Here is a 144179-nt window from a genome sequence, read left to right as displayed (position 1 = left end):
TTTGGTGTGGTGCATGCTTCAACATGAAATAACTCTACAAAAATGGATAAGCAAAGGAGATCGTAAGCCACGTCCATCCGGTTAAAATATTTGGATTTTTCAACTACAGAATTAGGTTCAACCTTTATTGCCATTACAATCTGATACAAGCCTCTTCTTCTGAGTTAAAGTAGAATCTTTGGCTTCCAATCGAAATAATTATATGGTGTGAGATTTGTAGAGGCTCAAAATTCCATTCTTAATTTCTCTAATCTTTTCAATACCTGCAAAAAATGTTATCCTCCTTCCTAGCTCCCAGTGCTCTGATACCATGTAAAATTTTAACAAAACTTTAAAGTAGAGCAGGAAAAAAATTTAGAGCAGGAAAATTAATTGTTTTCTATTAACAAAACTGGATATAAAACTACAATACATAATGTCTCCGTTAAAAAAGAGAGAGAAACATAAGGGCAGATTTAGAAAAATCATACGAATCCTTCCTTGGTTTGGCTTGCAAGCCTGAGCAAAAAAAAATTTAACTAATTCAGTGGTATTATCTGACTCATAGGAATAAAACAAAAAAACTATGATCATCATCTAGCGAAAAATCCCATAAAAGATGGAGGAAAAGCTGGAAAAAGCTAGTTATGTGCTAACACTTCTTATCTCACTAACTATTTTTGTTTCAAAAGAAGACTTGTCCCACTTTATCTAATCAAAACAAACAATGACGAAATATTGCTTATCCATACATCGAGTGAGGTTTTCTTTTATAGAGTCACCAATTTGAATTTTCTAGAACCCATTTCAAGACATTGATCAAAAACCACAATGGTTAGCAATACAATTAAATCAGTTTTGAATTGCAAAACGTTGCTTCTCTCTGCTAATGCCTAAATGCTCATCTATTATTTGCTATATATTGGAGTACATCTACAAGTTTGTTTGTTTCAATTGTATTCAAATGCTTTGGTTGCTTTAAACTTTTATAGAGGACAAAGAAAACAAAAGTAATAATGATGTAATCGAATCATCTGAAGTCTAATTGCAGCATGAGTGTAGTATATATCAACGCCTGAAGGAAATACAAAGAGAACCCTAATTCCTAAAATTCTCCATGGATATCAATTCCATTCCATGTGAGTAATTTATTATGTTGAGATGCATCTACAATGACATAAAAATTTCTATAAACAAAAATCCATTTTTGAAACAATTTGACATGCAAATGACAGGTAAATGCATGAAATATGCCATGTTTTAGATTTTTGCATGCAAGACTTTAATGGATTTGCATTCATTCTTCTCTAAATATTGTTGAAGATGAGAAAATGGTAAGAGTACTCACATGCATTTATTAATCATAAAAACACAAATAAAATCATAAATATGCAAATGACACTTTACACCTTCTTCTCTTCCCTCGGATTGAGCCTTAGGTGAAGTGAAGAATAAGTGAAGAATACGCCTCTTCTCCACTTGATTTTATTGGATCTTTGATAGGATTGTGGATTTCTCTCCACTATACAACAATATTGGATAATGCTTGATAGAGGGATGGATTGGATGATAATGGCTAAGTGGGGGATGGTTTTTGCATTATGAGGGTATGATTGATCGATTGCAAGACTCAAATGAGAAGCATGAGAATATGATGGAAGTGGATGATTTGTGAGGACATGAGACTCACATTTATAGATTGGAGGAATCCAAAATGGAGGGCCAAGATTGATTTTGAAATAGAAGGTTAGGATTGAAAGAAAGAGTGTGATGCAGAGCCAGGCAACAAACTAGGTGAAAACCTTCTCTCACCCACAACTACTATGTCCAAAACAAATTCTTTTGTTTTTTAAATGTGTAACAACACACCTACCAAATACTCAACTCACACAACAATTTGTGTGGCCGGATCCATATCGTCTTTGCATCTTCTCGTACCGGTAGGATGAAAACACTCTACCCTTGTGTGAATGGCAAAAAATCTTCTGGTACTGGTGGGATGGAAACCTATTGGATTTTGTCTATTGGTGGTCCAACCAACACAAAACACCCATAAGATTTGACTATCAAATGTATTATGGGATACTTGTCTCACAACTGTCATTTGTCTAGTAGCCCTACTGGTTGAGTTCTCCAAACACAATAAAACAAAATTCCAAAGGAAAAAACAAAATAATGGAAGATTCAGATACCCTTTATCAAGTTACACAAGTCCCCAAAGGCTTAGACTCTAACCACAAGTTTAAAGGTCTATACCCTTACTATCCTTCCAGACCTAATTAAGCCAATTAGGCCTAATTTACAAAGCAAGTACCCCTTGTATTAGTCCCCCGACTAAAAAAACACTTATGAAAGGTGGGGTAAGGTGTTAAACCACTAAATCCAAGGTTTCAGTACTTGATCCCATCTTCTTTGTCTTCTGCACGTGATTTCCACTTCTTCTGTTAAGGCGGACACATAGAGATGCATGTCTAGGGTCAATTAAATCTCTTCGGGCTTGGATCCTCCTTGCAAAAAAACACAAAAATACTATGGTACAATTTCCCCTCTAACATCTTCCCATAGGTTGTTTGTTCCTCTGGTGAAAATGTTAGATCAAGGGTATCTTTACAGTGAAACCCTAGGTACTGACAGGGTTTGTGACTAGTCTGGTTAGTTTTTGATGGATCTCTACAACCCAATTGTTAAAAGACCTCAAAATTGATTCAAATGAAAGGTAATAGAGTTACCTAAATCATCCAATTGGTTTCAAGTATCCACCAATTTGTACTGATTAGAAATAAATAGCAAAAACGCAGAATTTCAAAAAACTCCAAATATATTATATTGCTCCAAACTCCAAAACATCATCAATTTCAATAAATTCAACAACAAGGCCAACAAAAACCCTGAAATCTATCCAAGTGGGCATGATATATCCTCCCTAATTTTTTCCAACCTCTTTTCAAACTTTGGAACTGTTGGAGGATTAGTTATCCCTTTTTACAATATTTTGCAATGACAACAAAAGTTGTCAGCTTGCACTTTTCAAATTTGGTGACTCCAAGGTGTATTCGACCTATTCCAAGGATTGGTCTAATGTTTCTAAGACCAATATTTATTTTTTTGACTCATTCTTAGACTCCTACTAACCCACATGGTCATTTGTCCATGGTGGCTTATAAAATGCAACCATGGACTTGCCTTACATCAATTGGGTCTTATTGACTCATGATTCTATCAACCTATTAAATATGATCATTTTCACCTCATGGGTGATATTAGGATATTTTAGGCTTCATTTGTGTCTTCATTTGTGTCTTTGGGTGCTCCTACACTAGAGTGGGAGAACCAATAGATTTCTTGTCTCCAAACTTCTCAGGATTCATGGCGAATAGCTCCCAAATACATTGGGAAGAGAAAAAGGAATATGAAATTCCTTGGGGGAAGGGAGGAGGAATTAAAAATCCAAAAATAAGAGATGTATTGGAAGACTAAATGAGAAAAGGAATTAAAAATTCCTTGGGAAGAGGAGGCATGGGGAGATTCAAAGAATTTGAATTTCCTTGAAAGGATCAAAGTGGGTAGAATTATGGCAAAGAGTTGACTCATCCCTAATCAAGGTGATTATGGATGTGCAAATGATTAAGGAGATTGATTAGGTGGATAAATGAGTGATTAGAGTGCAAGTGGGAAAGTTAGGAGGATGTGACATGAGGAGAGATAATGAGTGGAGGAATAATGATAATCATACTTCTAGAAGAATTAATTAGGCTAAGTTAAGATTAGAAGAAGTGATTTGTAGGAATCACATGATTAGCTTAGTTAATTGAAATTAATTAACTAAGTAGGGTTTAGAAGAAATAAATGATATTTTATTTTAGAAGAATAGGGGAATAATTAATTTTGATAAATAAATTTTAAGGTTATAATGATAAAATTGATTAAATAATATTTAATCAATTTTAAGAGGAAGACGACTAACACAATTAATTAAATTAATTATGTGGAAAGGGATAAATTAATTAAATATTAATTTAATTAATTTTAAGCATCTACATTTTGCCCCTATTTGATATAGCATCATGAAGTGATGTTATATCAAAGAAGAATAAAACATAGTGGATGGAAAGGATGAGGACTAGTAGCATGATGCCCTAGTCATAGGTGGGTGAGGAAGGATGACGAGGAGGTAGTGGTATGCCCCCTAGAGAGGACATGTGGGTTCTAAGAACACAGGTGTTCTCTTGAAATGGATTAGAGGACTAGAATATTGAGGATGAAAGGATGCAAAAAGGATAAGGATGATGAAGGGGGAATGAATGAATTGGAGTCTCCAAAATAAATGGATTAAATGAGATGAATGAACTAAATGAAGTGGATGAGATTTATTTTTGTGTAGATGTGGAGAGAAAACCTATTTTTTATATTGCCAAGTATTATCTACACCACTTATTATAGGAATCAAGATGTTGTGAATATCCAAGGCGTGGACTAGACTCTCAGACAATAGGTATCTCAATGCACACATGTTCACAAACATCGATGATGGTGTAGATGCGAGATTGTAGGATCGTACAAGAGAAACCATCAAACATGCTATACCACAAAAACTATGCCCCATTATACACCAATAAAGACATATCGAGATATAGGATGATCAAGGCAGCCTTGGGATATCAGATAAAAATCAAAGTGAAAAGCTCAACAATGCAAACAATGTGCACATGACCAACAGATATCTCTTTCCATGAGTAAGACATGGATCTAAATAGACTCTTAAACATGGGAAGGATACATCCCGATGGGTAGGTGATGGATTTGCATGAACTGCCAGACATGGGAAGGATGCATCTCGATGGGCAGGGTGTGGATAGATTCATGGGAGGCAATAGATGAGTTGGTTGTGTGAGGTCTGCAGATGGGAGGATTTCTACTTGGATTTGGTTAACATGTTGCGGATGGGCGTTTGGATTATGTGCAAGTAAATATAAGCTTAGATAGATGGTAAAAGCTTAGTGTCATGGGAAGAGTGGTATGATGAGGAACATAAATGGATTGGATAATATGGGAGGGGGATTAATGATTGAATAGGATTGGATGGGATGGGGAATATGATTGGATTGGATTGGATGAGAGGAGTATAAATGTTTGGATGAGAGCAGCATAAATGATTGGATATGATAGGATTGGATTATGGATATAAGATAAAGGGAGTGAGACCAATGACAAGGGAGAACTGAGGCTTGGTAAAAAGATGGAATGGAGGAATAGATTCCTGAATAGGAGATGGATGGATTAAGGAGATGGATAGTGATAGGATATGGAAGCTAAATCGTGAAAGATAGGTGGAATGGGGATCCAATAACTATGTTGCAAATGAGCAAAATTCCCCAGTAGAGGTAGTGAAATGAAGGATAGAAGGGATGGTGGATAAAGGATGAATGGGATGGAAAAATAGTGTGTAATGGATATGGATTGTGGAGGAATTAAGGCTTTAATTTTCCAAAGCATGCATGGACATTATTATTATTTTTCTCACTAGCTTGATCAAGATCAAAGGTAGGAATGGAGGATGAATTTGGATAGGATGTGGAATATGATATGGAGGATATGGATAGGATAGAAAATATCAAAGATGTGAAAGGAGGATGTACTTAGATATGATGAGGAATATGAGATGGAGGATATGGATAGGATAATCAAGATCAAAGATAGGATAGGAGGATGCAATTAGATAGGGTGTGGATAGAGGATAAGCTAGAGGATATGGATGGTACAATAGCATGGATGAAACTTTCCCTCAAGTGTAGAGTGCAAGAGGGTATATTTCAAGAGGATGAGGGGATTATGAATGATGATTTTTTACCAATTTTTCATCATGGTATATACCCAAGGCACCACAAGATGTGGTTTTCACCATTGGATGAATTTTTTTCTCTTTACTTTTTTCTTTTCTTTTCTTTTTTTCTTTTTTTTTTGAATTTTTTGGAATAGTTTGGATGGATAAGGATGAGGATAAGTGGATGTGGAATATAGTAGATGCATTAAATGGATATGGGGGGAGGACTCAAGAATCTACTTCAATGGATACTATCCTTTAAATATGTGCTATATTGAACCAAGATGACTAGAGGTATGCCCATAGATGTTGGTATAAGTAGATGGGGAGATGGAATAGAGGGAAGATGGGGGGGATAAGGATTTATGAAAAATATTAAATTAAAGGGATGGGGTTATGGAAAATGGATGTTGGTTGATGGATGGGGTGTTGGAAGACTTGTGGATAAATGGATGGGGATGTTGGGAAGATCAACATTGGCATAAACCTCGAAGGGTGGTCAAGTTGGAGAGGAGAGGATTTTAAGTTAGATGGAGGATCAAATGTGGATTTTGGGACATGAGGGCCCAAAATAGATGAAGGGTATGATGCGCTTAAGATAGTGGATTTTGGGACATAAAGACCCAAAATGGATTTTGAAAGATGGAGGATTGGAGGATTTATGAGTGGAGGGAGCTTTTGGATTAGCAAGTTTGGATGCCAATTTGGATTTTTCTTTGAGATGAATTCCTTCTATGAGTATTTTGGGAATCCACATAGTTTTTTATTTTTTATTTATGGACCTTTGCGGTCTTTTTTATTTTTCTTTCTTTTCGATCATATTTTTCTTTTCTTTGGCATGTCTTTTTGACAGGACATGTTGATCCTTGGATTTTTGTGGATTTATAGCTTTATGCATTTTATATTTGGCATCCAAATTGCTTGCAATAGCAATGATGTGGGTGCATGAGGACAAATGACTTAGATATTTTATGGATGGGATGATGGAGGGAGAATGTTGCAAGGACTTCAAAGATGTGTGCCTTTGTTGATATTTCTTATGGATCATTTGAGGTGATGGAGTAGTGGATGGAAAGGATGGAGGGTTTAGCTTTGGAACATAGGGGCCCAAAATTGATGTGGAGGATGGGGGATGGTATGATTTTGATTTATAAGAATGGATTTTGCATTTGGGAGGGATGGAAGATACACCAACATCTTGAGAATGAGCTTTGTATCCAAGGACATATGAACTCGTGTTTTCTTTAACTTGAAGGGATTATAATATTCCTTGTTCTTGTTGGCCTATCCCTTGCCTTGATAATTCATTTTTCACAAATTATTTTTTCAATAGGATACTTATTATTTTGGAAACGAGGTGCGATTCCATTTTAAAGGGGATACAAAATGGAAGTAATTGTCAGCTCTTGGAGGAAACTAGAGTGGATGAAGGTGGGAGAACCAAGTTGATAGGTATGGGATCCATGGATGGCTTGGATAGGGGTGATGGGATCTTTTGGAGGACTAGGATCATGTGGAGGATTAGGATCATGTGTGGTATTAAGATGAATATGAGGATCTTGAGATGGATTTCTATCATGACATAGAGAGGAGGGGACACCTTGATCTTGACTTGGGATGGGAACATGTGGTAGAGTGGAAGGGATGATTGGATCCTGAGATGGAAGGAGAGAATTGGATGGAGGGATTATTATTTTTGGGGGATGGAGTGAAGGGTATGTGATCATTAAATGGAAGGGGATTGTGCGATGGAGTGGATGGGATACATGGAGTTTGACATGGAAGGGGATCATGAGATGAAGGGATTTTTTGATCTTGAGGTGGAAAGGAATCTATGGTAGCATGCTCAAGAACAACCACTTGACATGTTTAGGGTTGTGGGGATGGTGTGATGTCAGAGGATATGAATTCTTTAACTTGGATAGATGGGGTGGATGGTGGTATCGTGAAGCTTAGGGATTTGAGGGTTGTCTTGAATTGGAGGGTATGGAGGTGGATGGAGAAGTTGGGGAGATTGGGAAACTTTGTTTTGAGGTGGGGATTTTGTCTCCTTTGCTAGTACTCCTTGGATAAGATTATGAAAAAAGGACTTGGAGGATAGGGATGATGTGGATTTTGGAGGATAAGGATTATATGGAGGTTTAGGATTAGATGGAAGGTTGGATTGGGATATGGATGGGGGAGAAGATGGAGGTATAGATGTTGGATAGGAGAGGTATGTGGATAAAGGATAATATGAAGACATGGATGGGAAATATGATGGATTTCCCTTGTCAAAGGTAGGGGAAGGATAAGGGATATGAGATGGACAGGGATTGGATATAATATGTTGAGGTGGAATGGATGAAGATATGGTAGATAGATGAGAGGTTATGGGATTAACTTGGTAAGCGGGTTGGGGTGAGCATAATTGATAAGGTGATCCATGAACTTCCATGACCATTTTCTCATGCCAAGCTTTGATGTTTGGATTTTAGACTTAGGTTGTAGGTCTTTGATAAGGATTGTGATTGAGAATTTCAGCTCTTTGGGCAGCCATCATTTTCTTTTGTGAGCGCATGTAGACCATGCAAGGGTAACCTCAAAATGTTGAGAATGGGGTGACAAGTTGGACTTGGATGAATGTGACTTGGACAAGAAAAGTGATGGGATGATGTTAGATGAATATGAGGACTAGGACTTAGCAACTTTGGATTTGATTGAGGATTGATTGGATTTAATTTGATTTTCTTTCATTGGATTGGGCTTGATTGGATTGGATTGGATTGGGTTTGATTTAGTTTTATTGGATTGGATTGGATTGGGTTTGATTTGATTGGAGTGGATTGGGTTTGATTTGAATGGATTGGATTGGTCCTTCAATTAGGACAAGATTAATTTGGATTAAGATGAAACCTTAGCCCCTATACTAGGACTTAGATGGGAATTGGTGATATTAACAACAAAGCAAGGTGACAACTAAGCTAGATAAAATTTACACCTTTAGATTAAGATGCAATTGATCAAGCCTTCTTCTACTTAGGATAGCCTTACATTCCTAAACAAAAGAGGGTAAAAGGATTGGGTTTTGATCAACCCAAAATGATTAAGAAAAGGTACTTGAGGGATATTTTTTCCCAAGAACAAGAGTCAATTTTTGATTGATTAAAGATAAATATCTAAATCAAACTTTTGCAAAGTGTTGACCTTGGATTATCATGAGGTTGATTGATTGATGATTGGATTGGAAGCATGATTAATTCAATGTGCTAAGTCCTTGAGGATGGAATGAAAATTATTATAGAAGAATGGATTGATGATAGGCAGAAGAAGGGGGAGGTTACCCAAGATTGGATGGAGGGTTGGCCATAGATACTAGTTGGGATTGACAATTGTTTGAATTGATGAAAACTGATTAGAGGTTTGACTCGAGCAGGGGTAGAAAAATAGGGGTTTGATAGTGATAAAGTGAAGATTGAAGGGTTTGGTCAAATGTTTGGTCAAATTTAGGAATGTTTTGGATGTTATCTACTCTGGCCAATAGAAATCAAATAATAACAAGCACATTGGCCAAGGCAATGCTTTATGACAAGCATTAAGTCAAGGGGGACTAGATTAGCCCAAACAAAATTCCATTGGTTTTGCACAAATGAAGACACGCATCAGACATACAACTTAGGCTGGAACATGGAAACTATTCAATAGGCCTCTCGCACAAGTGATACCTCAAACAAGAAAATGGACAGAGATTCTACTAGCACCGGCTCCCCCTTACGGTGCACTCACTTCTTGGGCATACCAAATTCTCTTACCCTGAAGATCCGAAGATCTATTATATGGGGAATTCTTATTGCATCTTGAGTAGGTACGTGAGAGGTAACTTCGAGGTACGATATGCATCCCCTGCACTATAAATGTGGGATTTTGGGCCACTACAACAAGGTTCTTAGTGTAATTCCAATGGATCACCAATCCAACAATGGATTCTTGAAGCAAGCCACATAAGGCTTTAACTAAGCTTATTAGAGAAGAGAAGGCCTCCACATACATCAAATTCACTCAGCACTTCAGCCACTTGACCGGTATATTTATATAGTGGCTCAGAAAACCCGCTCGAGATCGCTTTAGGAGAGTTGATATCCCCAACCTGTCCCATACCCTTGTGGGGTCATGAAATCCCCAATCAAGGATATCCCTCACTACAAAAAGAAAAGGCAGGTGTTGTTGATCACCTTTCTCTTCACCCAAGTTCCATGAAGGTGAGGGGAGAGGATACTTGGTGCAATGGTGGGTCCACCCTACACAATGTACAAGTGAACCAAACACAAGATACGCATGTTCTTTTTAGGCCCAAATGAAATATTTTTGCTAATCTAGGGGAAGAGCACCAGTAGTTGAGCATGTACCAATTGTTGTGAGGGTTGTTGATACCTTTCATTCCAAAAATTGAACAAATAAAACCTATTTTTTGAAACATAAAATATAATTTTTTGTTAGGAAATGTACCAATAGTTGTTGGGAAATGTACCAATAATTTTTAGGAAATATACTAATATTGTAAAAAGTAACCAATCAAGTGATGCCATATCAGCTGCACAACTATTGGGGCCTCTTTTGCACGCCTATTAATCTCACTTTTTTTGGACACCTTGACAAAAAACATGTTGATGTGGCACCATACTTGATGATGTGGTGTTGAAAGGTTAGGTATAAGAAGGGGACTTGCCAAGTAAGCTATTGTAAAAAATTAGGAGTGATTTAAAAACTCCACGTAGGATTTTGAGAAGCGCGAAGTTAGGGTGGTCAACTACTGGTGCTCTTCCCCTAGAATGCAAGAAAAGAAACTAAATCTAGTGGAAAAGATGATGGTCTTCAATAAAATGTCCTACAAAAGAGTGTTAGTAGTCAGATTTTATGTCTTGGACACGCGAAAAAGCTGCAAGGATAGATCAAAGTTAGCAAAAATTTGAAAATAAGCACTTATAGTGAAGACGTTGAAGTGCGGGCAAACATTGATTCATCTACGCAGACGTTGATTGATGCCCTGCACATAAAAAGTGAGTGCAAATTAAAAATTTAAAAATTGAGAGTAGGCGGGAATAAGCGAAGATGCTAAAGTGCAGGCATAGATGTTGAAATGTCTATGCACATATTGATTGAGTTTATGCACAAAAAAATAAGATTATCCTGCAAAAATTCAAATTTTAAATTTTAAAAATAAGCGAGAAAAGTAGCCAGGTGGAGACATTGAAGTATCCACAGACATTGATCTATGGATTGACATTTGTGTAGACGTTGATGCACAAACATTGATCCGTGGATGGATTGACGTTAGGCAAGATTATTTTTTTTGAATGGAGACGCTAATTTGTTACTGCAAAGACTCCAAAACAGAGGGGCAGAGACACTAATGTGCAGACAGAGACGTCAATTCTCAGTTTTTGCACAAAATGTTAGCGAGAAAGTTTAAATTTAAACAGAGACATTGAACGACTAAAGAAGAGATGTCAAAATAGCAGAGTGAAGACGCTGAAATGCAGATGTTGACATCGTTTTGCTAACCTAAAATGAAAAATCCTTCACAAATCCAAAAAATTATTTGTAGCTAGGGATGTGGGTCCCACCAGGCATGCAAAAATGAAGATGATAAAATGCTTAGAGTTCTCATATGCATGTATTAATCATAAAAATACAAATAAAATCATAAATATGCAAATGACACATTATACCTTCTTCTCCTCCCTCGGATTGAGCCTTACGTGAAGTGAAGAATGTGCCTCTTCTCCACTTGATTGGATTGGCTCTTTGATAGGATTGTTGATTGCTCTCTGCTATACAACAAGATTAGATAATGCTTGATAGAGGGATGGATTGGATGATAATGGTTGTGTGGGATGATTTTGGCATTATGAGGATATGATTGATGGATTGCAAGACCCAAATGAGCAGCATGAGAATATGATGGAAGTGGATGATTTGTGAGGAGACGAGACTCCAATTTATAGATTGGAGGAGGCCAAAATTATTGGATATTGTTGAGATGTTTGTTGGAACAGTGTTTTGTCATTGATGTCAACATATTCTTCTGTGTTTCAGTATTGCAGTCAGATTAAATGAGTTGTTTTGGTCAATGTGTTGCAGTTGGGATGTTGTAGTTTAATGGATTTATAGATGCTTATCTCTAGTTGATTCAGTATAAGTTTGAGTGGTCTGCATGATGATTTGATATAACTACAAGGTCTGGCATAGAATTTTGTTATTTAGTGTTTGTTTTATTCGGTGTTCTGGTTTGTGCTTTGGAATTGTAATATCTTGGTTTGTGGATTTGGAAGAGTATTTGGGACATTCAGGTGTGTCCTCAATTTTGGTGGTTCATGTTTTGCAATTCCACAAGCAAATCTTTCAGGTTGACAGTTAATTGTGTTGGTGTTCTTGAGCTCCAATATAGAGATGATGATGATTCTAATAATCTGAGTTGTTGTGGTTGTTGCGGTATAATTCACGTTGCTTGTGATTGTTCCTAGATCATGCCATATTTTTTTTGCTGGTCCACATTGATCGTTGTTCAAGTTATTGATCATTTTCCTTATCTAATGGTGTTCTTCATTCTATGTGACATTTACGGAGTTGTACCTTATTGCAGATGATTGAGGCATAATTCTTGGAGGAGTTTGATAATTACGGTGATGATTTGGGTCCAGACTATGTCTTTGTCGACATTGTTTTGGTCTACATATATTGTTGTAGCAAGTGAGGTTACTATTTTGTAATTTGTGCTGAGGGTTTAGTCGATCTTGAAATATAGGTTGATGCTTTGTATATATTCATGTAATATTCATTTATGATAGGCATATGCATGTACGAATATTGAATTGATCATTTACTAGCAAAAGAGAAGAGCGAAGAGGTGTGAAAGAGTGTGTAGAAGTGTAAGAGTAGAGTTTGAGTATATGTGCTTAACCGAAACTATAATCAAGCATTAGGAGATGTTATTTTCTTAGTTCATATAATCCAGACTGTTGTATGAATCTTTGTAAGACAGTGAGTCTTCCTCAAGGTTGTAGCCCTTATTGTATTTGAGTAGTGAGCTTTAGACAGTGAGCCTGAATACATGTGCATTCCCCATTGTTATATTTCACTTACTCCTAATAGGGTATTATCTCATTGTGGGTAGGTTCCCACCGTGGTTTTTCCCTTAATTGAGTTTTCCACATTAAAAATCTTGATGTTATGTGTGATGTTGATGTGGTGTTAATTTGTGCTTTAACTATTAATTATCAGATCTGAATTTAAGTTTGAATTGTGTAAAGTTTTGTGCAAACTGATTCATCCCCCCCCTCAATTTGTTGCATTGTTGCCAAAAATTGGTATCAGAGCTAGATCCTCCGGAAGAATCTTCATCACTTGAGGAGATCCAAGATGGCAACCTTTTCTTTTAAGAAAGATAGTCTGAGGTTAGATGGAATAAATTATACTCTTTGGAAGAACTAGATGGAATGTCATTTGAGGTGCATTGGTGAAGACTATTGGAAGATCACTAAGAATGTGTATAATGCTCCTTTGAATGGTCCTACTACTTTGGATGAAGTTAAGGAATCCAAATTCAATATTAGAGTGAAGGAAGCATTGTTGAGTGCCATGACAGATTCTAAGATGACTATGTTCTCAATTTGGAGGAATTGATTATGTGTTGCATTGATGTTTTGTCATTGATGGCAACATCAGTTGTTTTGGTTGTTTACCAGTTTCCGGTTGGTTCTAGTAGAGTGGTTGGTTTATGATATTGATCCAGTATGATCTGGTATGCTTTGGTTTGTGGAATTGGTTTGGATTTGCCATTCATGCTATTTAGATGTGTATCATGATCAGTTGGTTTGGGATTTGATGACTCAAGAGCTATCATTTGTTCTAGTAATCCTTTTGGTCACCGGTAAGGGTTTTACCAACAGAGCTTTGTTGAATATATTTTGAGGCACATGATAAGTGATGTTGGTGCGGCTTCTAGATGGCTTTCAGGATGTTGTTGGTTATCTTGTTCGTGTTCCATTTCATCAGTGGTGTTGGATTTGGTTTATGGTGACCTATTTTGGGTCTGATGTTATCTAGGTTATGGACCGGTTTATGTAACGTGTTGGAGGATGTTCCTAATATGTTACTGGTAGGATTTAAGGATTGGTTTACATTGTTTTCAGCCTAAGCTGAATCGGTTGATCATTGGATTGTGGGTTTATGTTATGAACTTATTGTATTATCTTTTAGGTAGTTGGCCTAATTGTTTAGGTCTCGGGTTGGTATAAATATGATGTAAGATTTCTTTGTAGATCATGGTAATGGTAATGGGCATATGGGATTATCTGTTTGTGAATAATGTTGTAACCATATGCAGAAGGTTTGGTCGATCATAGGTGATCAAATTGGGTTTGTGTAAGATTTTTAAGGCCTCTAGTACTAAGCTTAATCAAAACTATACTCAGCCATAGGAGATATTATCTTTGCAATTCACTCTTCTTTCTGGATTGTAGTCTGATGTTTTTGGATCCAGTGAGGCTCCTTTTTGTGATGAGAAGTGTGCTCTAGGCTATTGGCCTTCCTGCATGTGCAGGTCCCTTATATTATAATCACATACTTACTGCAGAAGTATTATCTGACTGTGGATAGGCTTCCCATCATGGTTTTTCCCTTCACCGGGTTTTCCACGTACAAATCTTGGTGTCATGTGTTCATGATGGATGGTAACTATTATGTGATTTATATTTATGTTTAATTTCTATATCAGTTATTCTGGTATTTGGTTTATGCATTCCGGTATTGAGTTTATGTGTTCTGGTAATAAGTTTTTGAATGCTTAAAGTTCTATTTTCTGGTGACAACTGATTCACCCCCCTCTCGGTTGTCCTCTGGTTATTTGAGCTATCTAACAAACTAATGTAATGGATTTGTATACCGCGCATGAAATTTAGAAGAAGCTAGAGACTTTATATGAAGGCGATACTCATGTGAAAGTTGCTAAGTTGCATAGCCTAAAAGATAAGTATGAGATGATGAAGATGGGAGAAGATGAAAACATTACCTCCTTTATGCAAAGGGTGGATTAGTTTGTGTTGAACATCAGATGTGTTGGCATATTTTTAGAAGAATCTGAGATAGTAGCTAAAGTGCTGAGATCCCTGCCTCCTGCCTGTAAGCACAAGGTTGCTACTATTCAAGAGATCCAGACTATGACAAATGTGACCAGAGACATGTTGATTGGAAAGCTTATTGCTTTTGAGTTGAGCGAATTTGGTGAAGACCCTCCTAAATTTGAATCTACATTCAAAGCTACTGTATCCGGGAAGCAAAAGTATGATCCAGGAGAAAGTTCTACAAGAATATCTAGATATGAGGAGATGAAAGAGCTTGAAGAAGAAGAGAGAGAGCTTGAAGATCTTGAAGCCCTGATTGCTAGAAGATTTCCTAAGGGTGTCGGTAAGTATGAATGTAAGTTGCCTCTTAATTGCTTTTCATGTAATAAGATTGGACATTTTACTTCTAGATGCTCAGAAAGAGATAGAAATCCTAAGAAGCCATTGAAGCCTTACAAGCCTAAATATCAAAAGAAGTGTTACTATGTTGCTGATGAAGGTGTTACAGATGATGAATCTACGAAGGGAAATTCAAGAGATGAATGGGTGTTCATTTCTATCAAGGAAGAAGATCCAATAACTGTTGATTCTACTAGCTACATTGTTGAGGAGAAAGCTTTGGCTACTAAAGTTGAAGAGAAAGATGAATGTGTTATTAACAGTGGTTTCTCTCATCACATGATAGGTGATAAGAGTAAATTTATGAGTATGGAAAAGTAGGATGGTGGTGTAATGAGATTTGGAGATGATAAAGATGGTACAATCTGTGGTAGAGGTTCTATTTCTCTTGATGGTAAGCATAACTTTGATGATGTTTTGAATGTTGAAGGTCTAAAGCATAATATTTTGAGTGTTGGAAAGATGGTTGATAAGGGATATGACTTGCAATTCAAGAATGGAAAATCTAAGATCTTGAGTAGCTCCACAATTGAGATTGCATCAGGTACACAGACTAAAGGTAATATCTTTCATTTAAATTATGGTGGTAAAAGTTGATTAATTGCTCAGATTGATGAAAGTTGGTTGTGGCATAGAAGGATGTGTCATGTAAATTTTGATTGCATGGTTAAGATAAGTTCCACTCAAGTTGTGAGATATTTTCTTAAGATTGTAAAGTCTTCTAATCCAGTATGTAAGGAATGTTAGTTAGGGAAGCAAACAAGAATTTCTTTCAAAAGCAAACAATTTACTTCTAACAGAATATTGGATCTTGTGCATACTGATCTGTGTGGTCCTTCTAGAGTGAGAATCTTACAAGGTGATAGGTACTTCATGTTGCTAATTGATGACTATTCAAAGATGATGTGGGTTACCTTCTTAAGGAACAAATCTAAAAATTTAGAGAAGTTCAATATTTTCAAGGTTATGGTAGAGACAAAGACTGGACTGAAGAAAAAGTGTCTGAGATCTAACAAAGGTGGATAATTTACCTCCAGTGAGTTTAATTATTTTTGTGAAGAGAATGGAGTGAAGAGACAGTTATCTGCTCCACGAATTGCTCACTAGAATGGTATTGTAGAGAGAAATAATAGAACAGTTCGGGAAGCTAATAGGACAATGATGATTGAATTAAATGTGTCGCAAATCTACTAGAGAGAAGTTGTGAGTATTGCAGTATATACTTTGAATCGAGTTCATATCAAAGGTTATATCAGTAAGCACCCAAAAATACTCCTTATGAGTTATGGTTTGGTCATGCTCCTACTGTTAGATATTTCAAAAAAATTGGTAGTAAATGTTATATCAAAAGAGATGAAGACAGTAAAATTTGATGCTAGATGTGATGAAGGAATTTTTCTTGGTTATTCTACTAAGAGTAAGGCCTACTTGTGTTATAACAAAAGACTAAGAAAGATAGTTGAAAGTGTTAATGTGAAAGTTGATGAAGGAAATACGTATCAACCTAGATCTTGTGGATATGATTCAGATGATCAGGATGTCAGTATAGATAAAGGAAAGAAAGTGCAAACCTAGAATCAAATTCAAAATGTTTCGAAAAAGCCTGAGAATGAAGGTGTAGATGCTAATGCAGAGGAGAGAGTTCAAGAGTTTAAAAAATAGATTTATTCCTAAGACTCCCAAGTATGTAAAGTTATATCATTTAGAAAATTAGATCATAGGAGATAAGAACAAAGGTATAATGACTAGGAGAAGAATTGTTGAAGATTATTGTTTGAATTTTAAGATTGAACCTAAGTATGTTGATGAAGCTTGTAAAGATGAAATTCTGTCTGAACAATGGAAGAAGAGCTTAATCAAATTGAAAAGAACAATACATGGATTTTAGTTCTCCGACCTAAAGATAAAAATGTAATTGGAACTAAGTGGGTATTTCGGAATAAATTGAATGAACAAGGTGAGGTTGTTAGGAATAAAGATAGACTTGTTTGCAATGTTTATTCACAAATGGAAGGTGTTGATTTTGATGATACTTTTGCTCTGGTAGCTAGAATTGAAGTTGTTAGATTATTTCTTGTTTATGTTGCTTACAAAGATTTCAAAGTGTATCAGATGGATGTCAAGTCAGCCTTTTTTAATGGTGAACTGGAAGAAAAAGTTTACATTGAGCAACCGGATGGATTTCAGTTGACAGAGGAAAAGGATATCGTTTGTGAGTTGAAGAAAGCATTGTATGGATTAAAGCAACCCCCGGAAGCCTGGTATGCAAGATTGGATAGGTATTTGACGAAGCTTGAATTCAATAAAAGTACTACTGATAGTAATCTATATTTCAAGATTGATAATGATAACATCTTAATTGTTGAGGTATTTGTTGATGACATTATTTTTAGTGGAAATGATGGCTTCTGCAAGATGTTTGTTGATGATATACAAAATGAATTTGAAATGTCTATGATTGGTGAGATGAATTTTTTCTTGGGAAGGTAAATTTAAAACTCAGGTAAAGGTATTTTTATATCTCAGTCTAAGTATGTGAAGGAATTGTTGAAAAATTTTAGTCTTAATGATGCTAAGCCTGTTGGTACTCCTATGGTAACTAGATGTAAGTTAACAAATTAGACTAGATATTCCAAAAGCAAATTAGACTAGATATAGATCTATGATTGGTGGACTCTTGTATTTGACTCATACTAGACCTTATTTATGAATGTTGTTGGTCTTGTTGCTAGATTTCAAGCTAATCCTAAAGAATCGCATGTTGTAGCTGTAAAGATAATTTTCACATATTTGAAAGGGGCATTTGATTTTGGTTTGTGCTATCCTAAAGATGATAATTTTACTTTGAGTGCTTTTACATATGATGATTGGGTTGGCGATGTGGATGACCGGAAGAGTACTAGTGGTGGTGTGTTTTTCCTTGGAAAGAGACTAGTTGCATGGTCAAGTAAAAAGCAGAATGTTGTTTCCTTATCTACTGCAGAATTTAAATACATTGTTGTTGCTAGCGGTTGTACTCGAGAAATTTGGATGAAGCAAATGTTGAAGGATATCAAAGTTATCTATTATGAACCTACTGCAATATATTGTGATAATTCAAGTGCCATTAATATTTCCAAGAATCCAGTGTCGCACTCTAAGACTAAGCATATATCCATCAAGTTTCATTTCTTGAGAGAGAAGGTGAATGAGACGGAAATCAGATTAGAGTATGTGCTTACTAAGGAATAGATTGCAGATATCTTCATGAAGTAGTTGCCTAAAGATACTTGAGTATCTTAGAGGGAAGCTAGGGGTAATTGCCCCTCCTAATAAGAACTAAGATGCATGGATTTGCATCAGTTCGGTGAACTTACAAAGATATTTGGTGCTCTGAATTAATGAGTGGTGGTTGCTACTCAGGGGGAGAAGTCAGTATGGTGGTTCAGATGTTCAGTTGTGATATTGTTGACATTTGACTTTGGCATTATTGCCAAACTGGGAGAGAGGCATGTGAAAAACTGCTATATCTTGTGTTGATCTCAAAGTGTAAAATTCCTTGCTAAGAGTTGACTACACATAATGCATATATTCGGATTATGCAGAAAATGACTTCAAACAATGTGTATGTTCAGTTTATACAGAGAAATATTATGTAATTTAGCCAGTTGATCCTTGACATGCCTATGAAATTATATAGTATAATCTTACAGTATCAATTTAACCTTCGTACTTTCTATTCAACATAGTAAGATTGAACAGTCTTTATACAAATTCAATATCATTTGATTAAGCATTTCAGGGTGCACCTTCTAATCTGCAATGTCGACAATGCCAGACTTGCCGCCGTGATCCTTCAGTGACGTCAACGTTTACTCCCTAGCTAACAGCGTGTGAGACCTCTTCTACGTCCACGTTCCACTACTTCCACCCAATTTGACTCTGTTTAACCTTACAGAATAGTCTGCCAAAGGTTGGTCCACGGTCACTGCGAGATATTTATAATCCTCTCGCGACAGTCATTGTGTATTGTTTGCCACCCTTCACACAATGTCGATGTGTGTTATTTTTACTCTTCACTCGATCATGTTTCCCAATATTAGCCTCCTTGCTAATTATTACGGGTTGATCACATTGTCTGTCTCTACATCCAGAATGGACACCCCGATACGAGCATTAAGAAATCAACTGGTTTCTGAACACTTCTTATTCGATCATAGGGAATATGAAGAATACACTCTCTGCAATTGTCAATCACTCCCGATACATTCATAAGGAATATGAAGAGTGCGCTCTGGTCTCCGTGTCTAGCAATCACACCCGATACGGTCTTAAGGATTTTGTAGATTATATTCTGGTCTCATGGCATTCCACGGTAAAGTACTCGCATGGCTTCCACCACGTTGCCATCCACCGTTTGTGCACGATGCCACCAATAGGTCAGTCTTCACTGACGAAAAGAGGTTGAAGTCGGTTTGCAGTCCGCCAAACAAAAAGATGAAATTCTCATCTCCAAGTATTGTCTTATAAAATCGCATGTCCCTCTCTCGAATGCTACCATCCTTTTATTATCAACAATTTGTTTAGGAATCTCGTACTAGTTAGGACTAGTTACGGTGTTAACTAAAATTAAAGACATTATGGTAAGTATTAATTATTTATATAAATGAAGGGGAAAATTTATACAAAATAATTAATACATTTTTATACTTTCCTTTTAATGTTTATTAGGGGGACATGACACAGGGTGAGTTTATTGCGAGTTTTGTTGTTAAATTTTTTCTTTTCATTGATTTTTTTTCACATGCATATGTTGTCATCAATGACAAAGGGGGAGATTGTTGGATATTGTTGAGATGTTTGCTGAAACAGTGTTTTGTCATTGATGTCAATATATTCTTCTATGTTCCAGTGTTGCAGTCAGATTAAATGAGTTATTTTGGTTAGTGTGTTGCAATTGAGCTATTGTGGTTTAATGGGTTTAGAGATGCTTATCTCTAGTTGATTTAGTATAAGTTTCAGTGGTCTGGATGATGATTTGATCGAGCTATGAGGTCTGGTATTGAAGTTTGTTATTCAATGTTCGTGTTATTCGGTGTTCTAGTTTGTACTTTGCATTTCTCTGAAATTGCAATATCTTGGTTTGCGGATTTGGCAGAGTATTTGGGGCATTCAAGTGTGTCTTCAATTCTGGTGGTTTATGATTTGGAATTCCATAAGTGAATCTTTCAAGTTGACAGTCAATTGTGTTGGTGTTCTTGAGCTCTAGTAAAGAGATGATGATGATTCTAGTAATCCAAGTTGTTGCAGTTGTTGTGGTGCAATTCATGTTGCTTGTGAATGTTCCTAGATCGTGTCCTATATGTGTTGTTGGTCTGCATTGATTGTTGTGCATGTTGTTGATCATTTTATTGATCTGGTGGTGTTCTTCGTGTTATGCGACATTTATGGAGTTGTAGCATGTTGCGGATGATCGAGGCTTAATTCTTAGAGGTGTTTCATAATTATGGTGATGATTTGGGTCCAGACTATGTCTTTGCCGACATTGTTTTGGTCTGCATATGTTGTTATAGCGTGTGAGGTTACTATTTTATAATTCGTGTTGAGGGTTTATCTGACCTTGAAATATAGGTTGATGATTTGTATATATTCATGTAATATTGATTTGTGAGAGGCATTTGCATGTGCAAATATTGTATTGATCACTTACTAGTAGAAGAGAAGAGGGAAGAGGTGTGAAAGAGTGTGCAGAAGTGTAAGAGAAGAGTTTGAGTATATGTGCTTAACTGGAACTATAATCAGGCATTAGGAGATGTTATTTTCTCAGTTCATGTAATCCAGATTGTTGTTTGAATCTTTGTAAGACTAAGTCTTCCTCAGGGTTGTAGCCCTTATTGTATTTGAGCAGTGAGCTTTAGACAATGAGTCTGAATGCATGTGCATTACCCATTGTAATATTTCACTTACTCCTAATAGGGTATTATCTCATTGTTTATCTCATTGTTAGGTTTCCACCGTGGTTTTTCCCTTAACTGGGTTTTCCATGTCAAAAATCTTGGTGTCATGTGTGATGTTGATGTGGTGTTAACTGTGCTTCAACTGTTAATTATCAAATATGAATTTAAGTTTGAATTGTGTAAACTTTTGTGCAAACTGATTCACCCCCCACCCCTCTCAATTTGTTGCATTGTTGCCAACAAAAATGGAGGGTCGAGATTGATTTTAAAATAGAAGGTTGGGATTAAAAGAAAGAGTGGGAGAGGATTAAGAGGAAAAAGTGGAAGAACCAAGAGATTTCTTGTCTCCACACTTCTCAAGATTCATGGGGAGAAGCTCCCAAGTACATTGGGAAGAGAAAAAGGAATATAAAATTCCTTGGGGGAAGGGAGGAGAAATTAAAAATCCTAAAATAAGAGATGTGTGGGAAAACTAAATGAGAAAATGAATTAAAAATTCCTTGGGAAGAGGAGGCATGGGGAGATTTAAAGAGCTTAATTTTTTTTTGAAAGGATCAAAGTGGGTAGAATTATGGCAAAGAGTCGACTCATCCCAAATCAAGGTGATTATGGATGTGCAAATGATTAAGTAGATTGATTAAGCATATTAATGAGTGATTAGAGTGCAAGTGGGAAAGTTAGGAGGATGTGACATGAGGAGAGATAATGAGTGGAGGAATGTAAAATTGGAGGAATAATGATAATCATGCTTCTAGAAGAATTGATTAGGCTAAGTGAGGATTAGAAGAAGTGATTTGTAGGAATCACATGATTAGCTTAGTTAATTGAAATTAATTAAGTAGGGTTTAGAAGAAATAAATGAAATGTGATTTTAGAAGAATGGGGGGATAATTAATTTTGATAAATTAATTATAAGATTATAATGATTAAATAAGATTGCATCAATTTTATGAGGAAGAGGACTAACACAAATAATTAAATGAATTATGTGGAAAAGCATAAATTAATTAAATATTAATTTAATTAATTTTAGGCGTCTACAATTGTGGCATATATTTTGATTCCAAAGTGCGAAAAAATATTTAAGAGAGCTATATATTTTATAGTTTAAATGCAACGAATTGATTTTAAAACAGAGTTATACTAGTTTGGGTGTTTATAATATGTGTAGTCATCATATAATGATTATAGTGAACACATATTATCTCATATAGCAAATGCTTGAGCATCTATAAGGAACTCTAATTGTATACATGTCAATTTTAAAATAGTTTTTTTTTTAAATTAAAGAAATTTGTCAATGTATTTGAAGTTATAAAGGTGTAAGTATATATCAAATAGATAAAAGTTTTAAAAAGAGAGAAATGAATAATTTTCAAAATATTTATACGTTAGTATTTATTTATTATCAATTTATTATCAGTCAAAATTAATATAAAAATGAAAATTTTCTTTAAGGGGTCAAATATAAAATAAGTGAATCTTGAGAGTAAAATCAACCACTATGCATTGCAAAAATATAGTTCCTCGTCACATGTTAGTATAAAGGGGGTGAATGTTGAGAACTAATGGTCACGTTTGAATGTTAATTTGTGAGGACTCCACCGTATTATTTATTAATTAGTGTGTAAATATTTAAAAGGTGTAGAGAATGATGTAAGTGATTCGTCATCATATTAGATTAGTTTGTTGTTAGTTAGGAGAATGATTAATGTGTGAATCTTAAGCTCTATTTCATATGTAATAATTTTAATGACTATTCTAGATTCACTTAGATGTCTTAGGAAAAAATGTCTTAATAGTTATATTAAAAAAATAGAAAAATATTTCATAAATGAACTCATAAAAATTTAACACATTTCTAAATTTAAATTTTATATAAATAAATATATACCATATCTTATGAAACTTATGTTAAAAAAAGGTGTCTTGTCATTAATTGGATATATTTAATTGAAATATAATGAAAAATAAAAAAGAAATTATTAGAAAAAAATATATATATTATATATACTCATTGTTGCAAAAGAATGTGATTGCATGGCAAACTGTTGGTAAATGAGAGAATATTACAACTAATGTTTTGTGTGAAGATTAGCATTGTTTCAAATGATGGGAGACTGATAAGCTATTGAAATCAAACTCTCCTATGTCTAAGAGTGGGATTGTCCAGGATGTTTAGACTATAGCACATACTTTAAATTTGGAGCATCTCCTAAATTTTCATTTGCCTCTGCAATTATTTAAATTGTCCATAGCGTTTAATTATAACTAATAGTGGTAGTGGTTATCATCTTAAAAGCTATTGGTGTGGAGGAAATTGTAGAAGCTTAAAAGCCCCTCCTTAATATGATGCATTTTTGCCAAGATTTGACACCATACGTTGATAAATTGTGTTATCCCAAGGAAGGGTACTTTTGAAAATTTCTAGTCGTTAGCAGCTTGGCGTATTTTATTTTTTATTTATTTGTTTTTGTGTATCAACGTCTAGTGGGTTTGGTGTTTTTTTGGTATGATATGCTCTTCTGTAGATGTATTTATTGTCATAACTTAACATTATAATCTACTCACCTCTTTAGTTGTAAGCCCTAAAAGACCCGCATTAATCTATAAAAACAAATCCCTTTTTTTCCCAAATCCTAAGTTGAATGGGCAATATTCATAAAGACAAAACCTTTATCAAAATTTTGCACTTAAGGAATAAGAATGTTAGCCTGGATAGAGAGAAGATGTGCAGTTTATAGAAGGGGTGAGCACATCTAATACAAGATAGAGAAAATACTAATATGGGTGAATACCAAAGATATTAAGATGCTTAAGATGATAATTTATGGGATGTGATAATAGAACACATCTGTAATGGATTATAATAATAATAAATTAAAATATCAAAAAATATAAAATATAAATTTAAAATTTAATTTTATCAAAAGTCAAAGAACATAAGATGATTATTAAAGGAAAAAGATATATAAGAGACACAAAACAAATAATAATTATCATTTGATCCTTTCTATTTGGGCCCCCTTTTGAACCCTTTTGTCAATTCAAAAATTGAGTGGGAAACCTAGCCCCGTATCGGTTCATGTCGAAAAATTATCATGTTTTTCGACGAGCAAGTATAAAAGGAGGTTTTCCCCTCTCATTTTGGCATCCAGCAATTATCCACATACACAAAATTCAAGTTGTCATCAAGCAATCAAGCATTCAAGTTCAAGTGAGCAATCAATCAGTCTTCCTTCAGGCCTTGGAGCAACAATAACATCAAGATTCAAGCATTTAAGTGGACATTCACATCCTATTTTGAAAAAGACTTCGTGAAACCCTAATCTTGTGTGCAGACAAACAAAGCTTCACAAAGAGGTATATCATTTGGTTTTCAATTATTATTCAGCATCTTCCTCAAAATGAGAATCTTCTATTACAGCAATTCAATTATCTTTTATCTATATTTCATGGCTAATTCCAAAACTAGGGTTTGACCTAAAGCAAACCTCTATTCCCAACCCATTTCCTTTCCCAAAGTGTGTGTACCTGCAGGTACGGAGTTACGATCTTCAGGACAAGCATTATTTACAGTGACAAATTAATCCCCCTTTAGTGTGCGGAAAGTTCGGAGGACCAAAGCAACCACCACCACAATCCTAACAAATAAGGAGCTCCTTCAAGGATCAGATATGAATCTGATTATATTTCTCAGTTCCAAGTTGGTGGCTCATTCCCGCATCTATAGCTTTTTGTTCCTATGTTCTTACCTTCATTTTCAGCACTTTACCCCAATTTCAGCAATTCAACTTACAAAAGAGGTTAAACAAATTCATACCTTGAATCCAACTTTAGTATTTGCAGTTTGTATCCTTGTTGGTTTGTGACTAAATCCATTGGATTCAACCTCTCTTTTGAATGTAATTGGTCCCTACGCAAAAAATAGTGGTTTTACTCTTTCTTGTGATGGAAACCCTAATTTTTCACCACTTTACATTCTGATGAACCTGATTCCTTACACCTTTAATTATGAGTTATGTTCTCAAATCTAAGTATATGCAATTTCACAATTCAAATTTCATTTAAAAGTTTAATTTCCAATCAAATTGCAAAAATTAAGAGGTTAATGTTTTTATATTAAAAAAAACCCTAGAAGCTTGTGAATTGCTTGATTTGGATTAATTATTTCAGTCTGAGTGTTTTCCCATTTCACAATTCAAAATTTTATTTACAAGTTTAATTTCCAATCAAATTTCAAAAATTTAGAGGTTAACTTCAAAAACCCTAATTTTTAAAATTAAAATTGAGCTTGTGGGTTGTCTAATTTTGGATTAATCTTTTCAGATCTAATTGTTAATGTTAATTCAAATTCAAATTTGAAATCCTAGATTCAATTTCAAATTAATTTTTAAAAATTAAGACGTTATTTTAACAAAACCTTAATTTTTAAATTTAAAATTAGTAGTGAGTTGCATTTATCTTTCACAAATCAATTGGCTTAATTAATTGAACAATCATTTTTACAAAATGTTGCTTTGTTTAATTTTAAAATTCAATTTCCAAATTTCAAATCTTAAATTTCTCTCCTTTGTGCGTGAGTTTTACTACTATTAGTCCAACCTATAACATCTCCATGACAAGATATAGAATTAAGGCTTCCCAAGGTTTAATTACTGAGGATATGGAGCCTAATTTGGATAACTTGTTCCATGAGGATGTTGGTGATTCTTCCAATTCCAGAAATGATCTTGTTTATCGTCATTCTTTCCCTGATCTTCATGATGTGGATGAATCACTAACTAGGATTTTTATTGACCAATTGGCAAAGATTGACAATCAATTTGAAAATCTTCAACAGTGGATGAGTCAACAATACCCAAAAAGTGAGGCTCTACCATTGATTGAAGGATTAAAAAAATGGTTCAAAGTGATAAAATTGGTGTTGATTCATTGCATGGTATTTCTCATATTGTTGATACTAATATTATGTCTATAGAGAGTTGTGTTGAAGTCCTTGGTTATACACAACCTCCTAGTCAAGTTAATCATTTCATTCCTATGACTACTCCTATGGCTAGTGTTCCCACCTTTACATCTAACATCATGGATACCTCTACACAAAATATCATACCCACGCATGTAATCAAGGGGGAAAATCCTTTAATCATAATTCTTTCATCCCTCCTCCTGTGAGTCTTCCATTTGTTGCACAATCATCTCCCCTATCTACCTACAATAATGTTCCACCTCTTTATTCTTAACATCTACCTTCATACAACAATGTTACTCCCCCTTCTCAATCCAACATGTCCAATTTCAATTCATCCACCCGAAGCTACCATCAATAGTCTAGCCCAAATAGTGTCTTCCTTACAACAACAAATAGCTTCCATGAATCAATCTAAGTATAATGTGCCCACATTTGATGTAGCAAGTCCATTATCCAATGACATTATTCATGTTGTCCCTCCTAAACATGTGGAAGTTCCTCAATTGGAGATTTATAATGGAACATGTGATCCTTTAACTCATGTGAAAATATTTTAAACTTTGTATAGTGACTTTGTTCATGACCAAAGACTTTTGGCTAAATTATTTACTAGAATGATTAGGGATAAAGCTTTGCAATGGTATTATTATTTGCCTCCTTATTCTATTACTTCATTTCAACAATTGGATAATGATTTCATTCAACAATTTCACAATAATATTGTTCTTAAGGTTACTTTGACTGATTTGATGCATTGTACAAGCAAGGTGTTAAAGAAAAAGTGATTGATTTGATGCATTGTACAAGCAAGGTGTTAAAGAAAAAGTGATTGATTTGATGCATTGTACAAGCAAGATGTTAAAGAAAAAGTGATTGATTTTATTGGTAGATATAAGCATCTATATTCACAAATTTATTTTCATGTGCTTGATCAAGGCATACAAAGAATTTTTATTTCTAATTTGCAAAAAGACATTAGAGATAGACATCTTTTTTCTGAGTTTACTTCCTTTACGCAGTTATGCGCAGTACTTCACAATTATCACCTTACTATGAGTCAATTGGAACAATCTCCTTCAATGGCTCTGACTGATAAAAGTGGAAGTGCTCGACAACCTTTTGCGAAGTTTAAACCGAACAAGGGATCCATCAAGTTCAATGACAACAACACTCAAGTAGCAGCTGCAACAACAGGTGTGCCTCCTTTGTCCAAATATTTTAGAAAAAAATTCACTCCTCTAAATGAATCTTTTCATAGTATTATGACACAATTGTTACAAAGGAATGTGTTGAAGCATCCTCCTATTAAACCACTTGATACATCAAAACCGTTCTCAATTTTGCCAATATCATCATCAACCCAGTCATGACACTAAAAAGTGTTATTCTTTAAGAAGTAAGATTCAAGACTTGATTGATAACAAGACCATATCTATGGTTGGTGTGAATGATAAAGGCAAACAAATTTGTAGCTCGTCCAAATCAAAATCTTCAAATCTTCACTAATCCTTTACCTTCTCATTTCACTAATCTGATTGAGACTAATCGCCTTGCCTTCTCTCCTACTAATCTTGGCCTTGAGTCTAATAATGTGGTGAACCTTATTGATAAAATTGAACCTCCTAAGGACTTATGCATTACATTTGATCCTAGTGATACTATAAAAACACTCGATGGCCCATTATATATCACTGCAAGAATCAAAGGCATACCCTCATGAGGGGTGCTCATTGATTCGACTTATATGGTTAATGTTATAACTAAAGACTACCTTTTTACTTTACAGTTGCATCAAGTGGCATGATAAATATAATGTGATAGTAAGAATCTTTGATGGTTTATCTTGTCATGCTATTGGTTCTATTACACTTCTTATTGAGGTTGGCACTAAGTGCTTAGATGTTGTCTTTGCTATCATTCCTAAATTGGATCAATTTTGTGTGAAGTTGGGACATCCTTGGTTCTCTTCCATGAAAGCGATCGCTTCTACCATTCATAAGTGTTTGAAATTTCCTCATAATGATAAAATTATAACTGAATCATAGCATGTACCAACCTATAGGGACACATGGAGATGCTTGTCTTGATTATTTTTTGTCCAAACAATTCCAACCCCTTCAACCTAGAAGTGATGCTCTTTTTAAATCTTATCAAAATCGGAAAAATAACATGATCTTATCCTTGAGTAAACATGGAAATCCAACACTTAGTCTTCCTCCTAGAGATGGCCATATTTCTTCTACTAAGAATAATCTCCCTCTTCCTCCTAAAGTTAAACCTATTCTTCCTCCTAAGGATAAACATATTATTCCTCCTAAGGATAGACCTATTTCTCCTCATGATGGACATGGTCTCCTTCCTACACCTTCTATTCCTCCTTTATATGTTGTGTTTCCACCTCCTACATCTTACAAAGGAAAGCACCTGACATCTCCTATTGTCCAACCTAAGAGACCTTCTCCTATGCATTCTTCATTAAAAAAAGAAAATAAGTCTATGCCTGTTGAACCTAAACCTTCGCAATCTTCAGCTAAAACTAAATGAAACTGTTGTGCAAGAGAATGTTGGCAGACACGCTATGCTAGGGCTCATGAGATTGCTTCTCAAACCATTTCTTTCCTAACAAAGAGGTTCAACCTAAACCTCCAAGACGTAAAATGATTAAGACAAATGACAGCTCAATTTTTATTCCTATTAGAGTTCCTATTTTTGTTAATCTTGATGATGAAATAGGTGAGAATGTTGTTCATGATGAAAATGTTGATATCAATAATTCAAATGATGAATATGAATATGTTGATGTTGACAATGATTTATCTAAACAATTTTCAAAAGCATTAATCCTAGCTCCTAGTAACAGACAAAGTGGCTCATCATTAGAGCATGGTCCTTGTTTGGAACTTGTGATAGTTCCATCTACCATGTTGGAAGTGGCTTCATTCATGTCGTAGATTCTCTCTCTCTCTCCTCTCTTGTTTGTTTTTTACCTTCCTCTATTTGTCTCTCAATTCTTGTGTTTGGAGTCCCTAGTGTTGTCTACTTGAGGACAATGCAAAGTGTTGAGATCTCTTTTGGTCTCTCCCATGTTGACTCAAATGACACATGTGCCCTTCTTCCATGGTGGTTTTTATTTCTCTGGGGGATGAGGATAATTCTATGCAAATAAATACACATAATATACATTATTTATCATAAAAAAGCATACTTTACCCAGAGTTAAGTAAAACCACTCCATGTTTTATGTCTTGTGATCATTATCCTTTGGTTTGCCCTTTCTTGGGGGCATATTGTTGCGATAACGTGCTTGTCCTTTTGGGTGTATCCTATCTTAAAGCAATCGCTCCCAATGAGGCATACGCAATCACTTTAATGTGGGGGCATACACTCCACTCAATGATTTCTATTTCACATATCTTGATACTTAGATTACTTAGAAAACTTAGCCTTTTGGTTTGTAATTTTGGTTATTTTCTTTTCATGACTTGTAGTAAGAGAACCTTACTAGGCTTATAATCATGATTTTCTCTCTCTATTTTCTTCATGATGTCCCTTTTATCTCATTATCGAAGTTGTAAGATCCTAAATTCCACCGTGGGCTTGGTGTATCTGGCCTCCTTGGTAACTTGGTGAAAGATTTTCAATGTGAACACTTGTACTTTACCGAGAGTATAATTGACTTCATACTCCCACTAAAGTGGAGGCTAAATGTAACGTCCTAAATTGTACTTCCTTACAATTTTGATCGCATTTGGATCCTTACCTTAGCGTTTGCACCTATAAGACTGTCTGGGACCTAATTATGCTCGTACCATGCAAATATGACCTCATTTTGACCTCATGCATCAACTCAGCTCCTTATCCTAGCCCTAAAAATGGGTAGGACCATGGTGTGGCACCCTAGTCCTCAATAGGGCCATGGCGCCACGCCTTGGTCCTCCCTACTTGGTCCTCCCTATTTGGGTCCCCCTTAGAACCCTTTTGCCATTTCAAAAATTGAGTGGGAAACATAGCCTCGTGTCGACTCATGTCGGAAAATTATCATGTTTTCGATGGGCGAGTATAAAAGGAGGCTTTCCCCTCTCATTTTGACATCTAGCAATTATCCACACACACGAAATTCAATTTGGCATCAAACAATCAAGCATTCAAATTTAAGTGAGCAAGTAATCGGTCTTCCTTCAAGCCTTGGAGTAGCAATAAAGTCAAGATTCAAGCATTGAAGTGGACATTCACATCTTATTTTGAAAAAGACTTCATAAACCCTAATCTGTGTGGAGACAAACAAAGCTTCACAAAGAGTATCATTTGGTTTTCAATCATTATTTAGCATCTCCGTCAAAAGGAGAATCTTCCATTACAACAATTCAGTTATCTTTTATCTCTATTTCATGGTTAATTCCAAACCCAAGATTTGACCTAAGGCAAACCCCCATTCCCAACCCTTTTCCTTTCCCAAAGTGTGTGCAGGTGCAGGTACGAAGCTACGATCTGCAATATAAGCATTATTTACAGTGACGAATCAATCCCCCTTTAGTGTGTGGAAAGTTTAGAGGACCAGGGCAACCACCACCATGGTCCCAACAAATCAAGAGCTCCTTCGAGGATCAAATCTGAATCTCCTTATATTTCTTAGTTCCGGGTTGGTGGCTCATTCCTGCATCTGTACCTTGTTGTTCCTATGTTTCTACCTTCATTTTCAGCACTTTACCCTAATTTCAACAATTTGACTTACAAAAGAGGTTAAATAAACTCACACCTTGAATCCAATTAGTATTTGCAGTCCTTATCCTTGTTAGTTTGTGACTAAATCTATTGGATTCAACCCCTCTTTTGAATGTAATTGGTCCCTAAGCAAAAATTAGTGGTTTTACTCCTCGTGGTGGAAACCCTAATTTTTCTCCACTTTATATTTTGGTGAACTCGACTCCTTATGCCTTTAATTCTAATTTATGTTCTCATATCTAAGTGTTTATGCAATTTCAAAATTCAAATTTCATATACAAGTTTAATTTCCAATCAAATTGCAAAAATTTAGAGGTTAATTTCAAAAAGAAACCCTAATTTTTAAATTTCAAATGGAATTTGTGAATAGCTTAATTTGGATTAATTATTTCATATCTGAGTGTTTTCCCATTTCTTAATTCAAAATTTCAGTTACAAGTTTAATTTCCACTCAAATTTCAAAAATTTAGAGGTTAAAGTTCAAAAACCCTAATTTTGAAAATTAAAATTGAGCTGGTGGGTTGTCTAATTTTGGATTAATTATTTCAGATCTGATTGTTAATGTCAATTCAAATTCAAATTTGAAATCTTATTCAATTTTAAATTAATTTTAAAAATTAAGAGATTATTTTCACAAAACCCTAATTTTTAAATTTAAAATTACTAGTGGTTGCATTTATCTTTCACAAATCAATTGGCTTAATTAATTGAACAATCATTTTTCAAATATTTTGCATTGTTTAATTATTTTAAAATTCAAATCCCAAATTTCAAATTTCCCTCCTTTGAGCATGAGTTTTACTACTATTAGTCCAACCTATAATTATCCCCATGAGAAGTTGTGGAATTAAGGTTTCCCAAGGTTTAATAATCGAGGATATGGAGCCTATTTTGGATAACGTATTCCATGAGGATGTTGGTGGTTCTTCCAATCCCACAAATGATCTCGTTTATCCTCATTCTTTCCCTAATCCTCATGATGTGGATGAAGCACTAACTAGGGTTTTTGTTCACCAATTGGCAAAGATTTTAAATCAATTTGAAAATCTTCAATAGTGGATGAGTCAACAATACCTAGAAAGTGAGGCTCTACCATTCAAGCTTGATTCAAGCAATAAATTCAAGATTCAAGCATTGAAGTGGACATTCACATCCTATTTTGAAAAAGACTTCATGAAACCCTAATCTCATGTGGAGACAAACAAAGCTTCACAAAGAGGTATATCATTTGGTTTTCAGTCATTATTCAGCATCTCCCTCGAAAGGAGAATCTTCCATTACAACAATTCAATTACATTTTATCTATTTCATGCTTAATTCCAAATTTGGGGTTTGATCTAAGACAAACCCCTATTCCCAACGTTTTTCCTTTCCCGAGTGTGTGCAGGTGCAAGTATGGAGCTATGATATTCAAGATAAGCATTGTTTATAGTAACGAAACAATTCCCTTTTGGTGTGCGAAAGGTTTGGAGGACCAAGGCGACCACCACCACTGTCCCGACAAATCAAGAGCTCCTTTGGGGGTCAGATCCGAATCTATTTATAATTCTTAGTTCAAGGTTGGTGGTGCATTCCCGCATCTGTAGCTTGTTGTTCCTATGTTTTAACCTTGATTTTCAGCACTTTACCCTAATTTCAACAATTCAACTTACAAAAGAGGTCAAACAAATTCACACCTTGAATCCAATTAGTATTTGTAGTCCTTATCCTTGTTGGTTTGTGACTAAATCTATTGGATTCAACCCCTTTTGAATGTAATTGGTCCCTAAGCAAAAATTAGTGGTTTTACTCCTTGTGGTGGAAACCCTAATTTTTCACCACTTTACACCTACGTAGTGAGTGTGGCAAATAGTGAGGGAAATTTTCACCACTTTACCCTAATTTTTTGAATTTTGCTTCATATGCATTTTGATAATAGAGCCAACAAATATTATCAAAGAGAACCTATTTCATTTAAATGGCAAAAGGAGTGTGGCAAATAGTGAGGGAAATTTTCTTTTTGGAAAAGTTCTTATAGATACTTTTTTTGAAAAGATTGGTACAAAGACATGTTGGGTCAAGTACTCCACATAAGTAAAATAATATTAATGCTTCTATAAATTAGAGAAAAAAACATTATGTATGGAAATCACAAAGCCAGTTACATGATGATATTCATTTCATGTATGTAGATTATAAAAATATTCCCACTAAAATCCAAAAGGCCATTCTTTCACAAATTTCACATATAAAAGGTGTAAGCAAAGTTAAGTTAAAGCTCTACCAACCCTCCCACAATATCACAAAATGTTCCTAACACAAACTAGGGCTATTATATACCTACCATGAAATCATCGAGTGTATGCACTACACAAGCTCAAGCTTTGGTAGGAGGTTAGAGTATTGCTAATAGAAATAGCATTATAAATGATGTTTTGAAATCAAATTAAACACAAGTTTCAACTTAATTGCAATGTAATCCATCTACAATAGTACATTTGTTTTTGCATGATAAGTCTCAAACAATGGATGGGTGTCATCATCTATCAATAAGGATTTTCTAATGATAAGTCTCAAACGGTGGACATGTGTCATCATCTATCAATAAGGAAACCTCAAGTGTCCAATCTAGATCAATATATTCTATGGGCATATCTTCTACAACGGCTTATCATTATAACATCAAATCTCAACAATTTGTCAATCCTCAAAAGCAATGGAACCTAACAAACAGTGGAAGCAAAATCAACAAATTAGATTGCAAGCATTAATCCTAGAATAGTACACTTACATCTAAAGTCAACAAATTATCATCTTCAACATTAAATTGTGTGAATATTGAGGACTTAATTGCCAAATTGCTTTAAAAGTTTAAAAGAGATGGATGTCCAAAATGATGAACATATTATCATGCCAAATTATCTTTCAAATTTATTGAATTGGGTGTATATGCCTTAGTTTTGGACCAAGGATTGAGAATTTACAAATTTTATAAATTGATTTGGTGTCCTAATACCTTCAGAAAGACTTGGTTAAGTACAAAAAAAAAATTAAGAGTATCTTGTTATGTGATTGCTTGAGTACAAGCAATCTTGGGAAGGATGCATTGTAATATCACCCTTTCGAAATGGGATTATAATGATAATAATAAATAAAAATATCAAAAAATAAAATATAACATAATTATAAAAAATTAATATTTCAAAAGTCAAGTGGCACATGAAGAATTGTGATTATTAAAGGAAAAAGATATATAAGAAACACCAAACAAAAAATAGTCACCATGTGAAGAATTTTGCTCCTTTAACCTAAGGATGAAAACCCTCGTGACAAGAATTGGAGGACAAAAATCCACATTTTGTCAAGTCATTTCAAAAAAAAATCACCTCTGTGCTTAGTTATCTAATTGTTATCTTTAAAAAATTTGAACAAAATTGATTGATTATCAATAATATCAATCGAAAAAATATATAATTTCCCTTGTCCATGTTATTGTAAAAAAATTAAAAATTAAACTTAACGAAATAGTACGAAATATGCCCTAGAGAATATTAATAATCTAAATAGGATATTGACATGGATATAGACCAAGGATGCCAAAGTATAACAAAGGAAAATGATTTATAGAGCAAGAATAAGAAGTTCCTACGAAGGCAATTCGTGAGAATATAGTAATAGAACAAGGAACTTCTTCCCCTAATGTGCCTACTTGGGCCATTCTGGTTAGAGCTTACACATGTTGATAAATAGTCATCAAAGGAAAAAGTTAGAAGATGCACACAAACATGTCATTGTAGTACAATGAAAATAATGGTAAAGAAATTTTAAAAGATACTAAACTTAAAAGGGAGTAACACATTATTAGATCTTAAAATATGCAATGGAATGGAAGATAAGTAGAACAAAGAACATAGTAACTGCAGACTGACAAGAATTATGTGAAATACGAAATCAATATTGCAAAAAATAATGTGTATGTGAAAATTACAAATATAGAAAGAAGACAAATAATGGAAGCATTCAGAAGATATGTAAAATGGAAAATAGAGTTGCCACCACAAATTATGGTCTATGACTACAAGGAAAATAAAAGATAAAACCTGATTTTTGGGCAAATGATTATAAGATGAGATATATTTTATGAAAGAATATGCTCCAGAATATAGCAACAGGAGGATCCAGCAAAATTTAAGAACAATAACAAAGAATATGGTAGTATGTGGTGAATCTACTCAAGCAGCAAGAGTGAATTCTTGTGAATCAGGGGCTAAAGCAACATGAAATAAAATAACTAGGGTACAATAAACATTGTAATAGAGAAATGGGAAATAGTGTACTTGGTGGTTTGATTTGTCGACGATATAAATATTGACCATGGTTTCACGTTTCAACACCACTTTGAGTTGTGCACCTAAAGATTTCAAGATTGTATCATATAGGCTGAGTATAGTGTAATATTTCTAAATTTTGTAAATATTACTAATTACATCGATATTGACATCACGTGTCCTTCAGGACTACACCAGAACATATAGGCAAGCACATTATCATCCAGTCATCTTTTTAGTATTGGTTACTACTGAAGATGTTGATTCCATATAAGCTAAGTATGATATCTAACTTAACAACTCGTCATATATTAAAGTTTTTTGAGAGCTAAAACCATGAGGGATTTGGTAACGTAGTACTGCATTATTGTTACAATTACCTGGATTCACTTTGTTGGTAAACCCATGTTCATATTTTTTCCTTGTATTTGGAAGATGGTTTTGTGCACACGTTTAAACCCATGTTCATATTTTTTCCTTTTATTTGGAAGATGGTTTTGTGCACACGTTTCTCCATGCAACAGTTCACGTTCCTCTGATTATAACTTGCAATTTATGAATCTATACTGTTAAAGACATATATTTCCACATTCTATAATATAAGCTTTGTAAAATTTCTGGATTTGATGATGTAAACTTTTTTCTTCGTCAAGATTTCAGTTTTACTCAATAATCGATCATCTGAATGAGATAGCAAAAGAAGATTTTATACAGTCAAATCCAAAAATATTTCCAAGCATATATTACGGACTAGAAATTTCATGTCATAACATTATGGATTCACAAAATGCAAGTTATATCAAACAAACGTGAAACCTTGCATGGAGGAACATGTGCAAAAAAACATCTTCCAAATAAAGGAAAAAATATGAACATAGGGTTACCAACAAAGCGATCAAGGTAATTGAACAATAATGCACTACCTACATATTTTTTGAATTGGAAACAACGTTGAAGATGGAGAAATCCCACGTGTCAAAGTTCATTTTGCATGCACTTAGAATGTGCATCCTTCAGAAGATGTTTCATATAGATGCAGGGTAAAAATCTTGAATAAACAGGCCCAAAATGCTCATGTACCCTACAGTAGTATAAACAAGTAGCCAAGGAAAGAAAAAACTTGGCCAATTTGTCAATGCACATGAAGAAGAATCTCTACAAAGTATATAGCTGGACTAGAGCCTTGCAGCTATTTCCATAAGAAGCAAAAGATGGTATACTTCTAGTAATGAAAGCTAAGTATTGGCCTGAAATGCAGCTATTTCGATAAGAAACAAGTGACGGTACTTCTAGATTTCTAGTAATGAAAGCTAAGTATTGGCCTCAAATGCAGCTAATTCCATAAGAAGCAACAGATGGTGCTTCTAGACTTCTAATCATGAAAGCTGAGTAATGGCCTGAAACAAGTAAAACTTGAAAGTGAACAAATAGGACTAAATTCAGCACAAAATATAACACGGAGGTGTACAGACAATAGATGGGATGTAGTTCATTTGAACGAGTACTCTCATGAAGCCAATGTACGGCAATACATAAAACTATGAAACATTGATAAGGCTATAACTCTCTTCTTTGAACCCCTAAATTCCATCGACTATTTGCTCAAAAAAGCACTACTGCAGATAAGCATTCTAGTTAACTGTAAGCAAAGTTCCATAGTGCCAAACAAGAATTTAAGACCACCCACTGACACTATAAATGTCATTTCAACAGTAACACCACCCACGTAGATTAACTATGGTGAGGGATCCTTCTACAATTTGCTTCACTTGCTATTGGATATCATATCATGAAGCAAATGTGAAAATTATGTTTACAGTATACAGAAAACCCCATATTCTGGAAAAGCTTAAAGTGCCAGCACATTGACCAGTTCTTCATGTTGGGGGTGGCTCCCACCGTATACAACTGGCAATTTACGGTGTCTCATTCCTGTGCATACTCCAATGTCTTGTCTGATAAATATTTGTACTGTGGCATAACTCACGTAACTTAAATATTTAACCTTGCTCTCAAATACATTTACAGGTCACAAGATTATCCCTTTGAAAATATCGACTAAACGTCGCTGTGCATTCTCATACAGAAAGCTTACCAAACATTGGAGAGGGATCATGAATCCAAGCATGTCAGCATCTGTTTGTCATTTTAACTGCTACTGCCTTGTGCCCAAAATGCAAGTTTGTGTAACAGATGTATCTCAGATTCAACAACCGCATTTCTCTAGTGAAATGAATATTACAGTGAGAAGCTCGTTTCCACCCAGAAAATACCTTTGCAACTAAAGAGCATTATCGCAAGCCATTGATTCAAAAATTAACATCCTGTAGAAATCAAGGTAGAACAATGCTTGAAAAAGAACATTAATAGGAATACAATATACAAATACAAACTTTACAAAACACACATCTACATATAACAATAGACTTATAGCAACACATGGGTTGGATGTTCCTTCCCCCATTCCAGGGCGGGACACCAAAATTGAGCTTGCAAGAATTTCTCCAGCAATATTTCATGCAATACATTAATCCCTTGCATTAGCTGTTGTAGCTTTGTTGCACACAAATATACTGTTTCATGATGTTCATCGATGCCTTTATCACCAACCTATTTCCGTGAAATCCTGTAGTAGAAGCAATGCCATCTTTTTCACCAAATAAATGGGCATGACAAACAAATAGCACACAATCACAAGCAATAGCAAGAAAGCATATTACTTGCAGCAGGCATCCAGATTTCAGGCACACATATGGGAAGGTCACTATTTAGTAATGACCTATTTAGCTATTGGTCTCCATGTTCTTCATTTCCTAATTAGAATATCCATTAGAATTTTCTACAACTAGATGCGTTACCTAGTAATGGATCTCCAGAGTTCTCTGTTAAAATACCATTCCTGTGCATATTTGAGGATCTTACGTTAGTGTATAAAAATAAAAAATTCAGCTTTGCTAAAATTGTAATTTCGCTACTGCAAAGAATAAGGCTTCTCTTGATAAATATAGCTAATCGCAGTCCAGAAAGACTGGAGCAGATATCCCTCTCCATACATCCTCTCAATCTTGTACATCTCATATATTTGAAGTCCTTTTAGGAAAGGAAAATGAATATTAATAATCAGACCAGAGCTTTCCTCCCAACAAAAAAGGGATCAAGAATGACAATTTTCAGCCAACTACATTTCAGAATGAAAGCCCAGCATCATCCAATCTTTGTATTCCGAAATACAGATTTACATACTGGCTGTAAGGCAGAAAAGAATACTACCTGGGAAAAGATACTTCATGACTACACATGTACAGAGGCCAAATTCTGCATGAACAGCAGAAATAAAGATCGGTATACATCTTTCTCCACAAAATCCAGAGTAAAACCAAATAAACGACTAATGAGCACATTTCAGTGCATTTCATATATCTCTGCTGCTCTCGCGATGAATATTTTCTACGCACAATTACAAAAATCATGAATTCATCTAAAAACTTGTTGTAAACCAATGTTGACATTAATATATTTTGTGAAGTTGACAATATGAAGCTCACAAGGGAACTTTGTTACCCAAAATCTTTACATTTGCACCTTCTGAAACAGTAAACACCAAATATGTAATAGTCAGTTATTCTTGATTTTGCAGTCAATCCAAAATTTTCCAAATTTATCTAAGGCTTCACCAAGCTGAGTTTCACCCCATAGTTAGGCTGATTCTGAAGAGCCTATTCAGGAGGACATGCTTTCCACATTCATATTCCAAAGTCTATGGTTTCCTTGACGAAAAGCATTAGCTGCCAGCTGACCAAAGAGCAGTTAAACAAAAGCAACTGTCAGAAAAGATGTTAGAATAGGAAACATCAAAAAATTATTGTCAAATTTCAATCAGCATTAAGCATCAACAGATAAGAATAGCAACCTCTTGATAAAAAGAATTGATTTCCTCCTCTGTCAATGCCTCTTCTCCACCTGCATTTTCCTCCCACCCAAGGGAACGAAGAAAAGCTGCCTCTTCTTCCTCTGAACCAACTCTGACAGAGACCATATTAGTAGATATTGAAGTATCATTTTCGCCAGCATCCCTATTAGTAGTTTCAAATTGTCCAGAAATAAAACCATTCAAAATTCCTTTATCTTTCTCTGCGGTTGTTCTTTCAACTACAGAAGATGCAATATTGGGCTTTACAAATTCATTTTCCAAAGAAGAATTATGTTTTAGCTCCACATTATTCTCAATAGTTGAAGGCACCTTCTCATTTCCATCATCAGCTTTATATGCTCTTGATGAACTGGACTTATCCGGAGTTCCAGTGGACGTGTGACTATCAGATTGTTTCCTCAGTGAATTAAAAAAATCACTTCGTTTTTGTGCCTGTAACACAGATTTTTTCTCCTCAAAAACTAAGCTGCCCTCCTTGTGTCGCACAACTAGCCCCCCATCCACTGTACTTGAAGTAGGCACTGAAGAAATTGCTCTGTGGTCAGCTGGAAGCTTAAGCTTCCTAGGACCCATCAAATTTGCACCTAAATCTGAAGCACCTCCAGCCAAAGAGTTAAATGAATTGCTAATGGTATTTCCACCCTTTCCAGGACTGGCACTGTCAGTTTTAACAGCAGAAGAACCCATCTCTCTGCCTTGCTTGAGAACTACAAGCTTGCCACCTTGACTTAATTTAGGTGAGTTTATAAGATGGGATGACCCTATTGACTGGGTAGCCTTTACAGTGGATGCGTTTGTATCAATTGAACGTGATGATTTTGCCTTCGACTTCTCAGAAGGACTAAGCCCCTGCAAATTGAGAATGTGAATTAGAAACAGAAAGACAATTGGAGAAAGTAACACCATTCAAGATCATCATTCATAAAAAACAGATACTGCTAACCATCAGAGAAAATAAAATGCATACACTACATCTGAACAATAAAAACAAAGGTCTTTAAAACCCATGGAAAACAGCAGTGCCAAGAATTAAACACAGGAAGAGATAAGAAGACTTCCTGACAACTACTTGCTCAAGTGTTTAAAGAACGAAGTTTCAGCTATGAACACAGCTCTGTTTGTGGCTTCATCAGTATTGATACCAAATTCAAGTCCAACACGATACAAAAAATACACCTACTATCAAACAAATTACCATTATACACTTTTGTTCACTACTCTTATCACTTCTGCTTTATGTTAACACTGATTTACATATGGAATCAAAAAAAAGACTAGAAGTGCTCGATAATTTAGAATGAAGACTCGTGTGTACATTTGCAAAAGATTTTCTGTGATGCCTCTGCAGAAACTTTTATCCACGGGTTACCCAGAAGAGCATTGGCAAAATATTAATTTGTTCAATGGGTTATTATGATTTATTTTACTCCATCCTCCATATTATGAAACAGTCGCCATGCTTAAACTTGCACTTCATAGCTACATGTGTAAAATATGTCAAATTGATGCCTCGTGCTAACCACAAAACACTCCCCACTCATACTCATTCTTGCTATTTCAAAGTAGTTAATATATTCAAATCCCTTCTTTCCATTCCTAAGAATCAAACCATGTCTGTCATCAGCTCATTGAAAATATATTAAGAAATGAGTCATCTTCTCTTTCAAAATTCAAATCACTCAAATAGAATTTAGAAAAGTTTTCAAAAGTAAACTATATGCATTTGATAAACCAAATGCCAAAGTCTACATGATACAAGTTTGAAATTAATCTTGGGAATAGATTTGCTGTTTGTTTTGCTTTGAACAAGTACAAAATAATTCACATCTCATTTCATTATATTTCTGCTGTTCTTACTAATCTACTTTGTAGAGGTGTAATGTCCCTGCTTAGATTTAATATAAATGGTTTTTGGACAGTTAAATATTATATTATCTGGCCTTAATAAAATCTAAATATTTTAATGCAGCTGTTTTGACCTGTTGTGGATATTTCTGGGGACTGAATTGGAACTTCTGTTTTAAACCAAGCAAGATATTTGCAATACCCCACCCCACATAAAAATATGCTTCTTTAATCAATTATTTTTTGTTAATCAATAAATTGTCGCCTTCCATTCCCACAATAACCCTAACCAAGAATATACAGCCCGACTCATAACTTTATAAATTGACAAAATTAAAATGACAAATATAAATTTGCATTGACTAATACCTAATTTATATTAATTTACACCTTTCATGGCCCTCACGGAACCATTATTGAATTTACAAGAAACTAAAAATACTTTACAAACATTGCTTCAGCAACTATCATGGCCTAAGGAGGCTCCGGTTGGCATTTACAACCTTCTAAACTACAATCTAGTATGTTCTTGGGCCTAACCACTACAATGGCCGCTTCTTGAATAAATTTCTCTACTACTACAATCATGTTCTTGTGTGCTATTCTAGAAACTAGAATTACTTTACAAACGTTGCTAATCATGGGCTCTCATAGCCTAAGGAGGATCCCGTTGGCATTTACAACCTTCTACACTACAATCCAGTTTGTTATAGTGCCTAATCACCACAATGGCCACCTCCAAAGAAAACACTTCTACTACTACAATCATATTCTGGTGTGCTATTCTAGAAACGAGAATTACTGTACAAACGTTGCTTCAGCAACTATCATAGACTAAGGAGGCTCTGGTTGGCATTTACAACCTTCTGCATTACAATCTAGTTTGTTCTTGTTCTAGGGGTGTGTGAAAGCTCCAGATGAAACGCTCCTCTTTGGAGGGCTCAAATACCATTCAATGGTAGTGCCTTGTCCATAAAATATTGATTTGATCTCTAGAGCATTGGAATTTGGACAAATTTTAGTGGTTTTTAAATGTTTGCCTCTGCTGAACCTACAGTACAAGCAGGTAGTAAGATTTCTCTCAGGGCTGCAGCAACATAATCGGACTCATAAAAGTATGTATTTTACCTATTCTTGGGTGTTAATAACTGCTTTTAGAGTATTTTGCTGCATTTTTCAGTTAAGGGGCAGTGTATTGGTTGTTTGGTTGCATGTGGGAGTGGAGTTTCAATGTCTGGAAAATTAGAAATGATTTCAGTGCATCACCAATGAGCTACAGCTCAGATGTTAGTGGTGTTTCCAACAATTTAAAGAAACCTCAGACTTGCATCAGCTTTTGTGACATCTCTTTGAGGTATATCTCATGTTGAGTATTTAAATACTTGTTTATCTATGCAAGTTAGTTCACTTCTGAATGGTTAAAGCAGTTTAATATGGTATCAGTACTTTATATCAGCGGTTATTCTTCTTATATAGCCTTTGTAATGCATGTGATCTAACTTTGCAATACTTCAGATGGTTATACCACCGAAGAGTTATCATTTCTATGCATTTCATGCTATAAAACTGGATGTCTTACCGCCAATTCATATAGCATTTCATAATCCACAATTTTGGTGTTGATACAACTCATTTTGGCATTGAACAAACTGGCATTATTGACCATTTTGGTTCAAGTCAAACTTAAACATTCTGCCAATGGCCTGCTTTGTATCCAGTCTTCTAGATGTGTTAATTAGGCCGGATACAGTTTATACATACATTAGCTGTGTGGTTGGAAGCACTGTATGCTCTCACCTTGCCCACTTTGGGATCTTAGTGATCAAACAATGTTGAAAACATTGCATTGTTTCTTATTTTCAGTTGGAAATATTTCAAAATAAAATAGAGGGTGTTTATTTCATACCTCCACAGAGGCCCAAACAGCGATGGAGATCATCACGGACCACAATGGTACACAAAAAGGGGCACCCCTACTTATGGACATCGTTTTCATTTGAATTGTGTCCAAAATTCAAGTCTACATGCACAAAAAGATACTAGGCAATTTACTTAGCTACTAAAGTTGAAAATACATGTGAACCCATGTCCTCCAAGTAAATAATGTCACTAGTAATACAATGCCACAACTAAAGCCACATGTCGTAAATAAACATCACAACACACTAACATGTTAAGTGGTGGGTGAAATGAATATTGAGAAATACTTGGAATGGTCTAAGTTGGGCTGCCAAGAATACCCAACAAATTATACCAAAAATCAAGGATCAAGGTTTGAAAGGGAGGCGTGTTGGTGAGAGGAAGTTCAACTCTCCAACAAAATTTTGTTAAGTAAAAGGGTTTAGAGAGAGGTTTGATGGGATGAGCAAGTGATTGCCCAAAAGGAGAAGGGAATGAAGAAAAGGGATGGTTGTGAGGTATGCATAAATGGGGAAGTCTGAAACCTTGATGAAAGTATAGAAGAGAGTGGACACGAGAGGATACTCATGCTAAGAAGGTAAACTCCACAACTCCGAAAACTTACACTAACTTAGAAAATCAACCATACCTACATACTTAACAAATTTGGGGAACTTAAGCAAATGCATGGAGGTGAAGGGGAAGAAATCATACACATCTTTGGATCAGGGTGGAACGTTGGTGATAGGAAATGGGTGTTATGGACCACAACATAGATTACAGATAAAGGGGACATGACAAAAGGTCTCCTAAGATTGACAGTGACAGAAGCTTTATCAAACATTTGTCTTATGAGTTATTGACTTTGCAATGATTGTACTATGTACTCAATGCTCGTCATTTAACAGTCTTATTTGGCTTACTCATGATACCACCTAAACTTTATGGGAATATTTTTATTCTCCTCAAGCTATTACCATAAACGGCTTATCAAACTTTATTCAATTTTACAAGAAATAAGTAATATCTTCATTCATATAGATTTTGACATGATTTGTAAAATAGTTTAATCCATATTTGGAGGGATCAAATTGTTCCAATACTTTTTATGTAAGCCAATTCTAACTGTGAACAAATAGCCTTGCTGATATATACCTTCTATGGTTTTCTTGTAAATGCTATGAAATAGTGTATAAGAAACTCCATTTTTTCCCCCAATGAATTTTTAATTTTGTAATAACTGTTTTTTAACTCAAATTTATTGAAAATTTTGACAGTGAGGAACTTTCTATTTTAGGTAAGGACACACAACTACAGATTTTACCTTCTCATTAATTTCAGATGCTATTGCATCCAGTAGACCACACAGGCAAACAACAAATACACTGGGACCTCATTAATTCTTTGATGATTCAGGTGAAACTATTGCAAATATGCTGACGATTTCTGATGGCGCTCATTTTTTACATGTTTTGTGTTTTAACTTTTAAGGAACATGCAAGGATTGTGATAAATATGGATAATTGTTTCCTTTCCCAGAATGTAATACTTTCATTGCTTGCATGCTTGGACTATGGCATATAGCTAGCTACCTATCAAAAGTAGGATATCTTTTGACCCTATCAATGTCTCATCGTGATAGACAACAGGGAGGCCATGTTGAGTGTAGCCAACACCAAGAACATAAACTGAAAGAACAGTCACTATATCAAATTGTTGTATAAGTGTGCTAACGCATGTATCAAAACTTAACAAAGTCAAAGATAACCACTGATTTAGGGGCAAATTTAGATGCTTGGTTCAGAGGCTATCCACTTCAAGAGATACGCAATATGAACATACAATGAAAGTTCCTAGGACTGGGACTGTTGAGCATTCTGAACATCCCTGGTATTAGCTGTTCACAGATCACTTGAATATTCTCTATATCAAATAAACTCCTCCATCAAAAATGTATCCCAAGTACTAAACCTGGTCCATGGAAAATGAATAGTTATCCAAATTGGCATTTAGCTTATGTTCAAGGTTTTCAAAATCTATTGAACATGGTTCGGGTGTACTTCCCATGTCTTGTTCAAACCCAGTATGTCATGAAATAGACAAAAGCAAAATAAAGTCTTTAGGGGTGCAAAATGTTGTTCAACATCCTCATGATTGTTGCAGGTGAGTTAGCCATGCTAAAGTTCATGTCTAAGCAGTCCAAAGCTCCTTTTTTTTCAAGTGAATCCACTCCACACATAAAAGACTTCATAACATCTATTCTTAAATTTGGGGGATTGGATAGGCTAGTAGAAGAGGCCAAAGTCATCCATATCTAGTGGTAGCACAACAGACCTGCCAGAAGGTGAAAAAATGAGTTGAAATTTGAATGCTTCCTACATCAATTCCTAGGGTTGAGCTTAATTGGTTAAAGCATTGAGTTCTCACTGTGAATACCCAAATTCAAATCCCAAAGGGACATATAGCATGGAATTCTAACTTGTGACTCTTGGTCTTCCATAGTTGGCTTCTAACGTGGAGGTGCTTTCTAAATAAGTGGATTTCTAAGTTGTGACTCTTGGTATTCCATAGGTGGTTTCTTGTAATGTTCCCTACCGGAAGGCTACCTATTTCCCAATAACTATTAAACATTATTATGTCTTAAATTAAGTTATTGAGATTAGAAAACATCTGATTCTTCATAATACAATTTATACTAATTATTTTTAAGGGTTTGCCCTTAATTATTCCCTAACCCTAACAGAGTATATGTGCTTACAGCATCTTGGGCCTTACCTGTCTTGTGACAGAATTACTCCGCCTCTCCCTACACAATACCCCTATCCCTACATAGGCATTGGCGAAAGACTAAGGACTAGACCATTAATATATTAACTTCTTTATGTATTATGAATATATATGAAATTACGTATGAAAGTCATACATATTGCAGTCTATATTGATATTACTATTGAATACTACATAAGAACATTATCAGGCATCATATATTAAGCATACATATTAAGCACATCCACATGCATACCACCAAGAACAAGGATGTTACTGCCTGTAACTTAATAACAGTTCTCATCTGATCTGATCAATGGTGATGTCACTGAATGCTTTTGATTTCTTTCCTTTATATCTCTCAATGTGAGGAAGAGGTCACACCTCTTCATCATGTATGCCCTTTGCAAGAGACAGGCCCTTTCACCATTGGCACCCTTTGAAAGAGTTTAACTCTTCATTGTTTCTGCCCTTTGAAAGGGACCCAACCTTTCACAATCAGATCTACACTTCTTATTTAAATCAGATCTGCACATCTCATTCCCAAATTCTCCCCCCCCACCCCTCAAATGAGGTTCTCTTCTCCCTTTTAAATCTCATGTTTGAGGGAGTCACAACATTTCATTCCATGTCTTTTGACCACTCATTAACTTAAATAAATTTTAATTATAATTAATTATACTTTAATATATTAATTTAATTTTTATTATTTTATTCTTTTGTATTTTAATTTTATTGTTATTATTTATTATTAAATTCTATTTCAAAGTGTGGACAATACAGTCCACCCCACCCAAGATTGATTGTCCTCAAGCAATAATGATCACAGAGTGTTCAAAATGACTTCCAATATGAAATGTCTTTGTAAAACACACACAAGGAATAGACATGCTAGAAACACATCACACATGAACCAAACATGGAGCATACACATAAAAACACGAAGCATACATATGGATATATGCAAACAAAAAGCATACATGCGAATACACATATTGTTAGATTCCTTCTCATTGACTAGAATGATTCATTGATTCATGTTTACCCTACAAGATGGCAGGATCAAAGCTCCGATGCCAATTGTAATGTCCCCTACTAGGAGGCTGCCAATTTCCCAAAAATCAACACCCATTACTTAATATTATCATGCATTAAATTAATTTATTAAACTAGATAACCATATTTATTCATAGTACAATTGATTGTGGCTGTATTCAAGACCCAATTCTTACTTCCTTTCTAATCCTCAATCTTGGATGGGGATTTACTTGTCTACAGCACGATGACACCACCTCCATAATTGGGCCCAGGTTTCAGAAACATCCGTCCAAACCACCCTTGGGGCTCACATAATTTGGGATGGATTTCATTTTTAGCATAGTTTCTCAAAAGGAGCTGATATTAGTCTCATGGTTCCGCTCACAAGAGCTTGTATTGATCTCATGTCGATGTTCATATGAGCAGAATATTTGTAAACAATTAGCATTATGAAATAAATTGTGGAATTTGGTTCTCCAAAGGGCAGTTGGTGAGATCCCAGAATGAATTCTATAGAGCACTTGACTTGAAAGTCAAGAGGTACTCCTTTAGACAAGACAATCTCATTGCACTCTGCAGACATCCAATCCTTCTAGTCCTTTATCTTGATTGTAAAGATGAATTGCGCTTTTAGGATAAACATTATTTTCTACCTTTGATGTGCCTATGAGGTGGACAATCTTCCTCATGATAGCAGAAGTGATGGCACTAATTGAGTAAACAAGGAAACTTTGATATCAAAAAAAACCTTTGGAATCTTCGAGTGCTGATCTCCAACAATGATAATGACATTGAGGCCTTGATGTCTAGGCATGGCATTCCTATATGGAAGGTTGGAATGAACAACCACCAAAAACTCCAAAGCAGTTTGATCAAACTGATCGATACATAAACTGCAATGGAGATTCCACTTCATTTTATGCCATGTAGTTTACCTCTACTGGCTTCAAAAAACCTTTCCACTAACCAAAAAAGCTTGCAATATGCTTCAAGAAATCACTACAATTCAAAAGAATACAAGTAAAGTCACATATAACCTAAGTTGTCGGTTCGAGTTCAAAGAACCGGTATGACAATTTTGAAAAGGGGTTTGGGTTCGTTAGTACAAAAACATGTAAGTTGTGTGTGTGTGTGTGTGTGTGTGTGTGTGTGTGTGTTTGTGTGCAGCCTATAAGCATGAATTAAGATTAGCATGTCACATAGCATCATATAAACAGCCAAACCAACATAAACTTGTAATCATAGCATCATGATCATAACATAATAGCATCATATACATCAAGCTTAATATCAAAATGACAAAATATTCAAGTATCATTGTTTCAATTTTCAACAATTTAAAGTTTAATCATCAAATGGATTCTCTAATTCATCATCCTCATTCTCCTCCTCCTCATCCTCCTCATCATTGACATTGACATTAGATGAACCAATGCCAATGTCAATGCCAATGCCACTTCCACTTCCACTTCCACTATAAGTTTTCTCGCTATTCGAGTCATCAAATGCAACAAGCTAAGAAGCGGAAGCATCCAAATCAGTATGCTCTGGCTCTATATCCCACATCTTCATTTCCCCTTGGTTGTAGTCGCATTGCTTATGTGAAAAAAGAAGCAAGTTGGAATGCACATATACTAAATTCTCCACTCTTTATGATAGCAACCTATTGCGCTATACTGAGTGGATGAAAGAGTATGTGCTCCAAGCAGATGAACTAGCAACCTATGAAGACAAAAGTAAACTATAAATAAATTTGTGATAAATTTTAATTAATTAAACTTACTTGTGATAAAACTTTGACAGCAAGGGATTGTAGGTTTTGGAAGCATGTGCCATGGAAGTACCACCAACTATGAGCATCCTTCTTGGATCTATGACAGAGTGCATCAACACTTAGACCATTTCGATTGGCAAATTTTATGAACTCATTTGTAACAATATCTCGCAAACCATCATCAGGATAGAGTCTAAGGAATGTTGCCTTGTACCCATCAGATACTTCTAGATCTCTCCATGGTGGAATCCTTCCTAGTTTTATCAAGAAATTGATTGCTATAGTACTTTGGTGTCAAGGCATAGACAAGAAGATGCAAAGGAGTGGTCATCTTATTGCACCTTTCTACAACAATTGCTTCCACTTCTTTGAAGAATTTCTCCTCGGGGTCATTTTTTCTTGCATTTATAATGCACTACATTTTTTCAAGCATTGAGTCAATGCCATCTTAAATCTCACCAATGCAAGGCCTATCCATGTCGATATAGCGAATCATGCTCATAACGGGCTCAGTGAAACTAAGGAGATATGTCACAAGATCCCACCATGACTCATTCAATATTCGTTCCCTAATTTTTGCTGCCCTCTCACTGCTACTTTGCTTCCATATAGTCCAATTTGTATTGATCACCATATTGCAAAGTGTCACTTTAACTTTCAGAAGTCGTCTCAAGACAATTGTGTTTGATGCAAAACAAGTCTCAACAACCCATAACACAAATTAATGCCAAAATGATTAAAAAATAAAGCCAAATTTTAGAGAAGAATACACAATATAAATTACGCAAGGATATTATGAACATTGAAATTTCAAAAATCAGAAAATGTAAAATTAGATTACCATTTCACTTACCTTCAATAGCTCCAAATTCGAAAAGGATCTAAAATCCCTTGAGACGTGATGGTTTGTGATGAACATCTGGATGTCCTCAACCTCTGCATACACATCTTTGATCCATTTAATTTTATTCCCAATCTTTTGTAGCATAAGATTGAGTGAACGAACCGCACAAGGTGTCCAAAAGATGTGATCATAGCGTTCCTCAACCAACAAACCAGCAGCTCTACATTTTTTTGCGTTGTACGTTATGACTTGGACAACATTGCGGGGTCCCACTGACTCAATGGCGGAGATGAGAATATCTGCGATAAATTGGCCATCTTTTACTTGGCCCTCACAATCCACAGCTTTCAAAATCATTGCCCCTTTAGGGGACATTGCTATGACATTGATCAAGGGACAATTTTAAAAATCTTTCCACCCATCTAAAACAATTGATACTCCTCTTTCAACCCATGAATCCCTTATGGGTTTCAATGCATCTTCAACCCCCTTCACCTCTTTTTCCAACAAAGTTCCATGCACCTTCTCATAACCTGGGCCCTTATACCCTCTTGGAGCTTCATTAACACTTCTCAACATTTGCTTCCAATATGGGTAGCGAAAAACATTGAAAGCCAACCCATTATATACACCTTGCTACATCTTGGTCAACAATGTCTCGACTCTCATTTTGAAATGTGGTTTCTAAAGGCCCCTTTGTTCTTTTGTGTGTCAAGGGCGCTTCACTTTGAGGTTCAGATGTGGAAAAGAAAGGGTGGTTTTCTACTACAGCATTGGGATTAGATAGAGGTTGCATTCCCTTTGTTTTTTTGGTGCGGTTTGATTCAATCTGCGGGCTTCCCTCTCTCCTGCTGCCTCATGCTTCCTAATATATTTCATCACTGTCTCATCTGGTATAGGTTTACCCTCTTTTCCAAGGCATTTTTTGATACCTCTTCCTGGTATTCCACACAAATGGCCTGCCACCCAAAAATATGAGCTATTACGTTCAACACCACATCCTTGGCATCTCCAACGAAATCCCCCACCTCCTAGACGCGGTCTTATAATGTCAACATACTTCCATAGGGGAGAATTTGGATCATTTTTTTGTTTTGAGATTGATTGTTCATTTGTGCCAATGGAGGAAGAGGTAGATACCATTTTAGTTCCTATGAAAAGAAATAATATGAACAAATTCAAAACAAAAACAAAATAATGAAAAGCAATTAATGTTTCATCTTTGACAATTTCTGAAACAAAATAAGTTGAAAAAAATGTTCAAAAACCTACCTCTTTCAGCCACTGGGAGCTTGCAAATGTGTGGAAATGATGCTGCAACACTTGTTGAAGCTTCAAAAATCAGTCTTCAACTCCTATTTGATTTTGGAAGCCAAACTTTGTTCACCCTTTCTTCAACCTACTAGCAAAAAACGTTTCTTTGCAACACAAATGAGGAGAAATGAGCCAAGTTTATGTTTAGAAACTCACTTTTAGGGTTTTATTTTCATTTTTTAAGTGGTGGAATTCAAAAAAAAATTGCAAATAAAATGGCTTTTTTGGCCGTCGGCTGCCTAGGTCCGTCCTGGCACAAACCACGCCTGTGGAACACGAACTCTGTCTAGATCACAGGCAGATCACACCAAGGAGCCAGGAGGGCAAACCCGGTAACTTAGCATATAGCTATTGAAAAAACAAGCATGAAAATGTAACCAAACACAAGTATTCACAAGAGAAACCTTAAATGGGAAAAATTTCAGTAAGGGTGAACTTCAAGCTCTATGTGTCACACTATAGCAGCCTTTACATGTAGGGTCAATGACAATAGGGCCTTCATTAACTCATAGCAACATAAACATGAATTCCACACCTGCCTTCATTAACTCATATCATAAGCATATAACTTAATCTCAAAACATATTCATTGGATAATAACATTCACATGAGATATAACTATCATAGAACACAATAAATAAGTGGAAACCCTAGAGCGAGAAAAACAAGGAAAATTAATGCTTTTATATAAAATCTTCTTTTACAAAGTTTGTAGCCTCAACCTACTAGAGGCATCAACCCCTCATTCTATTCATGAGCACCAACTCACAAGAGGCACCAACCCCTCATTCAAATTTCCACCTTATCAATGTTGCGTCTTCAATAGATGAAATTTGCCACACAACTGATCACAATCTCTCGTGAAACTCATTATAAATCTGCCATACTACTCCTCACACAACTCTCTTCAATATGCTTCAAATTCTGCTTCAAAGTCTTCTTTAACTTTCCTTGGAACCCTATTCAAAACTCTTCACTAATAACTCCTCATCAACTTGCATATGTGCTTGATTCTCTTCTTTTAATTTGTTATAATTTCCTTCCTCAAATTTGATATAGTCTTATTTTCAAACTACTATAGCTTCCATCTCAATTCTATTTTAATTCTGATCATAGATCTCTCACAAATGATCTTAACATCCTCTACATCGGTTTTTGTCTTCGCATATTCCTCTTACCAAACTGAGACAACTTTCTTATATAGTGCCTTGCTGTATATCTGATTTATAGATTTCCTACACACACTCCTCTTCTTCAAGTTTAATCTCTATATATACCTGTAGACACCCAATTCTGTCCAATTCCAGTATCATCAATACCTTTACCAAGGGAGGCATGTCTCTTCACAAATAGACACATCTTTAAAACTAGATTATATCTCTTCCTAACTAGTATTGTTTATGCATAAAAATAGCACCCTTTCACTAATCAAAGCATTGCCTTTTATCAAATTGTATGTTTGATTCTTTTTAAAAAAACAAATTACAAATCACACCACTTCATTCCTTACAAACCGTACCTTTTCAAAATCACTTTTACCATATGCGATTCTTTTAATGCATCTCTGCTTTAAATTGCTTTTGTAATTGCTGTCTACTTTATTTTTTTGTCTTTATTCATTTACTTTCTCTTATCCATAATATGTCATTTGTGCTATTTTGTCCTTTCTCGTGTTTTTTTTTCGTCTTAAATAGTTTCCTTTTAATTATTTTGTCTTGTGATCAAATCATTGTCTGATGACTTTAATCTGATCTTTAATTGCTGCTTACAAATATTGATCTATGCTTATCAATTCAGAATCTGCTCTATAATCTAAGTGTTACTATCACTAGCTGATGCAATCACTTCTTTGTCACCATTATAGAATACACATCATGGAATGTTTAATACTTTGGACAATAGTGATTGATCCCTACACCCTTGCATTTCTTTGGTTTATCAATATTTTGTGGATGTAATACTTTGTAAACCAGCACCCTCTCTGAGCTCTTGCAGTATGATCTTTCCAGTGTTATAAACATTATATTTGATTCATATTCAAAACAACATCCCTCAATTGTATCTATTTTATTCATAAATATGATGCATGGTTGGTGATCTTCTACATGGCCAAACATTTCTCTAATCAACATTGCACTTTCACTAATATATTTATTACAATGTTCCCACTTTTAGCAAAGGTGATTAAGTTGCCTTCTACCTCTGTCCTCAACCGTACAAGAGTGTGTAATCACTTGATTTGATGACACAACGTAGAATAGATTTCACTTCTAGTCCTTCCGGATCTTGGGCATTTCCTTTGACATCAATGACTAGCATTTGTCTTTATACTTTTGACATCAATGACAAATCTTGTACATACTTGTTTGACATGAATCCCTTTGACATCAATGACAGCTTGTCTATGACATTGTCTTCTTACCTACATAACATCATTGACAACATTTCCAACAGAAGACCCCCAAATTTGGGTACGACTAGATACAACATTCATTATAAGCTCATACACATATATTTAACACAATTTTCTAAGTTATTAGAGGATATCTTAATTACTTAAACGCAATACAGGCACATAATTGCTACATAAATAATTATAAGTTGATTTAACAATATGTGCAAAAAAAAAGTAGAGTTGCATTGTAAGATAACCCAAAAATCTGGATCAATGAAATAGAAAAACAATTCATTTGTCTTCCTCATTTGGTGTAGATTTTGTTTATACCAAAAAAATGCATGATTGAAGTATTTTAATTTCAGTTTAGAAAGATTTACATCAAATTTTTAAAAAATCAAATCACAGTGTATCCAGCACAGTTGGAAAATCAAGTTTTCTTTTTTGGGCATGTGTGAATATGGTATCCAACGTGTATCCACACCATATCATATCCTTATCAAATATGAGGATACCCACACCCGGGAAGGAGCAGAGGTGTGTCCAAATACTCTGGCAGAGTTCAGCAGTTCATTAGAGATCAGCAGAAGAAGAGAGTAGAAAATTGAGTCACACTTCTTGTAATTATCTTCCCATGTTAATATTAAAGGTAGCAAGGCTTGCCACTCCCAAAGTCTCAGTTTCTATTCAAATCAGGGGTTTCTAGAATTAAAAAATGTGTTTTGTGCGAGTCTAGGAGTTTTTTTTGTTTTTTTCTCAGTATTTCCCTCACTTAAAGCAAACTTCATTTGCATTAACAGTAGCAAACATTTGCATAAATTTATTAATTCTTGAATTCTAATAGAAGAGATTCAAGATACTATGTCTGAATCGGCAGAATCTGACAAGCCTTTAATGCCTCCAACTATCAAAGAAAAAGGTTCAAGGACCTCTTGTCAAGATAAAGGAAAAAAGTGATTGTTCTTTGGTTAAGTTCAAGATAGTTTTTTGTTGGTTTCAAGGATGAATGGAATTAGAAGGGGATTTACATCCCTCTTGTTGGTGTAATATTTTTTTTACCTTGGATATGTTCTATCCTGAGTGTTATATAACATCTGTTTAATAACTAATAAGTTTACTTGGGATAATAAGGGTATTTATTTATTCACCTAAGTAGGCTAAAACTGACATGTGTACACCTTGATTTGGGGTACGCAAGTGCCACCACTACCTCAACTCTTGATTGATGGTAGTTATGTGCTACCTCTATTTAGTCAAGGTCACCCTTAGTTAGATTGAGTTAACTCGCCTCTTGATTGAGAGGAATTAGAAATTAATTCATACCTCTCAGACATGTCATCTCCTTGATTCATGCATCAAAGAGATCTCTATAGTTGCATGTTTTTTGTTTTGTTTTTTTAAAAGGTGGCAGTGCCACTTAATATATTTTATTTATATATTTCTTTAAAAAAGTTGATTCAAAGAGCTCCCGAAGAAAAGAACCAGAAAGAAAAACTCTGATCCTTGCTCGATAATACATAGAAAGGTTGTAGAACTTATATCCCTAATATGCCAAAAAGGTACAATATAACTCATAATGTCCAAAATACCGAATGCCACAAATCATCCCCAATTATCAAATGCTTCCTGGAGTATGTTCAGCAAGATGAAGTCCAAACCAAAACATCACAAAAGCTGTACACATTTACACAGCAGCCCACGGACTGCCTAACTTAAGCATTTATGCAGCTTGAAGTCCACACGCTTCATAGATGACCAAATCGACATCCATTCACATCATTCAGATACAGCAAAACCACGGAACCCTGCAATTATAATACCTCACATACAAACTTTTTATCATTATGAAAAGGACAATTGCACAGCCATGTGTAATATTATCCTGTACACATGTCCTCCAAAATTAGTTTTCTAAGAGTTGGAAAATAATCAAGATCACAATTCGGACCCATCATATCAAGCTCCACCTTGGAACTTCCCATATTTGCCAAATGATCTACAACCCGGTTCCCTTCTCTATACACATGTGAAATGGTAAAGTTTACAAATGTATCAATAAGTGCCCATGTTTGTTCAAGCAAATATCTTATCTGCCAATTGTCAATATTTCTCTTCATGCAAGCGTTGATAATAATAGTTGAGTCACCTTCGATGTGAATATAAGAAATGTTCAATTTTTTAACTAGTAGAATGCCTTCAAGCAAAGCATATGCCTCTACGAAGTTGTTAGTACCCAGTGGAATGGAAACAGATTTTAAAGCAAAAACACACCCCATGTGGTCCCTTATGCATACTCCTACTCTTGCATCACCCGGGTTCCCTTTAGAGGAGCCGTCAAAATTCAATTTGAAATGCGTTGAATCCGGAGGACACCATTTCACTTTATTTCTATCAATTTTACTAATTCTCACTCTCAAAAAGCAAGGTGATACAGGAATAGAAATGCCCTTCCAACAATTAATAACTTGGCCATCCCAAGAAGTAAATTGAAAATTCCCTATTTGGATTGAAATGATTTGAAACATGAGCATTAACCAGTTCTAACACTGATTTTTCAATGTAATTGAGAACATCAGAAAGAGAAGATGTATGCTTTCTAAAAATACGCTTATTTCTTTCCCACCAAAGTGACCATACTACTGTGGATGGGATCACTTTCCAAATGCATGCAAAAAGAGAGGATGAGTATAAGACTGGCCAAGACTGGAACAAATCCCACAAATTATTTGGAAGAGGGATGCTAAAGGAAAGTTTAGCAAGCACAAGCATCCAACAATAATGAGCCAAATCACATTGGAGGAGAAGATGATCTAACGTTTCATTATGCTCACCACAAAGTACACAAGCAAATGGAGATGCAATATTCAATTTATCAAGTCTCTCACTAGTAAGTATTCTTTTGTGTAAAGCAAGCCAAGCAAACATCCCTGCCTTGGGAAGAATACTGTTGTTCCAACAAAAGTTATAAGCTTTTTGTGAATAGGATTGAACAGACATCTGATGAATTGCCTTATACCCTTCCTTAATAGAGTACTTTCCATTCTTCGCAAGGCACCATATCAATTTGTCCAAACCATTAGAAATAAATACAATGCAGTTCTTCAGAATCAAAGAAAACTTTACCTTTTGATTCGGGGAGATTGGGAGTGAAGTTGGATTCTTCTAAATGACACGGTTTGAAGGCTTCTCAAGGTCGTCTATGTAATCATAAAGGTAAGATCCCCAATAGTAATAAATATAGGGATTGCATCTACTAGAGATTCCTCAAGATTAAGGGGGGGGAGACCACTCCATGAATCATGCCAAAATTTGACATCTTTGCCATTATGTACTTGCCAAGATATATATCTAGTAATCACATTCCTAGAAGCCATCATGAAGTTCCAAACTGTAGACCCTGATGGAGGATCAAGGATAGTAAAAATACGTGATGGGGTAGGAGTATCTAAATACTTTGCTTGCATAATTTGACACCACAAAGCATGTGGTTTTACATAAATATTCCAAACCAACTTTGCCCCAAAGGCTTTATTCCTTTTTGAAAGATCGTGTAGACCAACCCCGCCCGTAGTTTTACTGGGAGTCATTTTGATAAGAGACACAAGAGGAATCTTTTTATCTTCTAAAAGATTGCTTTTCCAAATAAAATTTCGAATAATTTTCTCGATATGGGAAACAATAGATTTCGGGGCTTGAAGGACAAAAATGTAGTAGTTTGGGATTGCAGCCAAAACAGTTTTGACAAGAAGGATTCTGCCTGACAGAGATAACCATCTAGCTTTCCACACAGAAATTCTTCTTTTTAATATGTCAATCACAGAATTCCAAAAAGAAGGTTCCCTGCTCCCATAAAGAAAGGAATGCCCAAGTACGAAGATGGAAGAGAATCCACTGGAAAGCCGAAAATCTGGATAATGTTGTTAGACACCATTTCCAAATAATAGTATGTTACTCTTTGTAATGTGTCTCCATAATATTGAATAGCTTTATTCTATTCATCTAGTTTTGTGATTGAGGCATTTCGTCTAGGGTAGATTTGTTCATAACAAATTCCCACATGGTATGTCATAACGGTAGTCCATTTCTAGAGATACTTATTTGGAGTGTCCTAGGCAATTTATAGCAATACAATTCCACTCAAGGGGTCCAAGAAATTAATTTTCACTATAGATCTATCTTTATAAAAGAAATAAAAGGGCCCTACTTTAACTATTTGTTAGTAACTATCCAGACACAGGTTGAGATAGGGTTCATGAAATCAAGGCAAACTTGGTAGCAAAAAGGCACTATACATTGTATAATATTTTGAGGGATATTTTGTTTTGGAAGACTTGTTTTGGGTTGTTGATGATTCAATTACAGATTCAAAAAGCTATATCAGTCATAGCATAGTTCCATCTACATGGTACAAGCATTGACAAAGGGAAGCAATAAAATAAGGGTTGAACCCTTTACTCTCATTCTTGCTGCTTTGACTATAATTCAATGTATTGCCCACACATTCAATATAGTATTGCAATGGTGCAAATAAAGCTGGTTCAAGAAAGTTCAAAGTCTTTGCGAAATTACATGTACTTTGCCGCATACAAAGTGACACTTAGTAACATTGAAGCAAATGAGGTGTAGATACGACTTTGATGTGAAATCTTAGCTTGCATTTCCACTATTTTAAACAACAAATATTTAGTGTAGATGTTTACCTATTCGTGGCTTTTTGGCATATATACATGAATTTCAAGTGGAGGTAATATTTATTTTCAAGTGGCCATATTAATTTTTGAATAGGTAGAGGGGATAAAATATTATATAAGGTGGTAATATGAGGAGGGCCCCGCATAGAAATTATTTAGAAGTTTTGTTTTCTAGCCTTTACCCACGTAGGTAAATCTCAAATTTTAAAACCCATAAATATCTATATATTAATGATGGGGACACCGTAATTTTGTGAGCAACTTTGCACCTACCTTTTGTACTTACTTTGCCAATCAATATTGACATTAGCAGTTACCACGTCATTGTATGGATACACGATCAACATGACATCATCGCCCTCCTCTCCTTTTACCTTCACAAAGCACTCACATAAACGGTTGTATCTTTTGACCTAGTTATCCATTTTTTGGATTCTTACAAGTATTAGAAAGTTGCTTCCATCCTCTTCCAGATGGAATAATTTGTTTCTATTCTTGGTACCATTTGTATATATATATATGCCCAAGTATGAGAGAGCATTGATTAATAATATGTGCAGCAATTGAGATTAATTTGGAGTAGCAATTAAGTTTAAAATAGAGCAGAGCTTATTCTTTTTAGAATGCATCAATTTATGTGTAAAAATACAGTGAATAATATACTATAGAGCAGCAATTTAAGTTATGAATAAAGCGATTCATATAAAAGAAAGCAACTCTATATATAATTCATTTTTGAGGGAGAAAACGCAAAGAGAGAACAACAGGGACTTTCTAAATGGAGTAAGTCATTTCATAAAGATGCCAATAGGTTATCAATACAAACTAGTTTCAAGTAACAGCAACTTGACACCTAATGAGCATGAATCAGGCAATCCTTTGTAAAGAACAATATAGCAAATATGGGTGTCTCTCACAACTTAAGGTTGAATTGTCTGAGGACTTAAATCTGCAAATATATAAAAAGATCATAAAGATACTCTTTGGCGAAGTGGTTGGTCACTAACTTATCTTGGTCTTGGACAATACACTATAGAGTCATTTATTTTCAATGAATCATATAGGGGAGCATGATAGTTTGAGACCTCTAAATACAAACCCAAACTATTTATTTCCCAAGGAGTTAAATCTGTAAACATATAAAAAGATCATAAAGATATTCTTGGGTGAAGTGGATAGACAGCAAACTTATCTTGGACTTTGCACTTTAGAGTCATTTCTTTTCAATGGGTCATACAGGTGAGCATGAGAGTTTGGACCCTCTAAATACAACCCCAAATAAATAGTTCCCAAACAACAGCCCCAAATCTCTTGCCCACAGAGAATCTTAGTTTTAATGATTACAATAAAAAGGTGTATCCTTTAAGGGCAAGCAAAACAAGATTAAAAGAGGCATATCCCTTGCAAAGATATCATTGAAAGGTAGGCTTCAAACTAGAAGATGACTCAATTAACTAGATCTACAAGCAATCATTATCTCCTTTGTAGAAAACTGAAACCTCAAAACAGCAATCTTAAAGTTATATTAGACCGTGACCTCAGTTTTATTGAAAGCAATGCCAACAAACTGATGCATGCATTTTTCAAGCTGGTCAAGTTTATTGAAAGAGCAACACAATTCCTAAATAAATAATTTATTTTGTTTGCATTCAATGGGGATTTATAACTGTAGACACTTAAAAATGGTCAACGCTTGCGAGGTCATACTTTAACATTTGCGCATTGCCTCATTTTAGGTTTTTGCGTCGCATTAACATTTCTCCTATGTCACGCACTTGATTTTTATCATTTGCGAACATCGAGTCATTCTTCTACATTCTTCAATCATCTCGTCCTCGAATTTGGTCTTGTCAACAACATTATCCAGTCATGATTTTGATCGATTTTATCTTATTGCATCAATGAGCATGCTTATTTGTCATCATTTTGGACATCGTCAATCCTAATTAGGGTTTTGTCCTCTTATCAATCTTATCATCAATCTTATCATTTTGGACATCGTCAATCCTAATTAGGGTTTTGTCCTCTTTTCAATCTTGTCGATTTATCATCAATCCTTCAACCTTGTCATTTTAACGATCGATTTGTCATCGATCGTTGTCATGTTCAATCTTGTCATTTTGCGATCGATTTGTCATCGATCGTGGTTATTTTCAATCTTGTCATCTTGCAATCCATTTTGTTGTCGATCCTTGTCCACTTGTCAATTTTGTCATTTTGCGACCGATTTGTCATCGATCGTTGTCTGTCTCAATTGTGTCAATTTGGATCAATTTGTCATTGTTCCTCGTTAATTGGCGCATTTTCTCAATCATTTTGTCGCATTGGTCATTTATCAAAATCAAATCATGACATTAATTATCTTTAATCAAGACCTAATTGTCATTTTCGCATTTCTAATTCGTCTTCTAGGGTTTTATGATTTAGTCATTTAACCTAATTCGCCATTTCTTCCTCTAGGATTACTAAATTACTTGTTAATCCTAAGTCTTCTTATTACAATTAAATATTCATTTAATTGGCTAATTATTCCTCTTTGTGAGTGAATTAATTAATAAATGAAAAATTATTGATTAATTCACTAATTTCTAATTTCCTATTTTCATTAATTCCTAATTTCCACCTATTTTCTAATTTTCTAATTCAAATTCCACCTAATTATCTTGTCTCTAGTTCTCCCTATTTGTGTGCTTCATGCGTCATACTCTTGTCATAGCAATTTGTCATAAAATTGTCACAAGCCTCTTTGCATAGCAACATGTCATAACTTTGCTATTATTGATTTGAATTTCTATTCGAATCATTATCATGCTAATTTGTCCATTTCTCCAATTTCTCTATAAATTGGATGTTTTCTTCAATCAATTCCTTCATGAATCTCGAATTTTTACCGAACTTTCGTTTCTAGTACTCTTGAGCCTTTTTGCTTTCAATTGTGTGAGCACTTGTAGGTGAGATCCACAAAATTATTGAAGAGGAAAGAACAACAATGGAGCCGCATGGAAGGAGTATTCAATCTTGAATCTGGTTTGCATAATATTTCATCTTTGAATGCTTTGTTTCCATACCTCCATTGAATGTGTTTTAGAATTAGGTTCATTTCAATGAGTTTTCTTATGATTGAGCTATCATGTTTAATGTTTTGATTTGATTTACTTATTTTGTGATGATTCCTAATTTCTACGCTACAATAACAAATCTTATTTGTTAAGCTTGTGCATCAAGAATTGTTTTTGAATTTTGAACAAAAACTTTTGTGCATCAGATGAAAGGTTTTGAATTATGCATATCAATCCCAATGTGGGTTTATAATTGTTTAATGTTGGGCATGAGTTAAGGAAGGTAATAATTTGGTGGCCAGCTAATGAGATGTGCTGAGCAGGGACTAAATCTACAGAATCTATGCCTCTCCACAAGTTTCTTTCTTGTGCTTGTTACCACATCTTCCAACTTTAAGCCCCCTCCAACCACTTCAAACATGACTCTTAAATGTGTTCCCTATCCTGTTTCTGTTCAATTTCAGTAACTTCACGCATAGATTGAAAAATTGATTCAATTTGTACCTCAATTGACAGTAGTTGAAAACATTCTAATATCAAGAATTCTCAATTTATTAGGAACTTCTAAATTGTCCTCCATGAGAGACTTTTTCTTTTTTACCCCTTTTTTTTCATACTTGCCCAAACATTTTAAAAATCGAAGGTTGTATAAGAGCTTAGATCACAAACCAACATAAAAGCCAGGTTTATCTCCTCATTGGCTAACGCATACTTGAATTGACATATAAATCCATCCTAATTCTCTAAACTTCTTCATTTTCTTGAAACATATTCAGCGAGTTAGTTTTGCAACTAACTCTAGTCATTTGCATTCCTATAATGGATTTCAAGCCATGTGCTCTTGTCCTTCCTCCTTGGCAAACTACATGAGCATACACTTGTTTCCTTTCCACGGGTTGTCAAAGATCTTGATCCTCAGCTACAGTTAAATCTTGAACTAGACCTGCATCTTTAAATTGCTGTATTACTTACCATCCGGGGATTCACTAATGTAAACCAAAGAATACATTAGAGAAATATATACTAGAGAAATATGGAAAATATAGTGTTCCACTGCTTGTGGAGCTTACTCAATGGTATAGTTTATCAATTACATCTCAGTTACCAAGTCAACTAGGTAAGGAGTTAAATCACCAAAATGGTTAAAACAACCTCACACAACCTATACTTTCATTATTATTTAATATACCCCTATTGAAAAATTACAATTTACAAAACTTAATTATGGTGAATTATTAGTATAATATTAATATACCCTTATTTCTATTAAGTAGGAAAATATTACAGCTTTTATCAAAATTTTAATCAGCATTAGTTCTTGTTGATGTGTTTTTTAGACACAATCTAACACAGAATAAAATACCCAAAAGTATCTTATCCTCTCTTGGACAAAGTTTCTCAAATGCTGAAGATTCGCATAAGGATCGCTTGAGATAACTCCAAGGTTATTCAATGTCCGGTCACAATGTGTGGATAAGCACAGTTAGTTGTTGCGATTGTTGTTTCTTCAAGGGGCCTTACGTTATACATGAATGCGTGAATTGTTGGAACTTAAATTCTAATTACTTGCTGGGAGAATTAAAAAAAAAAGGGGCAAAAGACATAGGGTTTAAGAAGTTTAAGAATGTAGGAACAATGGACAATCTTTGGTGCAACTCAACTAAGCCTTGCTTTGACATGTGAAGCAACAACTCCACAAAGCTTAGTGCGATCTTCTAAGGAAATTCGAAGATTTTCAAATCATTATCAAGCATAGACATCATTAATTGAATGCATATCAATGACAACTTGTCCCTCGTCCCTCGTCCCTTAGTTGACGAATTTGAGCTCGCCCTTCTCAGTAGTTCCCGGCATTCATACAGGTGGGTGCTGTCGGGCTGGGGCCAAACTGAAGATCAAGATGCGGTAGGGTTCCGACCCTTCATTGCCCCTACTATTCTATGGCCCCTACTTGAATAACAATTGAACTTAAGCTCATTCAAGTACTCTAGTTGACCACACAAGGCAAATTTGCAATCAACAAACTGCTAATAATATAGATTAGGAGTTTCACCACGAATCATACACAACGCTCTATCATTCAACTAATCAAAATGAGAGCAAATGAGAAGTAGAAACCATGTAGCTTGTTGAAATAACGCATTTCACCATATCTTCAATGAAAAGAGTACTTCAATTTACAAGCCTTAGCAACAATTTCTTCTTTTCCTATTCTAAACTAACTTCTAACTTCTAATATATCTATTCTTCTACTCTTAGTGTCTTGCTATTCCCTATTAACCACTTACAAATGAGAAAACCGAGCCTTATATAGTGCTCTCAATACAATTCAATGGCTTGGATTGATTCACACTCAATGGCCAAGATTACATGATAGAAACCCTAATTAGGGTTTGTTACAACAAACTCCTATGACCAATGAGAAAATTACATTTGGGTTCAATATTGAATGTGAACCAATAGAAAATGAGGGTAGGTAGCTCAAAGTTTGTGTCTCTATAAAATGAGTCAGGTGCATTGCATTTGGACATGCTGATGTGGAACTTCTTGAGTGGTGGAATGAAGATGAGGACGCCACCTCAATTTGCACTAGTAGACTTGATTCATCGTCATGAATGAGTATTGGGTAATATCTCTTGATACTCAACATTATTCAGTTTGCTCAATGTGATGATGATTGGAAGCATCATTATGTTTAAACAAACTTTGATCAACTCTTTTGAAACTATTTGCTTCCTCGACCATGTTCGATGTAGACTATGTGATGACCTTGATTGATCCTCCTTTGATGGATGATACACCCGATTGAATTTTAGCTCCTCAATGTACTGACTTTGATTCTTGGATTCCTAAAGAGAATTCAAAATTGTAAAACTTTCCTTCATCATCATGTAAGTTATCTTTCTTTCATGCTCTAAGGCCTTGACTTTGATCTTTGTATTGCAAGTCTCGAACTTGATCTTGATGTTGAACTGTCTTTGATTCCTTACTTAAGCACCTCTTTTTAGCACGGAACTTGTTTTGATATTGTCTTCTTGTTGAATCCAAGTCCTTCATCTTTGCAATGTTTTGAATCTTCTTCCATCATTCCTCACATTCACTCCTTGCACTAGACCTGAAAAAAGAACATAATCTTAATCAAAAAACCAGAAATGAAAACAATATTACACAAAACTTATGCTTCATAAAATCTTTTCAAATCTGGTCATTAGTCTCCCAAAGCTGGAACTGATGTTGCTTGACTTGTAATCTGATCAAATTATGCTCATGCCCTGGCTGAAGAAATTCACCAAAATCAGGTCTGATGATATACAAAATTTCACCAACTTTTGTCTAGGTTGTCTTCAAATTGAACTGAAAATCAATCTCGCCTTCCTTGAGAATGCATTTTAATAAATGAGATGATCAAAATCTCTTGTTAAAATCGCTTATGTAGATAAAATTCACTCTTCAAAATTGTGGATTCTGAGATGCAAATCAGAATGTAGTTGCACTTTGGTGATGTAGTTCGCTGGTCTTTCAAATTTGCAGATCGAAGTTGTTAATGATTGCTTTGAATGATGCTTTTGAAATGAACAAAACACTTTCTTATATGGGCGTTGGAGGCATAGAGATGTGTCTTTTCGTTTTATCTTCCCTTAGGCAGCTTGTCTCTTTAAAAAAAAATTTAATTTGAACTTATGCTGGGCACTCCACACTTGAAGGCCGACCTCCTCATCATTTGATCTAGGCGGCTTTTTAGGATACCTTCGCAACTTTTGGCGTAGGCAGATTTTCATAACACCTTTACAATCTTGTTTGGAGGCATCATTTGGAGATAGCTTTGCAATTCAAGACTTGATAGGATTTTTGAAGGACCTTTGCAAGATGTTGCTTGTGGCGGCATTTTGAGAGATCTTTGCAAGATTTGCTCTAGGCGGCATTTTGTGAGACCTTTGCAAGTCATGATTGAGGCGGTTTTTGGAGAGACCTTTGCAACATAGCATCAAGGCAGATTTTCAACTCACCTTTGCAAGATTAGTTTGAAGGCAGCATTTTAGGGTACCTTTGCAACTTATCAACAAGGTGGATTTCCAAGGGACCTTTGCAACTCAACATCAAGGTGGCCTTTCTTGACACCTTTGCAACTCAACACTTGATCGGAATTTTGAAGGACCTTTGCAATATTTGCTTCATGGCGGAAATTCAAGGCACCTTTGCAAGTTATGATTGAGGCGGCTTTTTAGGATACCTTTGCAAGTCATGATTGAGGCGGCTTTTTAGGATACCTTTGCAAGTCATCCACTTGAACGGATTTTCAAGAGACCTTTGCAAGATTTGGTTGGAGGCGGCTTTTGAAGTACCTTTGCATTGCCTTTTGGGTGGATTTTTTTTTAAAGCACCTTTGCAACATTTGACCTTTGCAATTGAAGACCTTTGCATTGCAATTTGAGACTTGATCAGCCAAATTAGATAGCTTTGCAATTCTCTTTCATTCGTAGCGTCTTGACTTCATCAAAGCTTCATTTGTACAAACCTGAAATTGTTAAGCTAACATTTATCAAAATCAATCTTTTGAGTAAACTCATGCCTTTGTCAAGTTTCACATCAAAACCCTACCTCATGCCATCTCAAACCCTTGATGCCCTCTAACTTGCAAATTGGTAACCTTTTTGCATCTTGACAACCCTAGTGACTTTGTGAGTTTGACACAACCACATCCTTAAACTCATCTCCTCTCACAAGCAAAGGGCAAACATCTATAAAGACCTACCAAGCTAAACACTAAGCAAGGCAAAAAAAATGGGGGTCCCCATTTGCAATGGGGTGATGTGTGAATATGTCACAACATCTAGCGCCACCTCGAATAAATGTACCTGAACATTTCAAATTTAAATACACAATCCACACTTAGAATCTCTAGAAAATTCAACCTAGCTTATCACGAGACTAGAAAACATACTCAAGCTAGAAGAATAATCCCAAACCTAGTCAAGGCACTTTGTCTTTGATCATCCATGTGTGTGCAATCGCGTTCATTCCTTCTCAACAAGACGATCATAACTTCCAAGTTCCACCATGATTAGCTATGTTGTTTGTCTAAACTCCATAAGCATCCCAGAAAGAGCCTCGTTGCCAATCGTACTTCTATAGGCCCGACGAGGTTATCCCTGTAATCTCACGAATATTGCTCCATTGTCAGCTAGGCATCTATAGCCCCGATGGAGTTACTTGCATGTTCCCATAGCCAATTTTGATATTTCATTTTCATTCATTTTTCTTTTTCTTGATTTTTTTTTCCATTTCATCTTTTGATATTGCTTTCTTTTCTCATATTCCGTCAATTCCTTTGGCTTGTAAGCAATGAAGCTTACTTGGGTTTAACAATTACGGTGGCATCGAAGCAAGACTTTGGATTTTTCACTAATCACAGCTACGCCTGGAAAGCCATAATGACTCGGAGTTTATTAGTGTGTAAAGATATAGTAATCGAAAGATGTCAGTATCAAGAGACAGAGAGTGATTCTCTTCCAAGTCAAGTACAAGTCCTAACCAAATGATAAAGCTAGAGAGGAATAACCTTGGATTCAAAAGCACTTCACGAATAGATATCTAAGAAATGGACAAAACATAAGATCCAAAATGTACCAACATGTGTGAGCAAACAACACAAACGTCTTTCTCACAAATGAAGGCTCCACTTAGGATGCCTAAACTACGCAACGACTGACTCCAAAGCAAACTAAACTAAAGCGAGCAATCAACTAGACTACTTGAGCCACCAAAAATCATGAGTCAAATGACTCAAGGCAAATTAAGAACAAGGCTCAATAAGACCTCTAATTAAAACACACAAAAGGAAAACCTACTCTAAATCTATATGCAAGACTCCTAGACTTGATATGACTCAAAGAAGCAAAGTATACACATGATTTTACATGATTTCTCAAGGTATGCAACATGAACATGGCAAAAGTGATAGTTCGCAGTAGAGCAATTCATCCTTAAATACGAAGAAACAAGCTCTCCCCATGCATCTCTCATATTCAGGCAAAGTCTTACTCAAAATGATCAATTGGGGTAATTCATTAGGTCCATGATCTATCCAAATGCAAGTTGTTTTCCCATAACCCCTATAATCAAAATCATAATAACTTTCAATGCTAGGATTAAGGAAAGAGACAACCTGGAATGTTTCGAGCTTGAGTAGAAACTCTTGGTCGCCACCCAACCATGCATCGCAGGAAAAGAGAGATCATCAACTGCTTCCAGAGGCCACCACTGGTGATGGATCATTCCACGAGCATCCACAGCATGTTGATCCTCACTCGCAAGCTCTTCTTGAAATAGACTTAGCGCGCCTTCGAATAGCTCAACATTCTTCACTCCGTGGTGACAACAAGTTCGCTATCTTGCATAAACCATGCGTCCTTATAAAATTCCACGAGCATATCTTCAAAAATTAGGGACTCCTTGATAGGTTGAGCTTCAAACGTTTCCTCTAGTTGATCAAATACAATGTTCGGTAGTATTTCATCCTCAAGCAATGTCTTCGGAGGCCGGAGTTAATGATGGGTCACATCACTTGCAATAACTTGTTTGTCTTGAAAAAATTTTGACAGTGATTCCATTTGTACTTCTTTCATGAGATCTTTCAGCACCCCCTCAAATAGTATGAAGGTGATGATGTCTTTGAGCGCCCCCTCAAATTTTTCTTCATACTTGAGCTCGCTAGTAATAATTTGTAGTTCTTCGTTCAACATTTCCATATGATTGTCTCCTCCTTCAAGGCTGCTATTTGAAACTTCTTCTATCTCATTCTCAATAATTTCCTTTCGTAGTACGAAAATCCTTCAAGGAATAAGTCATCTTCTGGAAGTGTAAATGGAATTTAATTGCATGGGTTTAGCGAAGGAAAACCCTAAACCCTTCAAAACCAAAATCTGACTAGGATTTGACTGGGTCAAAGCCACAACAGTTTGACCCAGCACAGCCCAAGCACCAGGTATCAATGAACACAGCTCATCTCATTTTATTACTCTTTTTTGCTTCTATAAGCTAACCTACCACTATTGCCCTTTCTCAATCCTATCCTAACACTACCATAAAGCCTAAACTAACATACCATTAACCACCCTCACAAACCACACTCAACCAAAATCAATGAACAAAACACGAGGAGAATACTAAAACTAAAAAATTCATCTCAAAAAATAAAAGTTAGATGTTGTGCTGCTGAGTTCAAAGTAGCATTGTTTATAAATTTTACGAGAGATTTGTCCGAGTTTAAAAGTAATCTCTGAGAGAAATTTGCTGCTGAGTAGCACAGGGTCCCACAGCTAAGAAATGTATTGTAGTTCGTCTGCTACAAGTTTATTTAATTAAAATAGCCTGAGGATATTTGTGAGAAAAAATTTCCAAAATTTTCCAATTGTTTAAGCGGAGACAATAACACCCAGTTTTTTATGGTTTTATTTTTTGTGCACAGCAAAAAAATTGTTTCTGACATTTCAGCAGCAGTATGTTTTCATAGTTTCCCAGGAAATCAGCATTTGCAGCTTCACTTCTTTTTCACTTGTAAGTTTGTAACTAAGCCTTTGTTAAATAAAACAGGAATCCAATTCAAGCTGGAAGACTGGTAGTCCATGTTAATTGATAAGGTTGATTTCAATCCAAATCATTGAACTTCAAATCATTATTATTTTTTGCGAATTATAAAAGAGTAAAAAGAAACATGATGCTCAAAAATATTAAAATAATAAAAAATTTAGAAAACATTAAGTTAATAAACAATGAGAATCAGATAGATGCTAAAAACAGGAATAAAATGCTATGTTATCAATTCTGATTAGTTCACAGATTCATTCAAAGAAAATGAGGGTTGGATTCAATTTGGGTTATAAAAGTCATAAACACACACATAGCTTTCCTTCAATCCAAATTCCCATTATATTCTTAAAATGTTTATATTTGAAATTGTAAACCATCCTGATTAAATAAATAACATATCTATGTTTAATACATTTATATTTAAACTTGATTACTTAATAAACCTTTATTTTAAATAAGACATTAATAATTTAAAATCTTAATATATATAATACTTTTATATAGAAGCTGCCGAAGCTCCAAAAGGAGATAAACTTCTCAATAATAGTATTAAAAGTATTACATAGTATATCTCTATTTGAATTTTCAAATATATAAAATACTTTTAAGTTTAAATTAATAATCTTTGAAGTTTAAACATCATGATTAAACACAAGCATAGTATAACTATAAATTAATATAAACACAATAGAGCAAACTTCCGAACATAGAAGGTACGAATTCAATTTACAGAGCTTGGAGAGCATTACACCACCCCAGACAATATTTCTGAGAATGAAATTTGCATAGCTTTAAGCTATTAAAATATTCTGCCCAAACAGAGATCAGAAGAAAAACAAAATACCAAAAGCTGGTTCAATGATGCAAAATAAGATGGCACGCTGGGGAAGGTTGATTTAACAAACACGAGACGGTAGGACAAAGAATCAATTAAAAAAACAAAAATTAAAACAAACAGCCAAACTACAGCAGGTTCACTGCAAAATCCTTAAAATCCAAGACAAAACCACAAGGCAAAAAAAGAACCCTGGTTACATCCCCCATTGTTCCGTATCAGGATCCAAACCGGAAACACAGATCCAGTGCATTTCAGGCAATACTAGTTAACATAGATAAAACGAGAATAATTGCATTTAATTGGCTCCTGGCACCTGGGCGCGCTGGGTCAAACCGATACAGCTTTGACCTGGTCGGGCCCGTGCTTTTTGGGAAAACCAAAATTATAGAATAACCCAAGCTTTTGCCCCTTCATCATGTTTTCAGGGTTTAGGCTAAAATTTGCCATTGTATTCCCCACTTTAAACCCCACCATAATTAAATTCTATGTACACTTTCAATTTTAAACCCATATTATGGAAAACAAATCTAATGAAACAACCTTATTTATAACTTGTGAAATTGGTGATATAACCACTGCCAAAGACTACCTCAAACTTATTTATCTGTCAATATTAGGTGTAAAGAAGATGTTGGAAAGAAGAACGTGTCAACATGAGACAATCACAGGATTATAAATATTTTATGGTTGTTTTGTTTATTATATACAAGTTCTGTAATTATCTGGCATGCACAAAACATATTCCCATCCCCCCTCCCCGAAAAAATTGGCATACCTGCAAACCCAAATCCCCTGTATCTAAACCCAAGCCAATATCTTAAATTTATCATAGTTCCTATACATTAAATTGATCTTGCATTTTAACTTTTTACGGCAGGCAGGTGATTATTTTAAAAAGCGGGAATTTAACTTTCCTTTCATTTTGAGATCATATAAGGAGCAAAGGCCATTCAACCTATGAATTTCTGTTTCTCCAACTATGCTTTACTACATGTGACCAACTAATGCAAAAAAAATAATTGCTAATAAGAAATTCTAATGCAAGAGTATCATTTTAAGAAACATGGAATAGCTTAGGACCTTTGAAAAACAAGAGTTCAAACTATCACCCACCTTTCAATGGTACACTAGTAAAGTAATTCAAATTGCAGTTAGCCAACATAAAGAAATTCAGACTTTAAAAAATAAAAATTTTAAACTAAAGTACAATACAAGCAACTACTAATTATGAGTCAAAATACAAAGTTGACGGAAACGGCAGCCTCCCTCAACTGGCACACGTACCGCCATACAGAAATGAGTACAGATACAGTACAGCACAAATACGGATTAAAAAACGTACCAACCCATCTTTAAAAATAGCAGAAATATTTGCCATGCTGGATTTGTACGAATTCAGCATGGCAAAAAAAAATCCGGTGAAGATAGGCGCAGTAAAATTTCTAAAAATATGAAAGCAAAACTGATTTTCCGTAGTTAAATCCTTATAAATATCACTACAGGAATGCCTCAATACGGCATTCAAAATTAATTCAGCGATTTTTTCCTGCGAGGAGCAATTTCATTCGTTGTGAGTTCTGATAGTTTCATCTGCAAGTTCTTCATCACCTACGATTTTTGGAATTCCTTCATCTTCTGCGATTTTTGGAATTCCTTCATATGCTAGTCATCGTCTTGATTTGGTTGTGTGCATTTTAGGTTTATAAAGTTTATTGTTTATAAACTATAATATTTGTAATGTTTGAATCTAAGAAACTTTAAATTTAAAATAAATTATAAATCTGTAACATATGCTACACTAATTTCATAGTATTTGTAATGTAGCAATAAGAATTTTAACAAAAAAAATTAAAGATATTGAGTACATTAAAGGAAATTAAAGATACCTAAATTAATATTTTAAATATGCTACACTAAACAAATTTTTATAATATTCGGCCTGTTAATGGGCCTAGTAGGATTCATCCCACCCAAGATAGTGTGGTGTGGGAAAAATCAAAGTCGAGATGGATCAAGATCAACTTTAACGGAGTCTCTCAAGGTAAACCTGGAATTTCGGGTGTGGGTTGCGTTGTGAGAAACGAGGATGGAATGGTTTTGGCAAAGGGAGCTAAGCGTTTGCAAGATGGGACAAACAAATGAAGCGGAGGCGCAGGCTGCCTTGCTTGTAGAGAAACTTTCAGTTTCAAAGATGCACTTCAAAGGTTACTCAAAAATTGTAACGGAGGCTTTTGCTAAAGGAGTCTCCCATTGCTGGAAAATAAATAAAATTATTAATATTATTAAGTAAAAAATAAAAAACTTTCAAGACTTTAAAATTTTGCATATTCGCAGAGAAGGAAACTCCCTTAATTAATCAGGGGTGGGAAACTCTAGCGACTCTTTTTCTCTCCAGCTTTAATGCATGGCAGAGGATTAATCACAGAGGGAAGGTGGCATGTGTGGCACATTTTAAAAATGATGACTCGGAGATTTTGGGAATCAAGGATGGGGGTAGCATTAATAGCAATTACTCTAACTTGACGTAATGTCAGGTGGAGGAATTTAAAACAACAGAAGGGTGGTGTTTTGTTCTCCAAGGTGGCGTGGTGTGTGGCAAGGTTTAGACGACAACAAGAGGAAGCTTGAGGTGTGTACAGCAAGCTACAATGGAAGTGAACTTCTCACTCAATTCCATCAAACAACAGCTTGCTTTCTTTGGGAAGGTGTTAGAGAAGAGATTGGGGAGTATTTTCAAGTTCGACAACCCCTCCTTTCTGCAGCTAATGGAGGTTTTGCTAGGGAAAGAGAATATTCAATCAGAATTTAGATACAGAACAAACACGGATATCATCTCCATGGTGATCACTTGGGGCTTGACGTTTGGGACAAAGGAGGATGTGGTCTAGGTTGCTAAAGCCTGCATCCCAGACCATTCCCTCTATGGTCTGACTTCTCTATTGACGAGGGCGATGATGGGTAGGGGTTTGAGACGCCCCTTTGGGGAAGGTATTATGCCAGAGGAAAGCAATGTAGAGGTGAGGCCGTTTGTGTTGTGGAATGATGGAGCAGACCGTGATGCCAGGTTAGAGGAAGCAAGGCTCGGTTGGGAGAATTTGAAGGACTACATACGAGAAAGGGAAGTGGAAATGCGGATGGCGAAGGCAAAAAAGCAAAAGGACATGTCAAAGAAGGCCGAATTTGACCGAGAGAATTTCGAGGTTAATGGACCAGGTAGAAAGAAAATGAAACTGTGATATGTTTGTGATTTTTGTAAGATTTTGATGTAATTTCCACTAGTTTAATCGATTATGTTGGTAATAGTTTGAAATTGGTAGGTTGCCAAATTTTGGGGTGGCAGGGTAGGAATAGTTAATTGAAGTTTCTATGTGGGTGGTTGGTGTGAGGTATTGGTTGGCCCACATGGCTGTGACTGTTTCAGGGGTTTACCCCATTTTTGCTTTACTAGAAGAATATCATATAAACTTTTATATTATTAATATAATACTACAGTTTGCCAATCAAAAAAAAAAATTAAATATTCAATAGTTCTTATTATTGTTATTTACATTTAGTTTTGTTTCTTTATTAATTTATAATATATTATTAAAATTTATGATTTGATGAAATTAAATAATAGTTATATATAATATACTTATTTTATTTTGCTGAAATTAAACAATAGTTATATATAGTATATTTATTTTATTTTTTAATAATATATCTAGTTTATTTTAACTTAATAAATAATTTAGATTTAAATTTAGAAGTTAATAGGCATATAATTATAGCTTTTTAGATTGTATATTTTGTAGAATTAGATTTGAACTAGTAAATGTTAAACATATATTATAAATTATTTAAATTACAGTCTTAAATTAATTTATAAGTTATAATTGTGTTTTTTAAACTCTACGTATAACTATTTATATTTTATACTTTCATTCCATTATTTTTTTGCAGGTCATCCAATGTCTTATAATATTGTGTTAAATATATGAATATTTGTTTTTCATGAATCCTATATCCTGCCATAACCAAATAAGAGGTCTCAAAAAATGGCTGTATCCATATTTGATACCATACCCATATCTGTACCCGTATCCATGTCCGTACAACTTTGTAATTATATCAAACAAGAAAAACATTGAATCTACATACCATTGTTTTGGGCATTGAAGGAGTCACAGGTATTAGCTGCCGAGACTGCTTCAGAGCTAGCTCCTCCAATCTTTGAACCTCAACAGATAACTGCAGCACAAAGAAAACTCAAAGAGCTCCATGAAATCAGCAGATACAAAAGATAAATCCAAGAACACAGTTTGGAGTTCTAAATATCAAAAACATAACTATAAATACCTGAGGAGTACGTGGCCTTGCAGGATTCTGCACTAGTGCCTCGGCCATGTTAAGTCCACTAGCTGAAACAAGTCCATGACCTTTGGATACAATAGAATTTATAGTTACTTGTTGGTCTGAAACAATGGGACAACTGTTCTGTAACACCCCATTTGGAACTGGAACATCTGCTAGAGCAGATTTCCATCCATCTGCTCCAATAGCAGGTACCCCACTTAGTGCTGTACCTGGAGCTGAACCACCAGAAATATTTAATCCAGGGGAAGAAGTTCTTCCTGGATCTGGCCTTCCAGCTGCTCGTTGCCCTTGCCAAATTGAACTTGAGTTCAGCAACGCAACATTCACTAAGTTCGATTGAATACCTTGCCTCTCTTCAGCTCCAAGAGAAGGAAAATTTCTTTCAAAATCTGCTTTTTGTATGTTACTTACAAGACCCCCCCGAATGGGAGGAGCCATTGTAATGCTCTGTAACTCATTTCCTGATTTGTTGGCCTCATCCTCTGCCTTTCTATTAGATATTACAGATCGAGAACGCCTTAACTCACCATCAAACTTCACATCAGGGCCAGAACTCGACCACCTTCGTGATGAATCAGGTATTTCACGGCCAATGTTACGATCATTCCCACCTGTCCCAAAGGACTTTTCTTTATCCCGTGCTTCCCGTTGTCTGTCCCAATCCCAGATCTTCTCACGTTCTACAGCAGAATCAGAAGAGCGAAAAGAGGAACTGCGACGAAAACTAGCATAAGCACGTGTATTTGAAAAGAGATCCTTATCAGAATTCACACGCTCACTACCCCCACTGTTATTACTGAGGCCTCTTCGAAAGGACAAATGAGAAGACCTGTCTGATGATCCCAAATTACGAAAAGAGTCGTAGTCACCACGAGTTGGCCCAGGAAACTGTGACTGAAATGGTCTAGCTCTAGACGAAAATTGAACGTCAGAGTTATCTACATTCAATCAAAAAAACAGCATAAAGGCTTCATTAATGTGATATACAAAATACCAACAGAGATAAGCATCTAGCAATTCAACAATATAAAATAATAGAGTCAGACCTACAGTAAATGCTCTCATAGCATTTAGTCCAATTTCAATACATTAGTTTACATTGTCCAATTCCATTTCTAAATTTGCATTCTAAAATTTCAGTACCATCATAAATGCTCTCATGACATGTAGCCTGATTCCAATACATTAGTTAACATTTTCCAATTCCATAACTACTTTGCACTTTAAAACTTCAGCATCATAATTTGAACTAGAACAAGAACGCTAAAAATAAAAAATAAAAAACAAAAGAATACTACAATGCTGACTACATTGAGATGAACTCTATCAAATGAAAATGTCATTTTAAGTAGAAGCAAACTGGACTTGCATGAAGGACTTCTCAATAGCAGCAATGAAAAAAAAATAGACTAATTATTTTGTATAATGACATACTTTCGAGAAAACAAGCCACGCCAACACAGAAGTTCTATTTTCAGCCTTGTATATTGCAAGGAAATGTATTCCTGGGGGTGGCACAGTTGAGGCATCTCCCCTTGTAGGAGATTTCACTCATCTCACAAAAAAATCAAGAGGTATTGGGAAAAAATTGTCAACATGTCGATGATATGAATGATGCACATCTGACCGATGATACTATGACACTAAACAAAAAAGAAAATTGAATAAATCTTAATGAACAAAACAAAGAGGATGAACAGCCCCTGCATAGCCAGACCAACTACCTAAACAACTTAGAAGTATAAAGCAATCTACAAACGCATGAGAGAGGGAAACTCTTTTCCAAGTTCATGTAAATATTTTAACTTTTCAACAGATTTTTCTTAAACACAAAAAGTTTGTCACCAAAAAGAAATGCAAATGACTAGTGATTTTGCCAAGTTAAGTGAACTGTGTTTCAATAGGAAAGGATTTTACGCAGGTGGAAAAACTATTAAGAATGAATTTCCATGAAACTGATGCATCATTGCAGAGAGGACTGAATCCATAAAGAGGTTCTACTTTGCAATAAGAGAGTTTCTGTAGAGGGTTTTCTTCATTTTACCAAATTTACTCTTCTTCTTTCTTGACTTTCATCTATCAGGTAAAGAGACTCTTTACCAATAGATGAAACATGTAGACAAGAAATGAATGCAAAGATTTACACCGTAGGAAGAGACTAAAAAACAAATGTGAAGTGTGGAATAGAACTTCTTTAGCAGCAGGGGTAGGGAACCCTTTTTGAAAAAACTGAGGACAGGCGCATAACCCAGATAAACAAAATGGAGATAGGCTCCAAAAGTAAACTATAGGTTTGATCATTCATGCCAAATAACCTGTCCCCATATATCTCTCATGCTTCAGCTTGAGGCTCTATCTCCAGTCTCCCAAAAAAAAGAGAGACATGACTTCATTATTGGCATGACTAAGGGGTTCTCTGGTGCCTTTAACCAGGGACTCAGCATCAGACAAGAGACCATGAACAGAGTCCCAATTTGGCATGTTAGATTGGCGAGTGTCTATAGGACATTGATCTGTCTCTAGAAAGCTTTCCTTGATCATGTCAAAATCCTTTCAATGTGAAACATTCCTCATGAACCAACAGTTGCCCATTGCGTACTTATGGTCATCCAAGGTATAAAGCATAGTTACCAAGAAACAGGGACGGGTAACCATATGCCATTTTTCAAAAATGAAAGATAGGTACTTGGAGACAGCAATAATAAAAAAATGTTTAAAGCTTTTAAAACAAATGTAATACAATGGTGCTATTAAACTTTTAAAAATATAATTGACTAAACATTTTAAGTTTTAAACTGACATTCCAAACTACATAAATAGATCAAGATGTCAACAAAATCAAATATGAATTAATTTAATATTCCATAATCATCATCATCACATAAATAGTTAAAGTATAAACTATAGTAACCAAGATTGAAGACAAGGACCACAACAAGAATATCATTATTTGAAAAACATGGTGTGTGGATACCTTAGGTATACCCATATATCTATGTACACACGTAAATATAAATATGTATAATTATAACAGTGTTAGTGCTACATATATACTATATAGTTTAGTGCTACATATATACTATATAGTTTGTTAACACAAACTACTATCATAGGGTACCCCACTATCCCATTTCAATTGATCAAGTAACTTCAGTTCACAACTTCACATAGACATCTTAACCAATTTTATTATTTCTCTTCTTACCATAACTCTTTGGGACTTGATAAGAAAAAAATATTACAAATCCTAATTGTGTATTTCTTTAGTGCTTATAGCTCTTGTCAACCAGACATAGTTTGTTAACAAAAACTACTATCATAGGGTACCCCACTATCCCATTTCAATTGATCAAGTAAACTTCAGTTCACAACTTCACATAGACATCTTAACCAATTTTATTATTTCTCTTCTTACCATAACTCTTTGGGATTTGATAAGAAAAAATTCTATTGCGAGAAACCCATAAAATTTAAAATTTCATGCAAAACAAAAAAGCAAAAAAAATATTACAAATCTAATTGTGTATTTCTTTAGTGCTTATAGCTCTTGTCAACCAGACATCAACATTAGACACTTCCAGAACAAGTATAGAGATGCTAAGAAACTTCATCTTATGTCTACCTACACCTCAAGGCATCCCCATATATCGGATTTCCAAACAGGGATGAGTTTCCCGTATGGGAGATGAGTACCAGGGGGTAAGGGTTTGAATCTCTAGATAACCACGATATGATACCGGTTCTTGCCTATTTTGGCTGGGTCCTGGTCCTGGTCCGTGCCCGGTCCTGGTCCCAGCCTGGTTCGCCCTGGGTCCCACCCGGGTCCTGCCCAAGCGGCTGGGTTCCCTGTGGGTCCTGCTATTTTGGCTGGGTCCTGGTCCTGGTCCGTGCCCGGTCCTGGTCCCAGCCTGGTTATGGCAGGACCCACAGGGAACCCAGCCGCCTGGGCAGGACCCGAGTGGGACCCAGGGCGAACCCAGGAGGACCCAGGAGAACCCAGGAGGACCCGGGTGAACCCAAGCCCGTGGGTTCCCAAAAACGGGGCCCACGGGTTAGAAAGCAATTAAAAAACAATTTTTTTAATCTTATTTTTACATCTAAACCCTAATCCGCCCCTCTATGATGCATTTCATGCATCAAAACATGCATTCAACCTATTCTACTTGCATTTTTGAAGATTTTTTTCTCTACAATCAGGCTTCTTAGTTTTTGTATTTTTCTTCGAAGGTGACGACTACGAAGGTGTGAGACACGCATCAAAGGCATAGGAATCACTAGAGAAGAAAGATTTAGCCATTAAAGGTAAGTGAATCTGAATTTTTTTCAAGTTTTCAAGAATTTTTCCAAGTTTTTTTCAAATTTTTAAATTTTTTTTTTAAGTTTTTTAAAGTTTTTTTAATTTTTTTTAAAGAAGTCTTGTATATTTTTTTACACTTTGTATGCATAGTGTGGGGTTATAATAGCGAAATTTTAATAATTTTTTTCAATAATGTTGTGCGTTCTCTTTTCATTTTAGGTGCACTATTCATAAAATTATACATAATGGCTGGAACTGGAAGTGCAAGTGCAAGCTCTAGTTCAGTTGCAAATGTCCGAACTGAAAATACCCCCTTTAAAATTGATCAAGATTCACCACTTTGGCATTATACAACAATGATCAAGCCAATGTCTGGTGGTGGGGGTTTTGTTTGGCAATGCAACCATTGTGGCACTGAGTAAACCAGCTCATACTTTCGAGTGAAAGGCCACCTTTGTTTCATCCCTGGGCGTGGAATAAAATTTTGTAAGGGATCAGATGGCAAGGGGCTGTCAAAAGCTCTAGTTTTGGAATATATTAGAGAACAAGAGGAAGCTGATAGGAGAAGTAGCAAAGCAAAGACTGATCATCCTCTTGTCCATCCAAGCTCAATGTCTAAGAGGCCTTCTAGTAGCATTGGCTCCACAAGACCAGCTGGTTCACATCCTTTCATGCAAAACCCACCAGTTGATGCAGTAGAGAATCAGAATGTTGTGGCTTCACGGAAAAGAGGCCCATTGGATTTTGCCTTCAAAATGAACTGAGAGAGATTGCAGATTCCAAAATTGGACGTTGCCTTTATGGCAATGGGCTTCCTTTCAACCTTGTTAGATCACCTTACTTTCGGGACATGGTGCATACTCTTTACAATACACCTTCTGATTAAGTTTGTCCAGGGTATGAAAAGGTGAGAACCACCTTATTGGCAAAGGAGAAAGCATCCGTAGAGTCACAGTTGAAGGTCATCAAAGATACATGGCAGGAAACAGGTGTGACCATTGTTTCTGATGGATGGAAAGATTGTAAAAATAGGCCATTGATCAATGTTATAGCAGTGTGTCCTAAAGGGGCAATGTTTTTGAAAGCAATGGATTGTGAGGGGCAAGTGAAAGATGCAAGTTTCATTGCCAATATCTTGATAGAATGCATTGACATGGTGGGGCCTCAAAATGTTGTCCAAGTTGTAACTGACAATGCTAAAAATTGTAGGGCAGCAAGGACTATAGTGGAGGCTACATATGGTCACATCTTTTGGACACCATGCGCAGTACACTCACTCAATTTAATCATGCAAAAGCTTGGCACACAAATTGATTGGGTGAAAAAACTATATGTGGAGGGCGAGGAGATTCAAATGTTTGTGACTAATCATCATATGTCACAAGCCATTCTCGGGACCTTCTCCAAGTTGGAGTTGTTGAAGGTAATTTATAATTACTAATTTTAAATTTTATTTTTTAATTTTTTAGTTTTAAATTTGTATTTTTTATAGACTTGCATTTGATATATGTTGTGTATTTTGTTATGTCATGTTAGGTTGTTGAAACACGATTTGCATCTCACACGCTCGTCTTAAGACGACTTCTGAAGGTGCGAGACGCCTTGAGTTCTATGGTCATCAACAGCTTGTGGAGTGTATGGAAGCAGTCCCACACAGAAAGAGCTCTAAAAGTAAGAGCATTGATCCATAGTGAGAAATGGTGGGATGATGTGGAATATGTTTTGAATTTCACTGAGCCCATCATGAGCATGATCAGGTATGCTGATACTGATCGCCCATGTTTGGGCGAGATTTATGATGGCATGGATTGCATGGTGGAAAAAATAAAAGAAGTAATAAATAGAAAAGAAAATGACCCAACGGAAACATTTTTCAAAGTTGTGCAGAAAATTGTTGTTGACCGTTGGAACAAGATGACCACCCCCTTGCATCTCTTAGCATTTGCTTTAACGCCAAAATTTTATAGTGCAGAGATGCTTGCAACACCAAGGAGGGTGCCACCATATAGAGATGCAGAGGTTGCTTCTGGCTATAGGGCTGCCTTTAAAAAGATATATCAAGATGAGGAGACAAGAAATATTGTCATGAGGGAGTTTGGCCAATTTGTATCTGCAAAAAATCATGATGTTGTAGCTCTTAATGCTAGATATGGGATGGATGCTGATGAGTGGTGGTATGTACATGGTCAAGGCTCCATTTACTTGCAGCCTCTTGCAATTAAACTTAACTCCCAAGTATGTATCTTTTTATTTTTTATTTTTATAGTTTTCCAATTCCATTTGATGCTATCATATTTTTATTTTATAATTTTAATTTATAAATTTCTAATTATGTTTTAACTTTTAACAGGTTGCAAGTTCTTCTTCAGCTGAGCGGAATTGGAGTACATACTCCTTCATCCACTCAGTCAAACGTAATCGTTTGGGTGCAAAGAAAGCTGAGGATTTGGTCTACGTACACTCCAACCTTCGTTTGTTGTCACATAAGGACCCTGGATATAGTGAGGGTGTAACAAGGAATTGGGATCTAGCCCCTGAGTGTGCTGATTTAGATGCTACAGTTGCACAACTTTGCCAAGTCTCTATAGACGAGGCAGTTATGGAATTTGAGAGAGACATAGCTAGTGGGAGTGGCATTCCATTTGATATTGGTTCAACTAATGCTGAATTTGAACCACTTGATGACCGTGGGCTTGGGTTGGATGCTTCAGATGAAGATGAATATGGAATTTAAATCCCATAGATGGCTTGTAATTTGAATGTTTAACTTTGTACTTTATTGTGTCATGACATTTTCACATTTTGAAACTTGAAACTTGAATATTATCTTTTTTGCAAATTATGAATATGATATTACATTTATGATTTATGATATATCAATATCAGAATATTTATTGGCATTGGCAATTATGGATTTATCATTTATGATTTATGATTTATCTGTTATCATTTATGTATCATTGTATGGGAAAGTTACATTGTATGTTTCATATTTGACATTTGTATGTTTGAACTGTGAACATATATAATTTTGATGTTTGAAGTTTGAACATATATATATATATATTAAAAAAAATTAAAATATATATATATATGTACGGACGAACCCATACCCGTACCAAAAAAAAAAAATTTTTTGCCAAATCCGCGAATCCGTACCCGAATCCGAACCGGAACCGGTAACTTAGCACGATATAAAGCAACCATATATGAGAGGTTTTGCACTACCATCATTTATAAAAAGAAAGTTTAATAGCCCTTTATGATGTTCCCCAAACTGAACTTCATCAAATGTTGTGATCCCGAGAAAGCTCCTTGTATTATCTTTATAATAAGTTGATGCAATTGAAATCATTACTATAAAATAACCATAAATATATAAAATAGCCATGAGACATTAATATCTTTACAAAGGTTGAACTAATCACCGTTTAGTATGGTGCGATAAGATACAACTCTGTAACTACAAACAAATAAGACTTTGAATACGGGAAGCCAAGGATGAGAAAAAAGTTATCGGGAGATGCCTGGGTGGTAGCTTAAGGCTACGGTGAAGAACAAACATTCTAAAGCTATACGTCAATTACCATTGCCTATCGTGGTACCTAAGCCGCTGATGGGAATAAAACATTTACGCCAAACATTACAATAGACGCAAGCTTATGTAAAGATTTCCGAATATTAAATATTGGTGTCACTATGGTTATAGATGCTGGACGCAACTCCCTTAGTAGATGCGATTACATGCAATCTTCAATTGTTTCGGGTGAAAGGGCATCGAACTATTAAGGAAAGACGATTATTAGTTATTGACCAAAACCTTAAATAAGAGACAATAATTAATACAAATTGTTTATTGAGAATCATATCAAAGGCTGCGATGTCACTTAAAATATTAGTAATTCATTTACAAAGATCAGCGATTACCATATAGAAGGGTGCGCTAAATAATGCCAATCAATAATTATTATGCAATATAGTCATTAAGATAATCAATATTAAACAAAGGAATCCCTAAGGATAAAGGAAGAGACGTATCTATACCATATGACTCTTCACTTCGTATAATATGTATAAGAAGTCATTCAAGCTGACCATGAGGAGGATAGCACGGAAAAGGATTTAAGTTTATATATTTGATTCCTTAATCCAGCTTGGACAGCCGGTGAAGAGCAAAGGTCGAAAACCCTAAATCAGGCATATATTCCCAGCAATCGTGTATCAGAATTAACCAGAAAGGGACAAGATAATATTGTCAGAACTGTAACAGGTGATTACATCATTGCTGTAAGTTACATCTCAGGTATTAATACAATTTAGATGTAGTAGGATTTAAGTGCCTATAAGGGGACAATAGTATGGATTGCAATAGGCAATAGCTGTTCATATCTCAGTATATATTTACTTGTCATCATTATCTTAGTGAGTGTCCCTTGCAAGTTTTCTTCCAGTCACTCCAGCATACCCTTTGTTGTACAAATCAGAAATAGCAAGTGACGCTGCTTATTATTGTATAGTATATCAGAATATTTCTATTCTCAATTGCTCAAGTTATTGTAAGGGTCCGATACTGTAATTCTAAATTGCCCCTAAGTCATAGTAATCTAATAAGGGACATTACACCCTTTTATTTCAATAGTCCATAGCAATGCTTACAATGTTTCTGGATTTAACTCTGTCAAGATTTTTAACATCAACATTTTGGATCAGACTACTCCGTGATCCATCACAGCAAACATAACAAAAGTATGGACTACAGACAGGTGCTCTGTTACTTGTTGGAATGACACCCAAAACCAGCGGACTTTAAACATCACTGTTATGTTCAACAGAAAGCCCTTATTTCTTAATGATATTTCCATAGTCCATATCAATGCTTATGATGTTTCTGGATTTAACACCTGTCAAAAAATTTAGCATCAATATTTCATATAACACTCTAATACATCATAGCACACACAACAAAAGTGTGGACTATACACAGGTGCTCTGTTACTGGTTAGAATGACACCCAAAACCAATGGATTTAAACATCAATGTTATGTTCAACAGAAAGCCCTTATTTCTTAACGATAAGTAATTGTTTGATTGAAAATAATAACCTAAACCTCAAGAAACAAATATAATATATGAGGCCACTGAAAAAGGGGATACTGCCCAATGCTCTCAAATATGATGCTTAATGTTGTCAAAATTATTACTCAAACAATATCAATCGGAAATGTTGTAAGCTTGTCTGTGAATTTCTTACAAACACAAAGCACAAAAAGTTGTAGGGTTAGTTGTTGAAAAGCATAACAAACTTCTTCGTTGGAACTTTGGATAACGTATATTCCATGTGCATTAAATATAGGATTACTGCCAAGCTAGGTGAAAGCGTTTGGAAAATTTACATGTCTTTATGTGAACAACACAAATCACAAGCAAATTGTTCCAAAATGCACACATGATAACAGAAGCCTGTCAGTACCATATTCCGGAATTGCATTTGACTAAAGAATGACACAGCAAGTAGAAGAAAGGGCTAGACTGGCACTCAAAAAAGTACACTAAATTCCAAATCAAACCAACCAACTCAAGACAATTCTGAAATACAATAATTAGTTTTAAAATCAGCTTCACAAGTAAAACACCCACCAATAAATAACTAAGCAAAGAGCTGGCAGCACTCAATATTCCTAAATGTTTTTGGGTCTAAAACTTTAATAAAGAGTACTGAGCCACTTCAGAAAAATATAGCACCCATAGCTTATACCCAATTTCATTTCCTATTTGATTCTTCTTTTAATAGATACTACCATGTTGTGCTACCATTATTCAAATTTAAATAGCCCTCATTTGCTCACATTCTAAAAGGCAATTGCTTCTGTGTTTGACAGGTTCAAATCCATTATAGGTAAGAACAAAGCTGTCCTTTATCCACTATTAGACACCCAAATAGTTCTGGGAGTTGAACAAACTAAATATCACCTTTTTGTATAAATTATTTCAGCTTAAACCAAAATATTTTGTGACTGAAATGATAAGGGAGTTGGACAAGCTAAATATCACCTTTTCCTGTAACTTATTACAGCGTAAAACATAATATTTTGCGACTAAAGTGACAAAGAAGATAGAACAGTGATGAAGATATGCAATAAAGATGTATCTTGCAATGGAAAGAAGGCATCTCTATCATCTGGAGTTGGTTTGCCTAATTTACAAATGCTTGAGTTGGCTTCAGCATGGCAGAGGCTCTATTCAATAGTCAAGAATAAAAATTAAATAAACCGGTCAGCATATAAAGGAAAACATATATGTGAAGTGGAAACAATTGGTACACTACACCATCTCTTTCTTAAATTAAAATTAAATCTTTAATAATTACCCAGGACCTGAGTTGAAACCTGCTAGAAACTCTCTAGACGAGGTTATGTACATGTGCAAAGGCTTTCGAAAAACATATCATATACATATATATGCACACACACACACTGATACTGAAACGGTAAATGTATTTTTTATTTATTTGTCCCTCTCATATATATGGCATACTCTTGAGAAAGTTGTACGGATGCTATCTTCTAATCTAGTTTGTTCTATCCCTATTTGCTAAAGTTACAAATGTATATATAGTTACATGCCATCAAGCCCAAGAGTCATTGCAAAAGTTAACCTATACCTATAAGTAGAACTGTTTCAGTATGTGTATCTGATAGTCATACAATGTGTTATTGGATGACCTGGCAAAGCACAACCCTCAAGAGTACCACTTGGCTTACTGCAATGACAACATTGTTTGATGTCCCAAGTGTGACACTTGGAACAACAATGGCTGAAGTGTGACGCTTGAAACAACACAATGATGAGCAATTCAAGTTAGCCTTTGCAAGTGGCCTGCAGGTCTGTTAGACCCTGTTGATGACATGGTGGAAATTGCAAAAAGTTTGGCAAATGTATGGTTACTGCTAAGCACAATCTTGCGCAACGCCTTGCAACACTACTGCAACAATTACGACATCTGTTAGAGATAGATTGATAATCCCAGTGTTATTGTGAGCATCTAGGAGGTGCTTTGGTGTAGTACAAACCATAGTTGCTAAACTCTACAAGCACTTGTGAGCCAGAATCTGCAACAAGTAACTTCTTGCCATGTTTTTTAAAAAAAATACAGCAATTTTGGCATAAAAAATTGTCAAAAACTCACTATCATTGCATGAAAACAGATCAAAATTTCGCTGAAATGGTATCAAAACTTTTTTCCTCCAAGCATAAAAAAGTTAATGTGAATTTCAAGCATTTTCAGGACACACGATTGTGGCAACTTAGGGCACACAAAAAAAGTTTTTTTTTTTGCCTATTACTTGCTTGAATTTTGCTAGGCCCTTGCATGAGTATGGTTAGCCGATCCACAAGCACTGAAAATTGCTTTGTTAGTGCTTGCAGATAAACTTGCCATAGATAATTAATAATCAATATTATTCTTGTTACTAGATTGAGGGCTATACTTTGCTTGTGGTAGATTGATGGTTGATATTCATTGGAAGGATGAACAACAATATTTTTCATGACATTTATTTTGTTACTCTGCATTTGATGGTTGATATTTGGAAGGTTGAATAGCAAAGTTGCATGGACACGGATACGGTATCCGATATGGATACGGCTATTTTTTAAGACCCCCAATATGGATACGGCTGGACATGTCATTCATAAAAAACACATACACATATATTTAACACAATTTTCTAAGTTATTCGAGGAGATTTTCATTACTTCAAAAGCAATATAGACACATAATTGCTACAGAAATAATGATAAGTAAATTTAACATTTTACAATATGCAAAAATAGAAGAGTTGCATTGGAAGATAACCCAAAAAATGGGCCACTGAAATAGAAAAACATTTCATTTGTCTTTCTCATTTGGTGTAGGTTTTGTTAATACCATTTTTTTTTTAAATGCGTTAATGAAGTTTTTTAAAATTAAATTTAGGAAGATTTACGTCAATTTTGTTTAAAAATCAAATCACATTAGTATTTAGCATGGTTGGAAATCAAGTATTTTTGGGCGTGCGTGGGTACAATATTCGACGTGTATTTGGGCTGAATCGGATACATATCCGTTTCAGAAACGGGAACGGATACGGGGAAGCGCGTTCCCGGGGAGGGACAAAGGAGTTTCCGGCAACTCTGTTGAATAGCAATATTTCTCATATAACATTTATTATCATTCTTTGCATCTAATGTCTGATATTCGTTGGAAACTTGGAAGGATGAACAATATTTCTCATGTGACAAAAAATTGTCATCCACTAAGCTGTACTAGTGGCAATACTTGGACTAAATGCCAAAGGAATAGGAACCAATACAGACACCAACAATAAAGTACCAATGCTATTAGAGTTGGTGTCACCTAGGTTTGCAATAACTATAGTGTAAGCAGACACGTCATTGTGCATAATATGTGCTAGCCCCCACAAGAACTCAATACAAACATTATGATTTTGTAAAACATTGCAAATGCCTTCAACCAAGGGCATGACATCACTAAACATAGTCTCACTTCTAATTGCCTCTAAAAATTGATCAAATATTGATCGATATCATGCAATTGAGTATTGAAGACCTGCAAGGTGGCCTTGTAGTAAAACATTTTTTTTGTCAAATCTTGAAGAGTGAGAATCAAATTGCACATTTATTTGAGAAACAAAAGCCATTCCAGTAGTGAAACGTTCGTACAGAGAATGTGCAAAATCAGAACAAGTTCATAAGGGAGTGTTTGTTGCATGGGAAGTCATGTTTAAATTTCTAAGGCTCTTTCGAGCTATATTATCTAAATGTGAGGATTAGGTTGTAAAACTCATAAATAGTTTGACAACAGACAATCTCAAAATCCAAAAAAGTGGAGCTAATAGGCTGTCTTGAGTTTTATGATTTTAAGAGTGTTATCTAGAATGCTGGGTTCACCAAAATGTAATGAGTGAAATTCAACACTGCTAGAGAAATTTTAACTGTCATTTGTTTATTTCTCTTATGTCATTTATTATGAAAAGTTATTTTTGAAATTATTTTTTAAAAATTCTATTTTCAAATGTTCAATAAAATGTGCTGAGTTATTGCCCCATTTTTATCAAATCTTGAGTTTTCAGAAATTTTGGGCTCATCAAGTTACTGTCGAGTTGAATTTTTTCAACTATGCTACAAACCATAAGTTGTGTTACCACAAAACCACAAACCAAGAGAATGGTTTTGATGTTATCGCACGTACCTTACTTCAAAATCCTCATGGATCAGTCCCCCCTTCTCGTAAAGTAGTAGTCTCCTACAATAAGTCTAGGAAGCAAGTACAAAGCCTTGACTTCTAATTATTGCTTGGTAAATCATTTGGCTTGACGTGGAACATTAACCACTAGAGCCACTCTATATGAAAGAATAGAACAATTATGTGTAAAAGTAGTTTCGAAAAACCTAATCTTTCTTTGCTGCTATAGATTGTGAGTCAAATGGAAGTGAAGTGCAAAAATTTGAGGATGCACAACTATATAGCACAATTTGAATTCACTTCAAGAATCTAGTATGTCTTACAACCCACTAAAACAACTATGATTGGTGTTGTACACACACTTGTGACCATGCACGCCGGGATATCCAAGGAATACATTACAAACCTCCATTGGTACAACAACATCACAAACTATCTCCTCCTTAATCAGATGAATAGCATATGAAAAGTAGCACTAGAAAGTATCGCTTATACCTTGGGTGTTGCAAGAGCTAAACCATCCCAATTTCCAAGGCCAAAGATGTGACATGGTTGGCAAATTCAATCTCTTAATGACTGCTACGAAAATCAAGTTCTTCATGCTATTGCCATCAATCAAAAAAATTAAAGGGCTTCCTTGCAACCATATCTGACCAAAGTAATCACTCTTCTTCAACTCCCTATATTATGGGGGTTGCTCATGCAATGTTGACCAAGATGTTGTGATCTAGGTCGATAATTCCATCTAATGACTTGACATCATCATCCTTTGTTCTAGCTCGTGTAAGCAAAGTATTTTGAACATAGCACTCAGTGTTGGAGTGGCTGCTAGAATTTGTTTGTCCCACCATTAATCTCTCTTGGATAGTTTTCTCTTGTTTGAAGGCAATGTTTTCACACGGAGGAAATTGCCCACATTCTCTTTTGCTTGAAATCCTCAATAGTTACAACATTGTTAGTTGTCTTCTACTGTCTTAAATTTGACCAGCTTTAGTCGAGACTGAATGGATGGTCATACGCTGCTATAGCATTTGAGGACTCAATGATGCTCTTACTCAAATGAACCTAACCTTGTTCATAGAGGTCATGGGAGACATCAATGTAGGCTTGGACTAGCTGATCATTTCTTTGCCTTAGTTGTGAGCGTCACATGTAGCAATCATCATGGACATCGTCAAGATAGAATTTGCATAAAAAAAGGGAAAAAATATTTTTTTTAAATTATCTTCTCTTGTTAAGAATTTAATATAATATTTTGTTTTGTTTATTAAGTTCTAATTTAAGTCCTGAGAAGGAAAAAGGAAGATATTTTTAAAGTAAAAGGGATTAATTTAGTTACCAATTTTTATTATGCAATTTAAAGAAAGAAGAAAACAAGTTTGAAGCTTGACGATTTTTGGAAGAGCTTTTGTGGAAGAACTGAAAGATTTCTGCAGTCATTGAATTGCTTGGGTTCATCTCCATTTATTTCCAAGTTGCTATAAGGTTGAGGAAGGATTTTTTTCATGAAATGCTTCAAAAATAATTATTTTGGATTAATAATGAACATAGATTGTTTGTGAAAGAAGTTGTGCTAGTTGATTGATTGTGTAAGAAGAAAACTATGGATAATTTGTTTCAAATGACGTAAATAATTTAGAGAAAGATATGGTGATGGAATCATATTAGATGTTCTGTGAGAACTAATAAGTAGATTTGAAAAGTATTGCTACCACAAAGCCCAATCTTGTGCAGAGTGCCCTAAACCATTGCTAGAGCATGTGTGACATTTGCTAGGGATGGATTGATGATCCTTGTGTTACCATGAGAATCTAAGAGGTGCTCTCATGTACCAAAAACCATAATAGTGTAACCACAAGTACAGCAAGCCATGAGAGTAGTTTTGGCATTACCAAAAGAATTTTTGTTGGTAGATCCTTCTAGATCAATTAATGTATGCAAATATACAAAAAGGATAATGGATCAAGGACAACAACTAGTACGATAGATCAAGTGAGAATGTCCAACCTGAAATTCTTTAAGAGAAAAATAAAATAGCTTATATTGCCAAATACCATTGTTACCAATTCTGGCTTGATCCAAATTTTATAGAAAATTTCAAAAAGAAAAATTTACCTCTCAAATAAATCGAATTAACTAGTCGAAACACAAAGAAGCCAATTGAAATCAAAAATACCAATAACCCAATACACATTCACAGCTCATTCAACTTCTGTCCCATAACTACTGTAAAAGGCAGAGTAATGTCCTTCAAAACAAATGGTAACAACTCACCTTTGTTACCACGTGTGATAATAAATGGAACCAATTTCCCATTGGTACCAACCATGTTTGAACAAAGACAACAAACCAAATTATCTATTTCTAAACTAGGCTAATTCTTAATCTTGGCATAAACTTATAACATATTTTAATTCCAAAATTCCTGTCTCACACCAAAAAGATCATCATAACGCTAATTTTTTATTTACGTTGCTTAAATAAGGCCCAAGACGCTGTCCCATTGAATCTAACATGATTCTTTCAATAATTATTATTACTTCTTAATAAATGCCCATAGAGACGCACATAAAGACAGATGCCCACGCCTTACAAATACTAAATTTGAGAATCGTGTACACTTCACCCATGGACCCTAAGGGTACCCTTACAAGGTTGGGCATGTACAAAGCCCCTTTGCATTGAGTAGTGCAAGGGCGTATATGAAATCAAACGCTTTGCAAAAAACAGAATGTTACTGGGTTTCAAAATATCTCTTGAATACTACATCAAGCTGCTGTGAAATTCGTGAAGAATTTAGTCTATTGATCCAACAATTAAAGGACTTAAAGTGCGGTCCGTGAAGGCAAAACTCTTATACTACTGTTTCAAAACAACCCTAATCTGTCAAATTGTGAAAATAATGATTGGATTTGATCTGCCTTAGAAACTGTATCAAAATAACAAAAATAAGACCAACCTGATTGTGAAGCAGAAAGATTATGATGAGAACCTGCACTTCCTCCACTAGTTCCTTTAAGCCATTCTGGAACCAGAGTAGGCTCACTTCTATCCATACCTGCTGTAGACCATTGTCCTCAGAAGGAAAAGGCTCCAATCTCTCAAATTCCAATGAGTAAATTCACTTCCTTTCCACAGCAACGAGCCCTAACCCACATTGTCCTAGGAATCAAAATTTTCGGAGTCTTTCAAACTCCAACTCTCAAATTCATTTCATCTCCAGAGCAATGAATGTAGTTTTAACCCACAACCTCAATGTCACAGAGTAAGACTCTGCACTGTTCACTAACAGCCCCTTTTAAAAGTCCCCCATGATAAACAATATCAAAGCATTATTTCCCTTGCATCTATAACTCTTAACTACCTCTCCTCCCCTAAAGGTCCCCACCCTTCTCCTACTGATCTTCCTCTCTGAGAGTGTTAATTCTAAATTGATGTCACAAACTCGACTCAAGTGACTCATGCCCAAAGTGATTACACAGGTATTGACAATAATAGGAACGAAATATGCTGCATTATTCAATCAAATGAACTCATTGTAACTCCAATACTCAAGAGCATAGAACAGTAATCCAAAATCTTAACATTCTCAACAAAAGCAAAACAGAAAAAATCAAAAAAGAAAGACATAAAAAAGGAACCGCATGTAAACTTCCCTATCAAAGCACTATTCTGGGTTCCATATACTAAAGGAGGAATAAACCCCGCCCAAAAAAGGGTACCATAAAAATCAAAAGAGAACCATAAAAAATAAAATAGAGCCACCCAAAACCCTGCCGTTCTCTGCCCTGTGAATACAAATCTCCAAACCCCTCAATTGCTCTGCTCAGTCCAAAACCTAAAGCTGCAACAAATTCCAAAACCCCGCCCTATTGCATGTCTATTTCCTCGGCATACTCTTCAGTGCTGACAAATTTCACTCAAGTACTGCCCCACGTGTACATAGAATCCCTTCAAAAACCCTATTAGACCATTCAAATTTCAGCGCTTTGACATTAGGGTTTGAAAAACAGCATTCGAGTGCCCTTATCCTATAATTTGGGTGCCCCAAAACCCTCGGAATCACAAGTTCACCGACACAATCTGCTCTAAAAACACTTCTCTTTCATGTATATTGTATTGCAGAAAGACAAAAGGCTTCGGCCACCCGAATAATATAGTCTACAGTAATGTTCCTCTGTTTTTTTAAAACGACGGCTAAAATTTCTACTGATTTATTGTAATTTTTTCTCGCTCTTGACCATGAGACCATATTAGAAGGCAAGAAGACAGGAACAAGAAATAAAGCATCCTAGCGGTCAAGCGCTCCCATGTGACCATGGCTTAGAGACGCGGTTATGATATAGTACGGCGGCGGCCCCTTCGTTTCAAGAATCTCTCGGTACTTGCCGTTCCACGTGTCGAAACAGGGACAAGGTTGAGTTTGGTGGATTAGCTCTGCGTAGAAAAAGATACTCCATCTAAGCTTTACAAAATTGATGGATTGGCTTTTCTGTTTCTTTTTTTGGCAAACCTTTAGGAGATAAATGAAAAAATAATATTGATTAAGTGATTTTTGAATTTAAACAAAACTAGTTTTAGAAGAAATAATTAAAAATTTGAGTGAGAAAAGGTCGCACTTCACAGTTAACATCACTTTCATCGAGTTAACATCGCTTTGAAAACTTGTCAAAATTGTATTCAAAGCAAGTGGTAAATTTCAAAAAAAGAAGTTGGGCTTTAAAACTCATGAAAATAAAATTAGGTTTTGCAATTGTCCATTACTCGCATGTTTTTTACATAGCAATCCTTAATTGAATTATTTTGAAAAATAAAATATAATGAAATATAAGGAAAAGTTGTTAATTTTTCATAGGATTAATAATAAAATTTTAGTATTATCATGTGATAATATTGTTGTTTTGTTGAAAAAGTGTCATGTAGTGGCGAGTACTTGCCTTCATAGTAATGTAATAAAATTATTTGTTGTAATTATTAATTATAATTTTAAATTATTGTTATTTTAAAATTATATTATTTTAATTATATTTTTGTAATATTAACTATAGTGTTATATTTTTGTAATATTAACTATAGTCTTACTTCAATAAAATATTATTAATAATTATAATATAACATAAATATTGGCCTGTTAATGGGTCTTATAGCGTTGATCCTATCCCAAGGGCCCAAAGAAAAGTAGTTTGGGTAAAACCAGATCAAGAATCTGTTAAAATTAACTTTGCCAGAGCCTCCCAAGGAAACCCCAGAATCTTGGGTGTTGGGTGTATAGCAAGAAATGAGTATGGTATCATTTTAGCTATATGAGCCCAAAGATTCAAGGATGGAACCAACAATGAAGCGGAAGCACAAGCAACTAAGCTCGCAATTAAGCTTGCAAATCAACTTTTACTTTCAAAAATCCACTTGGAAGGATCTCAGATAATAGTGGATGCCATCTCCTCGTGAGAGGCTTTAAACTGGAAGATTAACAAATTTATTAAGCTAATTTTGAAGCAACTTCATGGCTTCCAAGACTTCAAAATAATTCACATCATGGGAGAGGACAATATGATTGCCAATAAGGCTTCGAGTTGGGGGTGTGATATGAATATCATCGATCACATCACTTGGTGGGAGGACTTGAAGTTGGTGACATTCAAAGTGGGTGAGGAGGATGTCAACGAGAGAGTCGAAAGAGGGTAGTTGTACTTGAGAGTAGACATATGCGACTATGATGCTAACAAGATAGGGTGAAGATACTACCGTGGCATAAATATGCCAAACTGAGAAGCAACACCAACAAATTTAAAGACTTCAGTTGTTAAGAGATGGAGATACCAATGTGGTTGAGTCATTTTAAAGTGTCGACAAGTTTACATCTCAATTCATTTGGGTGAAGGTGTTTGAAACTCTATCTTAGCAACACATTATGGATGCCAATTTCTCCCTAGGTGCAATGAAGCAACAAGGAGTATTCAAGGGTATTATCTCAGAGGAGCATATGAAGCATATCTTCAAAACAAAGGATCCTCAGTTTTTGTGTGCAATGGATATGCTCTTGGGAGAGGACTACATGAAATCCACCTTCACATATCACACCAATGCAGATGTGGCATCAATTATTTTGTCATGGTGCTTGGAAGTAGGAACCAAAGAAGATACTAAATGGGTCATAAGAGAGTGCATTAGGGAGGAGTGGAAAGAGGCACTCAATACTTTCATGGTGATGGCATGACCTGGGGAAGGTTTCATTACAAATAGTGGCGAAAGAGTGCAAGTGGTTGAGTTTGAGCCACCAATGAGACCATTCCTGGTGTGGGGAGTTGATTATGATTATGAGGTAGGAAGAGTTGAAGCTCAAGATGGGTGGATTCATATCAAAGAATATCTCAGAAATAGAGAAGCAGCACTGCAAGATCATGAATAGGAGGATTAAAAGAAGCAGTATTTTAGGAAGGCAACTTATTGGTGTTGGGAAAAATGGTGTCTCAACCTTGCATTTATGCGAGGTTACTATTTATAGTAAGTTTTCATTTGAGCACGAAATGGTGCGAAACTCTCCCTGAAGCTTCTGGTTGGCTAGATAAGCATTCCGATAAAGTTGCGTCGCAAGGTCACGGCTAGTTTTGAAGATATTAAAGTTTTCGTCTTGGAGGGGTGCAATAAAATGTTTAAACTTAATTTTGGGGAATTTAGAGGCTCTGAAACGCCCTAAAAAGTGGCCATAATTGGTGAAGCGGGTTACGAGGTGATAGAGCACTTCGCGAGCTTTCCGGCGCTTCAAACGGTTCGTCAATCGGACACCCGGTTCTCAAGTTATGGCCTCCAGAAGTTTGTACTCTTGAAATAGGAAAAATAATTTGTATCGAATACATAAATGAGCTGTAAAAAGGGAGCGACACGTGTTGATGTGTTCTTTAACATGTCATAGGGCATCTAGAAGGAAGATAAGGTCGGCTACACCTTATTGGGTGGTTTTAGCCCATGGTTTTGTAATACCGTTTGACTGTTTCTTGTATTGTATCTCCTATTTATGAGGTGTGAGAGATAGAGGTGGTGTGTAAGAGTCCTATGGCTATTGAGTTGCCTTTGAATCTCTATTTAGTGCTACTCCTGCGAAGAGCTTGCTCTGCAAGTATGTTGTAATCTGTTTTTGATTGCTGAATAAAATATTGAGCTGCTTTTGGAGGGTGGGGTTTTTCTCCTGAAAGGGTTTTCCCCACGTAAATCATTGTGTTATGGTATGAATGTTATTATATCTATTTCTATTTTCTATAACTGTTGTAATGATCTGAAAAAGTTTTGCATTACCCTCCTCTCAAGGTTAGTGTAGGAAGTTGTTTCCGCTACTTAACTTCCTTACAATTGGCTCATCAGGGGTAGGGTTGAGGGTGAATCCTCAAACAACTAAAGGTTAGTTCTTAATGTAGACTCAAGCTAATAATGCAAGATGGGTCCTAGCTACTAGGCCATGTTAGGTACCCATGAACAAATGCAACGCAATCTCTCACAAATGGAGAAAGGTAGAAAACCTAGTGGGAAAAAACTCCCCCCCAAAAGAGAGATGAGCACACAACAAAGCTCTCAAAGAGGAAGGACAAAATGTTAAGAGAGGAAAAAGCCCCCCCCCCCCCCCCCCTTGATGAAGTATCTCGCACCCCCAAGAGAGCTCGCAACTAATGAAGCTTACTCTTAGTTAAGTGTTTGACAAATTTCTAGCCTTCAAGGCTCATGTTGAGAAACAATTAGAGAAGCTAGTTAAGATTCTTGGCACAGACAATGGAAGGGAATATGTGAGTAATAGACTTGAGGAGTTTTGTACCCTTGAGGGGATTGATCTTCAAAACTCAATTGCCTACACTCCATAACAAAATGGTGTTGCAGAAAGGAAGAATAGAACCCTTAAGGAGATGGCTAGCTGCATGATTCATGCTTGTTCTCTTGGTCCAACTTTTTGGACAAAAGCTATCAGTTGTGCAACACACATCCAAAATCGATTTCCTGAAAAGGCTTTGAAGGGTCTTGCTCCTTTTGAGGGTTGGTGTGGGGGGTAGTTTTTCTCAACTCGGGGTGTCGGTGTCCGATTTTGACAAATTGACAATCGATTTTGGGGTTCTTGGGCCTTCTTGAGCACAACGGTGATGTCAAATTTTTCCCAAAGTGCTCCAAAATTGTAGATCGCTCACGGGTCAGGTAACCACCCTCCACCTGTTACAAGGTGTGCGGCCTTGGTCTCCTTGTGTTGTGCAACGTAGCGCTTAGGTTTGTGACATGGCTTAACTGCCTCCTATGGATTTTATAAGTCTAGTGGTTGTATCAGGCATTAACAGGTCAGTTTTTTGGTGCAACAACAACCGCACTTATAACACCACCATCAAAATAGCTCTAGATTTGGCCTCCGGTGTCAGATTTGGATGAAACAAAAGACGATTCTAGCTTTCTCAAACCTCTTCAATCTAATGGTAGCCTTATATTTGGCCCAACAAGCTCCAATATTGACCTACAATACAAAGCTCCAAAATACAAAACCCCAAATTGCATCAAATTTCTCTCAAATAGCTATCCATAGCACCCTATAAGCTCTGATACCATGTGAGAATTTGCCAGTAATAACCAAGATCTAGAGGCCAATGAATAGCACAACACAACAGAGACAAAGATAGACAAGAACAATTTATATTCTCATCAAGATGCAAAAATCGATCAACTATACAATGAACATGAGTCTGCTTATAAAGGCAAGGCCACAAGGAAATGAGAGCACATAATCATGACATGTGGTCCAATGAGATACAAGGGTAGGTAGGGGTAGGTAGGAGCAATAATAGATAATTGCACTAAAGGTAGATCACTCACTGAAGGTGGAATTATCATTCCACTATAAGTGGATATGAAAATGTGATAACAAGATAACACCACCAAAGGTGGAATTTCTTCTACAAATATATTCCCTAGATGTGCAATTCCCTACGTGTCTCATATGCAAACTATGATGAATGCATTATCCTAAGTCAACTTAAGTAAAGTGTAATTATGAGACATAGTTTACACCAACAGTATGTATGTTTTGTCTTTTAGTATTGGTCCTAGTATTTGAAGTAAAAGAATGTTGGGGCATAGGAACAGATAGAGTATTTGGTTGGTTGGATCTTGTAGACTTTGCAATTGTCTCTTGCACTTGCTAGATAGGGGTGATTAGGAGGAAAGTTATATGATATGACTTGGGAATTTTTGTAAGTGACTATGTAAAATTTTATTATCAATATAAATACTACAACTTTTATCAATTAAAAAAAAACATAAACATTATAGTGAAAATATGAATATATCTTCACCCTTTGCATAGTGAAGTTAGGCTAACAAATTGGACACCACCAGATCAAGATTGGATCAAGGTGAATTTCAATGGTGTTGCAAAAGAGAATCCAAGTCCAACAGGTGCAAGTTATGTGGCAAAGGATTGCAAGGGAAGAATAGTAGCTTGTTGTAGTCAAAGATTAGGTTGGGGCTCTAACAATGAAGCATAAGCATATGCAACCTTCCTTTCTATCTGTATGGAAAAAAAAGTTGAACGTGAATAACCTCCACCTCGAAGGGGATTCATAGATTAAGGTGAATGCAATTTTGAAAGGGTGTGTGGACAATTGGAAAATAGATAAATTCATCCAAATTATTAAGAGAATGTTGCTTATCTTAAATAACTTTAAAATTTCCCATGTGCTACTGGGAAGGCAATACCAACGCCAATAATCAAACCAGCATGGCATTATCCCTCCAAATTGGAGAACTAAAGTGGTTTGACGTGGACTCTAAGATGTTGTAGGACATGGGCTAAGAAAGTAACAAATTTAAATTTAAACAAATATAATTATCCATTAAGGGATGAGGAGGTTGGTTTAATTTGGTGTAGGTCGTGATTAATAAATTTAATGGATAGATCATGAGTAAAAGATTGCATTAATTGATAGTCATGCTCGAGCGGCTATGATGTTGCGTAGGAAACTAATATGACCCCTGCGACAGGACAAGGAGGGAGGTTCGAAGCAAGCTTGAAGTTCATAGTGGGCATGGATTGGATGAGGTGGAGGTTTGAGAAAAGCGCAGCCAAGGAGATTAACTTGTGTGTGGTTGGCAGATACGATGTCTCTATTACCCCTTGTCCCCATGAGGTTACTTAAGTGCATTATCTGCTTAAATTTAAGCAGCTGATGTGTCCCCATGCAAATTTTTATTTAGGGGAATTGGATAAATTGGAATCTCTCCCTATTTTAGTGGAGCAGCTGCTGCTTAGAAATTAAAAATAAGCTTTGAAAAAAAGGGGGGGGGCTGAAAATAAGCAGCAACTGCTTATTGAGAAAAATGATATGTGGCTCCACAAATTTCTTTCCCTCCTTTTTATTTGCCCCCAATACTTTCTCCTAAATTTACTCCAAAATTATTACATACATTTTTTCATCTAAAACTAAAATTTAAGGTAATTGCTTCAAAGATAAGCAGTAAAATTAAATATCCATGGGGCCACCAACTATATAAATTGCTCCTAAAAATATTGAGCAGTGGCTGCTAGAAAAAATAAGCTTAGCAGTCACATGGGGACCTGCCCTTAGAATATTGCAAGTTGATTGATTTCCTACATGCGAGAGGGCAAGTTTCTAATTACAATGATTACTCCATGCGCACATAGCGAAGAGGTGGCTTATGGATTTCCAACTGAATTTATTGCTTGGCATATAACAAGCTGGCAATGGCTTTAATTACTGATGTGGACTGATGGCGAGTTTCATTATGATTTTAGGCATCAAGCGATGCAGAGTTTGTATGTGTACCAACATGAAGAAGACTATCTATTCTTGTGTGTGAAGGAAGGTGGCACGATGCAGGCGAACTTTTCCTTGCAAATCGCCAAACCCATGGTGGCATTCTAGGGAAGGATTTCTGATGAACGCCTAACTCACATTTTCAAGATCACAAAGCCAACATTTTTTAATAGGGTAAAAATTGTTCTGGGGGATGAATACTTGAAGGCCCTATTCATGGCTTGGTGTTTAGAGTTTGAGATGAGTGACTTTGTTTTCTGGCTCATGCACAAGTGTGAAGGATGATTGGTGTTGGGGTTTAGCAAACCTAATTGGAATGGCACGTCAAGGGGAAGGGTTCGCATGTCCGTGTGGAGATTGGCTACATGTAGGCGAATTCATTCCATCTCTTAGGCCCTTCCTCCTATGGAGCATTAATGGCAACAAAGAAGTCAGGCGAGCTTCTACTCAAATTGGTTTACATTGAGGTATATAGGAATTTCTTAAGTGCAGGGAAGCTCAAATGGTGCGGGATGAGGTGGCGAAGTGGATATCAAGGGAAGAAAACTAGGACCAAGTAGAGGAAACCACTCCTCCTGAAAGGAAGCATGTAAAACATGTTAGATCTTACAGTGTAGACTCTTGCAGGGAGGCACATCCTCGAATTCGGAGATCCAAAGTGAGGGACCTAGTGAGGTGGGAGAAATGGCAACAAAGGACCATGGGAAGGGAATTGTGGTGTAGGAGTTATGTTATGTTAGTAATTTGATATTGTATGGTGTATAGGGGTTTAGAGCCCATATTGTAAAGAATAGTAAATATATTTTGGGTGAATGGGGCTAGGAATTTCAGGTTTATGGGTTGTTTTATGAAGTTGCTTTGTTATTCAGACACGATACAGACACTGTAAATCTTTTTTGATAATTAATATAAAGAAATAATTAAGAATTAAAAAAAAATGAATATAATTCTAATATAATTAATATATATATATATATATATATATATATATATAATTATAATTATAATTATAAAATTTATCTTAAACTTAATTATTAATTATTAGTTTAAAATTATATATATGTACTATTGATTATAATTGATCTTAATAAAATAACTATTAATAATCACAAAATTATATAGTATAAACAATAGAGTGAAAATAGGTATTTTTTATTGACTAAATAAAAAAATATTTAAATTTATGATTAAATACTATAAAATCATATTGTATTTATTAAAATGATTTAAAAAAATTATGATTTTCAAAAAGTATGAAAAAATAGAATGATTTCAAAAAAATTATAATTATAAAAGATACAATAATTGGTTTTTTTTTTTAATAGAAAAACCACTCTAGTAACAAGATGATGAATAAAAATTTAGAAAAAGCTATTTGAAATAGACATTTATTTTTTAAATATAAATAAATATTAAAAAACCTATAAAATCTATCATTCCTATAAATTTGTTGCTATAACACCAATTTTTTTCATCCAATCATAGTGTAGATAAATAATTTATACTTTAAAAATATAAATCTCAACTTTATAAAAATAAAATTTATTTTGAAAATAAAAATAATAATCACTTTTGTTTGGTCAAAATAATCAATTAATTAGGCTTAAGTGAATGCAATAGTATTGCCTACGACAAGTACTAATAATTGGAGATTTATAAAGGCAAACCTTTGCCAACCATTATGCTATCTAAAGTCAAACTAGTATGAGAAGCATCTAGATTGAGAATTCGACTTGTAGAACATATCCTTTTTTCATCTGTCCATCAAAAACACATTGAATTTAGAGGAGGCTAAGTGAAAGCACTTGCAACCTCAAGGCACCCTTAATTATGGGTTATTTAAGGTTTTCCAACATTTTCATGAGGTTTAAATAAAAGTCTTGAGTAATTTGAACTACTTTTAAATAGTCAAAGTTTATTTTCTTACAATTCTAAGATTCTTCAAAAAGGTCAAGGAATTCAAAGCATCATCTAATAGATTCACAACACTAAGCACTTTCACAACAACATGCATAAGCAAAGAAGCCAAACCCTGTGCTCTACCATCAAAACGACATTTTTTATCTTTTAAACAAGTTCTTTGTGAATGGATGACTTGAAGAAATGAGGGTCCTTGCAAACACTAGCTTCATCCAACACTAATTTAACATCATGTAATCATAGTAATTGAGAATTACATTTAGTCATTTATCAAAAAATCTTAAGCTTAAAAGGGGTCACAAGGTTCCGTAGAGTCACAACATCTAGCCACCACAATGAAAATTCCTCATGCAAAAAGCTCACCAACTCCAATCGAACTTACAACCCACAACACCTACCACTAAGTACATACCATATGAATGACAAATAGTAACAATGAAATAAGCAACAATCACAACATAAAAATATGAAGCATTCAAGTGCACATCATGAGGAATACCTACTAAATCTAATGATGTACATGCACGATAAATATAATATTATTAGCTTATAAAGTTATTTCTATTACATATCCATATGTGTAGGAAAATAAAATAACCCCACAATAATTTTAAAAGTTTGAAAGAAGGTGGCAAAATAATAAATACAATTAGACTTTATCTTAGTTAAATATTTACATCTAAGATATTAATATTGGAAAAAATAATAATTAAAATATTTGAGATCCAAAAATAGGGCATATCTAGACTTTAGATCAACATAAACTTTAACCTTTGCAATGTAGTGATAAAAACCTCCGATCTAAAATTTGAAATTGAATATTGGAACAAAGATCTATGATGAATGGATCCTAAGTTTTTTAGCCCCGAGATGGGGTTATGGTCATAATTTAATTAGAACCTAGTGGGATTCTATCCTTGTTGGAGTAATTTTGTTTGCTTAAAAAAAAAATCTTTAGAACCTATTAAAAATTACCTAGTGAATATTTATGTCTAGAAAATCAAGTTGGCAGTAAAGAATGTCATTTAGGAGATTGTCATGAATAGAGGGAGAAATAAGCTATCTTCCTTTCTAACATTTAGGCACTTAGGGTTGATTCAAGAATGGTGGAAAATGTTTAGGCTAGGTGTGTTGACCACCTTGTAAGACTTAGGAACAACATCATAATACTGTTATTATATTGAGATACTAGCTAAATGTAGTAATATTCTCGTAATCTCTATATAATGGCCCCTTTGGGGACCCATTAGATTCCTTAAAACACTTGCAATGAGTTTTGTAAAGAGCATAAAAATGAGAGCTACATAATTGAGATATAAAATGCCACTTTACTCTAGGAAGTTAAAGAGTTGTAATGTCTCATAAGGGCTCTCTCTCTCTCTCTCTCTCTCTCTCTCTCTCTCTCTCTCTCTCTCTCTCTCTCTCTCTCTCTCTCTCTCTCTCTCTCTCTCTCTCTCTCTCTCTCTCTCTCTGCCACTTTACTCTAGGAAGTTAAAGCAGTTCATAAGGCTCTCTCTCAGGCTCTCTCTCTCTCTCTCTTCTCTCTCTCTCTCTCTCTCTCTCTCTCTTCTCAGCTCTCTCTCTCCTCTCTCCTCTCTCTCTCTCTACTCCTCCTCTCTCCTCTCTCTCTCTCTCTCCTCTCGTCTCTTCTCTCTCTCGTCTCTTGCATGACACCACCAATGAGGTGGGATCCTCTTGCACGTAATTCCATTTCACATTATTATATCATTTGTACATGTGTCTATTGGCCTCTATTTATGGTTTTTTGAATACAATTTGGTGGTTTTACTCAAGCCTCAAAGTATATAAATTAAAGGCTTGGGTGAGAGTAGTATTAAAATCACAAGTTGGATAGAGTACAATTGGGCCACCTATATGCTTCAAGTTTGTTGTTACATCATATGTTTAGATGTGCATCTTGATATTTTATCTTGTTCTAAGAGACTAACATAGTGCTACATATTTTTGATATTGGGTTTTTTTCCTAAAATGGCTTCCTACAGTATATGTTATGTTACATCTCTTTTTCTTTTCTAATTCGATTTCCTTTCTATTCTAGAATGGAACATGATGGAAATGGGGATACTGTTATATAGGAAACTCAATGTTTCATAAATTACGTTTTCTTTTCATATTTGTTTTGGATGTAATTTTATAGTTAACCAAATTATTTATTAAAAGAAAAAACATATTCACATAAAATGAATGATGGAAACTCTATTATTTATCAATTAATTACATTTAACATCATATTGAATCAGTTAGTGTCCAAAGATGTTTTAAAACAGATGAAGTAGATAAAATAATTGCTTTTTTTGTTTTCATTGTCACATTCATGGGATAATCTAATCATATAAATAAAGTAGTAGTATTACATCTATGTAAAAAAATTGAGGACGTTGTGTCAACTCTATTTAGTGGAGACAATGAGAAGAAAGGGTCATTGCTCTAAAAGATGTTGTTCTGGTAAGGGGTTGTGTGTAGTAAAGACTATCTTAATTGATAATTGAAAGAGTAAGGTAAAATGTTAGAGATTGGCCATTGATGGCCTAAAAAATAAGATGTCCAAATATTAAAGAAAAATTGTTGATGATGATGATGATGATAGATGATGTTAGAGGTGATGGCTTTATATGAATTCTATTAACATTACTAGTGATGATTAATGGTCGATCAATTTTAAGTGCCTCTTTTTTATATGACTACTCGTGTAAAGTGTGGTACACAAATAATATAGAGAATATATGATGGTGGGTATGTGTACCTTTTGTGATAGCACTTTTCATGGGATTGTTATGTATCGCGAGAAGAATTTATAATAGTACAATGTGTTGTTGTTGTTTTTTTGGTTTTTTTAAAATGCTCATTTAACCACGGGCAATGCCATTTCCCTCCCAATCATAGACGAACGTCTATCGTCTCCCCTGAGCATCGCTTATTCTCAATAAGGGCATATTGTGTGTATCTCACCATTATCAAGAGAGGAAGATTTAATCTTCCTATATACTCTATTGATGTGGTGCCCCCTTCACCAAGTGTCGCCACTCTTCCAAAATGGCCCAATTAATAATATAAATGTCATATATAATTAATATTATAATTATAACCCCATATAATAACTATATCTCATATAATTAATTATCAATTATTATAATATCAATAATTATATTCTCAATATAATTATTATATTATCAATAATTATATTATATCACAATATTATAACAATTATACATTATAATTATATTATCACATAATAATTTAACTATATTATCTCGTAATAATAATTATAAATATAATCACAAACCTTTGTGATATCAATGTTGACCTATGGATTCCAATCACAGCTCCAATAAGAAATCAACACAATGAAGACATTAATCAGTATGTTTTGCTATGTTTTAGGTTAAGCTATAAAGCTTTATCTTATAGTTCTAAGACCAAATGCATGGTTTTTTAATAAGCACTGGTTGTAAATGAGTTAGGAGAGTTTTGTGGCAACGTAAAAATTTCCTACTTTACAATATTTTCCTTATATCGAAAACACTCATTTTGGGCTACATGTTAAGGTCCATTTTGGCATAGTTTTGGCCCCTCCAATGGTCATTGAAGAACAATGAAAACACCCCCTATCCCTATAAAAAATATCACTAGACACCCTAGAAACTTTTCAAATGTAGATTATTAAATATTCATGAGCCCCAAAATGCAAGTTTCCAAATCACATGTGTCCCAAAGGTATTTTCTCTACCCCTTCATCACCAAAAAACTTATTATAATTCTAATGGTAATTTACTTGAATACCTAGGATTGACCCAATTTAAACCTCTTTTTCTCTCTTATCACTCATCACTAATGAGAAAACATAGCAACTCTCTCTCCTCACAATACATAAGAAATAGTTAGTTTAGCTAACTAAAGGTAAAATAAAAATAAAAAATTGTGGCCATCTTAACTATATATCTCTACCTTTAACTATATATCTACCTCAAATCTTATTTATATCTTTTCACTATTCATCCTTGTATATTTTATCTTTCTCTTTCTCCATTTTAAAGGCATAAATCTATGTTTCCCTTCCTCCCATTGACCCAAACTCTAGACAAATTTATCTACATCAAATATGTAATGTATCCTTCACTCCTCTGCATTATTTGCTCTATAATTGTTGTCTTTATTTTTTTTTTGACTTTCATCATATTGCACATAACATTTTTTAGTATTTTTTCTTTTATGGTTTTTACATTTTAATATGACTATCGTTGTTACACACATTACCATCACACAAACACTAAGTATGCACACACTCTAAAAATTTCTAAATAATGTTAAATTGTAGAGGTTGGAATAGACCTAACAAGGAATTGATTAAGGTTTCATATACAATATACCCTTTCCCTATGTCTCTCAAACTATAGCTCTTGTGTTCATGTTTATTAGAGCAAACATCATCATTTTGAAAGTGAGAACAAGGTTAGTAGGCAAATGTGAGTAAGTGTATAAATAAACAAGGAATTAATTAAAGTGTCACATACACTACACATTTTTTAGCTAGAGACTGACAACCTCCTACCCTTCAAGCTCTGCAAGACCTAGGAAGGTGTACCTATAATACCTTTCACATATGACATACGATCCATGGTATTATTGAATAACAAATGCATCTCAATGAAAATACATCAAGGAAAGTTGATTCATCCTTGATAAGGCTTCAAAAGCTCAAATTATTTTTGAGAAAATCAAAAGACATATGGTGGAGAACCTCTACATCACTGGTGGAATAACCAACCCCAAAGATCAAGGTGATAACATTATTTTCAAGAATTGGAGAATAAAGGGGAGTGACATTATACATGCTAATCCTAGAGAAGAGGCGAGATGGGAATGCCCCCCATCATGGATGGATGAAAATTAACTTCGATGGTGCTTCCAAGGGTAACCCTGGCAATGCAGGGTGCAGCGTGGTTTTAAGGGATGAAGGGGGGATATGCAAAGCTATCAAATGTATTCCTATAGGTAATCAAACCAACCATGTTTCCAAGGCCATTGGTGCTTATCATGGGTTGATTCTTTCTAAAGATTCCAATTGCACTAAAGTTTGGGTTGAAGGTGATTCTTTGAACATTATTAATTTATTGAATAATATTTTCCCTCCCTCTTGGTCTATACACAATGCCATCAAAATTGTGAAGGAAAGTAGTGAAACTTTTGAAATGTGTATTTTCACACATGTATATAGAGAAGCCAACAAGTGTGTTGATTGGGCTGCCAACCTGGCTTGCCACTCTGACAAAATCAATGCCCTTTATGGTGAGAGTAATCTCAAGTGTGAGGCGAAATCTTTGATTGAATTGGACCGTATCCAGATGAAGCAACGTGTCTTTGCTAATCACAATTTTTAATGCCTTTTCCTCATTCTTCTATGATTGTTCACTACGGCGGCGAGGCTTATTTTATTATTAGTCATATCATATTTACTTTGCTCAAATTCTGGGTGGTTCTTCATAACAACAACAAAATTGTTAGGTTTTTTCACAAAGATCACAAAGAAAACAACAGAGTTGAGATAAGGAAGAAGTGTGAAACTAAGGGTAATATGGGAGGTAATAAAAAGAGGTTTGAATCGGCTTCTTGCTCGGACTGGAAGAAAAACAATGAAGTTTGGGAGATTCTTCAAGAGGGAGGCTTGAGCATTTTTATGGAAAGGCTCTGCGGCAAAGACCTTACTATCACTAATAAATTCATAAAAAACTAGAAGAATGGTAAGGTTCTTGTTGGTACCCAGATGAAAAAGGTGGATGAAGATGTCATTGTTGAAGCTACGGGTATGGTTAAAGAAGGTATTAAATTTTACAGAGATCAAAGTGTGTCTAATAAGGTTGCGGATAGGTTTCCTGTCACTGATGGAGAAAAAGGAAATTGGTGAAGGTGGATATTCCCTACCATTCCCCTAAGTGTATTTTTAGGTCGTGGAGGTTTGTGTTGTTTGCCACCATCAACTACATTACTCTCGACAAGAGATTCACAAGGGCTTATGGGCATCATTTTGTGTTGCTTAATCACTTTCGTCATGGTGACAAGGTCAGGCTGCCTTACTATCTTGCTTGCTCTATGGATCATACTATTAGAGAAGTGCAGAAAGACTCTCAAAGAGACCATGCCCTCCACCAGGTTTTAATGGTTTTAGTTTATAAGTTGTTGAAGGGGAAAACTATTGAGAAACCCATTAGTAAAGGCAAAAAAATTAGGGATGATGATACTGAAAGTGAGAATAGTGGGTTCAATCTCTACTCTGAAACTGAAGGTGAGTCTAAGGATTTCAGCAACAAGGGGAAGACCAAGGGAAAGAGCAAGGGGACTGCTATGGATTCTGACCTTTCGGACTCTAGGGATGAGTCTTTTGATGATAAATTCATAAAAATAAAGAAGAGAAAGGGTATGGGTAAGCAAACCCAAGGACCAAGAAGACCCGTAAGGGGATAAACAAGGTGAAAAGGCAGATTATTATTTCTTCTAATGAGGATACCGAGGTTGAAAAAATGATAATAAGAAGGGTAAGGAGGAAGATGAAATGCTGGATGGTGATCATGGGGAGAACCTAAGCACACAAAGAATGCAGAATGAGGGTCAGGAGAACAACATGGGAAATCAAAATGACTGTCATGGTGACATTGGTAATGACAACATCAAGGGTTTTTGTGAGGTCATTAGCAAAATGGCGAAAGAGATTAGTGACTTTAAGATTGACCTCAATGTGCTAAAAAAGACTACTATGGGCGAGAAGCCTCTCTTTGAAAACGTAAAAGAATTAATGGTTGCTATTAACAAGGCTGAAGCAATTGAGGCTATGGTTAGTAAAATTCTGGAAATGAAAAAAGAAGGTGAAGGAACTAGAAGGGAGCAAAGATGCTAAGGGTTTGGAGACTAACCTGAACAATATGGTCAACAGAGTGGATAGGATGGAGCTTACTGTGAAGAGAATTGTCGAGCAAAACTTCCAAATCCTTAAGGCCACTGTTGACCATATTAACATCCTAATTAACAAATATGAATAGATTAAAGGTAAGGAGGGTGATAAGGATCAAATGGAGAAGAAGGGTCACGAAAAAAGAACAAGGGCCAACACTCAGAAATAGGTTGATATCAAGGAAAAAGAGCTGGAAGAAATGAAAAAAATTGCGATTAATATGAAGCAGATGGTAGTTCATGCTAAAGAACTTATGAGAAACATTTAGCTATCCTTGTGTTGTCTTTGTGCTTTCCTTTGGATGTCTAGTGTTGCTTCCTTTGTCTTGTGTTCCCTTTTTGTTTTGGTTGGGAACTATTCTATGTGTGGGTGATTAGTCACTATTGTTTTTTGCCTCTTTTATGCTTTATCTTTCTCCTGCTTTGTAATAAGGTTATGAGATGAAGTCCTACACTGAACTATTCCTACAATAGAAAGTAAAGATTATTATGATTTTAATGACCCTGGAAGTAGCTAAGAAAGGAAATCCAGTTCTTATTCATTGGGAAGCAAAGTCAAGTTGCAAAATAACTGCAACAATATGGTGTTGTACACTTATGTAATAACCCCTAATTCAATATTTATGCATTACATACAATGTTGTAGAAATAAGCATTCAGACTCTTCTTGAAAATCACAACCAAGTGTAACTGCATTACTGTAAATGATTTGTAGTATTTAATCCTTTCATTAAAAGAGACCCACTACCCCAATTACATATTCCTCGTTGGAGAAGACAAATCAATTCATTATTAACAAACTGATTTATACAACACATACACAAGATTGAAGATAATCTGAACTGCTTCTTCTCATTAATTCAAAAATAATGTGTACATTTTTACAATGAAATAGTATAACTCTACAAAAAAATTCTCTATTACTTGATAATTTACACCCTATACATTCTACTTGCTCTTTGAGTTCCATAATCTTTTACTAATGGCCCTAATTTCCCTTTTATATCACATGGGAGCAAAACAAGCTTCATGCCAATAGTACACATGTCAAAAACAATTGCTTTACAATGAGAATATGCCGAAAGGCATCTTTACTAGTACAAGACAAAAATTAATTTTGAAAGAGAAGGAGAGGCGGCTGGGATAACTACTTCTTGGGATGGGAGTTGTAGGTTGAACTGTAGTGGGGCTAAGTTGTCTCCATATTCTGACATTAGTTCCTATGTGAATTCAAAAATTTTGTGTTGAAGTTGATATTACCCCTAGGAGGTACGTGTTGAATGTGAGGCAAAAGTGTCCATCTACAAAGAGGATATGGCAAAAAAAAACTGACAAGGACAACTATTCTTCTTCTAGCGTGCAATGTTCCTTGTGCCAGTTTTTAATCTATGCAATGATAGGTCAATTAAAGGCCTTTGGCTCCTGTAGCCTGTTCAAAGCTTCCCTGGTTTTATTGTACATTGCATTCTTGACTTCAACAACAAATTTCTGATATAAAGAATCAGTCTCCAAAATTTTGTCAATAATCAAATAATAGGTGTCATTTAGGGGTTGATTTCCTCATGTAAGTTGATTAATTGTTGACTCTATGGCCATTTCAAATTCTCCTTTCCATTCCTCCAAGGCCTTTATTTGATTATCCTTTCCTAAGATTTTGGGAATTATCCAATGTTGTAGATCTTTGAAAGAATTCATTTTTTCCTTTAATGTTGTCTCATGGCCTTCAATATGTTGAAGCCCTCTAATCATCACATTATAGTTTTTCCACGTGGCTCCAATGATGGGTGAGACCAAGGGAAAAGTCTTAATTGCCAATAATAGTTCCTTCAAAATTGTTGCTCTGGGTTGTCACGTAGCTCTCAATGCTTTAAAGAATATGACAAGGTCCTGCATTTGCTTATGGGCCTAAAAAATGTGTTGGTATGAAGAATGAACCTCATCAAACTTGTTTAGAACTTGTCCTAATAAATGAAAAATTGTTTCTTTCATGACATTTAGACATTTTTCTTTTCTTTTTATCTTGGCCAAATCTAACATTATGTCTTTATTCTTGATCACTCTGGCCAAGCCCTTTTTTTCATCACTCAATATTTCTAAATAAAAAATAGAGGCGAAAGGAATGTCCTGTGGTTCTCCAAGTCGAACGTGTTCTTGTTGTCCTTGGGGAGGAGGTCTCTACTCAATTATTATAGCAGAAGAAGATTCTTTCTCTACTATCTCCTTTCTTAATCTAATGTTTTCCATATACAATTGAGTAAAAGAAGCATTGAGAGCTGTATATTGCTTCTTCAATTTCTCATGCCTCTTCTCCTCTTCTTCTGCAACTGTGTGTACAAAAAGTGATGAATGGAGTGCAATTGTAGTTGCTTCAACAACAAATGTGTCCCTAAGTATTCTCACAACTGCATCACCAACCTTTTCCTCAACCCCATGCATTAGTCTAGGCTTATCAATGCTTGGGGCCTTAGACCATTGTGCCAATGCCTTTATACTAGGATGAAACCCAGTCCCATGAGTGCTAAATTACCTAGCACAGATTGGGTCCTCTTGCTTTATTACCTTATCTAAAACAAAAATTTGCTCAACATCCCATCCTGGGACCAATAACATACCACTCCTCTTAATCATATTTCTTTCCTCATCCAGAGTAATATCTATATTATTCTTGTCAAAACATGCCATCTCATCTTTCAACAACTCAGGTTCAATCTAGCTTGCAACCAAAAACTCTTAAACTTTGGGGTCTTGATGAATTCATCATTTGACAAAAACTAAGTAGCAACTATTATCCTTTCATCATTTATCTCATCCTCTGGAATGGTTCCTGGAATAATAATCCTATCATCATCAAGAGGATCATCCGCAAAATCAATATCATAAAATGTATATCAAGGAGGGGATGGAGAAAACACTCCTGCATCATCTTCTTCACCTTGATTCTCTACAAAATCTAGTGGATTCACTCTACCCTATTCTAAATGCCTCTCCTACCTTGGAGGAGGTTGGATTTCTAGAGGCTCCTACTGAGAAGGAGTTGGCATCTATTTCCCTTTCTTAACAATTTGCTTTTCCTTCTTGTCATAGGCAACAACTCTTGGAGGCTGGTAACTAGGTCTCTCTTCTAGTACCTGGCTAGAAGACTCTCCTTGTGCCTCAACAAAAAATGTCTCAAAATTCTATAGTTTGTGGTATATCCTCATGGCTTCATTTGAGATATTTGAGCAAAATCCCTTGAATTTAGGGTATCTTTGTTTCCGTTTCTTCTCAATCCTATTTAAGATGCCCCATTTCTTTATGTTGCTTAAAGCATTTTGAAGCAAGCAATTTCTTATCAAATATTCATACTCATAATGCTCATGAAACACCTCCTTTCTTTTCATATTGATACCCCTCAGGGTCATATTCTCTAGCCTTCCCACTCTACAGGCGGTAGTTGTCTCTCAAAAACTCTTGCACCTTCTCAATAGTATCACAACCAGTTAAAAAATATCCACATACAGTACACCTGGGAAAATCAGTTCCCTTCTTCTCGGGCTTGACCCATTTTATTTCCAGTTACATGAGTTGCCAGATAAATTCAATAAATGCAAGCCTTGGAGAGACAAAAATTGGTAGCCTGTGCAATGCTTGAGGGTACCCATAAACTCTTATTACAGTACAATCTAAATATAAGAAAAAATCACCAAAATAGTGGGTGAATGCATCCTCAGGCAATTGCACATCCTTTGGATTTGAATCTTTTGCCCTCAATACTCTCATAATGTTATTTGGAATCCTTGGGCATTGGAGTCCACACCATTTCAGAACTTTAGTAACAAAATGGTCAAAGAATGCCACATAATTTGACCAACTGGACCCCTTATCCCAAACTTGGGTCCATTTTCGCACTATCCTCCTACCGCCTTCTTTTGGATCAAACATATTTATGTTCAGGATAGGGACCCATTCCGTTCTATTTTGAAAAATAATTGAGTGGCATAAGAGGGAATAATATTTCAAATCCACTGAAACTTGATCATTCTTTACTCTTATTAAACCCTCATGCAATTTTTCTTATATGTATGTAGTAAAATAATACAATTCATTTGATTGGGGATATTGGATCTTCATTGTTATCATCATTATCCCTATAGGCATCCTGGTTCTTCTAGCATCAATCCCCAAAACCTAACGTAGAGCATAATATGTTTTCACAAAATAATGTTCAAAAGAGACCAATTCAAGTGGCTCCTACTCTGACTGAAGCAAATAATTTACCCCGATTTGATACAACATCTTCCTGTATCTTGGCACTTCTTCCTTCCTCAATGCCACCCTCTTCCAATTATATTCATCTTCAAATTTCCTCAGATCAATCTCTTTCGAGGCATTTATATTTAAATCAAAAACGGAAATTATTGCCTCCTTAACTACATCCACCAAAATTTTACCTTCAATTGTTCTCATAACCATAGACTCAGAGTGGTGTTGTTTTGATAAAAATCTGATGGAGGCACACTCCACAAAAACATTGGGGACCACTAGCTTAGCCAAGTCCAGCACCCAAGGGTTTGACACAGGTGCATCTTTGTCCATATTTCCATAGAAATAATAGAAAAAGTCCCACCCCCTATCCGTAGTGAGTGCATCTCCACACTTTGAACACTTATCGGAAAATACTTTCCTCGAGGAGTCCTACATTGTCGACCCATTAAACAAATCCATCAAATCTTGATGGAGATCCTTTACATCCTTCTTTTTCTCTGTTTCAGCTAGTTGTTCTTCAATTTGATGGTTGAGGGTTTCAGAACTCACATTTGCAACAGATGGGGTTTGCAAAGGTTGGAATCAAGGAACACTGAAAGGGGGGGGGGGGGGGGGGGGGTGAATTAGTGTTATGCAATCTTTAAAATTATTAACTTGATTCTTGAACCACTTAATGCAAATGAACAAAAAAAAGGTGCAAACACATAAAGCAAATATCAACAACACCATAACACTAAGATTTTTACGTGGAAACCCGGTTAAGGGAAAAACCACAGTGGGATTGAGACCCACAATATTAATATACTATGTTAAAATATTACATAAGGGGAATGCACATGCATTCAAGCACACTGCCTAGAGCTCATTGCTCAAATTACAATAAGGGCTACAACCTCGAAAGGCTCACTGCCTTACAAAATGATTACAAAATATTACAAGAAGGTTTGAACTATTGAATAGAATCAAAAAATATTTGAGTATAGTTCTGGTTAAGCACAAAACATACAATCTTACTCTGCTCTTCTATACTGCTCGGTTTTGATGTTCTGCTACATTTTGGAGCATAAATCCTTCACATGTGCATGTGAAACTATGCACAATTGCTCACAAATACTTCACATAACCACCAATATCAGAAATGATCATATCAATCACTCTTATATATCCGCAACATGAATTTAGGTCTTCTTCATGTCGGCCCAAAAACACATAACACACAATTGAAATGTGTTCTTCAAGCCGGCTCAATCCAAACTCAAATGCATATGCAAACCAAAAAGAATTTTCCACACACTACCTAGATGTTGGCCAAACATCCTTGAACACAAAAACAAACACCAAAATTGCTACAACACTTCCACACAATGATCCATCAACCAAGTCGGCCATGTCACACTGTTCAACCTAAAAACCTATTTACCGGATCTTCCAACTCACTCAAGAATCATCACCGGAGGCCAAAAACCTAGAATAAGGTAGACAAAACTTCCATAATGCTTTCAAAATATCCACAACACCAAATATCCAACCAAAATGTAATGCAAACCAAATTACTATACACTCTATCGGACGCACTGTTTTATCTCTCTGAACCTCACCAAAACTCAATCATACTTCCGGTATGAATAAATCATGAACTGCGGATGGGATTTCTGACATGAGTTGCCATCAATGATAAAATTTGATTATTAATTCAACATCTCTTGCCAACAATCTCCCCCTTTTTCATTGATGACAACACTTAGTGAAAAATGACTAAGTGTCAAACCAAAACCAAAATACTATACACTGCAATACTCCAAAAATCTAACAGCCAGACTCCAAAAATCAAAGATTTCTCCTAAGATCAATATTTTTCACTCTCCTACACTCCCCCTTTAACATCAATGGTAAAGATGGGGTTCCGAAAACCAAAATTCAAGCCAAAATGCTATATACATATATACACACAGTCCTTACAAAAAATTGAAGATATTTGCATAAGTAGTCTTCAATGACTCCACATGGCTATCCCAACCCTTCTTCAAGGCATTCTAAAATTGTTATAAGGCCATTAAAAATATATGTTTGTGCCTTTGTTGACCTTAGATTTGAAGGCTCTTTGGAAGTCATGAGCATCCCGCAGTCCATTGAGCAATGTATCTAACTTAGGAGTGATAAGACTTTGAAGCTCTCCAACCATGCCAATGACCCTCTCCTTTTCATGGCTCATGTTTGTGTGAAATGTGGAATCTATATCTGCAACACAAACACTCAATAGATAATTACATGAATGGTTAGTTGATCAAAATCCATAAATGTAAAACCATGACAAATAGACCTATTGCCTCCTAAAAGATGCGAGTATGGATATGCTCTCAAATTTGTCTAGGCAATACTAGTGACTTGACTACACCAAGATGAAGGATTTAATCTATATGATTGCAAACTAGATGAATGCAATATTAACAAAATAAGCTAGATTAATCCAAAATGATATGAGATACATGATTGTATGCATGATTAATATAATATGCTAATTATGCTAGATGATTGAGATAAAATTGCCTATAGTAATGATGCTAAAACTATGAATGCGGGGGATCTTTATTACTCCAAAATGAGGGGTATTTATAAGAATTCCAAGGTTAAAGCTGAGGTGGTGGGAATCGAAGGTCCATATTTTATCTGAATATATCAAGGGCTAAGATTGAAGAAGTTGGAGAAGAGGTTGGAGGAAAGGACGCTTGTCATCTCTGTGGTGACAAGTGTCAAGGAGCCTTGCTCACGAGAGGGAAAGTGTCCAAGGGAGGAGACATGTGGCAAAAGTGCCATGTGTCTCAAGGGAAGAATACCCAACCCATAAGAGGTTAGGATAAAAGAGGTTAGGATGTGCAAGAGGATAGGGTTAGTTAGACCCTAGGATTAGATAGAATGGGTTAGGTTAGAGGGTGGTTAGAAGTTAGGAGCCATGTGCTCATATTTGAATTTATAAATTCAAATATTAGGAAAAGATAATTAATTTCAACAAATCATGATTTGATTTGTTTTAACTAATTATGAAATTAGAAGAGTGAATCTAAAATGGGGGGGCAATTAATTAATTTAGATTAATTAATCAAAGGGGAATTATTGAAATGAACTTAATGGATAAATCCTTAGATTTATTTATAAGTAGACTGAATGGGGAAATTAATCAAATTATTTACGAATTCAATTAATTGGGAAGGGTTATTAATTAAACAACTATGTATTTAATTAATTATCTTCAGACTATTTTTAGGTGTATACATTTTTACCCTCTTTAAAGTGATGTGTGACAACGAGTTGGTTCAAAGAAAAATCCTGATTTGATACGGATATGATTTCGATATGATGCCCCAGATGCTAATTGATAGATTATGATGTGAGGATGCCCCCTTAGGAGATCAATTGAGAGAATTGATGATTGAATTGTTTGGATTTGGGCGAAATTGATTTCCCAATAAAATTTACTTGATTCCTGCAACTTTGGTTGATGAAAGTGTCAGTTCTCTGATGACTTTGACATTTTGCTTTAATTGATGATTGATAGAGTTTGATTGACCTCATGATCAATGAGGGTCAATGATAGAAACTCAAGATTTGATGATCTGATAGGATGAGTTTGATTGACTTCATGATTGATGAGCGTCAATGATGTAAACTCAAGATTGAAAATACTAGATGCGTGACCTCATGATGAATGAGAATCATTGATGGGTGCTCAAAGAGATTGATGGAAATCTTTAGTGAGTAGATGGGGTAGCAGATCAAATGATCAAAGATATTGATTGGATAAAGAACTGACATTTTGTTGATGTCCCATTGCAGGAAGATTTAGATGTGCCGATGTTTGTACATTCAGGGGAGTAGCATGATATTCGTTTAGGCCGACAATATCTGGAGAAAGTTTTGGTTATCATCCTAGTGGACATTGATATGAGAGATTGATCATTAATCCGATGTTGTATAAACCATTGATGAGATATTGATGATTCCTGTGATATATTCTGACATTTTTGTGATATCATTGTACATTGGACCTTGATTATTTCTAATGATATGATATGCAGTTGATCCTATTTGCCTTATATGGTCTATGAGATTATGGATGCATTCTACTTGCTATATGATTATGGACCCTAGATGAAGGATGCATGCCTCTTATATGATGATGCAAGATGATGCTATATGAACTATGTGAATATGTATGGTGATGCATGTACAATGAAATGTTTCCTATTTGTATGATGCTTTTTCTGACTTTTCCCATGCATGTTGATATGATATGGATGCAACATAATGCAATGATGATGTCATTGGACATTATTGATAGTTATGAATGAATGAAAGATTGAATGATCTATATGGATGATGGATCTAGATGAAGGACATCTTATTATGCAATGTCGACATGTGATGAAATGAACTAACTTATCATGCCAAATGAATTAATTGATTAATTTTTTTTGTTAATGTCCAATATACTCGATCACATAATAAGAGAGATACCACCTATTGAAGTGTTTGGCCTTCGTAAAAGATGAGATTTTGCAATCCCATGCAAAATGAAATGTAATCTACTTTAAATGCAAATGAGATGCAACACTGCGATCGGATCAGTCACTTGGTGATTGCTTTTTGTCATCATTAAGATTTTAAAATGTGGGAAGTGAGTGCAAACATCGATGGTATAATTGAACCATGATGACTTGAGCACTACTTTCCTGGGTTTTGACATTGCAAGTTAGCACAAGCATCGAGGTATAATTAAACCAAGATGACCTGAGTGTTGCTTGTGTAAAATAGGCAATATTAACCATTTCTATTAAAAAATCCGAAATACCTTCGATGATACCTTGATGATCATGTCCTGAGACAAATTTACACATATTAACGATTAATTCACAAATAGTAGACAAGAAAATATCATGTTCCATCCTTTTTTCTCTAGACAAAGACATCCTTGAGTCACTCAGAAATCACGATAGCGAAAATCAAGATAAAATAGTTGAACCATTAGTATCAAAGTGTTAAAATAATTAGTCAGAAGATATCATCCATTGATATGTGTTTGTCATGTTTGGACTAATAGTGGGTATTGATGGTTGATAATTTGATCTTGTGTTTAACGTTGGATACGTCTCAGGTTTTACTTGACAAGTGTTTCCTAACTGTTTTTCTACCTATTTGATTAAGCCCAAGGAAATTTACCCCTAGCTAGATTCAAGATTTTGCCCCCAGTCTAGAAACAAACTTTATTATGGTATAGACAATTATCCAAACCATGATGAGAAACCACCTGCACATGTACAAAGGCTTTATTATGGATATGAACATCATTGATGAAAATGAATGCAAGTGGAAGGATGTATGAACTAATAGATGGAAGAGCTAGTTGATAGATAGTGCCTGTTGCTAGGTTTTCACCATCTATTTTTATTGCACTTTTTCTCATATTTGATTTGATTTGATTTGATTTTTATTTTTCATTGTTTTCGCTGTTTTTGTATTTTCTGCTTTTTCACTTTTTTTGGGGGATTTTTTTGTTTTTTGCTTCTTTTTTTTTTTTCTTCTTCTTTTCCACTTTTTTTTGGATTTTTCTGCATTTAGACATAAAACTTTTTCAAATGTATGTTATTGATGGGTTCGTCGAGATGATCCCCTTTTGTTGTTGATAGCTGATAGGCTCTTGACCCAAATGCTAGTGTGACAACAAACAGACCCAACCAGTTTGGGTCAAATTTCCCTCTCTTTTCTTGATCTTACTAGTTGTGTGGATTTTCCTTTAGCACTAGTTCCCCTGCTTGAAAAGCTCTTGGTTTGACCTTGTGATTATATATTTGGCACATTCTTTGCTGATACACCTTCAAATGATCAAAGGCATTTTGTTGTTGTTCATGGATCAATTCTAGCTCTTGCAATCTGGATACTCATTGTTCTTCATCTGGGATAAGTTCTTTTAATGATACTCATAAAGAAGGTATATCTACTTCTATTGGTAGTATTTCTTCTAATCCATAGACAAGAGAGAAAGGTGTGGCTCCTCTTGGTGTGTGGATACTAGTACGATAGGCCCATGGGGTAGGGTTCAATTGAATATGCAAATCTTTGCTAGCATCATTCATTGTCTTTTTGAGGATTTTCAAAATTGTTTTGTTTGATGCTTCTGCTTGTCCATTCCCTTATGGATAGTAGGGTGTGGAGAATCTATGTTGGATCTGATATTTCTTAAAAAGTTCTTGTATGCCCTGGTTCTTGAACGGTCACCCATTATCAGTGATAATGGTCATGGGTATGCCATAGCGACATATGATGTAGTTCAAGATAAATGCAGTGGTTTGTTTTCCTGTGATATTTGTGAGAGGTATCACCTCAATCCATTTTGTAAAATATTTTGTAGCTACAAGGATGAATTTGTGACCATTGGATGAAGGAGGATTTATCTTTCCTACTAGATCAAGACCCCATTGGCAGAAAGGCCACTAGGTTGCCAAAGCATGAAGCTCTGTTGCAGGTGCATGCATTAAATTACCATGGATCTGACATTGTTTGCATGTTTTAGCTATCTGAAAAGAATCTCGTTCCACAGCTGGCCAATAATAGCCCAAGCGTATGAGTTTTTTCGAAAGGGTGAGACCACTTGAATGAGTGCCACAAATGTCGTTATGGATTTTATTTAAGGCCTTCTCAGATTCTTCTTGCTTGAGACATCTTAAGGGAGTATCATCTAGACCTCGTTTAAAAAGGGTATCCGTGACAAGAGTATAATGGGAAGATTGGCGGATGAAATTTCTCTTTTGGTTCTTTGACAAGTCAGGAAGGAGGGTGTTATCTTTCAGGTATGCATAAATTTGGCCATAGTGGGAGGAATCATGCCCAACAAGGTGACAAATAATTTGGGAATCGAGACAATTATGGGCAGGGTAAAATAATTCTTCCACCAGGAATTCGTAACGCTCTTGATTTTCCTGTGTCTGAAGTAGAGAAGCAAGTGTTGCCATGGCATCTACTACTTTGTTGTCATTTCTTAGAATCTGCTCAAAAGTGATTTCTACAAAATACTTCTTGAAATCATCTACCATCTTTTTATAGGGCATTAGTTTGTCAACTTTTGGTTGATAATTGTCATTAATTTGATTGATGACGAGTTGAGAGTCTCCAAAAACCTATAATTGTGTGATGTTCCATTCTATGGCCATCTTGATTCCTATGACCAAAGCTTCATATTCTATTGTATTGTTGGTGCATGGAAAAATTAATTTATATGCCTTTGGAATTGTGTGACCTTGCGGTGTGATGAATGAAATGTCTGCTCCTGATCCATGCTGGGTATTTGAGCCATCAAAGTACAACTGCCATGTCTGTTTGGTGACTGTGAGTATATCAGCATCTGGAAATTCAATGTTTAAGGGATGATCATCTTGAAGTGGTGCTTCAACCAACTGGTATGCAATAACTTGTCCCTTGATAGCTTTTCTGTCCACATATTCAATATCAAATTCGCTCAGGATCATGACCCTTTTTGCTAATCTTCCTGTTAATATTGCCTTACCAAGTAAATACTTTAAGGGATCTATTTTAGCATTCAGTTTGATGGAGTGAGAGAGTAGATAGTGTTGGCATTTTGAGTTTGTTGGTATTTTGTATCAAGATTGCATTAATGATATGTTGTCATTGATGTCAATTGAACCAGTAAATGGTATTCATGTTATTACTGATATTGTTGTTTTTGATATTGGCTAGTAACTGGTAAGAAGAGATTTGTGGAAGATGTTGTAAAACTTTATGTTAAGTTTGTGATTTGAATCGGTGTAAAGGGTTAAACCTTTCTATGTAATGTAACCGGTAAAACCTTATCAGTTGTTAAACCCTAATTGACCAAGTTTGATGGTTTATTATCTGATAAATGGTAATGATGGAGAGACGTGTGATCATTTGATTAAGGAGATATTCAAATTGTTTTGGCACGTTTGTTCTTGTCTAGGGAAGGAGGAAAGTGGATTGCATCTAATTCACAACGCGTGATGAGTTACAAAGTCCAATAGAGCGGTGATCATGGAGCGGTTGAAATTGTCTTGAAGAATGTGAAGAGATTGTCATGATTTCTAATGGTCAAGATTGTACCAACTTGTTTGTAATCTCGACGATGAGAATTAGGTTTTTGTTGTGTTACCGACCTAATTGATTTCTATTTAAGGTCGATGAAGTTGTTTGTTAAGGTTGTTGGCAATGTTGGTAGAAAACCTGTTAAGTGTGTAGTTGCCAAATCGATGAATGGATCTGCACTTTGAGTGAAGGTAGACTAAAGGTTATAGAAGGATCTGATCAAGCAAAAGTAGTTCTATTCAAACAGATCAACAAAATTGTTGTTTTCTAACAATTACAGCAAAAGTTAAATGCCTTAACCGAGTAAGCTCTAACAAGATTGGTTACTCATTAAATCCTCTAACAAGGTGGTCTATTAGTTTGGATTCTTAAATCCTCCAGCGAGGTTACTCCTTACAGGGTATTGCGCTTCTAACAAGGCATATTTGTAAATCCTTAACCGGGTGATTCCTAACCGGAATTAGTTCTTAACAGGACTTATTGTAAAGCTCTAACAGGCTTTGGCTCCTAACAGAGTGAACTTCGAAAGAGTTCAAATAGCTATCCTTGTGAGTCTCATCTCACCGTGGTTTTTACCTATTTGGGTTTTCCATGTATAAACATTTGTGTCAAGTGGTGAATGCTTTTGTGGTTGTGATCTTATTTGTTGATTTGGTTAATCTCTAATAAGGCATGCTAAGTAGAAGCATTGAGAGATGAATATGTTGAGTTATGATTAAGCATTGTTGATATTCACAAGATTGAAGTTGTTTACTGTTAAAGTTGTCATAATAGTTAAACTAGTTGATGTCAAGTATTCTTATGAATATTGATCTTGAATGAGATATGATTACTTTGTTTGACTGAGTTTGAGTTTGGGAACTTTGTATCAGTTTTTCAGTATACTGATTCACCCCCCCTCTCAGTATTCTACCGAATACTTATTCTTTCATCGTACCATCAATTGGTATCAGAGCATCTCAGATCCTCTTAATCTAAAAGCCTAATAGCTTGAGGAAAAGATCTTGTAGATCATGATGAAGAAAGAAGGTCCAAAGTTGAACAAAGATAACTATAGAATATGGAGTGACAGAATGAAGATTTACATTAAGAGTCTTGGTAGTCAGTATTGGGAGCGTATAGAAAATAAGTATACTACACCTACTAGACCCCTCACTTATGATCAGAAGAAAGAACAACAAGAAAATCACCAGGCACTAGAAGCTATTATCAGTTCCCTATCTGATGCTGAATATGTAGATGTTCATGGTCTTGAAACTACATATGAAGTATGGAAGAAACTGGAAGAGATTTATAGCGGCGATGAACATGTTAAGATTTCCAAAGAGGAGAGTTTAAGAGGCAAGTTTGACGACATGAGAATGTCTAAAGGTGAGAATATCCAGCAGAATGGTCAAAGGATTAAAGAGATAGTTGGTGAGATAAAGAGCGCAGGAGGGAAAGTGGAATATGCCACAGTAATCAGTAAGGTAATGATAACCCTTCTACTGGTCTATGCTATCCGAGTTGCAGCTATTCAAGAGCTAAAATCCATTGATAAGACAAAGGTAACTCTTGACTCTATTATTGGCAAACTTGCTGCTTTTGAACTAAATGCCTATGATGGTAGTGTACAGAAATCAGAATCTGCATTTAGAGCTTTTGTCTCTAACCCATCTGTGAGAAGAAGTAGAGATACCGACCATAACTATGAATCTAGACCCAACAGAGATGCTGAAGATGAAGACAACTTAGTGGAACTTGAAGCATTGTTGGCAAAATGACTGCCTAGAGGCACTAGTAAATATAGAGGTAAGCTACCTTTAAAATGTTTTACATGCAACAAGATTGGTCATATAGAAACAAATTTCCATAATGGTGAAAATGAATACAAGAGAGACAAATTTAAGAAATATAAGGGTAAAGGCAAGAGAGATTGTCTTGTAGCTATTGACAGTGGTGTTACTGATGAAGAATTTGATGATGATGCTAGTGAAGGTATTGTGTTTGTAGCAATTAAGGAAGAAATATCAGATCAGAAGGCACTAGTATCCAAAATGGATAACTCTGATGATTGGATAATTGATAGTGGTTTTTCACATCACATGACCAATGATTGAAGCAAATTTCTTTCCCTGAAGAAATTTGATGGTGGTGTTGTCAGATTTGACAATGACTCACCCTGTATGGTTAAAGGTAAGGGAGTTATTTCTCTTAATAGGAAAAGCAGTGTTGACGATGTCTACTGGGTTGAAGGCCTAAAGCACAATATGTTAAGTGTGGCATAACTTAATGACAAAGGATACCCACTAGAGTTCAGAAATGGAATGTGCAAAATCTTTGACAACAAAGGTGAATTGATTGCAACCGGGAAACAAACCAGAGGTAATCTATTTCATCTCAATCCTAAAGTTAGCAACTATTTGATTGCAAAAATAGATGATAGCTAGCTTTGGCATAGGAGATTTTGTCATATAAATTTTGACAATATTATTAAAGTAAGCAAGTCTAAGACAGTAAGAGGTCTGCCTCAGCTAGACAAACTGGTTAATGCTCTTTGTAAAGAATGTCAACTAGGAAAGATGACTTCTTCAACTTTTAAGAGAAAGTCCTTCTTAGCAAAGCACTTGTTAGATTTGGTTCATACAAATCTATGTGGACTAATAAGAACAAGAATCATTCAAGGTGATAGATACTTTGTGATCTTCACTGATGATTGTTCAAGGATGATGTGGGTCACATTCTTGAAGGATAAAAATGAAGCTTTTGGTAAATTTGAGGCATTTAGAGCCTTAGCTGAGAAAGAGAGTGGCAAAAAGCTAAAATGTTTGAGAACATATCAAGGCGGTGAATTCACTTCTGCAAAGTTCACTAAATATTGTGATGATAATGGTATCAAGCGACAACTTTCTACACCAAGGACACCATAGCAGAATGGTATAGCAAAAAGAAACAACTATTCAATGGTTGAAGCGGCTAGAACTATGTTGATACAAGGAGGTGTATCAAAAATTTTTTGGAAAGAAGTTGTAAGTACAACTGTGTACACAATGAACTAAGTTCTGGTGAAAAGAGGTAAGGACAAGACCCCATATGAGTACTAGTATGGGAGATCACTTGATGTTAGCTATTTTAAGATATTTGGAAGCAAATGTTTTATTAAAAGAGGTGATTACATAAGCAAATTTGAAGCTAAGAGTGATGAAGGCACATTTCTTGGCTATTCCACCAAGAGTAAGGCCTATAAATTCTTCAACAACCGGACACAAAAAATTGTTGAAAGTCTTGATGTTCATGTAGATGAATGACCTGAAATTGCAGAAGGAAACAATTATGAGAAGAAGGATGAAGATCTTGCATTTTGCTTCTGGAACCTAAAATTGTTAAATCAGAAATGGGTAAAGCAAATCCTGATGAACTTGTTCAACCAGAACAAATAAATTCAAAGGAAAATGACAATGATGAAGCTAAACCTAAAGAGAATGATCATGTTATTCCTAGGTATGTGAGACTGAATCACAACCCTGAACAAATAATTAGGGATAAGGATGCTGGAGTACTAACTAGAAGGAGAATAAGAGAGAACTCTTGCATGATATCCACCTTTGAACCTAGAAGTGCTAAAGAGGAATTTGGTGATGATCATTGGGTGAAAGCTATGGAGGAGGAGTTAGATCAAATTGAGAATAACAACACTTGGACCCTGGTACCCCGACCGGTAAACAAGAATGTTATAGGTACCAAATGGGTGTTCAGAAACAAGTTAAATGAAGATGGTGTTGTAGTTCAGAATAAGGCAAGATTAGTATGCAAAGATTATGCACAAGAAGAAGGAGAAGACTGGAAGGTGTCAGAACATTGCTTGCATTTGCAACTCATAAGAAGTTCAAGGTATACCAGATGGATGTTAAGTCTGCATTCTTGAATGGGATACTGGAAGAAGAGTTTTATATAGAGAAACCTGATGGTTATGCATTGACAAATAAGGAAGACATGGTATGAAAATTGCATAAAGCCTTGTATGGATTAAAGAAGGCACCTAGAGCATGGTATGAATGACTTCATACTCATTTGATGAAGATTGGCTTTACTAGAACTAGTGATGACAACAACATTTATCTCAAGTCTGAAGGAGATGAAATACTGGTCAGTGAAGTATTTGTAGATGACATTATATTTGGAGGTAATGATGACATGAGTAATTATTTTGTAGATGTAATAAAGAATGAATTTGAGATGTCATTAGTAGGGGAAATAAACAAATTCATGGGCTTACAAATACAACAGATGAAGAATGGTATTTTTATTACTCAATCCAAGTATGTGAAAGAGGTTTTGAAAACTTTTGGTATGAGTGACTGTAAACCACTTGGAACCCCAATGGTTACAGGTTGTAAATTGTCCAAGGAAGATGCATATAATTCTGTAGATGAAAAGGAATACAGGTCAATGATTGGCAAACTACACTATGTTGTTCACAATCGACCGAATATTACCCATGCAGTTGGTATTGTTGCTAGATTTCAGAAGAATCCAAAGGAGGCACATCTGATGGCAACCAAGAGAATTTTTAGATATATGAAAGGTATTGTTGATTATGGGTTATGGTATCCATATGGTGGAAATTTTGATCTGAAAGCATACATAGATGTTGATTGGGCAGGAAACATTGATGACCGGAAGAGTACTATCGGTGGAGCATTCTTTTTAGGATGGTAGCTAGTTTCTTGGAGTAGTAAAAAGCAGAGTTGCACTTCACAATCTAATGTTGAAGCTGAGTATGTAGCAGCTTGTATGAATTTCACACAAGCTATGTGGATGAGGCAAATTTTGGAAGGTTTGAAGATAGAAATATTAGAACCTATAAAGATTTTGTGTGATAATACAAGTGCAATAAACATTTCAAAAAATCTTGTTTTGCATGCAAGGACTAAGCACATTGAATTGAAATATCACTTCTTGAGGGAAAAAGTTCAAAGTAAAGATGTTATCTTGGAGCATGTTTCTACCAAGGAGCATCTTGCAGATATCTTTACGAAACCTCTACCTAAGACCACTTTCGAGTATCTTAGAAATCAATTGGGGGTTCCCCTCTTCATGAAGTTAGTTAAGCATGATGCTGATTGCATCAGTCCCTGAACCACTTGTAGAATCTTATATGGATTGATGAAGGAGTGGATGTATTCCACAGGGGGAGCATCAACATTATAGTGAGAGAAGAATTCCATGTTTTACTTTCACTTTGGCATTACTGTCAAAGGGGGAGAATAATTATGTGATTGGGGAGAAGAATTATGTGTCTGACTAAGTGAACTGACAGTAGGTTGAAGATAGATAGAGCAAGGTGAATGCTTGGTAATGTAAACCAGGATTCCTATTCACCAATCTCAACAACAATAAGAGGTGTTGATATTTATATTGCCATCAATGCCAAAGGAGGAGATTGTTGGCATTTTGAGTTTGTTGGTATTTTGTATCAAGATTGCATTAATGATATGTTGTCATTGATGTCAATTGAACCCATAAATGGTATTCATGTTATTGCTGATATTGTTATTTTTGATATTGGCTAGTAACCGGTAAGAAGAGATTTGTGGAAGATGTTGTAAAACTGTATGTTAAGTTTGTGAGTTGAACCGGTGTAAAGGGTTAAACCTTCCTATGTAATGTAATCGGTAAAACCCTATTAGCTGTTAAACCCTAACCGACCAAGTTTGATGGTTTATTATTTGATAAGTGGTAATGATGGAGACATGTGTGATCATTCTATTAAGGAGATATTCAAATTGTTTTGGCACGTTTGTTCTTGTCTAGGGAAGGAGCAAAGTGGATTGCATCTAATGCACAATGAGTGATGAGTTACAAAGTCCAATAGAGCGGTGATCATGGAGAGGTTGAAATTGTCTTGAAGAATGTGAAAAGATTGTCATGATTTCTAACGGTCAAGATTGTACCAATTTGTTTGTAATCTCGATGATGAGAATTAGGTTTTTGCTATGTTACTGACCTAATTGATTTCTATTTAAGGTCAATGAAGTTGTTTGTTAAGGTTGTTGGCAAGGTTGGTAGAAAACCTGTTGAGTGTGTAGTTGCCAAACTGGTGAATGGATTTGCACTTTGAGTGAAGGCAGACTGAAGGTTATAGAAGGATCTGATCAAAAAAAAGTAGTGTTATTCAGACAGATCGACAAAACTGTTGTTTTCTAACAATTACAACAGAAGTTAAATCCCTTAACCAGGTAAGCTCTAACAAGCTTGGTTACTCATTAAATCCTCTAACAAGGTGGTCCATTAGCTTGGATTCTTAAATCCTCCAACAAGGTTACTCCTAACAGGGTATTGTGCTTCTAACAAGGCATATTTGTAAATCCCTTAACCGGGTGATTCCTATCTGGAATTAGTTCTTAACAAGACTTATTATAAGTCTCTAACAAGTTTTGGCTCTTAACAGGGCGAACTTTGAAAGAGTTCAGATAGCTATCCTTGTGAGTCTCATCTCACCGTGGTTTTTACCTATTTGGGTTTTCTACATATAAACATTTGTGTCAAGTGGTGAATGCTTTTGTGGTTGTGATCTTATTTGTTGATTTGGTTAATCTCTGATAAGGCATGTTAAGTAGAAGCATTCAGACATGAATATGTTGAGTTATGATTAAGCATTGTTGATATTCACAAGATTGAAGTTTTTTACTGTTAAAGTTGTCATAATAGTCAAATCGGTTGATGTCAAGTATTCTTATGAATATTGATCTTGGCTGAGATATGATTACTTTGTTTGACTGAGTCTGAGTTTGGGAACTTTGTATCAGTTTTTCAGTATACTGATTCACCTCCCCCTCTTAGTATTCTACCGGATACTTATTCTTTCATCATACCATCAGATAGTGTCGCAAATTTTGAGAAGCAAATACTACTTCTAAGCATGCTTTTTCTATTGGTGAATAATTGAGCTCGCATCCCACTAATGTTCTACTGATGTAGTAAATAGCTCATTCTTTTCCTGTTGTGCAAGCAGAACTCCTAATGATACTCCTGTGGCTGATACATATAGTAACAACGACGTTCCTTGAATTGGTGACATTAGAACTAGTGGTTGCATGAGATATTCCTTGATTTTGTTGAATGTTGCTTCACATTGATTGTCCCATTTGAAATGAACATTCTTGTGCAATAGATGTGTAAATGGTTGACACTTATCTACTAACTGAGCAACAAATCTTCTAATTGGCTGCAATCTTCCTTGAAGTGATCTAAGTTGACTGATATTATTGGGAGATGCCATTTCCATGATTGCTTTAACTTTAGCCGGATCTACTTCTATACCTCTAGTTGAAACAATGTATCCCAATAGCTTACCCGAAGTGACACCAAAGGCACATTTATTAAGATTGAGCCTTAGCTTGTATTGTTCTAACCGATCAAAGATCTTTTCCAGTATTTCTAGATGTTCCTTTCTGTTGTATGATTTTGCCATTATGTCATCTACATAGTCTTTCATGAATGTATGCATTATGTTATGGAATATTGTTGTCATGGCTCTCTGATATGTAGCACCTGCATTCTTTAATTCAAATGGAATGACGTTCCAGCAAAAAGTACCCCATGGGAACATGACAGCTATCTTTTCTTGATCTTCTGGAGCTATTTTAATTTGATTATATCCTGAGAAACCATCCATTAGAGAAAACATGAAATGTCCAACAGTTTTAAATTGACAATGATGTCAATATTAGGCAAAGGAAAGTCATCCTTTGGACATGCATTATTGAGATCTTAGAATTTGGTGCATACTTTGATACTTTTATCCAGTTTAGAAACAAAAATTATGCTTGATACCCATTAGGGATATGCCACAGGTCTGATGAATCCTACGTCCAGTAATTTCTTCAGTTTTGCTTTGACAAGGAGAGCTATATGAGGATGCATCTTCCTCAATTTCTATTTTACTAGTTTAGCTCCTGGAGTGACATTTAGGTGATGTATTATAAGATCTGTATCCAACCCTGGCATGTTTGCATATGACTAGGCAAAATTGATTTGTCATCTTTTAAATTTTTTTAGATATTTATGCTTTTCTTGTTTTGATATGGAGGTTGCCAAATGTAGAATCTTTGGTTTATTTGTTGTTCCAATGTTGACTGCCTCTATTGGTTCAATCAGTATAGATGATCTCTCTTGATAATATTCAGGTAAGGTGTCAAACCTCCCATCTTTCGGCACCTCAAGGAGGTTTTTGACCATTATATGCATCCTTTCTTTTTACTTTTCTTTGGTCTAATGTTGCCAATAAATTAGCATCCGAATTGATATTTTTTTCTTTATTTTTACTTTTGCGACTGGGAGATCTGACACCCACTTGAATAGAAGATGTGTTGGCGAAATCCATGGTGGAAGTTGTTGTAGGCTCAACTGCATTGAGGTACAAGGCTATAGCATAGTCATTAGGAAAGGTATCAATTTCAGTATGTCCTTCATTATCCCAGTCAATAAGTTCAGGATGTATTAAAGGTAAGGGATCTTTAGGTTGAGATATTTCAAAGGAATTAAGGGTCATGATAGAAACGTTAAAGTATTCAATGTTTATTTTAATGTCTAGGATGATACTCGAGTCAGAATGACCTCTCGAAAGTAGTTCTCGATCGTCCTCGATGAAATTCAAGTTGGTTGAATGTGATTCTAATTCAAGTGACCTAGTTCCTAACATTTGTTCTGCATATGCATGGACTATATCAACACCCACATCTTCTTCATATGAGGTTTCTTCAGCTGATTGTTCAGAATGATAAGAATCCCATTCCCATTCATTGGAATCTATCTCACTGGTAGCCTACAATCTGCAAATTTGTTCATATAGCTTTTGGTTTGTTTCTCCTATTTTCCTCGCTATCTCTTTTCTTCTTTCATATTCAACTTCCTCTTGACTGATATTTAGTTCTGTTAGTCTTGCTATTAGTTTTCCTTGCTTTATACCAGCTTCTTGTCTATTTTGATTGGGAGTTGATTCTTCTTGGGAAGTGCCTTTATTTTGTCTTTCTTGTTGATTAGAGGTTCTCTCTTTTTGTAATATTATGTTTTCTTGTTCTTGTTGTTTGGCAAAGGATTCTTCTCTTTCGATTGCAAGTTTCTCTTATCTTTTGTCATGTTCATCTTTTTGCTGCCTAGAAGATGTTTCTTCTTTTGGAGTAACTTGTCCATACCCTAAGCCTGATTTGTCTGTAGCCTGCTGAGTATGAGGTTGTATGGGTTCTGAGATACCTTCTTTTCTTTTTCATACATGACCTATTCGAGTGTATCCCATTTTTTGAAGAATGTTAAATCCTTTTCCATAACTTTATGTGGGTATTCTGACATTATTGATGTTTTGTTGAACTTCTTCATCTTTATATAGCCATTGTAGCACATCTTTGTCCTCTGTTTCCTCAGATAATATCTCGGAATTAACAAATGCTCCATAAAATGTTGGAAGAGGTTTTACAACTGGTTGTCTTTTTGAGTTTGATGGTTTGCCATAAGATTTAGGAGAGTGGTAACCGTGACAATGAACATTCTCCATTCCCTTGATTCCTTAGCTGTATTTGTTTTTTTAAAACTTGACAAGATTAAGGAAAATGATTTTTCCTTGGATTGTGTGCTTGAAGATGATGCCTCTCCATTATGTGGAACAATGACCTCTTGTGCTAGTTTCAAATTACTACAATATTGGAATGGATTCGAGTCTGTCGAAATTGTGATTTCTTGCCCATTGTATGGAAACTTCGAGAACTAGTGATAAGTTGAAAGAATAGCTTGTATGTCATGAATCCATGGTCTTCCCAAAAGTATGTTGTATGATAAATCCAGGTCTAGCAGTTGGCATGTTGTATCTTCCTGCAAGGGTGCTACTCTGATGGGTACTACCACAATTCCTTTGGAGGAACGCTCTTCTTCATCATATGCTTTGATTGTGATCTTTTTATGGGGATCAACTGCATCTTTAGAATAAATTAAATCATGAACAAGACTTAATGAGCAAATATTCAAGCCAGCTCCTCCATCTAATAGGACACATTTAACGTGCATTTTATGAATAAGAACTTCAATATGCTATGGAGCGTTATGGGGATGTTGCAAAGACATGTCATCTTCTTCTGTGAATGATAAGCAATGAGGAGTTGTGAGGTGTCCCACCATGGTTTGGAATTGATCTACATCAAGATCTTTGGATACTGTCATATCTACTAGCATTCTTTCTAAAATTTCTTTATGTGCGGGTGAAAGTTTTAAAAGTTCTAAAATTGATATTTGCGCGGGAGTTTTATGTAACTAATCCACTAGACTATATTGTTTTGAAGTGGATGACGCGTCAGTTGTAGGACCTAACAAAATAACTTTGGCTTTGCTTCTCATGATAGCATGAGCGGGTTCTTGTTGTTGCTTCTCTTTAACCACAATCACATTAACCACGTTATCATAAGTATGAACATAGTTCACTTTTGCTTTACCCTTGCCAGTATGTGTTGTCGATGATTCACCCTTCTCATAATTAGGAAGTGGAGTTTTGAAAGTTGTGCGTGTTTTGTTTGTCTTATGCCCATCCACAGTTATGACGCCATTGCCAATCAAATCTTGGATGACATGTTTTAATCACTGACAATCACTTGTTTGGTTTCCTTTATTTAGATGGAACTCGCAATAATGGTTGTCATTCCACCAAGCAGGTTTTACCTTGGGTTCAAAATTTCTTGCTTCTGGCAATGTAATCAACTTGTTTGCAAGAAGTGTCTTTAAGGCTGACCCAAGTGGTTCACCAATGTTATTAAATTTCCTGCGAAAGAAATTGTTAAAAGATTATTTTTGTTGATTATTATCTTGTTGAACTGTTGCTGTGTGATTTGATAGATTGAAAACTAGTTGCTTTGGTTTCATATTATTATTATCCACTATCCCATCATTGACGATGTTTTGATTTCTATTCCAAATTTTGGGTTTATCATTGTTGGTATTATTGTTAGGAGGAGGATTAACTCCTTCTTTGCATATATTCAACTCTCCCTTCTTTACCATAGCTTCCTCCATCCTGATTCCATTATCAATCATATTTTTGAAACTTGAATGATATTGAATTTTTAGGTTATAACTCATTTGTGCGTTTAGATTGTCAATGAATATGTCCATCTTTTCATATATTGGCACCGTACAAGGATATCGTGTAGCTAATCATCTCCATCTCTGTAGAAATGTCATGAAAGGTTCCCCACTTTTTTGTTTGGTGTTACACAAGTCTAGCATTGTGACCTCATGTTGTATGTTGGAAGATTATTGTGAAACAAACTTGTCCACCACTTTTGAGAATGATCTAATTCTGGGTGTAAGTTTCAAGAACCATTCCATAGCTTGTCCACTTAAGCTCTTTGGAAATAACCTCATTAAGTATGTGTCTTCATGTGCGAACTCCATGCTCATCGTGCAAAATTCTCTTATATGATCTTGGGGATCAGAATTTCCATTATATTTGTCATATCTAGGAGTTTCACAATTTGTAGGAAAAGGTATCATGTTGATACATCTGTCAAACAGATAAGGACAAATTTCTTGAAGCGAATACCTCTTAGTAGTTCCCCTTTGTATGTTTTGAATTTTCTTTTGAAGCATTTGGATCTATTGCGTGAGATCTAAGAGAGGATCATTGACACGATTTCTCCTTGTATCATCATGATCCCTTTGTGTATCATCACGATCCCTTCTTTTGTCATCATTAGGTCTTTGTGTGTACTCATTGGTTCTTGTGTCATCACTAGGTCTTCGTGTATACTCATTGGTTCTTGTGTCATCACTAGGTCTTCATGTATACTCATTGGTTCTTGTTACATCATGATTCCTTCTTGTGTCATCATTAGTTCTTCGTGCATCCTCATTAGTTCTTCATGCGTCCTCATGAGTTCTTGTATCATCAGGAATTCTCATGTCATCCTTTTTGCGACTGAAAATTTCTTCATTTTATTCATTGTCATTGTAATTGTCACTTGATCCTCCCCTTGGTCTTAAATTATTTACGTCAAAATCTTGGGGAAGTGTAGCACCAGATTTTTTTAACACTAGGAAGTATTTTTCTTTTTCAGCCCCCAATATTTTCTCCATGAATTTATCAAATTTAGGATCTAGTTTGATTTCTCTAATGTGTCAATCTCTTATCTCTTCTTCTTATATTTTATTTTTGTGTGCCACTTCCTCATGATCTTCTGCTATTTCAAGTGTTTCTATTTATGTTTCTTCAATCTTCCGTCTCTGAGCCCTGGTTAAAATGGGCATACACGTGTTCTGAATGTTTTTTGAGGTTTCAATTTTCTATAATGTGCCCCAATAAGTGATCAATTGTTGAGGTAAATATGATAAATTGATAAGACACGAAATGATCATCCAAGTATTTGCGAGTTTGCAAGTTTTTCGATCTTAGTTTAAAGTGCAATTTTTTTGATTTTTGATAAGACCAAGTTCAATAGGAACGATATATCCTATGATAAAGAACAAGGATAATATTATCAAAGGGTTGTAGTTTTGTGATAAAGGATGATAGATCCCAATGAGAAACTATGTGATGATGCACTTTGAGATGTTAGATATTGAACTTGTTGGAAATGAATAGTTGAAACCCTTAGTGTGTCTAGTCTTGAATTTGTTTTGACAGAAGATAACTTGACCTAGAAACCCGAGAAGACAACCTATGCATAGGATGGAAAATACTAGGTATATGCTCACTGCGGACTGATTAGGCAAGTACGACAGATCCAAAAAGGCATACGAAAACACAGGTTTCTGGACCGATGAGAACAAAATCTTGTACGACAAAAGACTGTGATCTAGACGACAATTTAGTGACTTCCAGATGACAAAAGGGAAATATCATACAAGGTGATACCTATACTTGTATGACACTTTAGGGTGAACTAGAATATAATTCTTAAAAGTCAGAATGACATAATGGAAGACTTGTACAACATAGGGTTGGACAGGGATGATTTTCTAGCAAGAATAGAGTTTTGACCAATGAGTTTTGATGTTTGATTATTTTATCCAGTTTCAGTTTCAAGGGCAAAAACATAGAAAACACACTAGATGGAAAGTGACCTCAAGCACATCATGCTAATCCTAAGGAATTTGGCTGAGAGAGAAAACCTTTGCTTGCAAACTCAGGTACACACCCAATAGCTAATTAGAATACGACCACTGAGTCTCACACAATGGATTCTTAACGCCATATTAGCTGACTTTAAATGCTAATGGGGGCACGATATGGCAAGTATCTTGGGAGAGTTACTATCTCTATTACACAAAGATTATCCCCCTTTCAAAGGTGAATTGGGTAGCTTCTATCTTAAAGTTATTAATAAGGATTTACATCCAATATTACCCCTTGAAGTCGCACAAGCGCGATTGATGCCTATAGCTGAACAAGGTACCGAAATAAGATGTAGTCATGCAAGCGTGATTGAGACCGTGAGGCTCTACAAAATGCCCAATATGAGAGATCTCCAAGAGAAAAATCAAGTAACTCCATCCTCTGAGACTTTAATCCTAAGAGGCCTATTTATTATAGTGAGGTAGAATGCTTAGGTCTATTTGTACTCACTTGGGTCATTCTCATAGGGTGATTACTTTTTCTCACCATGACAGGCCCACTAAAGGAACACAAATATCAAAACTAGAAAAGCTTCAAGGGTCTGGATTTTTTATTATATGTATAGATAAGAGCATACTCTCCTATCTTTTAGAATCTTCTCAAACATGAAAAACAGATTTGTTCATTTACCATATCGTAATTTAAGTGCCTAGAAAATTTAAGAATATACAAAGTTTAGTCAAATCTCCTCTGGCAACCTGCAAAAACAATGAATCAGTAGTCATATTATTTTTGAGCGACAGGTGTGTTCTTGGACAAACATCCTGCAAAAACTAGTTAGGCTATGAAAAATCTCAAAATAGATCAGGATTAGCATTAGCATCATCAAAATCCAATCAATAAAAACCCTAAAATGTAATTTGTTTCTAATATGAGAAAGCAGAAACTCGTACGAGCTTTCTCACCTAGCCGTACGAGAATTCTCACCTAACTGTAGGACAAAGAAAAGAATATCGTACTATGAAGCAAAGAATGTTGTACGAGATTCTGGAGAATGTATGGACATAATCCCAAAGGATGAAAATTTGATGATTTGCAAGGCCAAAAATTTATTTTTGGGCCCCACGAAGGGCGCCAATTGATGTTCGCGTGAAATGTGGAATCTACATCTGCAACACAAACACTCAATAGATAATTACATGCATGGTTAGTTGATCAAAATTAATAAATGTAAAACCATGACAAATCGACCTATTGCCTCCTAAAAGATGCGAGTATGGATATGCTCTCAGATTTGTCTAAGCAATACCAATGACTTGACTACACCAAGATGAAGGATTTAATCTATATGAATGCAAACTAGATGAATGCAAGATTAACAAAATAAGCTATATTAATCCAAAATGATATGAGATACATGATTGTATGCATGATTAATCTAAGATGCTAATTATGCTAGATGATTGAGATAAAATTGCCTATAGTAATTATGCTAAAACTATGATTGCAAGGGATCTTTATTACTTCAAAATGAGAGGTATTTATAATAATTCCAAGGCCAAAGCTGAGGTGGCAGGAATCGACGGTCCATATTTAACTTGAAGATATCAAGGGCTAAGATTGAAGAAGTTGGAGAAGAGGTTGGAGGAAGGGATACTTGTCATCTCTATAATGACAAGTGTTAAGGAGTCTCGCTCATGAGAGGGCAAGTGTCCAAGGGAGGATACATGTGGAAAAAGTGCCATGTGTCTCAAGGGAAGAATATCCAACCCATAAGAGGTTAGGATAAAAGAGGTTAGGATGTTCAAGAGGATAGGGTTAGTTAGACCCTAGGATTAGATAGAATGGGATAGGTTAGAGGGTGGTTAGGTTAGGTGGTTAGAAGTTAGGATCCATGTGCTCATATTTGAATTTAGAAATTCAAATATTAGGAAAAGATAATTAATTTCAATAAATCATGATTGATTTGTTTTAACTAATTATGAGATTAGAAGAGTGAATTTAAAATGGGGGGGGGATTAATTAATTTAGATTAATTAATCAAAGGAGAATTATTGAAATGAACTTAAGTTTTATTTATAAGTAGACTGAATGAGGAAATTAATCAAATTATTTGCAAATTCAATTAATTGGGAAGGGTTATTAATTAAATATTTATGTATTTAATTAATTATCTTCAGACCATTTTTAGGTGTATACAGCTCAAGCTTCTCATCTTGTCAAGTAGAGATATTACTTGATCTTCCTTGCTACTTACAGAGATTGACAGATGATAAATTGACTAAGATATACCCATCAGTTGGTCTTCATGCTCCTTATACTTCTTCTCAATCTCTCCAGTGAACTTGGGCAATGATAGGCATGATTTGTAAATGTTTCCTCCTTCCGATAGTGCATCTAGAATGTTCTTAATGCAAGTATCCAATGAGACTTTGTCACGAACAATCACCTTATTCAATGTCCTCATCCTTTTAGCATTAAACTCATTGCAAACCTTCTCCTCTACTGGTCTCTCTAATGACTGAAAATGAATGTCCACAAATTTGATCAATCTCTTCAATTGACCAGAGGGAGTATCTGATGTGACCTTCTGAAATGATGGTATTATATTCTCAAGGATACTGGATACCTGAGTGAGCAGCTCACTGTCCTCTGTGTGAGATTTTAACAAGTCATTGCTAGCCTTGGCCTGAGAAAATGTAGCTAATTGGAGCTTCTAGATGGGGGATAGAGAGGCTAGGTTGATAGGACCTTGGATGAATTCCAGATCATCCACAATCTTCTTTCCCTTCACTGACTCTTCAGTGTCTCTTGCCACCAAAATAGTTCCAACCTTTACCTCAACTTCCTCCTTCTCAACTTCCTTCTCATCATCGGCCTTAGGCGGTTCTTCATCCTTCTCAACTGTGACTGATGGAGGATTCTAAGCATTATCTACTTTTTTTGCATCTCCTTCACCCTTATCCACTACATCCTCATTTCCAGTATCTTCTAGAGATTCACCTTTACTTGATCATCTGCCTGTACTCTCGGAACAAAAGGAGTATCATCCTTAGTCTACTCTGCCGGATCATCCTGGGTTTTCTCAAGATTAGCTTCATACTGATTCTGTAGCAAAAATTTTCTCAAAATTTTCTCGGTGTCCTTAATAACCTCATCAATTTTCCCAATCATTATCTTATTCACTCTAGTTTTACTTTAAAACTCATTCTTAGCTCACTTAAGAATTCTAGCTACCTCCTCCTTAGAAATAATGGAGCATAAATTAACTAATACATATTCTCTTAATCTCTCTTCTTCATCTCTTGTTGTCTCTCTCCTTATATCCAAAACTTTGTACAGACTCTTAGGTATTGCAGATGATTATTCTATTAGGGCTTTGATATATACATTCAGATATTCTACAGTAGATTGTTCTAAATTTATCTTACCATTTTCATCAAAAATGTCATACCACTCAGACAATGGCTTCAAATTCCCATTCTTCACAACCTCATTCACAATCTCATCTAATGTTATGGGAAGTTTAATAGTAAATTTTCCTTGCTTTATTACCTCATCAATTCTGGATGATTTTTATTTCTTACTAGGATTTGCTCCACCGAATGGCTTCTCTTTAGAAACTTTAGAGGCCTTAGCTTCTTTGGCCTTCACCTCCTCTTCATCATCCTCCAGAGAGACAAATCTTACTTTCTTTCTCTTCTCTCCCTTACTGGATGATTTGACTAAAGATTTAGCTAGTTTTGTAGGACCCGAGGAGGGAGCAGTACTTCTTTATTGCTTAGGCTTCAGAGTAGATACTTCTTGTTCAACTTTCTTCTTAACAATCTGTTCTTCAGAGGGGATATTCCTCTCTCACCTTCTGGACCACCTCCTTTGAAATCCCTATACTTTTTGCATAAGCCTCTACTTCTTTCCTCATTTTCTTTTGAATCTCTGGCTTCTTGAATTGTTGATGCAACTTTAAAATTTTCTCCACATAAGTGCCAAACCACTCCTCCAAGGGATCCACCAACTTACTTAATAGATGTTGTGCATATAGATGCAAAATTTTCTCATCTTCATATCCCATAGGCATGATCCATACTATCTGGGGCTCAACAGCTTCCATTAAGCACTGATTGGTGTCTACCATGAAACATATTGTATCCTGATACTTTTCTACCATAGACTTATGGATTCTCTCCCTTCATTGCATTTCCTTCTGAAAATTCTTAAAATAACCCCAAATATTTGTATTCCAGACCTCAGAGTCATCAGAGTTGTATAAATACTCTCTAATATGAACTCCTACAGATCTATCAAAGGCCCATTGTACCTGTCCAACTCCTATTACTTCATTCATAAATTATAAAAATAGACATATGATTAAAGTTTCATATTTGAATGAATGTTTCTTATTCTTCTTAATCTTTATCAATTTCTCCATGAACTTACTTTGGAGAAATTCATAGAGGTCATACTTCTTATCTTCTTTCACCATCTCATAGGCAACATAGATGGCTATCCCAGAAATAGAGTTTTCCCTGTTGGAGTAGTACACATTATATCTAATCACCATAGAAGCAAATTTGATATCATACTCTAGAATATCATTAATTTTCATTGCTCTGCAATCAAACTTTGATCTGGTTGCATTTGTAACAATCTCATTCTTTACGGCCTTTAATGAGGGTAACTCTCTGGATGAACAGAACCCTAATAAAATTCTTTGTGACCTTGTAGGGATTGTTTACCCACATGAATTTGTCATGCATTCGGCTCAACATGTACTAGACCCATTCGGATTCATCAAACATCAGAAATCTTACATACTATGCGAAACCCTTGTTTTTCAAAACCTAGAATTTTGGTTTAAGCATCGAACTTCCATTGGACAAATGGTTGTTGTAGAGATTTAACAGGTTAGAGATTCCTAATTCCTCGATACGTGTAAACCCTAACATCCTCAATATGCAAAATGTTGTGTGGTATGGATGAGAACACGCTCTTCAGATCGTCCTCCATGGATATGAATGGATGCTTTTTAAAGTCAGGTTGAACCCTTTTAGTGATGTCAATAACTAATGGGGTAGCAGTACCAGATGCATCCATTTCAAAAATTTAAAATTTCAAACTGAAGGGTTTCATCGATAAATACCCTTACCATCGGATTTTGTTTTTGCCTGAGAAATCTTCTTTCATGCTTTGGTCGCTGAAAATTCTGTTTGCAAAGCTCTGTTTTCTTCTTCTCTTTGAGTGCAAAGTGACAAATGAAGTGATTAAATCACTTTTTATCCTCCATGTACCTAAATTTTCATTGTAATAAATGCACTTTATCCTAATACTTCCAGATACTCTGTATTGCATAAAAATATTTTGTGGATCTTCAAATATGTTCAAACTCTTCCAGAAATCCTTCAAAAACATCTTCAATCATTAAATACTTTTTTTTCAACCTGTCGAAATCAAGCACAGATCTCTAACAAGGGTTTATAAGATTTTCATGATAACTTCCCCAAGGCCGGATGCCTTAATCAGTTACCAGATGTAGTTCTAGCACTAATCAGGTGTGGATCCACTTCCTACTTATGAATCACTTTTCTTAACCCATGTCTTTTTCATTTGATCGCTGATCTCTTCAACTTTTGGTTTGCCCTTATCATCTACATTCACACTCTTGTTCTTGTCTTCTGGACCCTTCCTATTCAAATTATGCTTCTACAGTATTTTGCAATGTGACCGAATTTGTTGCAAGCAAAGAAAACAACATTTTAATGCATAGGCCTAAAGTTCCCTTGATTTCCTCTTGATCTGCATTGATTAGCAACATGTCCAAACCTACCACATGCATAACATCTAACATTTCTTCTATTTTGAAAATTGTTCATCACACTTTTGCATTCATTTGACTTATGACCATACTTGTTGCATTTGAAATATTGATCGGATAAAGATGAACTATTATTATTCATCCTATTTCTGCATTGACTAGCCATGTGACCAAATTTATTGCAAACAAAATAGTTAGCATTGAACTTATGAGCATTATGTTGCCTTACTGGAGGCCTTCTAGAACTGTTCTTCTAATGTGCCGATTTGGTATTGCCTTTACCAGATCCAAAGCTTTCACCTTTCTCAAATCCAAGACCTCTTGTGTCATTAGAATTCTTCTGGCTTTCAATCATCTCATTAATCTTGGATGAGTTGATTCTGAACTTCTCCTTGTATTCATTTGCAACTTCAAGATCATATCTAATAAGAATGATATGTCTTTCAAGATCTTCCTCATGTTGTCTGGTGTCTTGCAGGTTAAGCTTTAGTTGTCCATTCTCACACTCTAGTCAGTAACATTCTTCAAATTTATCATTCAGGGGCTAAACAATATTTTCTTCATTCTTCTTCCTTTCCTTAATCTCCTTTGTCAATCTCATCACAATGGCTTCCATCTCATTCTTCTGAACTGGATTATCTCTAGCAAGCTTCTGACATTCCTCTGTCTTCTCCTTTAGGATTTGGTCATCAATGCTTTGGCTTTCTTTCTCTTTTAGCTTATCAACAAGTTTCTTTCTCTTTTCTCTTTACTTGTTCAACTGATCTTTCAAAGACTAGATGAAGTTCTCAACATCTTTAAGATTTGCTTTTATTTGCCAGACCTCAACTTGGGCTTGATCAAGATCCTCAAGTGCCACAACAAGCTGATGTTTGAGACTACTAGAATCTATTTATTCACTTTCTCAGATCCTCCTCAAGTTGTTAGGATTCTTCCAAGGGACTACGATTTGATACCAATTGTTGGAATCAAGGAACACTGAGAGGGGGGGGGGGGGTGAATCAATGTTCTGCAATCTTTAAAATTATTAACCCGATTCTTGAACCACTTAATGCAAATGAACAAAAGAAAGATGCAAACAAATAAAACAAATATCCACAACACCACAACACCAAGATTTTTATGTGAAAACCTGGTTAAGGGAAAACCACGGTGGGATTGAGACCCACAATATTAATATATTCTTTTAGAAGTATAAAAATATTACATAAGGGGAATGCAGATGCATTCAGGCACACTGCCTAGAGCTCACTACTCAAATTACAATGAGGGCTACAACCTCGAAAGGCTCACTACCTTACAAAATGATTACAAAATATTACAAGAAGGTTTGAACTATTGAATAGCATCAACAAATGCCTGAGTATAGTTCTGGTTAAGCACAAAACACATAATCTTACTCTGCTCTACCATACTGCTCTATTATGATGTTCTGCTATATTTCAAAGCACAAATCCTTCACATGCGCATGTGAAACTGCGCACAACCGCTCACAAATACTTTTCACATAACCATCAATATAAAAACTGATCATATCAACAACTTTTATATATCCGTAACATGAATTTTGGTCTTCTTAAAAAACACATAACACGCAAATGAAACGTGTTCTCCAAGTCGGCTCAATCCAAACTCAAATGGATATGCAGACCAAAAAGAATGTGTCATGCCCAAACTTTAGAGCAAAAACACAACAACAATTTTTTTTATTTAAAAAACACAATTACTAGTGATTTATGTTATGTGAGGAAGTGGTTGATCACTCATTCTCACTAACTTGATTATTCTAGTGTCAACTTAAGTGATCTTCAATGTGAACGAATAAATGCTTTATTAAAATTTTAATTAATATTTCTAATTAAAAAGGCAACTTGCAATGTACATTGTCTATGTGGGGTAAATTTAACCCCTTAAGCCATTGCATTACATTACACTCATTAGGGACTAGTTCCTTGAAACAAATTAAAGATACCATCCCTAGGGTTTGACAACGATACTTTATTTTGGTTACTTAAATTATTTATTGATTCTCAACCAAGTGCTTGATATAGCTCCATTCACTTTAAATATAATTTTTCAAAGGATTATAATTCAATTCCCCTTGAAATAACTATTTAAACCCATACTTGTTGAGAGTTAATTAAAATAGCTCAAATAATACCATTTTTACTTTATTGTTAAATGTATTCCTTAGTTATGATTTTTCCAATTTTTAATTTAAGTTACTAAAATAACTCATATAATGCTCATATAGCATTATAGTTTATTAAGTTTATTAAGTGTAGTTCACCACCTTACCATATTAACATATAAATCCTTTATATTAATATTAATTTATTAGTCCAATCTATTTATTTGCTGACATTATTGATCGTTCCTCATTAAATAACTAATTAAAAAAATATGAAAATGGGGTATAAGCTTTCAACTTATCCCTTTATAAATGTGTATACTTATATGTATATGTAAACATATATATCTACATATAATTTTCTTCTCCAGAAGAATGGTACCCCTTGTGTATGTAAATATATACATATAAATATATCCAAGGAACTACCGCTTTTAAAATTTAAATCTCTTTTAAAAAAAATAAAAATTGGGTTCTCCCCCCCTTACTATAATTTTATAATCTATTATTTTATATTACTGTTATACCCTAAAAATGGTCATCTAAACCATGGGCCCCTAATCTCGACAACATGACCAAGGTCCTAACCAAAGGCAATTAAATCAACCTTGAGCACTTAATTAATTAATTCTTCAATCATTAATGTTACATGGCAAGTTAATCACTCAATATTAATTAAATATTTATTTAATTAATTAAATCATTCCAAGTAAATCATTTTGATCAATTATCCTATTTATTTAATTAAATATCCTAACATATTTAATTAATAAATAAATTTGCCATTTAATAAAAAAAATGAATTAATTACAAAAAAGAGGGAATTAATTTACAAAGAGAGATTTATCACAAAAAGAGGAATTAATCTGCAAAAGAAAGAGTTAAATTGAAAACAAAAGGAAAGAATTAAATTGAGAGAAGAAATCAAACTTAAGATATTTCTTTTTCTAAAATTGAGATAACTTGAAAATCAGAAAAGCAATTAAGTTGAATTAATCATTTTCTCTAAAATTAAAACTCAAAGCTTTTGAATAAAGAAGTACAGTCGCATTGAAAAGGCTTTTTCTAAATAAAAATCTTGAACAAATTGAAAGGAAAGTGCATGGAATCACCGATTTTTATCTCACGTGCATGGAATCAACTAAATTTATCTCCAATGCAAACTCGAACTTATAATTTGAATGAATTCAATCAAACTATAATTGGAATCTATCTCAAGATTAACTTAATTTGATCTCTCAATTATTTCAATAATCCTAAATTGTGCTTTTTCTTGAGGAATCTTAACCGCTCATTGTTAATCAATCTTGACCGTTGGTCTCTCTTTTGAGTCTCTATAAATTCAGCCTTCATCTCTCATTCAAAACACCCTGAAGATTTATTGTTATTATGCAGTTTTTTCTCTGGAGTCATTGAAGATATTGTGCTTTGATATTATTGCATCTTAGTTTAGCTTTTTACATATTTAAGTTTAATCATGATTGCTTTCATTCATCTAGCTTAATATTCATTCATCTAGCTTAATCTTGCATATCTAGCTTAATCTTACATATCTAGCTTATTCTTACATCCATTTAGCTTATTCTTGTGCTCATATAGATTAAATCCTTCGTCTTGGTGTAGTCTAGTCACTGGTATTGCTTAGACAAATATGAGAGCAAGTCTATACTCGCATCTTTTAGAAGGCAATAGGTCGATTTGTTATGGTTTTTATATTCATGATTATATCTGTCTAACCATGCATGCAATGACTTAATTGAAGTGTTGTGTCTTATAGCTCACAGACTTTATCCACTTTTCACACACACATTTTTGGCGCCCATTGTGGGGCCGAAGACTACATCTTTCGTCCTTGCAGATTAACTTTCTTTTATTTTTTGGATTTTTTGTACAGTTTCTGCAAAAACTCGTACGAGTTTTCATAGAGGCCCGAACGACAAATTGCAAACATTGTATAGCCCATCGCGAATTATCATACAACTCGATGAAATACTCGTACGGTATTCTGGATTTTTGTATTAAAAACAAACTACATTTTTTAGGATTTTTCTTGTTGAATTTTTATGGTACTAATGCTGACTCTAGCTTGTTGTCTGTCTACCTAAGATATTTTGATAGCCTAACCAGTTTTTGCAGAACGCTTGTCGAAGAAAATGCCTGTCACACAAAAACAATATGACTACTGATTCGTTGTTTTTGCAGGTTGCCTGAGGAGATTCAACTAAACATCATGTATTCTTTAAATTCATTTTTAGCACTTAATTTTCTATCTGGTCAATGAACAAATCTGTCTTTTGTGTTTTTAGAAAAATCTAAGAGGTAGGAGAGTATGCTCTTGTCTGCATAGACAATCAGAAATCTAGACCCTAGAAGCTTTTTCTAAATTTGAGATTTGTGTACCTTTAACGGGCCTGTCACAACGGGAAAAAGTGATCACCTTGTGAGAATGACCCAAGTGAGTATAGCTGGACCTGAGCATTCCAACTTACTATAATAAATAGGCCTCTTGTGATTAAAGTCTCAGAGGACGGGATCATTTGAGTTTTCTCTTTGAGATCTCTCATATTGGGCATTTTGTAGGGCCTCGTGGTCTCAATCACATTTACGTGACTACAACTTGTTTCAGTACCTTGTCGGGCTACAGGCCTCAATCATGCTTGCGTGACTTCAAGGGGTAATTTCAAATGAAATTATTGACTAAGAACTATAAGATAGAGGCTACCCGGTTCACCTCCGAAAGGGTAATAATCTTTGTGCAAGAGAGATAGTAACTCTCCCAAGATACTTGTCATTTCGTGCTCCCATTAGCATTTGGAGTCGGCTAATACGACGCTAAGAATCCATTGCATGAGACTCAGCGGCCATATTCTGATTAGCTATTGAGTGTGTACCCGAGTCTACAAGCAAATTTTGTCTTCTCTAAGCCAACTTTCACAGGGTTAGCGTGTTGTGCTTGAATTCATTATGCATCTTGCGTATTTTATGTGTTTTCATCCTTGAAACTGAAACTAGAGAAAACAAATCAACAACGTTAACAACTCAGTGAACAAAAACTCTACCAGTCATCAAAACTCTATCCTAGTCAAAATCCAGCCTCTGTTAGTCATCAAAACTTTGCCCATGTCAGAATCTCGTCTATGTCCAGTCCACTCTCATACGAGTCTATTGAATTATCATCTGGCTATACACAAGTTGTCATACGAGTCTTCATTGGTCCTATTAGTTTATCATTTGGCCTTGTTAGAATTGTCGTCCGGGTATACAAAATTATCGTTTTGTTATCAAATAAATATTGTTTGGCCTTTAGTCTATTGTCGTATGTAGAGCACTAAATTGTCATGTGAGTTTAGGCAACAACTCGTACAAGAAACTATCTCTATCATCTGGGAACTGTTAAATTATCGTCTGGGTCTAAAAACTCTGTCGTACGAATTCCTGATTTTGTCAGTCTAGAAACTTGTTTGTCTACACACACTTCCAAAATTATTATACTTGCCTAATCGGTCTACAGTGAGCATATATCTGGTCATCATAATTCTGAGCATAAACAATCTTGATAGTGTAGCACTACCGTTGTGTTGCACAATTTTGTCAATAATCTTTCAGCTAGTTCAATCAACTACTTATCAAACCTAAAGTTACTCTGATTATGTCTTATACATGATAGATCCTTCCTGAAACCAGACTGAGTCTTAGTCACTTATATCAAATCAAACTAAGTTACTTAGATCACATCTTATACATGATAGATCATTCCTGAAACCAGACTGAGTCTTAATCACTTTCCTCAATCACTACATCAAACAAACAACTAGCTTCAATCTGATTTTGACTTCTGCATCACATCTAGCTCTCGCTCCCATCAGTTGTAAAAGCCTATTCAAACCAGAAGCTTTTCTAAAAATTCTGACAAGAGTAAGAAGCCCATGGCTACCTTGGTCCAACAAATTCAAGATCTCAAGAGAGAAATATATGACATTCAAGCCCAACAAAAAGATTCAATG

At 35.3% G+C, this 144179-nt stretch overlaps 1 protein-coding gene across 1 annotated transcript; it reads right to left on the bottom strand.

Moving 5' to 3' along the window:
- Nucleotides 1–38215: 38215 nt before the first annotated feature.
- Nucleotides 38216–91406, bottom strand: LOC131029531 (uncharacterized). The gene is made up of 5 exons (XM_057960038.2): nt 90081–91406; nt 73563–74518; nt 73365–73454; nt 39151–40020; nt 38216–39032 (listed from the first exon to the last, which is right to left on the bottom strand). The coding sequence occupies exons 1-5, from the start codon at nt 90175–90177 to the stop codon at nt 38961–38963; spliced, it is 2085 nt and encodes a 694-aa protein (XP_057816021.2). The 5' UTR covers nt 90178–91406; the 3' UTR covers nt 38216–38960.
- Nucleotides 91407–144179: the final 52773 nt, after the last annotated feature.

The sequence above is a fragment of the Cryptomeria japonica genome, chromosome 5 (assembly GCF_030272615.1).
Source record: "Cryptomeria japonica chromosome 5, Sugi_1.0, whole genome shotgun sequence".
NCBI lineage: Eukaryota > Viridiplantae > Streptophyta > Pinopsida > Cupressales > Cupressaceae > Cryptomeria > Cryptomeria japonica.
Note: the sequence above shows the minus strand (reverse complement) of the source record. Positions and strands in the feature narration are given on the sequence as shown.

Excerpts from the sequence above, each read along its gene's own strand:
- LOC131029531 (XM_057960038.2), bottom strand. The coding sequence starts at position 90,177 with ATGGATAGAAGTGAGCCTACTCTGGTTCCAGAATGGCTTAAAGGAACT. Across the intron at positions 73,455-73,562 it reads CAAGGCCACGTACTCCTCAG|TTATCTGTTGAGGTTCAAAG; the intron begins GTATTTATAGTT and ends TTTGTGCTGCAG. Across the intron at positions 39,033-39,150 it reads TCAATTCTTTTTATCAAGAG|CTGGCAGCTAATGCTTTTCG; the intron begins GTTGCTATTCTT and ends CTCTTTGGTCAG.